The 134,666-nt window shown below is 44.8% G+C and overlaps 1 protein-coding gene across 6 annotated transcripts; it reads right to left on the bottom strand.

Annotated features, from left to right (window-relative positions):
* Positions 1-14,695: 14,695 nt before the first annotated feature.
* Positions 14,696-111,090, bottom strand: UIMC1 (ubiquitin interaction motif containing 1). Of its 6 annotated transcripts, none has more exons than XM_066591329.1 (14): positions 110,977-111,090; positions 108,357-108,509; positions 89,801-89,888; positions 88,530-88,657; positions 85,189-86,238; positions 59,343-59,407; positions 49,873-49,961; positions 45,996-46,078; positions 35,273-35,435; positions 34,351-34,426; positions 21,195-21,318; positions 19,444-19,510; positions 16,268-16,304; positions 14,696-15,511 (listed from the first exon to the last, which is right to left on the bottom strand). In XM_066591329.1, exons 1-14 carry the CDS (start codon positions 111,052-111,054, stop codon positions 15,328-15,330), a joined length of 2,385 nt encoding a protein of 794 aa, XP_066447426.1. In that variant the 5' UTR covers positions 111,055-111,090; the 3' UTR covers positions 14,696-15,327. The 6 variants fall into 6 exon arrangements, 5 of the variants coding, with proteins under 5 accessions (XP_066447426.1, XP_066447427.1, XP_066447428.1 ...); XM_066591330.1 differs by lacking the exon at positions 110,977-111,090 and adding an exon at positions 110,769-110,901; XM_066591331.1 differs by lacking the exon at positions 110,977-111,090 and having other exon boundaries at positions 88,530-88,899; positions 89,512-89,888; positions 108,357-108,416.
* Positions 111,091-134,666: the final 23,576 nt, after the last annotated feature.

Genomic DNA, 134,666 nt, shown 5'->3' with positions numbered 1-134,666 from the left:
GGAGCATTCCTCCTGTCGCAAGAAACTTTCAATGGCCCCAGATGAATTTTTTTCCCCTTTTCCAGAAATGAAGTGGCATAGCGGTTAAGCTGATGACATATACTTTACCTGTTTGGTTAAGGAATTATATGGGTTATTAAGGATGCTGCATTTTTAAGAGGACCTGAGGGAGTTGCCGACGAAATGAGCCTTGATGCAGACAGACATGAGCTAAACACTTCTCCGACATTGCTTTGAACTGATTTGATATGAATATTTCAAACATCATTGCACATTTCAGTAGCTGTCATTTCGCAGATGTCCCTGTAAACAGAGACTGCAGACAAATGCTTGGTAATATCCACTAAGCACATTCACTTTGGGAAAGGAGCAGCAGTCTGTAGACTCCTAAACAGAACCCAAGTTAATAAGCACAAGCTTAAAGAGAAAATGTCACTAAAATGGAATTGTCTCGTACATTTCAATACTCTGTACTCTGGGCCACACGGTCTAGTGTATTCATTTCTGGCATAGACTTCCCCTCATTGACAGGTGTAGAAAGGTATGAATATTGTAACTAACAGTGGAACGTATCTAGCTGAACAAAGATGAAGTCAAGAGTGAAGAGCTGTGACTGATAACAGTCATCAGTTACATCCCAGGAATGTCGCAGTTGCTACTCGGACTCATTACACATTCAGCAATTTCAAAGCAAGGCTATTAGGAGTGCATTTTTATTTCTTTCACCATGTCAAATTGTCTATACAGTTGGGTACCAGCACTGACAAAGTGTGCTGCTCAAAGGTAACTTCACATGTAGGAGAATCTGCATAATGAGTTTTGCACCAGTGCTGGTTGATGTCAATTTTGCATATTCTCTCGTATGAGGTCAGCAGATATCGGTTATGTACCGTAATTCGGCAGCCCCTATCCATGCACAACATAATGTCGTTCTAAATTCTTGCACAGTAATGTAGCATACAGAGTCAATCAGGTTATGAAGGTGCCTGTGTTTTCCAAAGGTTTTGTATATTTGACAGTGGCCGTTTTATCCGGCACACATCTCCTCTTACTTCATCCCACCAGTGTTCTGTCCAACGGAATTTCAGAAAAATAATGAATATGGTGATTAGACAAGTAGAACCTTCAGACATAGATCATTCTCTGGCTGGAAGATTCCAATGAGATCAGGAAATAGAACTGCATTGTGGGAGTGTGCGGAAACCAGACTTATAATGAAATCTAGTGGAAGTACAATTGGGAAATGCTCAAACTTGCAGATGTAGACAATTATGCCAGGACAGGTGCGTCAGTTCATGTAGAATTACACTTCCAGCGTGCCACATTGGCGATTACCCTGCAACAAAGCTGCGTGCTTAAAGGAGATGTCTCGAGGCAGCAGTGAAATATTTTTTTTGCCCAGTCCCCCTTCTTCAGCATACATTACTAAGTACCAATGTAAATGGCTTTTAAAGCCGGTTCCTACTTACAGTTCTGGCGTTTCATGAACTTATAAAAAGTTTCCCAAAGATGGCCGCCGCTTCTTCTCCCTGCGCTTGCTTCAGCCCAACGTGCTCGCTCCCGAGACGCCGGTCACGCTTCGTTTTAGCAGGGAGCTGTCCAGTGCTGATCCTTTCCCCCTGCACAAGTAACCCAGGCTTCGTAATAGCAGGGAGCTGTCCAGTGCTGAATTCTCAGCAGAAGGTACTGTAATTAGAGATGAGCGAACACCAAAATGTTCGGGTGTTCGTTATTCGGAACGAACTTCCCGTGATGCTCGAGGGTTCGTTTCGAACAACGAACCCCATTGAAGTCAATGGGCGACCAGAACATTTTTGTATTTCGCCGATGCTCGCTAAGGTTTTCATGTGTGAAAATCTGGGCAATTCAAGAAAGTGATGGGAATGACACAGAAACGGATAGGGCAGGCGAGGGGCTACGTGTTGGGCTGCATCTCAAGTTCACAGGTCCCACTATTAAGCCACAATACCGGCAAGAGTGGCCCCCCCCCCCTCCCAACAACTTTTACTTCTGAAAAGCCCTCATTAGCATGGCATACCTTTGCTAAGCACCACACTACCTCCAACAAAGCACAATCACTGCCTGCATGACACTCCACTGACACTTCTCCTGGGTTACATGCTGCCCAACCGCCCCCCCTCCCCCCCCCACAGCGCACACCAAAGTGTCCCTGGGCAGCCTTCAGCTGCCCTCATGCCACACCACGCTCATGTCTATTTAGAATTGCGTCTGCCATGACGAGGGACCGCAGGCACACACTGCAGAGGTTGGCACGGCTAGGCAGCGACCCTCTTTAAAAGTGGCGGAGCGATAGCCCACAATGCTGTGCAGAAGCAATGAGAAATAGAATCCTGTGCCACCGCCATCAGGAGCTGCACACGTGGGCATAGCAATGGGGAACCTATGTGCCACACACTATTCATTCTGTCAAGGTGTCTGCATGCCCCAGTCAGACTGGTAATATGCACCTTAACAGTAACCGCGTTGGTGGTAATGTGGTGGTGACTGCGGACCTAGTAGCACGGTTGTATTTTGTTGGTTTTCGGAATGTGGCCAGGATTAAGTAGGCCGTGGCGGGGGGATGGTGGGGGGGCTCTCTTGTAGTGTCGGTAAAGGTGAAATTCTTGGACTGCCACCAGACGAACCAATGCAAAGGCATTTGCCAACAATGTTTTCCCTGTTGGAGGAGGAGGGGGATGTTTTTGAGGCACTACGTGTCCTCTCCACGTGTCCGTGGTTATATGCACCTTAACAGTAACCGCGTTGGTGGTAATGTGGTGGTGACTGCGGACCTAGTAGCACGGTTGTATTTTGTTGGTTTTCGGAATGTGGCCAAGATTAAGTAGGCCGTGGCGGGGGGATGGTGGGGGGGCTCTCTTGTAGTGTCGGTAAAGGTGAAATTCTTGGACTGCCACCAGACGAACCAATGCAAAGGCATTTGCCAACAATGTTTTCCCTGTTGGAGGAGGAGGGGGATGTTTTTGAGGCACTACGTGTCCTCTCCACGTGTCCGTGGTTATATGCACCTTAACAGTAACCGCGTTGGTGGTAATGTGGTGGTGACTGCGGACCTAGTAGCACGGTTGTATTTTGTTGGTTTTCGGAATGTGGCCAGGATTAAGTAGGCCGTGGCGGGGGGATGGTGGGGGGGCTCTCTTGTAGTGTCGGTAAAGGTGAAATTCTTGGACTGCCACCAGACGAACCAATGCAAAGGCATTTGCCAACAATGTTTTCCCTGTTGGAGGAGGAGGGGGATGTTTTTGAGGCACTACGTGTCCTCTCCACGTGTCCGTTCCATGTCAGCAATAGTAGCACTCAAGACAGGCCCCAGTAACAATTCTGAAGCAGCAGTATAGCGGGAGCGCAGTCTTCGTTCCATGTAAGCAATAGTAGCACTCAAGACAGGCCCCAGTAACAATTCTGAAGCAGCAGTATAGCGGGAGCGCAGTCTTCGTTCCATGTAAGCAATAGTAGCACTCAAGACAGGCCCCAGTAACAATTCTGAAGCAGCAGTATAGCGGGAGCGCAGTCTTCGTTCCATGTAAGCAATAGTAGCACTCAAGACAGGCCCCAGTAACAATTCTGAAGCAGCAGTATAGCGGGAGCGCAGTCTTCGTTCCATGTAAGCAATGGTTAATGTGGCTTAAGTGGTAACTAGGCCTGGAGGCAGCCCAGTGTAACGAAAAATTGGTTCAAGTTAAAGTTCCAACGCTTTTAAGCGCATTGAAACTTATAAAAATTGTTCTGAAAAATTATTTGAGTGAGCCTTGTGGCCCTAAGAAAAATTGCCCGTTCTGCGTGATTACGTGAGGTTTCAGGAGGAGGAGCAGGAGGAGGAGGAGGAGGAATATTAGACACAGATTGATGAAGCAGAAATGTCCCCGTTTTGGATGGTGAGAGAGAACGTAGCTTCCATCCGCGGGTGCAGCCTACGTATTGCTTACGTATCGCTGCTGTCCGCTGGTGGAGAACAGAAGTCTGGGGAAATCCAGCCTTTGTTCATCTTGATGAGTGTTAGCCTGTCGGCACTGTCGGTTGACAAGCGGCTACGCTTATCTGTGATGATTCCCCCAGCCGCACTAAACACCCTTTCCGACAAGACGCTAGCCGCAGGACAAGCAAGCACCTCAAGGGCATACAGGGCTAGTTCAGGCCACGTGTCCAGCTTCGACACCCAGTAGTTGTAGGGGGCAGAGGCGTCACCAAGGATGGTCGTGCGATCCGCTACGTACTCCCTCACCATCCTTTTACAGTGCTCCCGCCGACTCAGCCGTGACTGGGGAGCGGTGACACAGTCTTGGTGGGGAGCCATAAAGCTGGCCAGGCCCTTAAAGACTGTTGCACTGCCTGGGATGTACATGCTGCTCGATCTACGCACATCCCCTGCTACCTTGCCCTCGGTACTGCGCCTTCTGCCACTAGCGCTGTCGGCTGGGAATTTTACCATCAGCTTGTCCGCAAGGGTCCTGTGGTATAGCAACACTCTCGAACCCCTTTCCTCTTCGGGAATCAGAGTGGGCAGGTTCTCCTTATACCGTGGATCGAGCAGTGTGTACACCCAGTAATCCGTCGTGGCCAGAATGCGTGCAACGCGAGGGTCACGAGAAAGGCATCCTAACATGAAGTCAGCCATGTGTGCCAGGGTACCAGTACGCAACACATGGCTGTCCTCACTAGGAAGATCACTTTCAGGATCCTCCTCCTCCTCCTCCTCCTCCTCAGGCCATACATACGCTGAAAGGATGACAGGCAATCAGCCGGTGTACCGTCAGCAGCGGCCCAAGCTGTCTCTTCCCCCTCCTCCTCATCCTCCTCATGCTCCTCCTCCTCCTCCTGTACGCGCTGAGAAATAGACAGGAGGGTGCCCTGACTATCCAGCGGCATACTGTCTTCCCCCGCCCCCGTTTCCGAGCGCAAAGCAGCTGCCTTTATGCTTTGCAGGGAATTTCTCAAGATGCATAGCAGAGGAATGGTGACGCTAATGATTGTAGCATCGCCGCTCACCACCTGGGTAGACTCCTCAAAATTACCAAGGACATGGCAGATGTCTGCCAACCAGGCCCACTGTTCAGAAAGGAATTGAGGAGGCTGACTCCCACTGCGCCGCCCATGTTGGAGTTGGTATTCGACTATAGCTCTCCGTTGTTCATAGAGCCTGGCCAACATGTGGAGCGTAGAGTTCCACCGTGTGGGCACGTCGCACAGCAGTCGGTGCACTGGCAGCTTAAAGTGATGTTGCAGGGTGCGCAGGGTGGCAGCGTCCGTGTGGGACTTGCGGAAATGTGCGCAGAGCCGGCGCCTTTACGAGCAGGTCTGACAAGCGTGGGTAGCTTTTCAGAAAGCGCTGAACCACCAAATTAAAGACGTGGGCCAGGCATGGCACGTGCGTGAGGCTGCCGAGCTGCAGAGCCGCCACCAGGTTACGGCCGTTGTCACACACGACCATGCCCGGTTGGAGGCTCAGCGGCGCAAGCCAGCGGTCGGTCTGCTCTGTCAGACCCTGCAGCAGTTCGTGGGCCGTGTGCCTCTTATCGCCTAAGCTGAGTAGTTTCAGCACGGCCTGCTGACGCTTGCCCACCGCTGTGCTGCCACACCGCGCGACACCGACTGCTGGCGACATGCTGCTGCTAACACATCTTGATTGCGAGACATAGGAGGAGGAGGAGGAGGAGGAGGAGGGTGCTTTAGTGGAGGAAGCATACACCTCCGCAGATACCAGCACCGAGCTGGGGCCCGCAATTCTGGGGGTGGGTAGGACGTGAGCGGTCCCAGGCTCTGACTCTGTCCCAGCCTCCACTAAATTCACCCAATGTGCCGTCAGGGAGATGTAGTGGCCCTGCCCGCCTGTGCTTGTCCACGTGTCCGTAGTTAAGTGGACCGTGGCAGTAACCGCGTTGGTGAGGGCGCGCACAATGTTGCGGGAGACGTGGTCGTGCAGGGCTGGGACGGCACATCGGGAAAAGTAGTGGCGACTGGGAACTGAGTAGCGCGGGGCCGCCGCCTCCATGATACTTTTGAAGGACTCAGTTTCCACAACCCTATACGGCAGCATCTCAAGGCTGATGAATTTTGCTATGCGGACGGTTAACGTTTGAGCGTGCGGGTGCGTGGCGGCGTACTTGCGCTTGCGCTCGAACACTTGCGCAAGCGACGGCTGAACGGTGCGCTGAACTACACTGCTGGATGGGGCCGAGGACAGCGGAGATGAGGGTGTGGGTGCAGGCCATGAGGCGGTAGTGCCTGTGTCCTGAGAGGGGGGTTGCATCTCAGTGGCAGGTTGGGGCACAGGGGGAGAGGCAGGGGTGCAAACCGGAGGCGGTGAACGGCCTTCGTCCCACCTTGTGGGGTGCTTGGCCATCATATGTCTGCGCATGGTGGTGGTGGTGAGGCTGTTGGTGTTGGCTCCCCGGCTGAGCTTTGCGCAACAAAGGTTGCACACCACTGTTCGTCGGTCGTCAGGCGTCTCTGTGAAAAACTGCCAGACCTTAGAGCACCTCGGCCTCTGCAGGGTGGCATGGCGCGAGGGGGCGCTTTGGGAAACACTTGGTGGATTATTCGGTCTGGCCCTGCCTCTACCCCTGGCCCTGGCCACCGCACTGCCTCTTGCAACCTGCCCTGCTGATGCCCTTGACTCCCCCTCTGAAGACCTGTCCTCCTGAGTAAGCGTTGCACACCAGGTGGGGTCAGTCACCTCATCGTCCTGCTGCTCTTCCTCCGAATCCTCTGTGCGCTGCTCCCTTGGACTTACTGCCCTTACTACTACCTCACTGCAAGACAACTGTGTCTGATCGTCATCGTCCTCCTCACCCACAGAAAGTTGTTGAGACAGTTGGCGGAAGTCCCCAGCCTCTTCCCTCGGACCCCGGGAACTTTCGAATGGTTGGGCATCAGTGACGATAAACTCCTCTGGTGGGAGAGGAACCGCTGCTGCCCAATCTAAGCAGGGGCCCGAGAACAGTTCCTGGGAGTGTTCCCGCTCCTGAGCAGGTGTCATTGTAGTGGAGTGAGGAGGCTGGGAGGAAGGAGGAGCAGCAGACAGAGGATTCGGATTTGCAGCAGTGGACGGCGCAGAACTGCGTGTTGACGATAGGTTGCTCGAAGCACTTTCTGCCATCCAGGACAGGACCTGCTCACACTGCTCATTTTCTAATAACCGTCTCCCGCGTGGACCCATTAATTGGGCGATGAATGTGGGGACGCCAGAAACGTGCCTCTCTCCTAATCGCGCAGCAGTCGGCTGCGACACACCGGGATCAGGAGCTCGGCCTGTGCCCACACCCTGACTTGGCCCTCCGCGTCCTCAGCCGCGTCCACGTCCTCTAGGCCTACCCCTACCCCTCAGCATGCTGTATTACCAGTGATTTGATTTCACAGGCAGGAAATAAATTGGCGCAAGACTGCAGGCCAAATATAATTTTTTCCCTTTTTGGAAAACGAAAGGCCCCACTGCCTCTAGTGAATGAATAATCTAAGTTTAATAACTGTGCTGTGTCCCTGCTAATGTGTCACAGAACGTGAGGGTAGCAGAGTTATTATAACTCTGGCAGAGCAGGTATTTTTTTTCCCAATTAAGGAAAGCAAATGGCGAAGCCAGCAGTAAAGCGTAGCTGGGTGCGTATGATTTAGCAATGTTTTTCACGCAGCTCACACGTGTCCACAGCCCTTAGGACGGACAGAGGCTGGACAAATAGATTTGTTTTCAGTTTTTTTCCACCAAAAGGCAGCACTGCGTATATTCAATGAACATGAGAAGTTTAATAACTGTGCTGTGTCCCTGCTTATGTGTCACAGAACGTGAGGGTAGCAGAGTTATTATAACTCTGGCAGAGCAGGTATTTTTTTTCCCAATTAAGGAAAGCAAATGGCGAAGCCAGCAGTAAAGCGTAGCTGGGTGCGTATGATTTAGCAATGTTTTTCACGCAGCTCACACGTGTCCACAGGCGTTAGGACGGACAGAGGCTGGACAAATAGATTTGTTTTCAGTTTTTTTCCACCAAAAGGCAGCACTGCGTATATTCAATGAACATGAGAAGTTTAATAACTGTGCTGTGTCCCTGCTTATGTGTCACAGAACGTGAGGGTAGCAGAGTTATTATAACTCTGGCAGAGCAGGTATTTTTTTTCCCAATTAAGGAAAGCAAATGGCGAAGCCAGCAGTAAAGCGTAGCTGGGTGCGTATGATTTAGCAATGTTTTTCACGCAGCTCACACGTGTCCACAGGCGTTAGGACGGACAGAGGCTGGACAAATAGATTTGTTTTCAGTTTTTTTCCACCAAAAGGCAGCACTGCGTATATTCAATGAACATGAGAAGTTTAATAACTGTGCTGTGTCCCTGCTTATGTGTCACAGAACGTGAGGGTAGCAGAGTTATTATAACTCTGGCAGAGCAGGTATTTTTTTTCCCAATTAAGGAAAGCAAATGGCGAAGCCAGCAGTAAAGCGTAGCTGGGTGCGTATGATTTAGCAATGTTTTTCACGCAGCTCACACGTGTCCACAGGCGTTAGGACGGACAGAGGCTGGACAAATAGATTTGTTTTCAGTTTTTTTCCACCAAAAGGCAGCACTGCGTATATTCAATGAACATGAGAAGTTTAATAACTGTGCTGTGTCCCTGCTTATGTGTCACAGAACGTGAGGGTAGCAGAGTTATTATAACTCTGGCAGAGCAGGTATTTTTTTTCCCAATTAAGGAAAGCAAATGGCGAAGCCAGCAGTAAAGCGTAGCTGGGTGCGTATGATTTAGCAATGTTTTTCACGCAGCTCACACGTGTCCACCGCCCGTAAGGACGGACACAGGCTGGACAAATAGATTTGTTTCCACTTGTTTTTCCACCAAAAGGCAGCACTGCGTATATTCTATGAATAATAACTGTGTTGTGGCCCTGCCTATACAATTCTTTCCCTGCAGTATCAATGGAGGGTGGAATGCTCTGCAGAGGCGATTTTGAGAAGCCCAAAAAAAATGCAGCACAGCTAACAGCAGCCTGAACAGTAGCCTGAACAGTACTGCACACGGATAAATATGGCCCTAGAAAGGACCGTTGAGGTTCTTGAAGGCTACACTCACTCCTAACACTCTCCCTGCCTATGCAGCACTTCTGTCCCTAATGCCAGGTGCAACGCTCTGCAGAGCCGATTTTGAGAAAAAAAAAATGCCACTGCTAACAGCAGCCAACACACAGCTATCAGTGGCCCTAATAAGGACCTTTGGGGGGTCTTGAAGCCTACACTAACTACCAATTCTTTCCCTACAGCAGCTCCGGTATAAACAGCACTGTCCCTCATCTAACTCACACCACATCTGAGGCGAGCCGCGGGAGGGGCCGACTTTTATATTAGGCGAACACCTGATCTCGCCAGCCACTCACAGCAGGGGGGTGGTATAGGGCTTAAACGTTGCAGGGGGAAGTTGTAATGCCTTCCCTGTCTTTCAATTGGCCAGAAAAGCGCGCTAACGTCTCAGGGAAGGAAGTGAAAGTAACCAGAACACCGCATGGTGTTCGTTACGAATAACGAACATCCCGAACACCCTAATATTCGCACGAATATCAAGCTCGGACGAACGCGTTCGCTCATCTCTAACTGTAATGCCTCCCTGCAATTCACTTTCCACTGTTTTAGATGAAATAGTTTTTTCACCTAAATATATATGTGTGTGTATATATGCGTGTACACATTTTATATATATATATCTATATATATATAGATATATATAGTATACGTGTGTATGAGTATACGCATACGCGTATTCGTGAGTGTATATACACACACACATTATATATATATATATATATATATATATATATATATACCCACACGTGTTTGTATATGTGTGTGTGTGTGTGTATATATATATATGTGTGTGTGTGTGTGTGTGTATATGTGTGTGTGTCTGTCTGTCTATATATATGTCTGTCTGTCTGTGTGTGTGTCCCGGCGGCGGGAGGCTCGGGCAGCATCGGGGGCAGCATCGGGGGCATGGCGGCGGGAGGCTCGGGCAGCATCGGGGGCACGGCGGCGGGAGGCTCGGGCAGCATCGGGGGCACGGCGGCGGGAGGCTCGGGCAGCATCGGGGGCACGGCGGCAGGCTCGGGGGCACGGCGGCAGGCTCGGGCAGCACGGCGGCAGGCTCGGGGGCATGGCGGTGAGCTCCGGGAACAGGCGGTGGGCTCCGGGGGCAGGCGGTGAGCTCGGGGGACAGGCGGTGGGCTCGGGGGACAGGCGGTGGGCTCCGGGGGCAGGCGGTGAGCTCGGGGGACAGGCGGTGGGCTCGGGGGACAGGCGGTGGGCTCCGGGGACAGGCGGTGGGCTCCAGGGGCAGGCGGTGAGCTCGGGGGACAGGCGGTGGGCTCCGGGGGACAGGCGGTGAGCTCGGGGGACAGGCGGTGAGCTCGGGGGACAGGCGGTGAGCTCGGGGGACAGGCGGTGAGCTCGGGGGACAGGCGGTGGGCTCGGGGGACAGGCGACTTACATGGGCGGCTTCTCGGCTGGGCTTCTCGTCTCCGCTCGGCTGGGCTGGGCTTCTCGTCTCCGCTCGGCTGGGCTGCTGAACTTTCTGCACCCTTCTGTAACAGAGGAAGGTACAGAATGGCCGCTCCAGCGCGCTCCCGAGAGGTTACAGCTCGTCTGCGCATGCGCAGAAGAGCTGTAGCGTCTAACACACTGAAGCGGCTCGCGCTGAGCAGAAGACCGGACTGCGCAAGCGCGTCTAAAAAAGCAAGCTGCCAGCGAATTTAGACGGAACCATGGAGACGAGGACGCTAGCAACGGAGCAGGTAAGTGGAATAACTTCTGTATGGCTCATATTTAATGCACGATGTACATTACAAAGTGCATTAATATGGCCATACGGAAGTGTATAACCCCACTTGGTTTCGCGAGACCACCCCTTTAACTCTGGTTTTTAGACACAAAGTTTATATAAGTAAAACATCGCCAAAAACTGCAATGGAAAACCTCATTAATTTGTAATAACCTATTAAGGATTCAACAATTTTGAGGTATTTTTATCTCCACTTTTCAAAAGCCACCACTTTTATTATTTTTCCACTAACATAGCTGTGTAAGAGCTTATTTGTTGCATGAGGAACTGTTTTTTATTGGTACTGTTTTGGGGTACATATAACTTTCTCATTTTTAGAGGTGAACTAGGTGAAAGAACAATTCCACTATTGTTTGTTTTTCTTTTGTAGTAACCTGGGGGTTACTTGCTCTCTGGGATCGCTGCCTTCTTCATTCAAGATGGTTGGCACGAAACATATAAAAGGCTCAGAACCACTAGATCACTTCAAATTCTGGCCACCAGTTTTATTTCACACACAGCAAACACATACTGGAACATAATACAATTTCAGGGTTTCCAAACTGGCAGGGTCCCCGTCACTATTCCCCACACAGGGTGTCTAGAGGGCGTCCTCCTCTGTCAGACAGGAGACAAGCCCAGTCGGTCCACGCTTGACCTCATGCTCCCAGTTACAGACACTACAACCACAGCCTCTTACTCTGGCTGGCAGACAACTTGCCCCTGAGTGTGTCAGGAACTGATACTTTTATTTTACTTCCTGCCACACCCACCGATGTTTGGTCTTGCTTCTGGTACCTGAATGCCTGTGTAAAGGCCCCTGTAGACAATTCTGTGTACTGCTCTTATATACTTCTTGGTGTTCATCATGAAGTATATAAACATAATTATTTCTGTGATTCGGTACAATTATGAAAATACCAAAATTATATTTTTTAAGGTTTTCCTGCTTTTATACAATAAAATCACTTTTTTTTTTTTTTAAATAAAGTTTTACAGGCATCATTGCATTCAAAGACACCTACATTTTTATTTTTCCATGGACAGCTGGTATGTGGGAGCTTTGTTTTTTGTGTGTGAAGCTGTAGTGTTTCTTACAGCTCATTTTGGTGTACATATGACTATTGTCTTGGATCATTTTTATTGTGTTTTTTGGGGAGGTAAAATGAACTTAAAAACAAAAACCCCAAACATATTCTTTTACTTTTTATAGAGTTTTCCATGCAGGATAAAAATAAAAAGTGTGTCCAATTCATTGCATGGGTCGCTGCTAAAGATGAGCGAGTATACTCGCTAAAGGCAATTTCTCGAGCGAGCATTGCCTTTAGCAAGTACTTACCCGCTCGAGACGAAAGGTTCGGGTGCCGGCGGGGGGCAGGGAGCTGCGGGGGAGAGCAGGGCGGAGCGGAGGGGAGATCTCTCTCTCCCCGCCGCTCCCTCCTGCTGACTGCCGCTACTCACCGCTCCCCCGCGCCGGCACCCGAACCTTTCGTCTCGAGCAGGCAGGTACTCGATAAAGGCAATGCTTGCTCGAGCAATTGCCTTTACCGAGTATACTCGCTCATCACTAGTCGCTGCACTAAAGATATGATCTAGAAAAACAAAAACAGAAAGATGTGCAAAAAAAAAAGGTTCTCCATTTAACTTAGATTTTTTTTTAAATGACCTTTTAGAGTACTTCAACCTGCTAACCTATGATTCCTTAAAGGGGTTGTCCCGCGCCGAAACGGGTTTTTTTTTTTCAATAGCCCCCCCGTTCAGCGCGAGACAAACCCGATGCAGGGGTAAAAAAAAAAAAATAAAAGGGTCCAGTACTTACCCGAATCCCCGCGCTTCCGCGACTTCTTACTTACCTTAGTAAGATGGCCGCCGGGATCTTCACCCACGATGCACCGCGGGTCTTCTCCCATGGTGCACCGTGGGCTCTGTGCGCTCCATTGCCGATTCCAGCCTCCTGATTGGCTGGAATCGGCACACGTGACGGGGCGGAGCTACAAGGAGCAGCTCTCCGGCACGAGCGGCCCCATTCGGAAGGGAGTAGACCGGACTGCGCAAGCGCGTCTAATCGGGCGATTAGACGCTGAAATTAGACGGCACCATGGAGACGGGGACGCTAGCAACGGAACAGGTAAGTGAATAACTTCTGTATGGCTCATAATTAATGCACAATGTACACTACAAAGTGCATTAATATGGCCATACAGAAGTGTATAACCCCACTTGCTTTCGCGGGACAACCCCTTTAAATAATACACTGCAGTACTTCTGTATTGAATTATATTAACTCCTAGGTTTGCCTTCACAAGCCATGGCAAAGCAAGAGCCCACTGTCAAGTATGCAGTTGCCATAGTAACCCATCTGCGCCCCAGTTATTAGATAGGTCACATTGTAAGGGGTTAACAGTGGGGATCACAGTTTTCTCTGATCCCTGCTATTGCAGGAGGTCCTTGGCTGTCAGCTACAATTAGCTCCCACTCTCGAGGCTGTGGCATCTAAATGCTGTACATGTATAGTATTTCGTGCTAACCCCTTCCCACCCAACAATGTACATGTAGGTCATGGGAGGGAAGCGGTTCAAGTAAGTGTGGTTTTTCTGACCATTGCCCTTCAGTACATGAAAATTTACCCTTAAATTTACTCCAGTCAAGCACTTTCAGAACTTTGAATCCTCTCATCATTGACTGATCCTAAAACTGTCAGCAGGTTTTAATCAATAACGGGACTGACACTTATTTGTCAGTTTGAGATACTAACTCAACAGTGACAAACAATATGGCTACACACTCTGTTTTCCCTTTTACAAAAAAGTAAATAGAATATAATGGCCAAACTTTGGTAGCTACTGAATCTTCTACAACGTGTTCTCTTGAAAAGATATAGTTAAAACATTGAACATCTTGGAAACAAGCAATCTGTTATTAGGATCACGGATCTTATTTTTAATATATTACTTCCAGAGGGCACAGCTTTAGAGAGAATGCAGTGAGGGAGATATATACACATTCTGCAGAGGGACATCAGTACATGCAGCCTGAGAAAAATCTAATGCTCATCTGTGTATTTTATCAAGTCATGGTTACTTCAAATATGTTAACACCTGTATCAAATTAACTCGGGCGAAGCCAGGTATATCAGCTGGTTTACTAACATTTGGTTGTTTTTACATTTTGGGTGGAAGTCCTCTGTAAATGAACATGGGACAACCTGACTAGAAATTGCCACTGTGATAGAAATATATAATTATTAAAGATAAGTGTGACCTTCTTGATCGCCATTATAAAATTAAAGGGGTTGTCCCGCGGCAGCAAGTGGGTCTATACACTTCTGTATGGCCATATTAATGCACTTTGTAATGTACATTGTGCATTAATTATGAGCCATACAGAAGTTATAAGAAGTTTTTCACTTACCTGCTCCGTTGCTAGCGTCCTCGTTTCCATGGAGCCTCCTAATTTTCGGCGTCTAATGGCCAAATTAGACGCGCTTGCGCAGTCCGGGTCTTCTTCGTTTCTCAATGGGGCCGCTCGTGCAGGATGCCGACTCCGCCCCGTCACGTGCCGATTCCAGCCAATCAGGAGGCTGGAATCGGCAATGGACCGCACAGAAGCCCTGCGGTCCACCGAAGGAGAAGATCCCGGCGGCCATCTTCAACCGGTAAGTAAGAAGTCACCGGAGCGCGGGGATTCAGGTAAGCGCTGTGCGGGTTTTTTTTAAGTCCCTGCATCGGGGTTGTCTCGCGCCGAACGGGGGGGGGTTGAAAAAAAAAAAAAAAACGTTTCGGCGCGGGACAACCCCTTTAAGGCAGAAATATACACAAGGGTGAAGAAGAAAAAAACAACTTGCTGACCTTTTTTTTGTTTCCTCCAGACTGCTAATTAGAGTGGTATCTCTTCAGTAGAATATCTCTTTTATTGTACACCACATGGAAATAAAATATCACCATAAATTATACATTAATAATTGTAGGCACTTTGACAGTGTATTGCTTGACATAACACAATGAAAACATTGAACTATTCACAAAAATAAATAGCTGCATAGGTGATAAAGACATCACATGGTTTTGTGGAAAGCCACAAGTTCTTCTGCCATATAGAAATCACATGTGGATTGTACTTCATGTAAAAACTAGACACAAAAGATCTGTGTATAAACCGTACAGAGTGTCTCAAAAGTGTGGAAACACCCATATGGAACGAAAACGGTTTGGCAGATGGTGATCCAATTTTGCATACAAGCTGCGGGGGAAACTTGTCAGGCCATATCGCCAACATGATGGCCATTTTCAATGCCGCCAACTTGGATCCAACTCTAATTTTCCCAATGGCAAACTGGCAGAAAATTTTCACCAGAAAAACAATGGTGTGCTTCATTTTAATATACCAGTATTCATTCTCATGTTAGCACAGGGATCTTCTTTCCCCGCAGCTTGTAAAAGTGGATGTTTCCCCACTTTCGAGACACCCTGTACATGTGCCAACATTCATTATTTGGTCCAGGATTGTAGCATGTAGTGCTGCAGTCACATTCTACGTCTCTTCCGCCAGCGACTAGCTTTTTTACTGCTTGGCCGAGAGCTAAACTGCTTCTTGAAGTCTACAAGGCAATCTGTGGCTTCTGAGATTGATACGAAAGATCTGATCGGGGAGTCGCTGGGGTTCAGATGCTCAGAGCTAAAACGGTCGTCATGTTCTTCTTTCGGGGGGCTGGAAACATGAGTGGAAAAAAGAACAAAAAAGTCACACATGTATATAAAAAGGAAAAATATAATATCACTGTTATTAAAGGAAATATTCTACTAAACCTTTCCCCATAAAACTATATAATCAGTCTGCTCAGCTCCTCCTGCTCTGTAACATGATGCCTGCAGTTTGGACAGCAATTTTTAACCCTTTCCAATCCAATTTGTATCTTGGGTTTCCTAGGGGGCTTACTCTTTTTCTGCCGTTATACAACGGCGCTATCTGCTGGCTAAAACCGGTACTGCATGAGATGACACGTTGGATAGGCTCCGACAGCAGAGAGGCTGACAATATACAGTAAGAGAACCCTGATGGACGTCTTCTGACATCGGAGCTGTACAGCCTTAAATCATAATGTCTTCAGAGGTCAGACAGTGGATTGGAAAGGGTTAATCTGGGTACGCACACGCTGTATGTGTATTATGACTAAGAGCTGCATGACAGCTTGAAACTCATCAAGAAACCTCATTCTGTGTCTCTATTCCTGATGGGATTTTAATTTTCTTCAATAAAGCTGATTTTAATGGATGCTGGATTCTCCAGTTTCTGCGATCACATCACTATTGTAAGTACTTTTAACAATACAGTTTTAAAATTTTATCAAATTACTAATAAAGTATAGGAAGGAGAAGTCCTAGGAAACTATTCACACATTCCAATTCGATGGCTGCACAGAAACTATAATGATTATAGGTATGAATGATCAGATTGGAGACTGACCTCAGATTGGAGGTTTCCGGAGCGTTACTGTTTGCTTCTGTAAAGTAAAACAAAAGCATAATAAATTAAACTCAGAGATTATATTATCAGTGTCACATCTGCTAATAACTGCACTTTCTGTACGGACGGAAGATTGCTACCTTTAATTATCACACATTCACCTAAATGGGACAGAGGTTGCAGCACCATTCCGGGCTACTGCAGTGCACGGAGCAGTGTTAGGTCTGGTCACAGCAGCTTTAGCAAACACTTGATCATTGGGGTGCTGCCAAGTGTTGGGCCCCCACTGACTGCTATTAATGATCTATTCTAAGGCAGGTCAATGAGAGTACTGGAAAATCATTTTAATCAGGTAAATTAAAGGGGTCGTCTGGTAAGAAAATATTAAACTGAAATGTATTCAGCCTTGTGTAAACAAACCAACAAACCACACCTTGCCTGATCCGACGCAGCTACCGTTCCCGATGGCACACGGTTGCACTCTTCTTTCGGCTCCAGTGATGTCATGTGACTGCTATAGCCAATTACTGGCTAATGCTTGAATGACCTTGTGACATAACATGGAGCAAAGTAGAAGGCCGGGCACTGTCGGAAAGCCATCTGCAGCGGAATCAGGTGAGGCAAGGAATTTGTTTTTTTTTTTAAACATGTTTACAGGGGGCTGAGCAGCTTTCAAGTCATTTTTTCCCCACCAGACTACCATTTTAATGTGATGGCTACTTAATACAAACTGGTAAGAAACTACAAGTAAAATCCCATACTTCCCCAACAAAGGCTGGTTTTGATATTTCCCCGTTTGCCCTCAATAAAAAGGGGAAGAAAACATTGTTAAGAGTGATTTTCATTAAGAAGGTTCACTGGGGAAATAGCTAGTAATGAGTGATTCTCTACTACATGCTCGGGGTCAGGGGTCTACATAACGAACACAAGACAAGTAGCACACAGTGGCAATGCGTGGTTTTTCTGCAAAATGAACAAAACTAAAATCCTCCTAGGAAGGTTCATAAATATCCTTTACAATTCTCCGCGTGCCAAATTAGGTTTTGATTGTGATGTAGAACATTTCCCTGGTGAATTTTTTTGTCTGTTTAAATCACTGTTTGAAAAATTTAGGAGTAAAGCGGTTATTTAAAAAAAAAGTACATGGTACTGCACAAAACTTGTTTATGGGGCTTTAATTCTGAATATTAATCAACTTAAGAAATGCAAGTATGAGATGGACTTGTAGTGTTCGCTATACAGCTTAAAGATTTACTAGTAAAGGCTGAAATCTGCAGTAAAAATCTATGACATAGCACAGCCTGCCTAAAAATTAGCACAGAATTTGCCTATCACGTTTGAATGTTTTTCTAAAACCCATGTTGGGACTCGAACCTTGGACCTCTTGAACTCCAGCCGGCAGCTCTGTCCGCTTCCTGGTTGTACTTCCTATAAAAGCCTGGCCCTGCCACTCCCTCCTTGCATGAATATTCTGCTCCCCAGCATTGATTGTCAAGCTACAATTCTGCCTGCTCCTCTGCTATTGTGACCAGATCTGATACTGACTTCTGACTTTCCATCTGACTACATTACCAGTCTCATCCATTTCTACTACAAACTGAGACCTCCTATTGCTGACTCGTGGCTCATCCCCGATTACCCTCCAGACCTGGTGGCTATTACAAGCCACGTTCTGTCGGTGCTGGGAACTGCAAGGAAGCCTGCCGGAACTACAGAGACCAGCAAAAGCTACTTGGGTGGCGCCGGCTAGGCAAGTATAAGACATTCCTCGAAAAGAAGACCCTGTGCCTCTTTTGGGGAAAAAATGAATATAAGACAGGGTCTTATTTTCAAGAAAACACGGTAGAATGTAAGCTCTAAGAACAGAGCCCTCACTTCTATTCAAATTGCTTATTAATTTAATACTGTAGAAAGTGTCTGATTTTGTCTGTACACGTATGTACCATCTGATTTGTAAAGTGCTGTAAAATATGTTGGCGCTATAGATGAGCGAGTATACTCGCTAAAGGCAATTGCTCGAGCGAGCATTGCCTTTAGCGAGTATCTCCCCTGCTTGAGACAGAAGGTTCGGGTGCCGGCGCGGGGGAGCGGTGAGTAGCGGCAGTCAGCAGGAGGGAGCGGGGGGGGGGGGGGGGGGGAGAGAGAGAGATCTCCCCTCCGTTCCGCCCCGCTCTTCCCTGCAGCTCCATGCCCGCTGCCGGCACCCGAACCTGCAGTCTTGAGCGGGGGAGATACTCGCTAAAGGCAATGCTTGCTCGAGCAAATGCCTTTAGCGAGTATACTCGCTCATCTATAGTTGGCGCTATAGAAAGTTCAATCATTATTAATTTAAAAAAAAACAAGACATTGTAAAGTGCTTTTCAGCCCAAAAGACATTCATTTAAGTAAAAATAAAAATGTCCCCAAGGGGTGTCCATAATAGTTAACAATGTCCTATGGCTTTGTCAGTACAGCTCTTAAGCAGCCCTGTGTGTCACCATGGAAAGACAACAGTGTGTAGTGTAATCCTGCAGTCTCATATTTTCTCCAGTGTGCCCCCTACCTTGTGTTAATATATATTTGGAAATTTAACCTGAAGTAGAGGACAAATAGAAGGGAATAGGAATGTGTTCCTTGTCTGCTAGCCTGGAGACGCCGGAAAAGGAAAGTGGTAAAAAACTATTAAAGGCTACAAAGTTATTAACACAAAGGAAGGGCTTGTTCCCACTAGGGCTAGGGATTTCTGTTCCGTTTTTACAGCAGATAGAATTAGCTGATTGAGCTATTTGTTCCGTTTGAAATATTTGGGTTTAATTCCACTCCTTTCACTTCTTTTTTTTTTTCCAGTTTGTGTAAAAGACCCATTAAATTCAAAGGGGAACTACATTGAAACATTTAATTCCGTTTTTTCTGCTGCAAAAAAGGGACTGAGGAATGGAAATCTCTAGTGCTAGTGGGAACAAGCTCTCAAACAGTTTTTATTTTTCATTTTCTATGCATTGACAGAATTAAAAAAATTTAAGTTATACATAACTTTCAACATTCTCCCTGCGGTTATGAAAAAAAATCTCAGAAGCCACAGAAGAGTTCAATGGCCATAGAAGGGAACGAGCTTGTAGCTTAAATACAGGGGAGGCATCCCTAAAAGCCAACTCATTTTACACTCCATCATGCAGTTTGTTGGTTACACGTTATACCTGCCAACGAGGATTCCGACTGCTCCAGCATGCTCAGGAGTCTGCAATTGCGCCCTGGATGTTCCTGCTGTAAACCAAGGATAAACATCTGTCAGCATCCAGCAGGTTGCGTCTCTCTCAGGCATAATGCTTGCTAAGGTTAATAGTAGAACAATATGACTAAGAGAAATGTATGCGACAAACAATGTAACCGCCTGAACAACAGTATATGACGAGGGAGCAGTTCACGGACACTATGCGATGCGTTGGAGATGTTATCACACATTCTGCTTGCTTTTGGATTTGCAATTTTTACAAAACAAAAGCTAAATCTGATCTAGTGTATGCTCAAATTAATGCAAGAAGGGTCTTTTACACGGCCCGATATCAGCCAGATGTAGACTAGACGTATGTTTGTACATGATCATTGGCCCGTGTAAAAGGCCCCTCAGTGATTAGTATCGTTGTCTTGCAGAGGTGAGGTCTTGAGTTTAAGGGCAACATCATCACGGAGTTTATATGTTCTCTCCATTTTCGCGCGAGTTTCCTGCCAAACTTCAAAAACACCTTAAGGCCTCATATCCACAGGCGTACCTGTAAACAGCTCAGCAGTTCATTAGTGTTTGGGATACCGGCTCTGCTGGCAGAGATTGCTGTCATGTGTAGTAGAAGATTTTTATTTTTTTTTATAAAATTCCTTGCTGTTTCATAGTGGAGTTGTGTATGAATCGCCGCCCAAATGCAGTGCATTGCGTATGAACTAGAGATGAGCGAGTATACTCGCTAAGGCCAAGTACTCGAGCGAGTAGTGCCTTAGCCGAGTATCTGCCCGCTCGTCTGTAAAGATTCGGCTGCCGGCGCGGGTGACAGGTGAGTTGCGGCGGTGAGCAGGGGCAAGCGGGGGGGGGGGGGGGGATATCTCCCCTCCGTTCCTCCCCGCCACTCGCCGAATCTTGAGACGAGCGGAAGGATTCTCGGTTAATGTACTGCTCGCTCGAGTAGTTAGCCTTAGTGAGTATACTCGCTCATCTCTAGTATGGACAGCGTTGTATACGCTGCCCATACAAAAGTATACAGCTCACAATGCGATCAATTTCTTGGTCTTATCTACACGTCCATTGACTTTCGTTGACTCCATTCACCGAATTTCACACATGTAATGCCTAGTGAAAAAACACCCGTAGACATGAGGCCCAATAGTCGAATATGGATTGTAAACCCCCATGGAGGCCTAATGTAAGTGATGATAATGCGTATACAGTGCTGTGGAAATCTGTTACTCGTACATGGAGTAAAATAAATCTCCAAACTCCACAGAAGTAAACCACTTACAGTAGGGCAAGTTCACGCAAAAGAGGATTTCCATTTTGCTCCACGGATACCGAATGAGTGGACTGCATGATTTAGAAGGTCGGTTGCATTTCAGTGATTTTATATTGGATAGTGTTCTGGCAGTAGTTTATAAACTACATCTTTCCATCCACTATTTTCAATAAAAAAGAGAAACAAAACGGCTATAGAAGTGGGTTTTAATTTATGTGTTTGTTTTTTTGTTTGTTTTTAAAACTGTGGTGCAGAATTTGGTAAATGTGGTTCTGTGTGTTATTTTCTCTATGGTGTAATCTTTACTGCCCATACATAAACCCATCCTAAAGAACACGTTCCTTATTTTAAAAAAGCAACGACTTCTTCCAAAAGGAACTTTTTGTTATATTCCCGTCTCTCCTTCATGAATTTATTCCATTTGATTAGGAAGAGATTAACACATTTACCTTGATGCTTCTCAATCTCTGGCTCCCCTGGGTTTCTAGCTCTGCAGTCTGCAAACAGTGGTCCACATGTACCTGATAGTTTTTCAGCGGTATTAGTGATTTACATAGGTAACATTTCTCACACCTGTAGAAGAAAAAAAAACATTGAATAATTTATAATAAAAATCTACAAAAATAGCAAAGTTTACCTTGACACAACGCGTTAAACTGTGGCACATAACTTTGTCTGTTCAATGGCTTATGTTGTCCTAGCATAACTTTTTATGGCAAGTCATCTGCATTGCGCTAAACTTTGTTACATCTGTAGGAGTATATACATAGTTCCATGGGAGATGTAATCTCCATCTAGCAGCGCTTCTACTTACGGTTGCGAAGTAGATCATTTTTTTTTTTTTTTTTAAACCCAAGAAATAGAATTCTGCACATGTGAATATAAAGGGTAATTGGTTCCTTTACTTTATTTTAGCCCACAAATTCTTGTTAAGCTAACGAGTTGTTATTTGACTGGTTTTAAAATAATGTTTTTAATAGGAATGTCTTTGCTGTCAGTAGCGCAAATTAAAGGCTAAAGACACTTTTGCACAGAATTTTTGCATTATTCATTGCTCATTTGCTTTCAAAATGCAAAATTAAGAAACCTACTAAATTGCCTTCATACCATTTTCCACCTGGCTGACAGATCCAACTGCTCCCGACTGTCAGGTCTCTGTTCTCCCTTCTCTCGGTGCTACAAGTAGTAAGGGAAGGGAGGACACACTGTATGCAGCGCTATTTCTGGCTGGATTTCTACAGAATTCAGCAATAGAGGCTCTGTAGAGACATCAAAATGCATGTACAGCGTGTGGCCTCTGCATTGTGTCGATGGCGAGTGCTTACTTCAGACACTACACAATAGCAGTGATTCCCTTGATTTTGTCTTACAACTTTATCTCTGAACCCAACAATTACTGTGCTGTAAACATTGCACTTTGCAGATCACAGCTGACGACTGGTAAATCCAGCATTCTTTCTAACTCCTTGAGTATTTACAAGTGAATGGTCCTGGCACTATTTTATAAGAGAACTTCTAGCACCCATATCTTGAAATCTGAGCCTACTTTTAGACGTACCGGATTTGGGATATAAATTCCTTACAGAAAATGCTCAACATACATATAGTACAATACATGTACATGGGATTTATAAAACCTCACTTTCATGTGACATAGTAACATAGTATCTTCGGCTGAATGAAGACAATGTCCATCTAGTTCAGCCTGTTTCACCCCTGCCCTCTGTTGGTCAAGAGGAAGACCAAAAAAGAAAAAAAACAACACATCAATCAATGAGCTTATTTAGCTCATTTGGTGGGAAAAAAATCCTTCCTGACTCTATAATGGCAGCTAGAGTAATCCCTGGATCAACATTTGAGATCAACAACCCCGCTGGTCACCTAATGTCTATATCCTATAATATCATAGCGCTCTAGAAAGACATCTGGTCCCCTCTTAAACTCCTCTATGGATTTTGCCATCACCACGTCCTCAGGCAGAGTTCCGCAGTTATCATTCGTGAATACACTTGAAAAGCAACTATTTCATAGATTTGCCCCCCCCCCCCCCCTCCCCATTGTCTTCTATGGTTTGTCCTGCATTACTTGTTAAAGGGCCAGTACTTTCAGTGCAAATACTTTTACAGTTTATATAACTGAAGAATAGTTTAGGGTTATTTTGCTCTCCTTGGCAATCAGTCTTTCTGCCTCCTCCTTAGCAATTTTGATCTTTTCTTTACATATTTTGTTTTTTTACCTGTATGGATTTTAGCACTTTTTCGCTGCCTTCTTGTTTTAGTAGTTTACACGCTTTCTTTTTTTCGTTTATTGCCCCCCTTACAGTCTTGTCGAGCCACATTGGTTTCCTTCTACTTGTAGTTCTTTTGTTTTTAAAGCATATGAACTGCTCACATGAGGCGATTAGGATGTTTTTAAACTTTTCCCATTTGTCGTCTGTACTGTTATTTATGAGGATGTTGTCCCAATTAATGTTATCGATAGTAGTTCTGAACTGATCAAATTTTGCTTTACTAAACTTTATATTTTTTGTCGCTTCCTGATTAGGCTTCTTAGTGAAGGACAGCTAGAAATTAATTATATTGTGGTCACTATTTCTCAAGTGTCCTTCAACCTGCAGATTCTGTCTGGTTTGTTAGTTAGAGAACAAACTGAGAGAAATAAAAATCTTTATGGATTAATTGTGCAGTATAACAGACTAGCATGTTAACGCTATTGTATGGATCAGTACAATCATGGCAGTTGCAAATACAATATACAGATTCCAGATCTTACTACTTTCTTTTTTTTCTGTTGATACCTGAGAGTTCTTTGCAGGCCGAGTTGATGTTTTCAGTGGAATTACTTTAATTACTTTTTATTGTTTTTTTTTTTCGTGTGTAACCTCCAAAAACACCCCTTTTATTGAATCTGGCACCCTTTTATTGCTTTTTTTTAAGTTATTATGTGGGATGAATAAATTGATAATTTTATAGTTCGGATTGTTACAGATGCAGGAATACCAAAGACTTGATCAGGAAAAATATGATTTTTGCTTGAACTTTTTTTTTTGGGAAACTTAGTCCCAGCAGAGGATACAGAGGACATAAACTTCTCATTTCCAACAGGTCATGGCCAGCGACCAAGATGGAAGGTCGCATGTGAATGAAGCTCCCCAGGGGATCTCATCATCCTGTAATTTATCCTGGCCTACCTACCCGAACTGTCACCCTGACAGGTAAATCCAGACCCTCTAACCTTGCTGCTGATATCTGGCCCTGGGAAAAGTGGCTTTCCTGTCCTCCGAGGCTCGGACCCGGACCGCACTCCGGAGCGGGAACTAGGCCGTGCGCCAACGCCCTTTTTATTGCAGTCTGCCGCATCGTGCTGTCTGCGCTTGGTGACCGGCGCATCCCGCCCTGTGGAAGCCGCTGCCGCGGCGCTGCTTTCTACCTCCGCTGCTGCCCGGAGATAGATCCTCCTCTCGTCCGGATCTGGGAGCTGTCTGAAGCGGCGCCGGCGAGACTCTATCGGAGGGCGGCGGCTGTGCCTGCGCTGACCGCCCCGCTACGCCGGACCTCCTCACACGCAGGCCTCGTAAATCTGGAGGCTAAGGAAAGCTATACCTGCAGAGACGGCGACAGAATCGGAGGAATCCTGCCCGGATTCTGATTCCAGCGGACTGCAGAGGCAAGCGAGTCCCTGACAGAGGAGGTGGGGGGCCGTTTTGGAGATAGTGGAGGCGCTGGGACTGTGAGCGGCGGGAGTGTGAAACAAGCCGCGTGAGGCCCTCTGAACATCCCTGGGAAATTCCCCTTCTACCACTAGGCGCCATTTTGCAACTGTGGCTGTGTGTGGGACATTCACTGCGGTCTCACTGAAGAACTACACATATCTGGCAGAGTGCTAGCTTGCTGGCTGGTGCAACCTGCAGAACCCCCTCTTTATTGTTTGGTTCTGACGGACCTGCAGTGGCGCTCCTCCATAAACAGGCCTGGCTCTCTGTGGCCCCTGGCTAGTGGGTGCAGTGAACTGTAGAGCTGCCTTTCTGACCCCTCGCGGCGCTGCGGTTGGATGGAACCTTTGCGGAGACTGTTCTGAACGTAACCTGTAACCTCACTCTATTCCTTTGATCAGCCACTATAACCCACAACCGAGTGGACTCTCGCTGCTCTACTTATTTAATGCTCTATAGAAATCCTCTGTACTTTCTGATCTGACAGCCTGCCCCTGTCTTAAGGGACTCGGATAATTCCATTGATTTATATTGCAGTACAATAGTGAAGACACATATCCAGTCTACGATCTTTGTTTTACGATCGCTCACCATGAGTACTCGGGCCAAAGGCAGTACTGCTGCGGAAAAACTAAAAGAATTTTCTCGTACTGAGGCACCCGATCATACGCCGTGTGCGACACAAACTGTTCAGACGAGAGACCCTGGGCAAAGCCCTGAACCAACTATTAGAAGCAATTAACGCCTGCAAGTCCTCCCTCACGGGTAAAATAGAGGAGGTTAAATCAGATGTTACTCTATTAAGACAAGATCTGCAAAACATATGGGGCAGGATACATGAGATGGAAGACCGCGTCTCTAATATAGAAAACTCCCTGCGCCCGCGCCCAGTGGCAGTGGAGAAAGCCATAAGACAGTCAGAATTTTGTCAATCCAAGACTGATGATTTAGAGAACAGTTTACGTCGTAACAACCTACGTATAATTGGTCTCCCAGAGAAAACAGAATGTTTCCAACCTGAATCGTTTACAGAAAATTGGCTTAAATCCACTCTGGGCGATGACACCTTTTCTCCCTCCTTTACGGTGGAAAGAGCCCACCGAGTTCTGGCGAAGCCCCCATTGCCGGGCGCCCCCCCCCGTTTTTGACAAGGATTCTGAACTGCAGGGATTGGGATGCCGCCTTGCGTAAGGCCAGGCTAGAAGGCCCTCTCAAATACAATTACTCGGTGATCTCTATATTCCCTGATCTCTCGGCGGATTTGCAGAAACAGAGAGCCACCTTTGTCGAAATAAAAAAAGAAATTTAAGGACAGGGGCATACCATATTCTATGGCATACCCGGCCCATCTGTGGATTGTAGTGAATATTAGTGCTTTTTCTACATTCCCCTACGGAGGCCATGGAGTGGCTCCGCATGCATCCTATGTCACCCGATGTTGCATAGCCCTGATCTGCGTTTCAGGATGTTGCAAGCTATGTAAAGATTGATGGAGCCTATAATCCATTGGCCTATGGAAGAAGCTACATATGGTCGAGACAAGGAATTATATCCCCCCTTTCCTTTGTCTTTACATAGCTCTAGAATGCACACTCACCTCTGCATTGCCACTGCCGGAGCAATAACCCAATGCCTTGCTTAGGATATTTACTCCGAAAACCAATTCTCTATAGGCCACTGGAATATCCCCCCACTCATAACAACTGCTACTTTCAAGATAGATTGTAGCTTATTCTTTTTCTCAGACATCCGCGCTGCATCGTTGTTAAGCGGGATGTCAACTGTTAGCTGTTCAAGCTGTTCCAGTTTAGTTTCTATTAGATTACAAATAAGTCTGAGCTGGTATAATTTTCTCTTTAATATGTGTAACACGCTTCTCTTCTTAGAAATGCCGCTGGTGTTATATGCCATTATGTTTTCCGATGTCGTTGTCTTGCTTTAGTTGGAACGTGCGAGGTCTAGGCACTGCGGCCAAACGTAAAGCAGTTTTCTCTCAAATTAAGCAATTAATTCCCCATATCATGAGCTTGCAAGAGACTCACCTCATGATAGACAAAGCTGATGCCCTTAAAAACCCGTGGGTCCAATGGATAGGTCACTCCTTCCATGCTTCTTTCTCTAGAGGAGTTTCACTCCTTATCCACAAATCATTAAGGTGGAATCCCATAAATATTCAAAGAGACCCTGCGGGTAGATTCGTGTTTGTATACGCAGAGATTGATTGAAGCCCTATGTTATTTTGTGCATATACAACTCACCTCATAATAACCTTTACCTCCTACAGGCTGCTATGTTTGCTCATCAGTTCCCCTTAGCTTTTGTTGTCTGCATGGGAGACTTCAATCAGGTAATGAACCCGGCTAAGGACAGGTTCCAACCGTCCCCCGAAACTCCTGTCACAGTTACTGCCCCTATGCAGCAGCTGTTTGAAAGTGTTGGCTGGGTGGACCTTTTGGCGACTACGTCACCCGGAAACCCTCGAATATACATGTCACTCTACGGGTCACAACACGCTATCAAGAATCGATTATATATGCTCCCAGACATTGGTGCTCTATTCATCTAATAGAATTCATTGCCCACGAGGTGTACCAGACCATAGCCCGATATTATTATCTCTAAAATTTCCCAGTCATAAAATCGTCCCTACCTGGAAATTACACCCATTTTGGCTTAAACTCCTTAAATCCAATGACCAAACGCCAAACAACATATCAATGTTTCTAGACGCTCACGATGGTAATACTCATTATGCCTTGAAATGAGACACTTTTAAAAGTATATCTCAGGGGGGTGCCTCAAATCTGCCATTTCCTACATCTAAAAATCAACTTCTCACGACAAGGAGCTAGAAATCCAGACATCCGAGGCTGAAAAAACATATTTCTAATCCTACAGACTCCAATAAAGCAAAATGGCTTGGCCTCTCCCCCCTTCATAGGCATCAAATTTATGTAAAGACTAAATGTAAATAATTTTTTACTAAACACTATTTTGAATTGGGCAACCAATCTACCGGTAGTCATCTATTGGCAACCAAGCCAACACGATCCTGAAAATTAAAAACCCGCAGGGTACAGAGCTTACCGACGCGCAGTCCATAACAACGTGCTTTAGGGAGTTTTACACTAATCTCTACAGATCCTCCACCGAAAACACTACCCTAGATGTCCATAACTACTTACAAGACCTGACATTCCCAACACTCTACTGAACAAGTGGCTTTTTTAGAAGCTCCAATTACTCTAGAGGAAATTCTGAAAACTATCAAAGAAATGGCGCTTAATAAATCCCCTGGCTCTGATGGCCTCCCAATAGAAATATACCAGAAATATAGTGAATTACTAACCCCACTCTTGCACGATATTTTACATCAAGCCCTGTTAGAGAAATCCCTTCCCCCCTCTTTTTATGAAGCGTCCATTATAGTCATTCTAAAACCTGATAAAGACCCAACTGAGTGTAGCTCTTATCGTCCTATTTCATTAGTAAATGCAGACTATAAAATCTTAACCAAAATTTTGGCCACTAGACTGAACCAGGCTATTCTATCTATTATACACCCTAACCAGACAGGCTTTATGCCAGGAAAGTCCACAACAATTAATATTCGTAAGGTTCAGACTGTCATTCAATTGGGTAGGAAGTATAATATGCCTTGGGCGCTCGTATCTTTGTATATGATGAAAGCCTTGGATTCCTTGGAGTGGAACTTTTTGGAGGCCTGCCTTGCCCGTTTTGGGTTCGGCCCTAAATTAATGCAATGGATTAGAATTATATACAAATCCCTGAAAGCCAACGTGGTAATTACCGGTGTCCCCTCTGCTGACTTCCTGCTCTCCAGTGGTACCCGTCAGGGATGACCCTTTTCCCCGGCCTTGTTTGCCATAGCTATTGAAGCTCTGGTGATTCGTCTGAGATCCTCCTCTAATGTACTAGGCATCAGGTGGGGAGGACTCGAGAGCAAGGTGGGTCTATATGCGGACGACACAATCCTTTTTTTATCGGATCCTGAAGTCACCTTCTCTCAGGCAACGATCCATATAGACAAGTTCTCCCAATTTTCTGGGTTACACGTTAATTGGGCTAAATCAACAATTTTATGCACGGGCCAAAACCCTAAAAAAGATCCCTGTGTTTCTAGATAGGATCTGGCTGTGGTCTCCACATTTAGATATCTAGGGATAGTCATGTCCGGGGACTACCATAACGATTTAACAGATAATATTGCGCCGTTACAAGAAACTTTAAAATGCAAACTTAAAAGATGGGCTAAACTACCACTTTCGGTAGCTGGCCGTATAAATCTTGTCAAAATGGCTATACAACCCAAGTGTCTCTATATTATGCAACATATGCCACTAAGCGTTCCAAAGAGAATCTTCCAATCCTTTAACACCCTCATTATATCCTTTATATGGAACTCTACTCATTCTAAATTAAGGCTTTCATCATTGCAAAGGCCTAAGGACCAGGCTGGAATGGCCCTCCCGCCATACTACCTAGCAGGACAACTATGGAACATTCAATTGTGGTTTTTGAACCAAGAGATGCCCACTGCAGATCAATATCTTGCGAAACAAGGGGTAATAATTTATTAAATTATCTAGAATTCCCAGAATGCTCTAACTCCTCCAATATATTACCATTGCATAGACTGGCTCTTTGTGTGTGGAGAGAAGCCAAATCTCTTCAGAAATATTGAGATGTGGTGTCTGACCTTTCCCTCTGGGACAACCCCGGCCTAACAGCCTTACATTCGGTTCCAGATCCTTAATATTGGATCGGCCTGGGGGTAGTCTCATTGGGAGATGTGTACATGGATGGCATATTCCCTACATTTACCCATTTGCGTGAGATGCTGCAGTCCCCGCAACTTCAATTATTTAGATTCTTCCAATTGAGACATGCATTACATTCTCAATTCCCCCCCACTTCTACCCAAATTTCAAAATTTCCCACAATTGGTATTCTCAAATCTCAAGGCCCTAAGGGTTTAATTTCAATATTTTACACGCATCTGCTCTCAGCAAAGATAGGCCCTAACCCACTCCCTTTTCTTGACAAATGGAAACTCTACATTCCATCCTTAAAGGGGTTCTGTCACTAAAAAAGAAAAATGCTATACTTATCTATTCCTCCCCCATCAGTCTACTTACCAGATCTTCACCTCCCCCATGTTCTCCTGTCTCCTGCAGTCCGGGGCCTCACTTCAGCTCCAGCTGCCTGATTCTTCTCCTTCCTGTGAGGTTACATACATTAGGTTGGCAGTCTGCCAATGTACATTATGTCACAGCTCACAGGCCAGCAGGAGGATTGCCTATCTTCTTCAGAGATTGCTCATCCGAGCGGTCTCTGAAATGGATTACAATTCCTTCCTAGGCAGTGAAGCTACAGCACAGGGATGTGACCTTCACTGACCCGGCAGGAAGGAGTTTGTGATAAGCAGCCTTCTTAACAAGCTGGGCCCAGCCTGCAGTGAACTGACCTGGGGTACTGGAGAGGCTCAACCAGGAGAATATGTGATAAGGAGAGAGACAGGGAAGGGATTGGCAAGTTTAAATAATTTTTCTTTTAATGACAAAACCCCTTAACACTTGAAGAATGGTCGGATGTGGTGGAATCCCACCTTTCAGTCTCCCCTGCCGTAAACAACAAATTGATCCAACTTTATATCATTCATAAAACATATCTTACCCCTAGTCGCTTATTCAAAATGGGAAACCTCCATTTTAATTCTTGCCATAGATGCCGCCAACCAGATGCGAATTTTTGGCATCTGAAGTGGGACTGCTCTTTCGTTAAAACCTTCTGGTCTAATATGGTCTCTTGTGTAAACTCACTCCTAATACCTCCACTTAATATGAATTTAGATCCCAAGATAATTTTATTTGGTCCGTTAACAGAAGACGTATGGCCAAAGTATGTCCGCATTTTTCTCAAAGAGGTACTATTTCTAGCGCGTAAAGTAGCAGCCATGCGTTGGATGGCTACAGAGCCACCTTTAATGTCACATTGAATCCAATTGGTAAATATTGTAATACCCTACGAAAAAGTCATCTACCAGAATAGAGGCTGCCCTGGCAAATACCAGAAGATATGGGGTTCCTGGCTAGAGGTGTGTTCCACTTTGCCTGCTGACTAGACATGATACCATTGAGAAGACAGACGGTTTTAATTTTCTGTTTAAAAAGTTTATTACTGTAACTGTCGATTACAAATGTTAGAAAATGTTCCGATATCTGATGCTTTACACTCTGCACGGAATATTATTGTTTACTATATATGCCATATATCCAATAATCACCCTTTTTTCTTTATTCTGTACTGCATATTACATTTCGATAAATAAAACAAATACCCTCTAATTTCTAGATCGCTGGGGTAATGCATAGGTATGCTTCTGCATGGCAACACTGTCAGGCAGTGCGGTTCTCTCCAATCCACACAGTTGCAGGGCTGGTTGTATAATACAAGATCACCATGACAAAAACGTACGACACGGTGAGGGAACTACCACCGACCGTGATGTAGGTGTTCATCTCAGGTCCTTAACAGCTTAAACCCCACACTGAACATGGTGTTTGATGGTTATGGGCAGCATGTTGTAGAGAAGGAAGAACATTTAGTAGTCTGCCGTGAGACAACCCCTTTAAACTCTGGCAAAACTAAAGTGTTTGAGTGTTTACTAGTTGCTATGTGCAACAAAGTCAGTCTTAGGGCCCTTTCACACCGGCGTATGCGCAAAAACGCTTGCCACAGTGCAACGTATTTGCGTAAGTTTTGGTGCCTAGTACTGTACTTTTTGCACACGCAGGGCCAGTTCACACATGCACAACACCCCTTTTTCGTGGATTAAGAAGCCATTAGCCTAATGAGGTCCAGATATGTTCCCTTTTTGTGGTTTTGCACAGTGTTACACACATTCCCTTGCATATTTACGTACCTTGCATAGACTTCTATTGTAAAACACACCCATGGGAATAAGCCCGTTGAAATCAATGGATTCTATTCTCTGGATTTTGCACACGCAAATACGGTCATATGAATATGCCCTTACTATTAGACAGTTTTGATAAATGAGGCCCTATGTGTAAGAACAAACAAAGAAAACACCATATGCATTGTTCACAAAATATGTAGTAAAACTTGTGCTAAATACAGCTAAATAGGGTCTAGCCCAAAATACCCCAGACCTGAAATGTTTGAGATAAACTGGGCACCCGAGGAAATAAATAACTTTCAAAACAATATTATATTAGTAGTTAAAATGAGTATAAAGAATATTTATCACCTATCCACTGGAAATCATTGCCCATGGGAACATCAGAACTGTATTTTGCTGTCTAATTTGCAGCCAGTTTTTAACCCCCCAACTCTCTGTGACCTACAGTTATGTCCTGCAGGTTTGGGATTTGTATGGAGGGAGATTGCAGGGTCGATCCCGCTACATACAATGTGGTTGCCGGCTGTTTCTTACAGCAGACACATGCCCACAATAGCTCCAATAAGCAACGTCGCTTATCATAGCTGTAAAACCTTTTAATGCTGCCGTCAATTCTGACAGCGACACTTAAATGCCCCAACCAATGTTCCGGGGTCCCGTACATCCCCCCCGCAATGAGATCACGGTCTGCCGTGTGAGTGTCATGGCACCCGGGGGCTTTCTGAAAGGCCCCAGGGCTGCCATTGCAGATTGCCTATCAAGCCATGCCTGTGTAGTGGCTTGGTAGACTGCCTGTCAGATCATGGTATAATGTAATGTTATGGCATTACATCACACTGCAACGCATGTTCTTGTCCCCTATGGGGACTAAAAATAAATGTGATAATTAGTTCCAAAAAGTTTTATTATTTAAAAAAATAAAAAAGGTAGTAAAAGTTAAAAAAAAAAGTTAAAAACATTTGGCATCGCTGCGTCTATAAAAGTTGGATCTATCAAAGTAGTTGACTCCCCATGGTGAATGTAGTCAGAAAGAAAAATTAAAAAACGCCAGAATTGCGCTTTTTTTGGTGACCGTTTCCAAGAAAACATTGTAATAAAAAGCGATTATATGTACTCCGAAATGGTACAAATAGAAACAGGATGTTCTGCAGAAAATGAGCCCTCACACAACTACGTCAATGGAAAAATAAAAAAGTTATGTCTGTCAGAGGATGGCGGCAGAAAAGAATTAAAAAAATGTAAATATCTTTGGAGAAAAAAGTAGTACAGCAAACAAAATTATATATAAATTTGGTATCTTAGTAATCGGACTGACCCATAGAATAAAGTTATCATGTTAGTTTTGTTGCAGTGTGTACACTGTAAAAACAAGACGCACGCAAAGATGGTGGCATTTCTGTTTTTTCCATTTCACTCCACTTAGAATTTTTTGCAGTGCATCATATGGTAACAGTAAAAAATACAACTCATCCTGCAAAAAAAGCCCTCAGACATCTAAGTCGATGGATAAAAAAAAGGAGTTACGATTTTTTTAAAAAGTGGGAGGAAAAAACAAAAATGGAAAAAAACAAAAAACGTCTGCGCCCTTAGGGGATTAACCCTTTCCAATCCACTGTCTGACCTCTGAAGACATTATGATTTAAGGCTGTATAGCTCCGATGTTGGAAGACGCCCGTTGGGGTTCTCTTACTGTATTTGCCAGCCTCTCTGCTGTCAGAGCCTATCCAACGTGTCACCTTATGCAGTACTGGCTTTAGCCAGCAGATAGCGCTGTTGTATAACAGCAGAAAAAGAGTAAGCTCCCTAGGAAAACCAGGATACAAATTGGATTGGAAAGGGTTAAAAGGCAATATTTTCTAAAAACGGAATGAAAATATTAGGGTAAAGCATAGAAATGTTCTTCTAGAGCATTATGACCAGCAATACAATGGTTTCATGTTACAAAGATAGCTTTACTACATTATCCCTTCAATAATACCAACATGGAGTGGAGAGCGGTTGTGCGAGAAGTGCTACTCGTAAAACACTTCATTTGGAGTACACAAGTGCTACTTACTTAACCTGTAGGGTGTCATGGACTGATGACAATATAGGCTCATGCTTACAATATGAGGTATTGTGTATTGCTGCACAATGGTTTGGGGGCCTTTTGTTAAACCAGCATGAATAGGAAGTATGCATTGTGGATAAAGTAATGGCTTCATAACAAACACTTTGTTTAAAAGACTGAATACAAGTGGCTTGTGGTAAAGTTTCGAAGGGGTTTTCCAGGCGATTTCTACAGATGACTTATTCTCAAAAACTGCAGTGGTGTTTGATTTAAAAATATTGTGCCTCATTAATCAAAATGGTCTAAAAAAAAAAACAAAAACAAAAAACAGACAAAAAACAAAACAAAAAACTGTCTTTGTTGCCCACAGCAACCAATCACATTTCATTTGGTTAGAGTAGTTTAAGAAATGAAAGCTGGGCTCTGACTGGCTTTGTTGCGCACAACAACCAGTTTATCTTGACGAATAAACGAGACCCACTGGGGAAATTTAAGAAGCCCGACATCTCAGACAAAGGGCTTGGTACAATTCAACCTGGTCCACTGAATATATAAAGAGGCAGAGACCTCTTCATATATTCAGCGCATCCCCACTTGACAGAAATGTACGCCTGGTCTGACCAATTTCTGGTGTAAATTATACATATATTTGACAGTCTGGGGAGGCCGCGCCACCCTCTGACCAGCTCTACCAACCTTCCCCAAAAGTGGCAAACCTGGTGCAGAAGGATGAAAAGTCAAAATCTTTGTGCAAGTGGCCCTTGCCTCAAAACCTTTCTACACTAGAAGACTGGTGTTTAAATGTCCCCCACTTTGCTTGAAACCACTCTAATGAAGAATCCCTAAGAGCCTTTTTTATTTACCAAGATAAAAGAAGAAATGAGCATACCTACTTACTTGCCAGAGTCTGCTGCGGTAATGCTGGCACTCGAACTATTATAGCTTCTCCTCAATTGATTTCTTGGTCTCAAAACTGTGGGGAAAAAATAAAAATAAATAATAATATACGTTAATATTACATAGCAGACAAAAAAAATACAGTATGTCTGAGAGAGACACTATTACCATATGTGGAAACAAAAAAAATGGCATGTTGGCACTGCTCAACAACAAATGTCGTGAGTAGAGATGAGCGAGCATGCTCGTTTAAGGCTGCTACTCGGTGCAGCCTTAAACGAGCGTGCTCGCTCATCTCTAGTCTTAATGCAATAGAACGAAATATCCAACTTCTCTTTAATTAAATGCATTAAAAGCAAGCAGAAGGTTCGCGTTTCGAGGTTCCGCTTCTCCTGGTGTCACAGCCCCGGTCCCCTCTGCTTCGTGCCCCCAGCAGTTTTGGGTCCATATCTCTGCAGTCCCAAGAGTGGTGTAGTACCCAGCCTGACCGATGAAGGGATTCACCCGAAACGCTCATCTTTTGCTGGCTTTTAATTAATTTAATAAAAGAGAAGTTGGATATTTAATCCTATAGTCTCATGACTTAATTATAGACTGGCTCCAAGATACCAGTTTTTGTAGATCTAGTCCGTCCACCAATGGTGGGTCCACCTGGCCAGTAGCACCTCCATTATCTATTTTTTAAAACCCTCCTCAAGGCTTTTTGAATCCTGGTCACATATCGGGGACTCAAGCCTCTGACATTATTGAGTTTGTTCCACCCCTTTCCTTTCTCTCTCACATTATTTCCATAAAGAACAATATACAGTGCTGTAGATGTAGAACATTGGTAACGCATAGGAGCCTTAGACCTTGCAATTCTATGATATTTTGTCTAATTTTCAACAATTTACACTTTCGTACATTTATAGCCTACACCTACCTGCCATTTCTTGTAAATCACTTGTCCCATCACAGTATGCTGCGTGTCTCTCAATTTGGGTCCGAGGAAAGTTACACTGGCACATTGGGCAAGGCACATTTTTGGAAAACATTTTGTTCAGGCAAATAAGATCTTCGTCAGAAGCTCCAGAAGAAATAGAAGCCTAGAGAAAATAATAGAGGGAACACAAGTCACATGCTTGTCTTTGCAATACTGTGCAAAGAATCTTTACCAGTAAGAATAACTTGGTAAATGATAATCACTTGTGCCATTTTCTAACATAAGGCTCTGCTGCCATAAGCTATTGGAACTGCGGGTTTGACATGTTTCCAGGGCGTTTTCGATCATATTTGTGATGCACATGCTAATTAATAATCAAAAATGAATAACTGAAAAAGCATGTATCTGATCGTAAAATGCCTTGGTTTTGTGGTGCAGTTTTCAACCAATCAGCTGCTAGAAGTGAAGCACATTGCTATACACAGCACACACTGAAGAAGCAGACAGCACAGCAGCTAGTCTCCACCAATCAGCTTAGGAAAGCTGTGAAATAGTGGTGAAGCCAGCATAGGAGGAAAACTAGTGATAAATGCAGAATACAAGTCATATGATCGTTAGAAATAGTGCTACTCATCATGTACACATACAGAAGCTTATTCTCAATAGTCATTTAAATTGACAGATACAACTGTATGTTAGAGCCCACAATGCAGTTCCTAAAATGTAAATATCACCTTTGTTCACACTTCTCATGTAATATTCCTTGAACACATCTTATAGTACTGTAATACAATACTGAAGTCAAATATATCATTGATATTTAAATACACCAAGAAAGTTGAGGGAAAAAAACCTCCTCCCATGCCTAGAAGGGTTTGGAAAAGCGCACACAACTCTTTACAACTGGAACGTGCGAAACATTTGCTCACCACTTCACACCGCACAGCTTCTCCGTTCTCATGCTTTCAAGGCGCCTGTAACATTGCTTAACCTGCTGTAATTTCATTTGCGAATTTGTCTTTCAGCTTGGAAACTGGCACAATTAGAAGAAAGGTGCCAAAACACTGAATGTAAGTGGGTTTTGTTGCTCAAACTGAGTGCAGTAGGGAATGCCCCAAGCCTGGAAAGTATAGAGCATCAAGCTTACAGCACCTCTGACTGCAGAGTAGGAAGAGAATGCTGGAAGATGCCCGACTGTAAGGACTCCTTCGCACAGGTGTATTTCCTGTTCATGTGCTGGCCATTTATTTCACTGTCAGCACATGGGCCCATTATAGCCTTTGAATTTTTTTTATGCAGCGCTATTGTCCGTAAGACCCTCCCCCCCCCCCCCCCCAAAAAAAAAAACAAACATAAAAAAAACAGCAAGTCCTATTCTGGTCTGTATTACAGATGAGAATTGAACGTGCAATGTCCAATGCCCAAGGGTATCAGACAGCGCATGGACTTGTGTCTGTGTACTACATGAAACAAGTTGCGCCTGAGAATCCTGCATGCGTCCGTTTGAACACAAACTTATACAGGGGAATGCAGCTCCAATGATTGGGTCAATTCTGTGTTTTTCTTTTTTTTTTTTTTTTAACTACTAAATGCCAGAAATTTTCATTTTAGTTTTTTCATCCCCACTTTTCAGTAGCTATAATATTTTATTTCTGTTGACACTGCTGTATGAGGGCATGTTTTTTTTGCAAGACAAGTTGCATTATTAGTTCTAGTAACCCTTTCAAATACACTGTCTGACGTCTTCGGACATTCTGATTGAAGGCTGTACAGCTTCCGGTGTCAGAAGACATCCGGCAGGGTATTCTTACTGTATATTACTGGCTGCTCTGTTGTCGGGGGCCTCTCCAGCATGTCCCATACCGCAATACTGGCTCTAGCCCAGCAGATGGCGCCACTGTATAATGGCAGAAATAGAGCCCGCTAGAAAACCCTGAATCCAAAATTGGATTGCAAAGGGTTAAATGTACCATAAAATGTACTGACAAAACTGGGCTGAAATAGAAAAAAAAAATGCAATTGCGCCATTGTTTTTTGTATTTTATTTTTAGGATCATGATGCAGCAACAAAAACTCTACATGTTAACTTTATTAGGGTCAGTACAATGTGGCAATACCAAATATAAACTGTTTTTTTTATTGTATAAAACCTACATAAAATAAAATATAACCCTTTAAAAAATGTGCTTCTGTCACCATATTCTGCGACTCATAGCTTTATTTTTATGTTAATGTTGCTGGTTCACATGGCTTTATGTTATACAGTTCACCAATAGTTATATATTTTAGTCTGGACTTTTACTGACTTAGCAATATCAATTGTACTTATTTATTCTTACAAATGAGAAAGGCTTTTTTTTTTTTTAAACTTTAAATTTTCAAAACTTTTATTCAACTTACTTTTACTCTCTTTAATCCCCATAGGGGTCTTGAAGTTGCAATAGCTTGATCATTTCTACTATGTACAGCTAGTGGCGGAGCTTAATAGACTGCAATATATGGAAGTCTTCCTTAGGCTCCAGGCTGCCATGCGAACCCAATGACACCCCGCAATTGCTCCCCTTCAAGAAAGAGGCTTCTAAACAGTCAACTGCAGCGATAGATGCTAGCTTCGATTGCTAAAGTTGCAGGCAGGCATCAGCTGTCAGAAATAGCGGGTACCCGCTACCTTCCTAAAATTTACTTTGTGTTGTATAAATCTAGCATATTCAGTAAAACAAGAGCACAAGACTGAAATCTTAATGTAACAAAGATTCCCCTATAAATCTATGAAAGTGCCCAGACTATTTTTTCCTTAGGGAGATAAACTGCTCTGGCAGCGGGTTTCTTGCCTCTCTGCATTCAGAATACATGAATGCTCAGCAGTGTGCGCATGTGTATGGGGGTTGTGAGATAGAAAATTATCTTATGTGTATAGGTAGCTTAAGGCACCCAGCAACCTTAACATGTTACATTTACAAGATACAGTTCAAAGAGGCTGTAGTGTTTAACCCCTTAATGCCACAGGATGGTACTTAGCAGCCAATAACTACTTGCCTCTGGAGAACCAAACACAGCTGTTCTGCCCCAGTAATTGCTGTGATTGGTCAATCAGTGCTGACTGACCAATGACAGTGAAGCAGCCAGAGTGTGCACCGTTTACAGAGCGCTCGCTCTTTCGAACCGCTGTAGTGTGGAATTAGTGGCTGGAGAAAAAAGGGCAGAGGGGTTAATTTATGGAAAAAAAGTCATAGCAATTAGTGGTATTATAGGTTCTGTAGGCGTTCTGTCAGTGGAGTGTTTGTTCAGTCAGTGTAGTGTCTGAACCGGTCCACGTATCGCTCAGCATATCAGTCAGTGCAAAGAAGTTTGCTAGCGATTGTAGAAAATTACTGCTATATACTCTGGAGTCCTAAAAAACAGAATTTTAATTATTAACTATTTTGTGGTGTTTGACTGTCTTACAAGCAGATAAACTCAAAGTTTGAAAATTTTCAGTAAATCTTGATTTTTTTTAAATAAAAGACAATTTATTGATGACAATTTAGCACTCAATTACAATATGTCGTGAATAAGAAAATATAAAGTGACAGATTTGAAAAATAAGATTTGGTCCTTAAAGGAGATGTCCCGAGGCAGCAAGTGGGTCTATACACTTCTGCATGGCCATAATAATGCACTTTGTAATGTACATTGTGCATTAATTATGAGCCATACAGAAGTTATAAAAAGTTTTATACTTACCTGCTCCGTTGCTAGCGTCCTCGTCTCCATGGAGCCGACTAATTTTTGGCCTCCGATGGCCAAATTAGCCGCGCTTGCGCAGTCCGGGTCTTCAGCTTTCTTCTATGGAGCCGCTCGTGCCAGAGAGCGGCTCCGTGTAGCTCCGCCCCGTCACGTGCCGATTCCAGCCAATCAGGAGGCTGGAATCGGCAGTGGACCGCACAGAAGAGCTGCGGTCCACGAAGGTAGAAGATCCCGGCGGCCATCTTCAGCGGTAAGTATTGAAGTCACCGGACCGCCGGGATTCAGGTAAGCGCTGTGCGGGTGGTTTTTTTAACCCCTGCATCGGGGTTGTCTCGCGCCGAACGGGGGGGGGGGTTTAAAAAAAAAAAAACCCGTTTCGGCGCGGGACATCTCCTTTAAGATGAAAAAGTGGCACAAAAACCTTTAAATAAATGTTCAAAAACATGGGGGGAAATTAATTAAGACTGGCATTTCAGAAGCAAACACTTCTTCATATATGAAGTGCATCTCCTACCCAAAAATGTACGGCAGGCCCAGGCACAAGGCGCAAGTGATCCAACTAGGAACCATTAAAACAGGGGTATATTCGATTTAGTAAAGAGCAGGGTAAAGGAAGCGTGAAGAAGAGGAGGAAGTGTCCCTGGGGATGGGAGTGATAATCATGACCTGTAGAGAGTAGTTCCTGGTCACTGGGAAAAACTGGAATGTTGTAACCCACAGGATACTGTTTAGGTGTATCTTATTTGCATTCAATTTTATAAACCTTGCACTACAAAAAATGGCTAAGAAAGGATTTAATAGAATATCAAATTAAGTTTATTGCAGTTTGCCTGCAGACATTTTATACTATAAAGGCTCTTTTAAATGGAACGAATATAGTAAAAATAAAAAACAGTGAACGTGAACGATAAATCATTCGGTCTACACACGAGCCAAAGACCGAATGATGAACTTCGTCGATCATTGCTGGCTCATTCACTTAAAACAGTGATCGTTCAGTCCCTCTTAGTCGCTTATGCAGCACGTATCAAAGACTGAATGATGCTCCTTTGAATGGGCCAACCATGTATCTGCATATCTAAACAGGCTGCATGAGAGCAGACGAGCTAGCAGTGATGTCACTTCTTCAATCAAACGATAATCGGATTGTCTAAAAGGACCCTTATGTCCGATGCCACGCTATAATATTCTCTATGCAGCCGCAAAGGTCGCTCCGGAGGGACTCTAACAGAGGTTTTTGTAGATTTGATTGCGGTGACATCCGCCTTTTCAAAATTCTTAGGCTTGTACGGCAGTCCTGCGCGACCTGCTATAAACCGGACGTCTCATTGTATTTATTTTCTTCTCCCTTTTAATTTTGAATGTGTTAAATTTGAAAAATTTCAATTAAAAAATATTAAACCTAAAACGACCCTTACTTTGGTGTTTCACAGATAAAAAGAAAAAAACTGGAAGATGGAACAAAGCCTCATTGGCATTGTGCCATCTTGCCATTTGCTTATTTCCCAGAGGAGCATAGATGACCTTTATAAAAAAGTCTCCTCACACCTCCTATGTTCTCGTCCTAAGGAGAAACCATCCTGACCTACAGATAAGGAAAAAAAAGTATGCACTCAAAAAGAAAAATCGAAATAGATGAAAATACTGCATTTACTCCTTCAAAATTGACAATCTTTGACATGTTTGGTTAGAATATATAGGGTCGTGAATTAAAAGAGGGTTAATTCTCTTAGTTCTATTCCCTTTGATATGCACAGATAATAATCTGATATTTTACTCTTAAGGTCCTTTTACACGCAGAGATAATCTTTCAAAGGAGTGAAAGATTGAACGATTTTGTGATCTATCTGCATCAAGTGTTAATAACCATTAACATGTTATCCTCATTTGCATGTAAAAGGGCCCCCAGGAGCTGTTTGCAGAGCCCAGCATGTGATTAACCATACACCCAGCTGTGCAAACAGCTGCATTGTTCTCCTCGTAGCTGCTGGCAGATTGCAATGTTTCCCGTCTCCCGTTGAGATAGCAGCATGCAGTCTCTATTGAGAAACACTTTATTTCTCAATGTCTGAGTGATAGATTTTAAATTCACTTTAAAATCATCGTTCAAACAAAAGGTGCACGATGCCCGCGTTTACATGTATCGGTTATTATTCATTTTCGTTCATCGGAACAAATTTTGAGAGATTATCTTTTCGTGTAAATGGGCCCCCTATTGTTCGTGGCGAGCTCTCCACTATGCGAATTGTAACAAATCACATCATACCATCTTTGCAAAATGGTGACTAAATACTAAGAGAAACAATTTTGAAAGAAACCAGGAGGAACTGCAAACCTTTACCCCCAGTTTTTTTTAAGGAATTAACTCTGCTTTATTTCTAAGTCTTCAAAGTGGTCACCATGGAAACACTGTCGAAAAATATATATATTTTTAAAAAGCTATATTAGCTTGCATTTCCATGACTAAATGGAGAACAGCACAGTTCCTTCCTTCACTTACACAAAAATAACCAGTTTTCATGACCTTGAAAGAAAGATTTTCCAGAAAAAAAGCATTTTCCTATTTGCTTTTGATTTCTGTACAATTCTAATTTAGCATTTTTTCTTCCCCTTTTTAAAGCACTTTAAGCCTGGGTTCTCACATGCCAGAAATCTCGCCGTTTGGCCGCAGCGAAAAACCGTGAGATTTCTGCAAGGAAAGTGCTGCTTCAAACCCCGTGGCACTTAGCCGCGGGATTTGGAGCAGCTTGAGCTGCAAGCTTTTCTGTTGCGGCTAGCGCTCCCATGGAGAAGAGCACGGCCACAACGGAAAAAAAATTATAATGAACATGCTGCGGCCAGGGAAAAAAATTATAATGAACATGCTGCGGCCAATGTTTACTGTTCTGTGGCTTATGAAAGACACAAATTCGATACATTCTTGTGCCGATATACCTTACAAAGGCTGCCCGACGAAGTAACTCGATATACCTATCCAGACAGATACAGCTGAACTCATAAGTTTGCATACACCTTAGCTACAGTCAGTCATTAAAACTCAATTTTTCCCCTGTTTCTGACATGTAACCCTAGTCGACAGTCCCCCTCTCTTAGGTCAGTCGGAATCACTACTATATTTCAAGAATGTGAAATGTCAAAATACTACTACAGACAAGGATTTACTTCAGCTTGTAATCCTTTCATCACATTCCCAGTGGCTCAGAAATTTACATACACGTAGTTACTATCTGGTAGTATTGCCTTCTAATGGTCTCACTTGTGATAAAGGTTTTGGGTAGCCTTCCACAAGCGTCTCACAACTGGAATTTAGGTCTGTTCCTCCTGACAGAACCTGTGTGTCCGAGTCAGATTTGTAGGCCTCTTTGCTTACACACGTCTTTTCAGTTCTGCCCATAGTTTATGAGACTGAGGTCAGAGCTTTGTGGTGACCACTCTGTTACCTTCACTTTGTTGTCCTTTCACCATCTAGCCACAACTTTGGATGTCAGAGATTGCTTAGAGTCACTGTCCATTTAGAATATCTATTGTGCCCAGGTTTTAATTTCCTGGCTAATGTTTTGAGATGTTACTTAATATCTCTACATAATGTTCCTTCCTCATTATAATGCCATCTATTTTTGAAAGTGCACCGGTCCCTCCTACAGCCAAGCACCCCCACAACAGAATGCTGCCACCCCTGTGCTTCACGGTTGAGATGGAGTTTTTTTTGGTTTGCAAGCCTCCCCTTTTTTCATCCATATGTAACGATAGGCATTATGGCCAAACGGGTCCAGTTTTCGTTCATCAGACCAGAGGACATTTCCCAGAAACAATCTTTGTCCCTATATGCAGTTGCAAATTGCTGAGCAGCCATTCAGGTCATGCAGACACAGGACACGTTTAATTGTTGATCTAAATACTTAAGATTCAGGAGGAAATCAATACATAGGTTGATTTGCTGCCGTTTTTTCGACAAATTTGAATTTTTTGCATCAAAGAACTCATACATTCATCTCTAGGAGTCAGAATGTGTCTCCTTCCTGAACAGTACCATGGGTTTAAACTTGTATACTATTATTTGAGCAGATGACCATGGCACTTTCAGGCATTTGGAAATTGCTCCCAAGGATGTACCAGACTTGTGGAGGTCCATAATTCTTTTTCTGACTCTTTAGCAGTTTACCTTGGTTTTTCTGATGATATCAAGCAAGGAGGCAAGTTACTAGGCCTTGAAGGTAGACCTTAAAATACTGCCACAGGTACAGCTCCTATTATCTCAAATGATGTCAATTAGTCATCAGAAGAGTCTAACGTCTTGACATCATTTTCTAGAATTTTCCAAGCCATTTAAAGTCAACTTGGAGTATGTAAATGTGTGACCCACTGGAATTTTGATCTAGTCAATTATAAATGAAAGGATTGGTTTATAAACTTATTTGGAAAAACTGCTTGTGTCAAGTATAAAGTAGAGATCTGAAACAACTTACTGAAACTATAGTTTGTTACCATGGAATCAGTGGATACGAGTTTTAATTACTTCAACATAAGTATGTAAACTTATGACTTCAATTCTAGATACACTATCAGTCAAAAGTTTTAGAACACCTCAATATTTCCACTTTTTATTAATATTTACAGTTCAATGTCTCAAATGTACTCTGTGCTAGGTTTTCATTTCAAACAAGCAAGTTAAGATGAATAAAAATAATGGATTCACTTTGGTTCACCAAATTAAATCCAGATTTGTGACTCTTCAAAGTTGCCCCCTCTACCAGATATAACAAGTTTACACAATTGAGGCATTCTTCCTACAACGGCATTCAGATATTGTTCAGAAATTTCTTCCCAACTTTGTTGCAGAACTTCCCACAAATGTGCTGCACTTGTAGGTTGCTTTGCTTTTAACCTTATGTCCAGTTCATCACAAACAAGGTCAATGGGGTTTAAGTCTGGAGATTGTACAGGCCATCCCATTCTTTGGAGCCTACAGCCGCCGCCTTGTCTTCTTAAGTAATTCTGACATAACCAAGAAATATGTTTTGGATCATTGCCTTGCTGCAATATGAACCTCTAACCAACTAGGTGTAAGCTAGAGGGTATTGAATGACTATTCTTCAGTAGTCCAATGGAAGTGCTGCTTGGCCCAGGCAAGTCTATTTTTTTGTTTTGCGATCTTAGCAGTGGCTTACTGATACTCTACCTATCAAACCTGCAGATAGGAGTCTTCTCTTCACAGTTGACATGGACACTTGTTTATTTTTTGCTGCATTAAGCGGTACTTGAAGATTTTGTGCTGTGAGACACTGATCACACAAACCGATGACTCTCAATAACTTGTTATCTGATTTTGTAGTGGTCCTCAGTCTGCCAGATCTCTTCCTGTCAGTTTCCGAGTGCCATTTGATAGTATAGGAAACTGTACTCCCTGCAGCCTTGGTTTCCGTGGCAATTTCTCTGTAGGACAGGCCTACACTTCTAAGGGTTATAATTGTCTGTCTCTCGTCTTTGCTTAATTGCTCTCATAATGGAAAGAAAAAGGCAATGTGCTCTGTCCTGAAAAGCAAAATGGTCCAAATCCTGCCCTAGAGGGTATTGTAATGCAGTCTGTTTCAACACTGGTTATATAGAATCAGAGGGTTTGAAAGTAATCTACAGAAGTGGAGACACCTGTAGGAATAGTTTGCATCCAATTTCAAACCATAATTTGATGTCTGTGCTACAGAGCAGCTGTCCTTAATATTTTCCTTTGGTAATATTTTTCTTTTGGTAAAATAATTAATTCAGACTATTATTGCGTTTCTGGCTAAAATTTCATAATATTTTAAATTCAGTTTTGAACCATTTCCTGTTATTTGCTGGACTTTAACTGTGTTAATGTCAAATATAACTGAAAAAAAATCGAGGGGTTCTAAAACTTTTGACCAGTAGTGTATGTAGGTAAGAGGATGTGTCATATCACTAGGCATGTAGGCAATATAATAAACACAACAGCTTTATTGTACTGCTACAGGCCTTGAAAAGGCAGGATAGTAACTCTAAACACATATATACGTTTTTGTGTACATCTTCCTCATCACTCCCAGGCCTATAGGAAAGGTTTGTAAGCCATCTCTTCCTGGAGACTTAATGGACAGAAAAGTGCCTGTAGACCCATAATTTTTCATACATGACACCTGCTATAAGCGTGTGCCTCAAATATGGCAGCAAATATTCAAAAATTGCTACAACATAAAAATAAAACACATTTGTCTACTATATACTTATGTTTAGTTAAAAAAACTGAACATGAATATATATGATATGTTCTCTTCAAAATCTTGCCTCGATGAGATCTTTTTTTATCAATACTAAAAACAACTTCATTGAAAAATAATATATAAAGATTAGAGATGAGCGAGCGTACTCGGAAAAGCACTACTCGCTCGAGTAATTTGCTTTATCCGAGTATCGCTGTGCTCGTCCCTGAAGATTCGGGTGCCGGCACGGAGCGGGGAGCTGCAGGGGAGAGCGGGGAGGAACGGAGGGGAGATCTTTCTCTCACTCTCTCCCGCCCGCTCTCCGCTGCGACTCACCTGTCAGCCGCAGCGGCACCCGAATCTTCAGGGACGAGCACAGCGATACTCGGATAAAGCAAATTACTCGAGCGAGTAGTGCTTTTCCGAGTACGCTCGCTCATCTCTAATAAAGATCAAGTGGGAAATTTATAAAGCATTTTAAATTTTTTATAATTTCTTCCATTCGAAGCAACATGCTAGCTTAGAGGTCAGGAAGCAGCTTTACAATGGCATGAATAATTATCAAAGGTGCTAGATAATCAAATGGGATTCTACTGGCCAAAATAGCCGCAAGTTAAATGGAGAGGTTGAACAGAAAAACCTTTTTCTTCCTTCAAACCTATAGGAGTTGAGAAAGAGTTGAGCAAGCAGGCACCCATCTGAGATTCTTATGGCATATTCACAGAATAGTCTGTAATGGTCAGAGGTCTCTGGTCAGATTTTATCTACTTCCCATCAGTTACCTGTGGCTCTGGGGCGATCTCCATTACATCAGTTTGATCCTCCTTGTCAGATTCCTCCTGCTTAGCTGGACTTGGCTGCGTTTCTGTAGGGTATAGAAGGTTTAATAATAAGTACTTAAAATTACTACATGCTTACTATGAAGTTATGTTCTCTGCCAATACTGTTAGATCATGCTATGTTCAATCATACCTTTCTTTACCCAATTAATTAAGAAAATCACTCTTTCACAGGCACAAGAGAAGATATCTAAAAGTATGAATAGCCATTAACGTAAACCCCAAGGGGCAGTACATCATGTTAAATTACAACCTACTACCTTATAGCACAACTACACAAACATCTCATCACTTGCAGCAATGAAAAAAGACTTCGGCAGCATCCAGGGTGCAAATTGATATCCAAAGTTTTATTCCCCCATCACAGAAAAACAGGCAACGTTTCGGCCATGTTGGCCTTTGTCAAGCTCACTTGTCAGGCTCATTGTGAGCTTGACAAAGGCCAACATGGCCGAAACGTTGCCTGTTTTTCTGTGATGGGGGAATAAAACTTTGCATATCAATTTGCACCCTGGATGCTGCCGAAGTCTTCTTTCATTGCTGCATGTGATTTTGGTGATAAGGATCCATTCACCTGTTTCTTTGGCTACTGCATAATCTATGCCCAGCCCTTGGAGGGATATACAATTTGTGCTGCTGGCGACCTGCTTTCTCTGAACATCTCACATCACTGATGTTAGAACCTGGTATTTGTCCTCTCCATTTGGCATAGCCTATAATCACCAACATATTCAGCAGCGCCCGTACAGAGATTACCATCATTACCATTAGTTCCTAGCTCCAGTGGGGCTAACACTTCAAAGTTCCTATGTTAAATACCAAATTCAGAAATGTCAGCATAAATATTAGAAAACTAGAAAGTTAAATAAAACACCACTATGTTACCCTAAGCTTCTATTCATATACCCTCTGCCACCGAAATAATGGAAACCTGGGCGAAGTCCCAATATACATTAATGATGGCTATTACTGGTCATTCAGTTTCATTCCATGACAGATCATCAGAGCGTCGTGGCTCCTGTTATAAATGGAAGCTATGACGCCAATATGAACATAACCCAACATGACCCTCATACAGCAAAAATAATATCTTTTTTAAAACACACATGCTAGAGCCTAATATTTTGGGGCATCAATACGAAAAACACACAGGCTTCTAAAATCTACAGCGATTTGTCCATCAAATATTAAGCTATTTGTTCGAGGTGTGCCTCAAAGAGAGCTATTAAAACAGTGTAATGATATAGCGAATGGCACGTCCTATCTATTTATTGAAATGCTAAGTGGAATGGTTCGCACTGCTAGAACCCATGGTGTGAGTGTCTCTATTGTTGTAGTGCCTATGCTTTTTACTAATCTCAGCAGGCTCTTCAAATTAGCTGAATACCTGATTCTCTGAAGCTACTGCTCTAACACATGCAACAATATGCAGAGTAGGAATAGAGGAACATTCATACCCTCGGGATTGCAAGATGTTAGACTACTAGGAAATCCAGAATATTGGACTTATTCTACACCTACACACACACACACACACACACACACACACACACACACACACACACACACACACACACCTACACACACCCACACACACCCACACACACCCACACACACCCACACACACCCACACACAAGCTATGTAGCAGAAAGACTAGCACAGCAGAATGCATGCTCTGCAGTAGTTTCTTGGGGGGCTAATGACTACAGATCAGACTCTTTTTGTGGACCTCATTTTGCATGTGCTACATGTTGAGGAATACAAAAGTTTTCTGGGACAAGGACCTATTATGTACGCTATTTCCTGAACCCCAAGTCAAAAAAAATGCTAGTGCATGCCCTCTTTATCTCCCACCTACACTACTGCCTTCTCTGTGGCCTCCCATCCAACACCATTGTGCCCCTACAATCCATCGTCAACTCTACTGCCCAACTAATCCACCTCTCCCTCTATTACTCCTCTGACAAACCCTTTACTGGCTACCCATTGTCCAAAGAACTCCACTGCCCTATCCACACCTTGTGCTACTAGTTACACCACATCTCCCTGATGAGCTGAACCCACAGTAAAACATGTAGTGGAGGTTGTAGTTGTACCTGCAGAGATTTGTAGCCTTGGCGCACCCTTCAAGGCACCGTTAAATGGAAGAGGAATACATGCTGGAGGGACTGCATGCGTGTATAGGACTGAGATACCCGGAAATAGTCCAATCGCTGTTTTAACTATTGTATGGGCATTTTAGACACTTTTGACCATTCATTTTTAATGCACACCAAATAAAGGTCATGTTTTAATAGCGCCCCCCCCCCCCGCTAGACTGAACCATTAAATAACATTTAAAGTGCTTAAAGACGACACTATTGTCACCTTCATTTGAATTGTGGACGTATACCATTTTATAGTGTTGTACCATAATACTAGGATAATCCATCACATTATGATGGGTTGGCATCTTACCTATGGTGGGACTCCTGCCAATTACTAGAATGAAGGGACCTGCACAGCGAGTGGGTGTGAGCACCAAAAGTTAAGAGAACTTCCACATAGTCCATTCACATGAGCAGTGTGGTGCATCAATACTGTGAAAGGAGGGCAGCAATGCTTGACTGGTACTGCTGCTCCTTCAGCCAGAGAATCAGTGGAGGTCACAACAGCCAGACGCACACCAATCAGTAGATGATAGCATATGCTAGCGATGTGTTACCCCCCTATAAGAATACCCAAACATTGTAGATTTACTCTCTTAATTTAGCGCACAAACTGTGAATCCTGCTAATGAAGCCTCAATGATAGCTGTAAACTAGATTTTAGTTGTCACTCTGAGAAAAGTACAATATATATAACTCCAGTATACATGGATGATGTTCGGTCTTGTGACAAAATCTTCTAAACAGATAATACCGTAAATATAAAACAAAGCAACACATCTGAAACATTCTGCCTTGGGGAGTCTTCCGTACAGAAGTTCGGCAACTGCCGCCATATTCACAGACCTGCTGCATTCATGCAAATTGTATCCTGGAGTTTGCAATAGTGGCAGCAGCTGTTCACATGCACAATAATAATACAAAGCAGATAAACACAGCGGGGCCGGGAATATGGCCATTAAAAAGCAGTAATGAGAACGCCAAATTGCACCTTTTTCAAGGTTTCCTTGATGGCAGATATATTTAGCCATAAATCCAGCTATAAAAACCTGCGCATTTCCCAAACTTTAATTTCAACATGCTAAGTGGGTATTTATATATACTGTAGGAGGGTCAGACCATTTTTTTTTTTGCGAAAACCGTGGAAAATCATAGAAAAATGCAGCAGAAATGGTGGCAAAGACACTCTATAACTATGGCCACTACTGTCCTGCGTAGGCCGCTTTCTCCTGTCGTTGATTTTAGGCAGACACGAAATTCATCGTTGGCTCGTTCACTTATGGGTCCGTTTAAGCATTGCTCGCTCAGTCGTTCTCAGTCATTTATACAGCGAATGTGAAAGACCGAACGATTCTCATTAGAACAAGCCAACGATGTATCCGCCAGTCTAGAAAAAGCTGCTCGAGAGCGAGTGATCACGTCACCTGCTGGTTGAATCGATAATCGGTTCGTCTAAAAATGACCCTTAGACTGCATTGCGGTAGAATCATGTGTGAAAGCAACCTTCCAGCTCCTATAAGCGGATCATCTCTATACGTTCATTCCTACAGGTATTACAGTGTATTAATGATGCAAGTTTTCCTGTACAATACACGCACCTCCCTGGACATTGCTACAGCATCGCCTCAGTGATCTGGAAAGCAGAATATAATTATTTGTTATTTCCCCATACCTGGGCAGATTGTCATCTCTTCTTCCTGGGTGATCTCCGTGGGCTCCAAAAGGTGTCTGTCATTCCTCGCAGTGCTTGGAAAAACATCACTGCAAGAGGCAAATAAATTGAAGCTTTTCACTAGATTCATCTAGGATACAGCAACAACCAAATAAAGCAGAAATTGGACTTGTCATTTACTTGTCTTAATTTGACCCCTTTCTGTGATAACTGTACACACAAAATCTTACTCCCCGTCCCTCCTGAAAGCACAGCTTCTGATAGGTGCCCGGGGTCCTGCTGCAAGTGTAAGGCTCCTTATCAATCATTATAAAAAGGACAAGATACACCCGACGTAGTAATAACGCCTGGATAGGATTTATTAGGGTATGTTCACATGGGTATCTGCCTTGGAAAAATCCACTGCGGATTTCAATGGAAACGAGGTTAACCCTTTCTAATCCTCTGTCTGACGCCTTCCTACATTCTGATTGAAGCATGTACAGCTCCAATGTCAAAAGACGTCCGGCAGGGTATTTTTACCGTCGGTTGCCAGCCACTCCACTGTCGGAGCCTCTCTGGCGCACACACACTGGCTTTAGCCAGCAGATGGCACCATTGTAGAACAGCAAAAAGAAAAAAAGCCTTGTAGGAAACCCTGAATCCAAAATTGGATTGGGGCCGCAAAGGGGGGGGGGGGGGGGGTCGCCTGTTACTGCCGGGGCCGCAATAGGGGGTCGCCTGTTACTGCCGGGGCCGAAATAGGGGGGGGGGGTCACCTGTTACTGCCGGGGCCGCAATAGGGGGGGGGGAGGGTCGCCTGATACTGCCGAGGCCGCAATGGGGGGGGGGCGCCTGTTACTGCCGGGGCCGCAATAGGGGGGGGCGCCTGTTACTGCCGGGGCCGCAATGGGGGGGGGGGGGTGTGTCGCCTGTTACTGCCGGGGCCGCAATAGGGGGGGGGGCGCCTGTTACTGCCGGGGCCGCAATGGGGGGGGGGGGGGGGGGGGTGTTGCCTGTTACTGCCGGGGCCGCAATAGGGGGGGGGGGCGCCTGTTACTGCCGGGGCCGCAATAGGGGGGGGGTGTCGCCTGTTACTGCCGGGGCCGCAATAGGGGGGGGGGGGGCGCCCTGTTACTGCCGGGGCCGCAATAGGGGGGGGGGGCCCTGTTACTGCCGGGGCCGCAATAGGGGGGGGGGGGGCCCTGTTACTGCCGGGGCCGCAATAGGGGGGGGGGGGCCCTGTTACTGCCGGGGCCGCAATAGGGGGGGGGGGGGGTCGCCTGTTACTGCCGGGGCCGCAATAGGGGGGGGGGGGGGTCGCCCGTTACTGCCGGGGCCGCAATAGGGGGGGGGGTCGTCGCCTGTTACTGCCGGGGCCGCAATAGGGGGGGGGGGGGGGGGGGGGTTCGTCGCCTGTTACTGCCGGGGCCGCAATAGGGGGGGGGGGGTGTCGCCTGTTACTGCCGGGGCCGCAATGGGGGGGGGGGGGGGGGGGTCGCCTGTTACTGCCGAGGCCGCAATAGGGGGGGGTCGCCTGTTACTGCCGGGGCCGCAATGGGGGGGGGGGGGTCGCCTGTTACTGCCGGGGCCGCAATAGGGGGGGGGGGGGGGTCGCCTGTTACTGCCGGGGCCGCAATAGGGGGGGGGGGGGGGTCGCCTGTTACTGCCGGGGCTGCAATAGGGGGGGGGGGGGGGGGGGTCGCCTGTTACTGCCGGGGCTGCAATAGGGGGGGGGGGGGGGGGTCGCCTGTTACTGCCGGGGCTGCAATAGGGGGGGGTCGCCTGTTACTGCCGGGGCCGCAATGGGGGGGGGGGGGTCGCCTGTTACTGCCGGGGCCGCAATAGGGGGGGGGGGGGGTCGCCTGTTACTGCCGGGGCCGCAATAGGGGGGGGGGGGGGGGTCGCCTGTTACTGCCGGGGCTGCAATAGGGGGGGGGGGGGGGGGGGTCGCCTGTTACTGCCGGGGCCGTAATAAGGGGGGGGGGGCGCCTGTTACTGCCGGGGACGCAATGGGGGGGGGGGTGTTTCCGCCTGTTACTGCCGGGGCCGCAATAGGGGGGGGGGGGGGGGGGTGTCGCCTGTTACTGCCGAGGCCGCAATAGGGGGGGGGGGGGTCGCCTGCTACTGCCGGGGCCGCAATAGGGGGGGGGGGGGGGTCGCCTGCTACTGCCGGGGCCGCAATAGGGGGGGGGGGGTCGCCTGTTACTGCCGGGGCCGCAATGGGGGGGGGGGGGGGGTCGCCCCCGTTACTGCCGGGGCCGCAATAGGGGGGGGGGGGTCGCCTGTTACTGCAGGGGCTGCAATAGGGGGGGGGGGGCGCCTGTTACTGCAGGGGCCGCAATAGGGGGGTTGCCTGTTACTGCAGGGGCCACTAATATAGGGGGTTGCCATTACTACCGGTGCCAGCAATATAGGGGGTCACCATTACTAGTGGGGCCACCAATGTGGGTGGGAGACAATTACTACAGGGGGCGGATTAGTTGTGGAATCCATAGTAGCTGTAGCTGGATGAGATTTTGAAAATCATCCATGCGGTGTGGAAATAATCTGCACCAAACCCATGTGGACACTGACATGAGGTGCGGGATTTAATTCTGCAGCATGTTAATTTTAAATATAATGTATATCTATAGCCCATCCAGCGCTCTTCCCTGTGTGTTTTTTTAAACAGCCCTGTCCTTTTTATAATGATGGAGGTAAAAATCATGTCGTAATAAGCCACACCCTATCCACGCCCCTGACCACACAACAGCCACACCCCTAACCACACCCCCTTTTGGTAGGGGTGCTGCGCCGTAAAAACTTTTTCCCGGGGGTGCCCCAAAGGCTGAAAAGGTTGGGAAACACTGGACTATGGCATAGATTCCCATTCAAATGCATGGGACACTTAGACGCGGGTCTGATGCGAACTACGTGTCAGAAATGCGCCGTTTGAAAAGGATCGTGTGATATACTGAGATTCAAAACCAATCAAATGGGGAGAGATGCCCAAGCCATAGTAGTCAGGAAAGGAGGAGACTTAGGAGTCCCTTGAACATTTCTAGGAATTACCTGCAGCTGAGAAAGGGGAGGGGGTGGTAGGCCCGGAACAAGAGCGCAATATGGGGTTTTCAGTTTCTTACACTGTTAAGACGGGGAGCGCTTGAATTGGGGCCACCCGATAAACTGCATTACCCTTGTGTGCAAGCGGGCAGGCGTTAAAGGCAGCTGTGGAGGAGAAAGCAATGTGGCTTGGCAAATGGAAGTCAAAGGGGTAGAGGACTCATTTCTGAGTGTAACTGAATTTTTTGTAATACTTTTTTGTTCACAGAGATAAAAGATGTCTGGGTACAAATTCTTATGTGTACTGGTCAACACAGAGACAAGAAAAAGACATCATATGAGATGCAGTTGTGAAGGAAGGATGCCAAGGTGCACTGGCAGACAAATATCAGTTGCCTTAATTTGGCATGTCGGAGAAATGACATTCCCCCGCAACAGCTAGTATGGATTGCAAGCAAGAAGGCCTTAGGATGCAATGTAGGTAGCTTGGGATTAAACTGGGGAGGTGTGAATTGGCATAATGGAGTGTTCCTAATGGTGGAAGGAAAGTCAATAGGGCCTTACAAGTTTTGTGGAAAGATGGCGTTTGGCCAGAGCCTGGGGCAGGAGTGATGGTGTACAGTTATGAGACATAGAGCCAACTTCTACAGCACTATGCAAGAAGCCCTGGATAAGTAGCTCAAATGGCTTTTGTAAGTGGGGGCAAATAAAGTAGGTGGCAGGATCACAGCACTTACACGCTCAGTAGTAGTGGTTTACAGCTCAAAGTGAACATACCACTAAGCTTTATGGTTGGGTGGCTTGCCAATAGGGGGGGGGGGGGGGGGGGAACACATGCTGTGTGGTAGGTGCCACCAATTTGGGTTGGCCCAGGTAATCATGAAGCTTGGCGAGAGTGATCAACAGCTACCAGTGGGGTCTGCTGGGTGCAGGCAAATGAAGCTGGCCCTAAAAGCAGGCAGACTGGCACTTGGGCTGGGCAGTGGAGTAACAGTGATGCCGAGGTCCGACACGCTCAGCCTTGGTGTCACGATCAGTTGGGCTCCCTCACTGCATAATGTACGGTATCTGTTAAATACAGACTTGCTGACAAACCCACAAGACACACTCAACGGTGTAGGGTTTAAAATTTGTGTTAACATGTGTGAATTTTAGAAGTTACTATACCCACAATTAAGAGAGGAGTTCTGTTCTAAATAGATTAACCCCTTCACGGTCTAGGAAGGTATGTAATACATCCCAAATTAAAGCTTTTGGTATTATATTAAAGCCCAGGATCCAACATCTTTATCTGGAGTCAGAAAACAAGCCGAAAAGTTTTACTTCCCGATTTTGTGTACATAAGGTAGGGAGGGGTGTGACAAGTGGATCGCAATGGATGTCAGCACCATCATCAAGAAGAGTACTTCAGTAGGGTAAAAATGCTGCTTTTGAAGAGACTATTGAAAATTCCCTTACAGCTGGAGGCACATGCAGAGTTCTACCAGAATTATGTAACATGTGCCCTCCTGCCCTCCGTTGCATTACTGTGATAGAAGTCAGCGTGCGGCTCCGGCAGTAAGGGAATATGCAGTAGCTACTTCAAAAGCAGCATTTTTACCCGATTGAAGTACTCATCTTGAGGACAGTGCCGGCATCCACTACAATCCTCCTTATCATATCACATTACTGGTCATGGAGTTCTTCCACCGGAGGAGGATCGTGGTTGGCTGAAGTCTAGCACTCCATACTATCTGGTCTGTACAGTGTATGTCACAACCCAACATGCATAGAGTTAGGTTATAGCACCATAATCAAACAGCCCTACATATAGCGCCCTCCGTCTTTTTCCTCTTCTATGTACAAAGGAAGGTGGGCAAACTGCAAGTGCCGGCAGGATGAAAGACTACGGAGTGTTCCTATCATGCCTCCTTCTGTACAACCTTCCAGACGCCTCCAAAAGGGAGGTGATGCAGAACGTTTCTTCATGCTATCTTACCATTAACCCTTTCCAATCCACTGTCTGACATCTAAAGACATTCTGATTGAAGGCTGTACAGCTTCGATGTCGGAAGACGTCCGGCAGGGTATTCGTACTGTAAATTACTGGCCGCTTTGTGATCGGGGACCTCTCTAACATGTCCCATACTGTAGTACTGGCTCTAGCCAGCAGATGGTGCCATTGTATAATGGCAGAAAGAGAAAGCCCCCTAGGAAACCCTGAATCCAAAATTGGATTGCAAAGGCTTAAAGAGAAGATAAGTGTATATGTCGCATTTATGGGTTTGTCTTTCTTTCTACCTGAGAAGACCAGCAGTTACACATGTAATCTCCCTGCATCTAATCAGGCCATGAAGGTGTCGGCCAGCAGCTATTCATCCTGATTTACCAAGACTCCTCAGGTGGTGGCTTATCGCCTTTAAAAAGAGGGTCGGGCAATTAAATTTACCGTACCTAATCCTACTTTTTCCTGTTGAGAAAAACGTTTAGGCTGGGGCTCACGCGAGTGTATTATGTGCAGGTCTTGCGCACGTAATACACTGTACCAATCTGCCACAGGCGGCCATATTGTTGTTCACACGGCTTGCTTGAAATATGTGTGCAAAATAAATCGCAGCATATTCTATTGTGGGACGCATTACATGTGCGCACACGCCAAGATAGTACTTGGCTATGGGCGCACGCAGCCAATAAGCAATGTTATTGCAAATGGCTGCGTGTGTATCTCTTACAGCCTGCACGCTGCCAGAATACACTCATGTGACCCCGGCCTTAACCTCACACGGAAATGATGGTTGGCTGGCTCTGAAATCGGTGGGTTTGGTCAACCTAAATGTAATATCTGTCTTCAAAAGGTGCCTCATGCTTCAATAAGTCCTAGTATCGCCCTTTCCCTTTAAATGCCATACTTATTAAACATACTCTTGTGCTCCTAACATTCATGCTAGGTTTTGCAATAAAATTAGAATTTATAACAAGACACAGATTTTAGGTCTATTTACTGCAGTACTGGTGAATATGTGGCAGTACTGTATGTGTATGGACATGGGAGGCATGTAGGACCTCTGCACATCTAGGCCTGTTATTTTTAGGAGATGATGGCATCTTGGCTTCTGCCAGAGCCAGACTTTTTAGCTACAAATGACTTTTTTGGGGTTTTTACAAAATGTTACACTTTGATATTGTTGTTAGCCGTTTAGTGGTTCACGACCCTCGGCGACCCTAAAGGCGAGCTCCCTCCCACCTTTTTGGTTTTGCACTGCTTCTTTCAGTTGTGTGATATCCATGCCAGTATCTGCTTTGCCAGTATCAGCCATTGTGTCCTTTGGCGGCCAGGACGTCTTATGCCACTGATCTGTTCGTGATTTCCTAGTGACTCTGCTCGCATTACATGGCCAAAATACGTGAGCCGTAGCCTACAAAGATGCAAAAAAGACAAGAAAATCCTGGCAAAACTGATACCCTATATTATGCCTACACAGACAGGATGTAAAATAACAGGCTTCACGCACACACACCATAGCACTAGCCTGTTAATTTACATGCACTGAGCAAGTGAGGGTTAGTAGGGCTTCTATTTAGGAATACCCATAGACAATTCAATTTTGACATTTGTCACTGTTCCACTAATCTAAATGCTGCTTATAATCCATGTTCTTGTACCAAAACAACCCCATTCCCAAACATGGAACAGATTGCTGGGTGCATTTCCTGCCTAAGCAAACTAGCAGATATGGTATGTCGATGTCCAACTTCTTCCCATGTGACTAATGGACGGATGGGCTGATCCTCCCAGGACAGACTGTCTCATTTAACCCCTTAAGAACCAGACACTTAGGGATTTTACCCATCTGTCGGTTTAACTGCCCTATTTTTTTTTCCTTTAGCCATCAAAATTATTTTTGCTGAGTTTTTTAGGGGCTATATAGGGCTATTTTTAAAATATCCTTCCCACTGACTTTTTTCCTGTTTTTTAGTTTTATTAAGGGTAAAAAGCTTATTTTTTCTAAATTAGTATATTTACGCTAAAATAAAGTATGGGAATGGGTTCCTCATTTTGTTTCGGACGTTTTGATATATAATAATATGTATGGTTTAGGATTACAGGGCGCTTATAGCGGCGGTTTGGGGTTATTTTCTTTCTTATGTATTGTTGTTTTATTCTGTTCTTTTGTTTTACTTATGTATGTAATTATATTTTTTACTATCTATGTCCCCCATGACATCATGTAAGACCTCCTGGGGGAGGTTCACATGTTTGTTTGTTTTTTATTTGACACTTTCCCACTGTAGCTGGAACATCCATAGGAGCCCCAGTTACAGGGGGAAACATCCCCTGTGATATTAGTCACTGGCAGAGCTGGCCAGGGTCTAGTATGACCCTCCAGCAGGGTCATATAGCAGGGAGTTGTCACATGACCACTACGGGAGCCCGGGGGGGGGGGGGGGGGGGGGGGAGTTCCACTTTTGGAGTACACAGTACTCTATGAGCGCTGTGTACTCAGGGAAGGAAAAGGCAGAAAGGGTTAAAAAACCCTCCTGCCTTCTCCTCCGGGTTATCAGCTGTGACTAACAGCTGACAGCCCGTCCTGCCGCTGATTGCAGAGCAGGAGGCTTAAAGCCTCGCCGTAATTTTACTATCGGCTAGGCTTTAAGCCCAGGACCAGGTGCCGTAAATTTACAGTGCCTGGTCCTAAATGGGTTAAAGGTATTGTCTGAAAAAGGTACAAAATGACTGCTGAACGTACATCCTGTGAAAACCTATCCTAGATGGGAGAAATCATGCAGACTGGTTGGGGCCGCAGACTATGACGGAGCTCAACACTACACTGAGCATAGAAGTCAGAGAGGAGTGCCGAGGAGCCTGTAGCAAAGAGCGGGTTAGGCTGCGCCACCATCCCTTCAGTCTCTCTTCCTAGAGTGGCTTTCAACTGGCTGCACCAACCTATTGCAGGACAACCCGTTGAAGAACCATGGACCATCTGCGCCGTTTCTGACTGAATATTTCCGCTGGAACAGCTTTACAGTTACCGAAAATTCTGCAACCAAATCTGTCGCGTGCGAATCCACGCTTCCACTGCGGAAGGCGATTACTGGACAATGCTAGCAATGGTTTCATTGTAAATGCAGCCATATGGGTATGACAAGACGTTAACTTTAGGGAAAGACGCCTTCTGTGGACGTAATGTCTCCAGCCCACATAACGCAGTAGATGTGCAGAAGGATATTGTAGAGATGTCACACTGCAATCTAATACACACAAGACTTTTTTTAAAGCGAGCTAGATAAGGAGACGATACGGATTATGCCAACATATCCTAACAGAGGTTGCTTTTGTACCTCTAATACAATCTAAGCTTGGTTATAGAAAAGCTCCGTGATATGCTTAATGTGCTTTCCATGGGTTTCAGAAACGGGAGAAAAACCAATACTGTCATAGATCTACTGTGTATTAAGAGCAGGCTGGAAGCGATGTTTACCTAAGAGAAAATACAACCTTTCTACAGAGGATCGGGCTGAGAGATATACACACACCGGTTTTTCGTCAGTAGCCGCTTTTTATCATCAAGTCCGCTCATAAAATTTATTCCAGCTAGCCATACAAAATCACTTAGCAGACAGCTAGGATTTATGATAAACTATCCAGATGCTGAAACCAAGTCCACCGAGGATGTCCCCCCCCCCCCCCCACTCCCTCAACCGCGAATAAGGAAATCAACAGAAAACCCATGTATGAGCGGCAGAGACGGAAGCGTACCAGGTGATACAAGGCGATGCTCCGTGAACCGGAACCAAGCTGTCTTGGCAGAACACGGCACATTGCAGCGACCCTTTCCTGTCTTCCTAAGGACGCGGTTGCAAGCTACATTGCAGCTATCTCGATCATCTTCAAGAACGACTACAAGTGTTAAAGAAATGTAAATCTGCCGTACTCTATTGTTCCCGTGTCTGCTAAAGATGTTTACTTGCTGGATGCGATCGCGGCGGAGCTCCCATTATAGAGGGAGGACATCTAAGCATTTCATGTCACACTACATTCAGCATTTCACCTACACTACTAAAAGTCTCAATAACGTTCCGGCTCGCTAGCTGTGCTTATACTAATTTTCAGACGATTACATTAAGAGCTCTAACTACTCTCTGAACAAGTAAGTTATCTCCCTTGGGACCGGAATACCGTTTGCTCTTGAAACATGTTTATGCCAAGAAGAAATGCACCCGAAACATGAAAAATGATGGAGTTGCTAGGAAGAGCACTCCGGAGGGATGGAGCGTGGCCGGGCGCCAGGTGCGCGCTAGATGCGGGATGGGGAGAAAAAGTAACTAAATTCAGGAAAACAAAACCGAATTTCCCAAATAAACACAATACAGCTGCCTGATCCTCTACAAGGTTTTATCAATGGGAAAATACAGGCACGCTCTAATAAGTCCCAAGCATGGGAACCAGAGGTTGTGGGCGATCTCACCTCTCAGCTGGGGGCTGTGGAGCTACTCCTCCGCATTCACTTGGCAGCAACTTGGTGCACAGTGTCTGGGTGAAACAGAAAATACAAGTACGATTAGTACTAACATTCACATATGCAATAAAGGGGTGTTCAAATAGAATAATCTTTATTTGTATAGCAACAACATATTCCTCAGCGTTTACATAGTCTGGGGGGGGGATACAGAAAGACAAAAGTACAAACATTACAGAACCACGGTTACATAGTAATCAGTTGATGGAAACAATAGGGGTGAGGGTCCGGCTCCAACGAGCTTACATACTACAGGTAATGGGGTGATATAGAAGGTAAAGGGGCTGGAGATGTGCACGGTATGGTGAGGTGGAGAGTGAGGGAAGCTATACACATAGACAATGGTCAGACATTTAGCCCTGTGACTGCAGAAACAGTATGACTGCAGGATCGGTTTATGATGGCTAGCAGAGATTGCAGTCAGTAGGTCAGGGAGCATGTTATCAAGCGGCATACAGAGGGGTTTGGTTTAGGAGATGTGGTATGCCTCCCTGAAGAGGTATGTTTTTACAGCACGCCTGAAGTTTTGCGAGCCCTGGTCTTGGCTTTTCATGGCCAACCAGCACTATGTCCCGACCACCTACTGGAAAAGAGCCGTAGCTCGCATTCATTACAAACACAGCGCTTGGCTCTTTCTGTAGGCTCCGGACAGATGGTCTGTAACCATCGCGGCTGTTTCCCATCTCAGTTATGAAAAGCCAAGACAGGATTACCCCTTTAAGGAAGCAAACTAAAAAGAATATATATATATATATATATATATATATATATATATATATATATATATATATATATATATATATATATATATATATATATAGTATCCCCGCACAGTCTACCATGCTGGTTTACCATCAAATATTGGGATCCCTGCCAATCAGTTGTTAACCCGGCTGATGCACTGAGCCGATTTCTACAGGAAGCAGACAGCTCTGTTCTCACTGAAGTGGCCAGGCTTGGTATTGCAGGCATTGAAGTGAATGGGAACTTTGTAATATCAAGCATGGCCACTGCAGCTCTTTGCAGGACCATACCAGTCCAGCCACCCCCTGATCAGCAAAGATCCTGGTGGCAGACGCTAGTTAAAGGGGTTGTCTCGCGCCGAAACTTTTTTTTTTTTTTTTTCCATAGGATGTGTTAAAAAAAAAAAAAATTATTACTTGCCCGAATCCCCGCTCTGCGACGTCTTCCTTCTTCCTACTTCTTCCTTCACCAAGATGGCCGCCGGGATCTTCACCCACGATGCACCGCGGGTCTTCTCCCATGGTGCACCGTGGGCTCTGTGCGGTCCATTGCCGATTCCAGCCTCCTGATTGGCTGGAATCGGCACACGTGACGGGGCGGAGCTACGATGACCAGCTCTCTGGCACGAGCGGCCCCATTCACCAGGAAGAAGACCGCACAGCGCAAGCGCGTCTAAAAAAGCAAGATGACATCAGAATTAGACGGATCCATGGCGACGGGGACGCTAGCAACGGAGCAGGTAAGTGAATAACTTCTGTATGGCTCATATTTAATGCACGATGTACATTACAAAGTGCATTAATATGGCCATACAGAAGTGCATAACCCCACTTGCTGCCGCGAGACAACCCCTTTAATCTACTAATGATGGCCTATCCTGGGCACAGTTGTTTACAACTGAACAACCCGTTTAATGAAATATACCTAGCTTTTCAGAATAATCCGCTGAGTGTACAAGATTTAAAGCTATAACTGTCCATTATATGACTTGAACCCTGCATTTATCACTAGTTCCCCCCCCCCCCCCCCTCAGGCTCCATCTACAATTCTCACTTCTCCCTGAGATGTTGGAAGGAGTCAAGATGTTACGCTGTCTTCTATACACTGCACATAGAAAACGGCAGATTCTGCTCCCTAACCATCTGTAACACACAGCAACATAATATCAGCATGTAGCACACTAGAGAAGTATTGAGCAGTGGAGATGTGATTCCAGTAGTTTATAACACAGTTATCAATCACTATTAGCCACAATAGCATCTGCGAGCAGCTCCCCCGCCCCCAGACTTCTATGCGTAGCATGAGTATTTATCTTACTAGAGAGGGCATCACTTATAAGACAGTGGATAGCAAATTAGAATGAAGGTAGTCCCCTAGTGGCCAGAACTTTGGAGTGATATCTCAACACGATAAAAAAAGTAATTTTAGGTAAATAAAGTGATTTCAAACAAAATCAGTTTGAAAGGTTAGTGACCACTTAAACTTGGGTGGTTTTGTGCACAGCGATTTTAGGGAAAACTTTCTGCAAGTCAATGGGGAGATATTAAATGCACTACATACAGTCTGCCAGTGTATATGTGTGCGGTGTTTTGTCGTTTTTTTCCTCCCTTTTGTGGTGTTTTTTAGTTCAGTGGCATTTTCTTCTTTAGTCCAAGCAGGCTGTTGGCTTGGTGTTGTAGAGCAGAAAAACCACTTGCAAACTTAGCCTTTAGGAAGATTAAAATTTGCTTCAAACGGCCGGGAGCATTAACCCCTTCAGTACACTTCAAGACAATTCTTACAGAAAGGGCAGATCTCTTTACTAATATACATATACAGTCTGCATCGTACATCAACGTCTCATTCCAATTGGATGTTTAACATTGACAGATTAATCCCATTGGATAGCTTCATGAATATACGCCTCATGATAGGATTCCTATATATTATATATCATATATCCCTCTATACCTTTAACTAATGCTATATATGTCTTTAACAGGGTTTCTTTGTCCTGTCAAGATTAAATGTATGGCTCCTCCGTGAGTAGATGGCGCTCTAGTCTCAGGTGTACATATTCCAAGGAAGAGAGTATACAGGTGGCTATAATTAACCATTTTCCTCTTCATGAGGTTTTTTTTCTAGCATTTTTACATAGGCTTCTGTATTGGGCATGAAAAAAAAGGCCAGAAAGACAAAAACAGAATATAACTGGCAAACATTGCTCAGCTATAGAATGAAGAGGATACTAAATGGTGGGACAACCCCTTTAACAAAGAATGCCCCAGCAAGATCATTTTATGTCGGATGCAAAAATTACATGCATGCAACATGACAACCCAGCTCCCATATGGAGAGCGGCATCAGGCAGGTTCAGTCACTGAAGAAACCCCAGCACTAGGCATTGTAAACCACATGATCTGCAAAGTATACCATGTTTTCTTTAAATACAAGTGCATCCCTGCTGAGATCTTGCAGCACTGTCTGACTGTGGTGGCGTTCCCATCTGCTCTAGAACCTGTGGCCGGAGGTTTTACTGCCGATCCGGCACAAAACACCGGAAGAAAGAGCGCTGCATGCAACCCTTTCTCGTCCAGTAAAATGCCAGACAGCTAAGGGGAAACCAGGATGAACCCCATTATAGTCAATGGGTTCTGTCGTAAGACGGATCCATTTGGCCAGGGGATTCCCCTTTCCTGCTCCCCCGATGCAGATGTGATAGCAGCCTGTCACCGTCTCTTTACAATTAATAAGTAAAAAAAGCCATAAAGAAACAAAAAATGTAAAAAAAACCCCATTTCCTTGCAAATTCTGTAGCAGGTGGAGCAGTGCGGTCTGTAGCCAACAGCACAGTGTGCACAGGCTCAGCAGCCAGGCTATACTACCGCACAATGTAAGGCCGGCTGCGGGTTTGATTCCGCATGCAGGAGCCTGCAGCGGAATCCGACCTTGTGCCGGGCCGGCATCTGTGCTCATTTTTCGTTGAATGTCCTGTAGTTTCTATTGGTGCCATTTTGGAGAATTTACGACTTTTTGATTGCTTTCTATTGCAATTTTTCTTCTAGACAGGATAACCCCCCCTCAAAAAAGAAAAAAGCGCAATTATAGCGTTTATTTTTTTGTTTGGACGCCTTTCACCGTGCAAAGTAAATAATGCTCGATCCAATCACAGCGCTTACTGACACAGCACTGACGGCAGGGGATTTGAAAGCCGAGCAGGGAGATGACAGCGGGGAGAATTCTAAAGCAGCTTGATTGGCTGTGAATGATCGAGCGCCGGCTGTGATTGGCTGACGAGAACTTGCAATGGTTTGATCGCTTCTGTAGTATGATGCAATGCCATATATTACATTACACTGCGATCTGACAGGCATGGCTTAATGGCAATCTGCAATGGCAGCTCTGAAGCCTTTCAGAAGGCCCCCGCCTGCCATGGCAATCACATGGCAACCTGTGATTTTATTGCGGGGGGCCGTGCAGAACCCCCAAACATTGAACGGAGCATTGTATTGAGTGGGATCGACCTCTGATGTACATCCTGTAGCATAAAAGGGGTTAAAGAGTACCTGCACTCTCACTTCAGAGCGCTTCTGCCGTGTCAGCAGTTTTCCCACTCTTTCTGGCAGCTAAAGATGGACGTATACATGTGGCATATAGGACCATCTTCAGCTGCCGGAAAGAGGGAGTGGAAACCGGCTGACGCAGCAGAAGCGCTCTGAAGTAAATGTGCAGGTGCCCTTTAAACTTGCCTATCTACATGTAGTGGAAGAAATCAGGTCCATTCTGTTGCAGAGTTTTGCCTTGACAATGCATAGTGTGAAAGCCGTGGCAAGACCGGCAAGACATCTAGCAGTAATACATGGGGCTTTATTATATAGACACATAGCAAAATCAGTAGCAGAAAACCTCTGCTGGTCCTTGCGCGCTGCCGCTGACCTTTCCCGTTTCGTGTTTACAGTAATAACAGTCCCTTTGATCTTGCCGGAAAATGGAAAGAGTCTAAAATGTATAATTTTGCTGCTAGTAAATTTTAAAAATAAAACTTAAAAAGACACGCAAAATTATGTTGTGACAGGCCAAATCTCTTCCTAAAATATATTTGTACTGTGAATTAAGCAGATCAGAGGGCACCGAGGCATTCAAGGTTACACAGAGAGGGGACAAAATACTCCACTTATCACACGGAAATTCAATCTGACATCAGACAGTCAAAACCGCTTACTAGGAGGTGTTTTACAGGCGCTCTAATCGCCCATGGCAGGATCGGAGGAAAACTCGCACAGCGGATCTTTGTGGAGTTATCAAGATAAAGAAAAAATTAGTATCCAGATCTGATTAAGGGGAAAAAAATGTATTCCAGATATTTTTTAATACAATTATCCCTTAATTTCTACATGCATAATAAATATACACAGAGCAGTGTTACACCCCACCAAACAATACAATTCATCAGAAAATCATAATCTCCCCACCACCCAAAAAAAAGGCACATACAAAAGAGGAAAAAAAACAAAAAAATTCTACCTTGTCACCTCTCCCTCATCCCCTCCAAATCCCACCAGCTTTCCTGAGATACATCAATACGACCAGCGCTCAATATAAACATCCATTACATCTAATCAGAACCTCTTTCTCAAGTTTCCACAAACCTAGGCTACATTAAACGTGAAACTTGCGTGTGTGTTGTGCATTGCGAGACGCACAAAACTCACGCGTCTATGGTGTCCTTTCTTTTGGATGGAGTCATACACATGAGTGAGGTTTTCCCTCTCAGTGATGCAGCGAGGCAAGAAACAAGAAGATCAACAATACTCAATATACAAGTTCTGGGAATAAAGTGATTTTGCAGGCAGTGCCCACTAGAGATGAGCGAACCTACTCGGCCACGCCCCTTTTTCGGCCGAGCGCCGCGATTTTCGAGTACTTCCGTACACAGGCGAAAAGACTCGGGGGGGCGCCGTGGGTGAGTGGGGGGTTGCAGCGGGGAGTGGGGCTCCCCCGTTCCCCGCTGCTACCCCCCGCTCCGCCACGCCTCCCCCCGAATCTTTTCACCCGAGTACGGAAGTACTCGAAAATCGCCGTGCTCGATCGAGTAATTACTCGAAACGAGTATATTCGCTTATCTCTAGTGCCCACCGATGTACATCGAGTTCGGAGCAGAAGCCACTGCTCCGACTCCTGTGTAGTGGCCAGCGCTTGTAATTGCAGGTGCAGCTCTCAAATTAATGAACAGTCTAATTGTAACAAATGTTCATTCACATGATGCATTGTTAAAGCAGTTTTTTTGCTTGTTTTCGTACATTAATAAGTAGTATGAGATTGTAGCATTTGCATCACTTTTCCTTAATTGCTATGGGGCTAGGGGTTCCCAGAGGAGTCACTGTTAAAAAACCTTGATGTAGGGGAGGATGAAGAATTCTGTAAATGTTTATGTCAGCTAAGATTTGAGCACATCATGACTCCGTGACTAAACAAGTAAGCGGAGCCTAAAACAACCAGTTCTGGTAACACTTGTACTGAACAATTAAAGGGCAGATTGCTGCCCCCAATATCACAAAGTACTCCATGAATCGGTGGTTGTAAGCGCTCATTCATATGGGTGTAAATACGCAGCATCTTACATGCAGTGAATAAAACACATTGATTTCTAAGGGTTTATTCAGATGTGCCATTTCAGTACGTATTAGCATCGAGTTGGCCTAAAGTCTGTTGGGATAAAACAATCCTTTATGGCATAGTACAAACCGTAATACCAGAAGGCAGCCAACCCCTCTAAGTAATTGTTTGAGAAGTGAACAAAAGGCTGGCAAAGAAAAAAACAAAAACAAAAAAAAAAACACAACCCACTGTGGTCATTACTGGTTATTTTTCTGAGACGGCTGCAGGTACATGGCGGGGGATAAACTGCAAACTGTCTCATCAACCATGGAAAAGAAAGAATATTCTGTAACAATCACTCCTACATGTAACTTGCATGCAGCAGTGAAAAGTGTGCGATACAAGGACCCCGCAGCTGTGGAACCCTGGAGAATACTCAGTGTGTTAAACTTCAAAGTTTCACGATTGTATCCGAATTTGTATCCAGGGCTAGTTGAGTTTTTTTTTCTTTTTTATATCTTCTGCTTTCCCACGGATCTGTGGCATATCCACAGCTGCGGGTGTGCCGTGGATTGGATGACTTCCATCGACTTCCCGTCCGTGTGAGATCCGCAGGAAATTGGAGCATGCTGCGATTTGTTTTTCTGGACCGAAAGGTCCGCAAATCAAATCTGCATGCTTTAATGTATTTGCGGACGCATGTATTTGCAGGTGACCAGAGCCGATTCCGCAAATCAGATCTGCCCGTGGACGTTGGGCCTTTAAGTGAGACTGATTTCAAGCACCCATTACCTGATAGCCTGTTACACTCTGGACGTCTCCTATGTATACTGCACTCACTTCCATGCAGTGCAGCCTCCTTTCTGATGCTCATCAGGCACCATCTTTATGCTGAGATTTCTCCCTGCCTTCACTATTCTGTGCTATCAATCCCATGATCCATCAGTATAGCAGTACATGAGCAGCTACAGGCTGTACCATCTCTACCTGCAGTGAAAACAATGCCGTTGTATTCTATATTCACCTAAATAAAGTTACACACTGTAAGTACAAAGTCAGGAGGATGAGCTGCAATCTCCTCTATTATAACTGTCTGACAGGAGCCTCTAATCATCAACAGTAACTGTGATATGGGTGTCTGCTACCTCCTCTAAAGGGCATGGGATACACTCCATGTAATATTACACAGGGGTTATGATGACTGAGAAACTGACTAGTTTGAGAATCCATAAACCCAACTAAATCTGAGCTGGTCAGAATTGGGCTTTCAGGATCACCTAACGAGAAAGAGGCCAGGAGTTTCAGACAAGATGGAACAACTAACCAAGGTTATATACACTGAAGGGATTCATTACATAATGAATGAAGAAAATCAGCAGAGTGGCCCTTTAAGTACAAAGCCGTAAAAAAGTAGTATAACCCGTGCTCATATAAATTAACTTTATTGGCATACTTCATGAGAGCCAAAACAGTTTATACAAATTTATCACATGAACAACATTTTCTAGTGCTTCGTTTTGGTGAAAGTGTAGTGATTAAACCAATGTGCAGCCCTAGTATGCCTGGTATTAGCACATTAATAGACTTACTTACAGACATCATAGACAATCTGTTCTTTCTTCTGCTCTGAGGAACCCCTTTTCAAGGAGAACAGAAAAACTAGCAGTACACAGAGGAGGGGTAGACAAGCTATGGTAGACTACAGGAGACAGTTTAACTCCTAAAAAACACCCCAGAATTGATTTTGCCTATACAGTGCAACACTGGCTATTAGAGAATAATGTAGAGGCTCTGGTATATAACCATTTTAGTGGATGCCCCATTTACAGGTAGTCTGCCATCTTGAGTCCTCAGGGCAGCAAGTGATAGATCAGTTACATATAGTAGAATTTCTGCCCCCCAACCCACACTGCCCCCTCAGGGTATGCTATGTAATGCAGCTTCACACTGCTCTTTCCTGCCTGCTGCTTCTAATGGGTTTCTTCCTCAGTTTTTAGGCTGCCTGCACACGGGCAGATTTGCATTGCGGAATTCGGAGCGGGCATCCGCCTCCCTATTCCACAGCAAATACTGCCCACAACATGCTATTCAAAAACGGTTTTTTCCTCCACACGAGCGGAACTCAATTGCGATTTTTCGCTAATGGAGGGGGAAAAAAATAAAAATCTAAAATCGTAGTATGTTCTATTTTTATGCGGATTGAAGTCAATGGAAGCTGTCCGATCTGCGGCCCTTCCGCAATGACATTACGGAAAAGGTGGGGATTTTGAGTCATTGCTAGGCGATGACGTGGGAAAAACAGGAGTTAATAAAAAATAAAAAAAAATCTGTACGGAGCTTGTCCGATACGAGGCTGTGAATCCCGCCCCCCATAGTGCGCTTGCCATCCATGTGAAATCCCCGATGGTGTAAGGAGTTTTCACGTGCAAACAACCTGGCATCACTTTGGGGATGCAGGGAATCCCCTGCTCTGGCTGACAGTTGAATTTCTCCCATTGTTTTCAATGGGGTAACCTCGCATCTCGTGCACGTGGAGCGATGCTGCCGCCAGCCCCATTGCTAACAATGGGAGAGGAGATGCAAGAGCACGCAGCACAATAGAAGATGCCATGATTGGTTTTCCGCATCGCGGTAACACGTAGTGAAACATCGCTCATATGTATGACCCTATTAAAAAAAATGGTGTTCATATTTGTGCGTGTCGCAATGCACAAATCTTGCGCAATTTTAGTGCTTGTGTAAAGCTGACCTTAGTGTGAGTTATAGGGGTCACCTTCTTTATCACTGCACTCCTTATATCTTCTGCATCACTCTGTAAGAAGGGGGAAGGGGGTATATTAAAAAGAAAAAAGGCTCACAGCTTGGTGCGGAGGTTCTGAGAGTTGCCAGTTTGGTAGTTCCTGATGTAATCTTGTACAGTAGTTCGCAGGAAAGATTGATGTCCTACGTAGGAGAGCAAGCTCTGGTGGTCAAACTGGGCTCACATGATAAAGCTTTATAATGAAAGATGTATGGATGCTACCGAGCCGGGATGCAACAACGCTGCTACAATATTGCAGAAGGGAGCTTATTTAATCCCTTAATGACATGGCCTATTTTGGGCTTAAGGACGCAACGATTTTTGGCGGATTTTCATCTCCATTTTTCAAAAGCCATAAAATTTTTTATTTTTACGTCGACGCGGCCGTAGTTTTTGATGGTGCCATTTTTTTTTTATTTTTTTTTTTTTTAACAGCGTTAATCATGCAGCATAAATGACACATTCCATTTTTTCTGCGGGTCGGTATGGTTACAACGATACCAAAATTCTTATATTTTTTTTAGTTTTTTCTACTTTTTTTGCAATAAAAATCCTTTTTTTGGAAAAATAAATTTTTTTCTATATCGCTGCATTCAAAAGTCCTGTAACTTTTTTATTTTTCTATGTACGGAGCTCTATGAGGGCTTATTTTTTGCAAGACGAGCTGTAGTTTTTATTGGTACCATTTTGGGGAATATACGTTTTTTTTTATCACTTTTACTGCATTTTGCCTCTGTGTTTAGTTATGGACGCGTCAATACCAAATATGTGCCATTTTAATTTTTTTATGCTAATATTAGAAAAAGCACAAAAAAAAGGGGTTTACTTTTTTTTTTTTAATACACAACTTGTGTCCCTCTGAGGGACTTACAACACTGCCCTGATGATCGCTGTGATAAGGCATGGCAGGGCTACTGCCCTGCCATGCCTTATCGCTTATACAGCGATCATAGGCTCTGGCAACACAGGACGCCAGTGTCTGGCGTCCTGTTGCCAAGGCGACAGGCCGGGCTCTCTGCGATTATATCGCGAGGGCCTGGCAACTTCACATCGCGGCAAGGAAGGCGTTAAGAGCGGAGGGGGGGGGGGGGGGAGAGGGGCATCTCCGATGCTCCCTCGCTGCTGCAGCGAGAGGCCGGCTATCACTGACAGCCGGCTCCCGCTGCGGGATAGCGCGAGATCATAGCAGATCTCGCGCTATTTCTATGACGTAAGGGTACGTCATTTTGCGGGAAAATCCCCGCTGCCATGACGTACCCTTACGTCCTGGGGAGGGACGAAGTTAAATAATCATGCAAGAACTTTTAAAGATCTTAAAACAAAATGACTGCAGTAGCAATCTCTATGTAAATTGCTACCTGGCCAGCCTTAAGGAGGTTTTGTCATTTAAAAAAAAAAAAAAAAATCTATACTTACCTATTCCTTCCCTGTCAGTTTCCTTAGCACATCTTCTCCTACCTGAGCTTTTGCAGTGACCCGGGTCAGCTCACTGCAGGCTGGGACCAGCTTGTTATGAGGGCTGCATATCTCAAATTCCTTCCGGCTGGGTCAGTTAAGGTCACGTCCCTGTGCTGTAGCTTCACTGCCTAGGAAGGAATTGTAATCTATTTCAGAGACAGCTCGGATGAGCAATCTCTGAGGAAGATAGGCAATCCTCCTGCTGGCCTGTGAGCTGTGATGTAATGTACATTGGTTGGCAGAGAGAAGACTGCCAACCAAATGTACATAACCTCACAGGAAGGAAAAGAACCAGGCAGCTGAAGGTGAAGTGACCCCCACCCCAGACTGCAGGAGACAGGAAATGATGGGGGAGGTGAAGATCTGGTAAGTAGGCTGATGGGGGAGGAATAGCTAAGTATAGAATTTTTCTTTTTTAGTGACAGAACCCCTTTAAGGAGTTAATCCCAAATAATTATCAAACTACTAATGACCACTTCTCTGTATATTTGTGCGCAAGTGCTTCTCATGCTCCGCCCTGGTAACGCCAGCAAAGGTCCTACAACATATATAAAACAGAGCCTGACCGACAGATGAACAACACAGTTAGGGCTCTTGGAAGGGGAGGGCAAAAATAACACACTGAGAATACAACTAAGCCGTTATTATCTCAGAAGACACAACTCAGCAGTCCTTACAGAAGACAACCTACCCCCACCACAGAGATCCAGTGGATTAAAGGACCCGTGGTGATGTCACTGCTGTGGGAGGAGCCAAGCTGTGTGTGTGATGTAGTAGAGCTGTGTGTGTGTGATGTACCATGTAGCAGAGCTGTGTGGCACATTGCACCACCAGAAACACTGGTACTATAATTTCCTCCACAACTCAGCAGTCCTGACAGAACACATTGACCTACCACCACCACAGAGATCCAGTGGGCTGAGAGACCTGTGGTGATGTCACGGCTGTGGGTGGAGTTAAGATGTGTTGGTCTTTTGTGGTAATCAAGCTACTGTGAGTGTGATCTGCCACCAGAAACACTACTATAGTGTCCTAATAATTACTAGAATTGTTCTAGACAACATCATTATCACACATGTGATGCCATTTTATAGATCAAACACTTATTAAAAGGGATTTTCCAAATAAAGATATTCATGACTTTTCAACAGGTTATCTGGTAGGTGGAGATCCCATCTCTAGGATAGACATTTTCCTGCAACTCCCATTGACTAGAGTGGAGAGACGTGGGCATACATAGCCATCAAAAGATAGAGGGTCCCATCTATCAGATATTTATAAGCCATGCATTCTTATTGGTGGAAAACCACTTCAATGTTTAAGGTGTATGGAAACCGTGGAATCACTACTTCCTTAAAATCTACCTTGAAATGGTCCGGTCTCTCTGAAAACGGTGAACAAGATGTTTTAATAGAAAAATAATGGCCTCCTGCAACGACTAACAAGTAGCTGCCGTTCCTGCAAACACTATTCCCTTGAAACAAGCAAGAGTCTAAATAGAATATCACAGGAACCAACGCAGGAGGGCCGGCTCACACGAGTGCAATTAAATATTATCCGCGCTTAATACGTGGTGGAGTCGATGAAAGTACATTGATACAGTCACACTTGCGTATAAGTACATAAATCCCCCCCCCCCAAAAAAAAAACAACGCAGCATCTTCTATTTTACCGTGCATTACACACAACAGAGCCCTATTCTTCTCACATTGCGTATGTGCGGCGTTTATTATAAAAGTCTTGGCAGATCAGCCCCTTACTGAACGGCAGGCAGAATGCAGGCTGCTGTAAGTTGTATCAGGCATTCTGCTGCTCTAGGCAGGGAATTAGAAGGCCTTATACTACATAGCTTGTAACCGTACCTACATATTTGGGAACTAAAACCCCCTCTATTGCGCAAGTTCATCACAATTGTTAGCATACAGGCTTTCACTGGCGCGCAGGCTAGGCCTACAAACATCATACAAAGTGAGCGGCAGAAGCCAACTTCAGGAAACGGTGCAACCCTGCCGCCTTCAGGAAACGGTGCAACGCTGCCACCTGCTGCTTACTTAGAAACTCACACAAGCAAAATTAGGTATGTTTCTTCAACCCTGTAAGGAGGTTACCAAGACCCAATTTGCCAAAAAGTAGATAAAACTTCTTTCAAAACCTTTTTCGGATCAACATACAATACCAGTAACACTCTACAGTGCGTTTCACAGAAAAGATCTCTCCATCGGTTTCTTAAAGGAGTCATTTGGAAATGCAGACATGTTTTCTATTAATGACCTATGCTCAGGATAGTATTAAAAAAAAATATATATCACATGCTTCAACACTCATGTACACTTAATACCTGCATAAAAAATTTACACTAATATATATTTATAATCAAAATTCTTGGCACATATTTTGATCAAACTATGGGGGCCCACCTGCCATGTCCAGGCAAACCTTGATGGATGGGTTCCTAGCTCTATAGACCAGCATCTCTCTTTTGGCTAAAATGCCTACACGTGGTATATAGCTGGATACCTAGCTATATACCATCATTGAACCACATTGGGCAGCTGACGAATGAAGGTCCCACAGTCTTCATCTCTGTCCCCCAATATTATGCAAAAAGATTTTCGTACCTACAGTAAAATCTCTCTCGTCTCGTTCATTGGGGAACACAGCTGAATACCATGATATAGCTACTGCCACTAGGAGGCAGACATTAAGCAGAAAGTGTTGCCTCCTACTACTAGCTATCCCCCCTATTGCGTGTACAAGCTAACCAGTTTGCATGCAAGCAGGAGCAGCCATTAAGATATGAAAAAAGTGTCAATATCAAAAATTATGACAAATTATTAAAACTGTAGCTCAGAGTAGCAGCATGTTTAAAGAGAACTCTCCGACAAGGAGTGAATACACATGGGCATATTCAAATTGCGGAATCCGCAGCAGGCGACTGCCTCCGGATTCCGCGGCAAATACCACCCATAGCATGCAAAGCAAAAGTGATTTTTCATGCACACAAGCATAAACCAATTGTGGTTTCCGTTCGCAGATAAAAATTTTGACACTACTTTTTAGTCCCTTAAGGAGACTTGAAGATGCAATTGTTCGATCACTAGAATAGTACACTGCATTACTTATGTAGTGCATTCTACTAAGCCTATGAGAGTAGCGTATTAGACTCTGTAGTAGGCGGGCCCTAATAGGCTGAGTTACATGGTAAAAATGCAGGCCTTTATCAGGCTTCCGGCTGCCATGGGAACCAATTGGTACTTTTGAGATTGCATTGAGGTGTGCCGATGATTACAGAAGGAGACCTCCCTCTGTCATCAGCTTACATGCTTCAGTTGTTTTTGATTGTGACATGCAAGGGGTTAAACTGCCAAGATCTGGGGTTTCTCTGCTCCTGGCTGGGAAAGTAGGAACCTGGCTGTCAGTAGTCAGCCAAGCCACAGCCTTAAAGGGGTTGTCTCGCGAAAGCAAGTGGGGTTAAGCACTTCTGTATGGCCATATTAATGCGCTTTGTAATATACATCGTGCATTAAATATGAGCCATACAGAAGTTATTCACTTACCTTCCCTGCGCTGGCGTCCCCGTCTCCATGGCTCCATCTAACTTCAGCGTCTAATCGCCCGATTAGACACGCTTGTGCAGAAGGGTCTTCTGCCTTCGGCTTGGTCTGGCACGAGCGGCGTTCTGGCTCCGCCCCCTTCTACGCGTCATCGCGTAGCTCCGCCCTGTCACGTGTGCCGATTCCAGCCAATCAGGAGGCTGGAATCGGCACACGTGGTGGGGCGGAGCTACGCGATGACATGTAGAAGGGGGCGGAGCCAGAACGCCGCTGCTGCCGGACCGAGCCGAAGGCAGAAGACCCTTCTGCACAAGCGCGTCTAATCGGGCGATTAGACGCTGAAGTTAGACGGAGCCATGGAGACGGGGACGCCAGCGCAGGGAAGGTAAGTGAATAACTTCTGTATGGCTCATATTTAATGCACGATGTATATTACAAAGTGCATTAATATGGCCATACAGAAGTGTATAACCCCACTTGCTGCCGCGGGACAACCTTTAAAAAGATGTATGTGCAGGTTTAAAGCCCATTATTGAGGTCATTAAAAGGTGTATTGTGGTCTCTGTCGGGTTAAAGGACCACCTAAATTCTTAGGCTTCATAAAATAACTAAACCATTACCATAATTATAGGATCATGATCTGCCCAAACAAATGGAATACGTTTGTAACCTGTAACGCCCTTAATAGCTGAGGAAGAAAAAAAACCCTGTAGATTAGACCTTATGAGCTATAGAATAAAAAGAGTAATCTTAAGTATGCGGTTCAACTCTCTCCATACGTCTGGAAGGTCGGGATCATGTAAAGGCTTCGTGAATCAAGGGTTAGATCAATAAAACTTCAGGAAATCTTAATAGTCTACCCCTATCAGAAGATCTATCCAAAAATGTATCACATGCAAGGTTGGAATCTCCTCCCATAGTAAGAATACCTTGAATAGATGGTAGGATAGCCAACAGGATCTAATGAAAGAATATCTGATCCACTTTAGAAGTACAATTACCGTATATTCCGGTGTATAAGGCGACAGGGCGTATAAGACGACCCCCCAACTGTCACCTTATACGCCTGGAATATAGTTTTTAAAAATAAAAAAAAGCAGTACTCACCTACCCCGGCGTTCTGCGGCGCTGCTGCAGGCTGTCGCTCCCTCCTCGTCCCCGACAGAGCATTGCTTTCTGGATGTGGGGCTTGAAATCCCCGCCTCCAGAAAGCTGATGCTGTGATTGGCTAACTCACGCGCTGTCAGCCAATCACAGCCATTCAATGTCAGACGACCCCCGACTGCAGAGCAGATTTTTCAGGATTAAAAGGTCGTTTTATACGCCGGAATATACGTTAGTAAAAAAAATAATCTATTTTCTGGAATGTACCAGATATCGAGAGAAATCTTCATTCAGTATATTTGAATGGTGGACGTTTCAAAATTAAGGTAGCACCCCACCCCACCCCCCCTTCTCTTTTCTTCTTAGACGTAGATGCTGCAAAGAATTTGGGATAGTTGCTGTGAAGAAAAGGCAGTTGAAATCGACCCAAAAAATTAGTCTCTTGTAGAAAAGCAATATCAATAACTACGGTATCAAATTAGACACGGTGTGTCAAACTAGACACGGCTTAGAGTAGAGTTATTACCAATCGCAGCAAAAATAGAACAAGGAGCTCTATGTGGGGTTATTTGCAAAAATAAAAAAAATATGTTAACCAATCTCACGAAGAAAGCCAAAGAAAAAAAATGAAACGTGGATTGTTAAGATAAAATATGCAAGTCTGACACGATTATATATGAATAGAAATAGCAAATGAAGGGTCAACGCATCGACCGTTCTTCAACGACAGAATGACAAACCTGTCCATTCCATAACTAAAAACGAGCCATTTCTCACTGAAAGGAAAGAAAAAAGTGGTGGTGAAATGACCTTCATATAAGGCAGATCAGTAAAGTTCACCCTCTAAAAAAGGAAAGAATGTCAATAAAAGCAGCTTGAATGACCTCATTACAAAAAGTATGTAATCCAATAATAAATGTCAAGGGGCTAAAATGACTTGTTCACATAAGAAGTGAAATAACAGTGAGGAAGGATCAAGTAGTCAGAATCTGAGTGTAACAATAAGGTTATAGCATACCTTCATAAAACAGAATATCAAGAAACCCTGCATAAATTACTGCATTTCAATAAGGTAGTGATAGGAATTAAAGAAAATTAAAAAAAAATGACCTCATGGCTCTTACACACGGCTGTAGGCGTTTTTATGTGCACGCGCCGGCGATGTAAAAACATGGGAGTGGGCGCACAAATCTAACATTTCTGCGCCCAGACAGCACGGGCCCGGCGCATACATGCCGAGTCCATAATGCCGTTGGGCCTCTCCTCCCTGGCTCACCTCCTCTCTCCTCTCATCCGGTTGTGTGCAATGGGAGGGGGCAGGATGGGGGGGGTGGGGGGAGCTAAGATCCCGCCCCTCCCTGCAGCCAGCAATGGGAGGGGCAGAGCTTAGGTATGCCCCACCCCTCCCATGGCAAACAGCTGGGGGGAGGAGAGGAGGAGGGAGGGAGTTTAGCAGTCATGTTGCTAAACCCCCTTCCCCCTTTTCTGGCTGCTGTCATGGCTCCCATAGGAGCCCACGCAGTGGCTGACATATTACAGCCTGAAAGATAGTTCCAGGACTATCTTTGCGGGCCAGCGTAAGGCGCTGGGCGCTATATTGGCCCGGGGGGCTTTCACGCTGCAGGAATATGGCCATGTGATCTGATGCATTGGAATTGAATTCATCAGATTGCAGCGTATATCGGCCGACCGTGAAAATGGTAGCTGATATACACTCGTGTGAAAGAGCCCTCACAGGCTGTAACCCAGTAGGCCATTTCTAGACACTAACATTTTGAATATATATAGTTGAATTGAAAGATTTTTTTTTCAATACCCATTTAGTTGGGAAAATATATATCAGGAGCTAAGTGTTGGGAAGTAGGAGGGGAATGAAAAGTTATGTAAATCACAATTTCAGGATTTAAAAAAAAAAAAAAAAAAAAAAAAAGGTGGTCAGGAAAGAAGGGGGAGGAGGGTTAGGATAAAGATCTAAAAAAAAGTCAAAAACATAAGCCAACCATGAGATAATATTAGTACAGCCTAATTTCAATCAGAGTAGAACTGAGCCTTCTTTAAAAGAATAAAAAAAAAAAAAAAAAAAAAAAAAAAAGAAGGAAGACATAGTCCCAGTTTCATATAGAGAGCTGTTTAGGTTGGTGGTTTGACAAGGAGAGCGTTGGGATCTCTGCTGGTTGGAACTTACTTGGGACCTCTTACTTTTGTGGATCCAAGTTCAGAAGCATATCTTCTTTATAAAAATTGGATTACTTTTCTACATTTAATTAAGGCCAATTTAAAGGGAAACCACCAATGATAACTATTCCTCTCAATCAGGGGGTTGTAGAAGAGGCTTCAAAGCTCTACATCTTGGAAGAGAAGAACGGCACCAAGTCAGGCAGCTGTATAGGGTGACCCGATGTTTTTCCATTCACAACTTAACAAATCTGCAAACAATAAGCTCCTTGAAGACGATCTGTCAGGTCTTCCGACAAGCAGAATCACCTGCAAACCTTTACAATTGGGTCCTGATTAGAGATGAGCGAGCATACTCGCTAAGGGCAATTACTCGAGCGAGCATTGCCCGTAGCGAGTACCTGCCAGCTCAGAAGAAAAGATTCAGGTGCGGGCGCGGGTGACCGGCGAGTTGCAGGAGTGAGCAGGGTGGAGAGAGAGATCTCCCCTACGTCCCCCCCTCCCCCCCCCCCCCCCCCGCTCTCTCCCGCCGCTCCCTGCTGGCACCCGAATCTTTTCTTCCGAGCGGGCAGGTACTCGCCAAGGACAATGCTCGCTCGAGTAATTGCCCTTAGCAGTATGGTCGCTCATCTCTAGTCCAGATTCATTCTTCTGCTGTTTTTCTTATTGCTCTAGCCTACTTTCCCCCCTACAGTATCAAGCGCACATTTTTTTTTGGAGCCCGATACTACTCAATCGTCAAGTGTGAAGTCTGCACCGCCCAGTGTCAATGGCTGACATGTCGTTTGACTGTGTACTTCCAAAATAACCGTGAAAATTGCCATTGGGGAATGTTCAGGATACTCCCATACACATTAGTCATAAGGTCCAGCTGACTGTGCATCTAGGGTGCCGATACGCTTTAGAGGACTCTAATGTAAATCTACTCTTAACACGTTACGGTGAGCCGTGCCAAATGATACATCAGTACAAAATGTATAAAAACAGCGTGACAAATTATTCCAGGTTATGTCTGCCATTACAGCTCCCACAGAGTTGTCAATCAGCTTTCCTACAAACAAATAACTAAGAAATAAGCGAGTAGAATTTTAAGATCTCGACAGGAGAAAAGGAATTAAGACTCTTACGGAAAAGTGAAAAACGACCCAAATCAAATAGAGTAGAGGGTATTTTATTTTTTTTTTTCTACCAGCTGGCTTTATAAAGCTCTTTTTTTGAGCGTGCGCCTCTCAAACAACTTCGCTGTACTGTTTCCTGATAATTATTTAGTAGTTGCCCAGCAGACTCCCTAATTAATATTTTCAGCAAGAGCTATGCTTTATGTGCCAGGATAACTTTGGGCAGCTGCCTGGAAACAGGTGCCGCCACCAGGAGGTGATATTGGCCAATCTCCACACTTCTGTAACAATCAAGCAGTGTCACAGAAGATGGAGAAAGTACAGAGCTAAACTTTTTTTTTATATGAACAGGGCTTCTTCACAAAGTGCAGTTTGGAGCAGTTATTTTTCCATTAGTTTTTTTCTGAAGCCGAATTCAGTAGTAGATTAAGATACGAAGAAGTGTACGGAGGAAAAAAAAACTCTTGATTTTGGTTTTAGTTACTACACAAAAAAAAAAAAAAAAAAAGAAAAAAAAAATACCAAAAACTTTTCTGTCATGATTGGAGCTTTCCTGTATGGAAACTAGACCCGTGAACCCGGAATGCAGCCCCGAAAAAAAAAAATATCGAGTAAGCAGGTTTTCTGTGCATTTGTTTCAATGTGAATCCACATTGAAATGGGAAAAAAAGAGGGGAGTGGGGGGGGGGGGGGGGGGGGAGGGGAGGAGTTTTTTTTCTCCTTTTAAACGAGCGATCTAGGGATGTGGCCTCATGGAACCATCCCTGTGAGCTCCTGGGTCCAGCTATTCAGCAGAGGTACAAGCTTTTCGCAACTACTGGGTAACCCAAGCATGATGGCAAAACACTCCAGACACAAGAAACCTAGTTCTGCCTCTTAAGGGTCATGCATCAGACAGTACTTGGTCCCAGCTAAAGTCTCTCCTGAGCCTGATGCCACAGTCATCCTGTTTTTCTCCATCATAGCAAGTGTTGGAAGAACACGCCAGCAGCCACAAGTCACAGCTGAGGATTTTCCCTTGATTAGAAATGCAGATTCCAAGATGGCGCCAACCTACCGGGCACACAAAGCATTACTCCTATGCTTTCTCCACTAGATGGTCCCAGCGCCATCTTGATGCAGTGCCCAACTCCTGGTCAAGCGGAAAAGCCTCCTGCCACTCACAGGGCACTAAGTACTGCGACCTCGCCAGAGTCCCCCACAACCTAGCAGGCCTACCACCAGCAAAGATAGAAGCACAGGTTTTCTTCTCTCATACCTCTGAGGAATGCCCAGCTCCTGGAGGGGAAAGTATTAATATCACTAGCCCATGGCAGCCAAATAGCCAGCAATCCTACAGTGGGTATCCAGATCACCCCACTTAAAAGGGAGCCCACATCTATCTGGAATCTTAGCAGGCCTGCTATATATGACCCAAATGGGCAACCTCGTACAGCAAATATGAGTCAAGATGGACACTATACATTAATAGCTTTCAGATCTTGCTCAGCTTCTAAACTCCTCAGCTTATTCCCTTTCTGAATAGAATATCTCTTCCTCCCCCCACACCATCATGCTGGACTCAGGTTTATTGAGTGACCTCCATTCTAAATTGGCCCTTGAAACAATCATCAGGGTAAAAATCATGCATGAGCGAGTCATCTTAGAATATAAATCACAGCTCCAATTAGCTCTTCCTACGAAAAAAATCTCGAGGTTGACAAAAGTAGAAGAGACCTTGGTTACACAACACCTTTTCAACAGGTCCTTACTCCTGTAAGATAATGACCATGAAAATGGGGGCAGGAGAAAAATCATCAAATTACATGGTATCCCTGAGTCTATACCAGAGGGTAACATATTCCACGTCATTGAAAACTTTTACAGTGTCCTCTCCAGCCTGCTTGCTAGCAACATTTGGACTCAAAGAACCCCAGAGAGTGCTCTTTTTTTAGGGAAAAGGAGGAGATCCTTAGATGTGCTTGGCTCAAAGGTCCAGTGACATACTTGTATACAACAGTCACCCAACTCTCAGACATCTCACTATGCATGTTAGCAATGAGATAACTTCTCAAGTCTCTACTCCAACAGTTGTCCTGGCTGGACTTTCCTCTGGCCCCTCCCCCATAGCCTCCTAATCCACAGCGTTCTAGGAAACATACCTCACCTCCACAGAAAGTAGGGAGAAGGACGTGCAGGTTCTCGTTAAGCTCCACAGGCTAGTCTTGAGATTTTCCACAAAAGGTTAACCTTATCTACGAAGGACCTTCCATAAATCTACATGGGGTTTAGTAGGTTCCGAGTTCAGGTCTTAGGTGGAGATGAAATCTTGTAGCTTTATTGTTTTGTTAGTGAAACGAATAGGACTCTGAAATGAACAGAGCTGCGGGAGATAGCTAGGTAGCATTCAGACTGGCCGGCGGGTCAAGAAGACAGGTTTCTTGCTGTTCACATATGTAGAATTACTGTACTTTTGTGTTCTGAGAAGTTAATCATAAATGATTCTTCTGTGCCTGCGCTGCATTTGCCTGGCATTTAAAGTCCTTATCTTGCATATTCATATTGTGTTTATGTTTATCGACCAATGGTAATAAATTAATTAGAATATATTTGAATTACTGTATTCGAAGCATGTGCCTCTATAAAAACTGCTGCCTGTCAATCAAATAAATGTGTTGTGCTGAAAGTTACCAAAAGTTCTTTCCCAAGCTCGGCCTATCCGCTAACTGAATTTGGACCCCAGAAGCATATTGCATAGCGGAAGCAAGTTGTTTTTGGAAGGCAGCACTGGTCCAGAGGAGATCAGCCAAGAGACAGAAGGTATTGCTGATATATCATCCTTTATTGGTGAATACAGATCCAGAAGTAAAACCGCATGGCGACGTTTCGACGGCTGCTGCCGTCTTTGTCAAGCTCGTATAGCGAATAGTTTTGTTTGCACTAACAGTTTCAACAAGCGAACCAGTTTATAGAGACAGATACATCACTGGCTTATTCAAACACGCAATTGTTCACATTCACTGTATAAGTGATTGAGAAGGACTGAACAATCAATATTTAAACCGGAGTAGTCAACAGGCCAACAATGACTTTTATGCCTGCATAAATTGAACAATGAAGGAAAAGCGAACGATTCACGTTGGCAGAGTTTACATTGAACAATTAATATTCATTGTTGGTTTTAATGATTTTTGTGAAGGATAATCGTTCTGCATAGAAGGGCCTTAAATGCATCTCCTCCCACCGAGACTGTTCTAGATTCCTTCTTTGTTAATATAAATACTGGTGACAAGATAATATGCACTATGTCACACTTCTAGCTGTTTTGATGCAGGAAACAGACAGCGAAGTACATTGCTCAGTGGCCTGGGTTGGTAGTGTAAATTTAGTTCCAGTCATTTCAATAGGACCTGCAGTATCAACCTAGGCCAATTTGCAATGTATGGAGTTGTCTGCTTCCTGCAGCAAAACAGCTAGAAGTGGGACAACCCACGTAAAAAGCAAAATGTACCTTTCCAACACAAATCAGCCTCTCTTCATAGCATAGTCAACAAATTATAGGGTTTATTAGAGGACACTTTGCTGCTACGAGGAGACTTTAATTTAGCCCTCGACCCCTTGGTAAACGTCTCAGGAGCACCTCTCACTTGGCATAGTCACTTCTAAAGCAGTTCAGACACCTCCTCCACACCTATCAATTTGCAGATATATAGAGGACTTCACCTCTAAAGACATTATCTGCTCATCTTCCATTGACTCAATTATGGATCATGCCATACTTCCATGACCACCTCTTAACACTTCTAAAGACCAGGTAATAGTGTTTAAATGAGTCACTCTTCCATAATATGCCTATCTCTGAAGAAATTAACCCTGTCCAATCCAGCGTCAAACTTCATCTGACATTAAGATTTCCCTGCATAGCTCCCATGTCAGGCAAGGTCCGACATGTTTCTAACACTATGCAGAAGGGAGGTCCATCATCATTGTATATTACAGTATGCAGAGGAGAGATCTAACATCGGAGCTCTACTCTGTATAGTGTAATATGCATATATAATATTACCTATATTAACTATCTATCTTAGAATATAAAAATGGCAACCATTCAGTTTGGATTTGGATTTTCCCATTTCCCTCTATTGGATTGATTAATATGAAGTTCATCCCAAGGCGCTGTCCCACCTTCTTTACTCCTATCTTATAATATAATAATACACATGCAGCGTAATATACACCCATGTTTAATTTTCAAAAAATTGCTAAAAAAAAAAAAAAAAAAAAAAAAATCATCATGACAGTTTGTTTTTATGAGATTCTGTTGATTAATTCCAAGGACTCCACATCGCGCTTCCCACCCAAAATAAATAAGAGCTGGGGAGTGTGTGGGTGGCAGGGAAATTGGATTGGAAAGGGTTAATGCTGCATTTAAACGGAACGATATTGTTCAGAAACGATAATTGTCCAGTTTAAAACGCAGGCAAAACAACTGAATGATGGGCAGGAATGGTGAGGTTCTCACCTGTGGTTCAGTTTCAGCCGGCATAGAAACCAGCATCAGCTTGGGCACTTATCGAGCCGTTTAAAGACTAATTGTTCAGTGTTTCAAATAGGAGTATGAAACCCTGAATGACAAGTTCCCGAGGACTGCACGGCCCTCAACAAGAATCGCGCAGTCTAAACAGGCTGCCAAACCAACTGGTGATGGTGTCACTAGCTTGTCCCGTTGGGCAAACGAGAATCGTGAGGTGCTTGGGCCATGTAATAGGGGCATAAGTCTGAGCCCTCTAGCTATTTCCATTTCTTACGATAGCGGCCACTCATACATGTGTTATCAGAGGTCCATTCCTGATGCATGAAGCACGCATTAAAGAAAAAAAAAAATACAAAAACAAAAAGGCGACGCAGCTGATCTCAGTTAAAATCTGAGTTAAAAAAAACATGCTAATTGAAAAACACATCCTATTTGTTTTTACTCATTACTATACTCCCCAGACCCTGATTTGAAACCACCCTTCCCGACCTGGTGAGAATCAGACCCGAGCGGTACTTTCTCCACAGGTAGACAGAATCTTGGAATTTGCTTAGAAGTCATCTATTACTAATAAGTGTCAGGAAACTAGCTACAAATTACTATCAAGGTAGCAGGGAGGGTCTTTCAGATTACATGAAAAACTTTCCACGGCTCCCGCAGTTACTGCAGCTGAGGTACAGCAGAGGGCGCCTTACTACACATCTTCTGGGACTTCCCTAAATGGTTGGATCTCTGGAAGAAGGTCCATAAAAAAACAAGTGAAGTCTTACAAATTGATTTAATCCAGTCGCCTTACCTATTCCTCCAACATCTCTGACATACCTGTGGAAATCAATACTCAAACATCCAATTCATGTGCCAGATTGTGCATCCTAACTCTTTGGAATTCCCTTTCTGCTCTCCCGTTGGCTATATAAAATTGATATTATGCAAATGGGGGAACTCACCGAGAGCACACACTTCCTTTGCATCATCCTCGAACCCTTAGATTTTGGTTCAGGGCTCTTCTACACATCGGTCAGTATTGGTTGGCGATGGCTAAATCATTTACTCCTCCCTTTTTCTATTCTGCTCGTCGTTCTTTGGTTTTCCACAGAGGACTTCTTCACCAGCCAGATTATTATGATCTTGGGGCTGGTCTCCTCCCTAGGTGGTTTCATCACCTGCCCACCCGCTTATAACAGTTATACCATGCGGTCTGTGGTTCTAGGGAATAAAGCCTCCAAAGCTTAACTGCAACTCCTTTGTTGCCTTGTGATCTTGTCAACTTTGGGGGGATAACAGGCTGAACTGGTTGGACATGTGTATGTTTTTGGCTTTACATACCATGTTACTATGCAAATTTTATTGTATTTTCCCATTTCAGTTTTCACTTTTTGTATAAAATTCAAACTTTAAAATCAAAGAATTAAAAAAAGAAAACTTGAGCAATTTGAGTGACTTTGAACAACGCGCTAGACAAGCCAGGGTCAGTATTTCAAAAACTGCCAACCTTGTAGTGTTTTCTCGTGTTGAGAGTATACAGAGAATGATATGATCAAGAAAAAACATTCAGTAAAAAAGGGATCCTGTGGCCAAAAGTAGTCAGAGGAGGATGTCAAGAATTGCTTTGATAAACAGGCGATACACGGTGAAGCAAGTTGCAGGCAAACAACAGCGCTCCAGCTAATGAGTCCGAATGCACAAGTCAAAGTTCCACAGCATGAATGGGCTATAGCTGCAACAACTAGTCCGAATGCCAAACAGAGATGATCACAGATTCCTGTTGTACGGTGCTGATGGGAGCGACAGAATTTGGCACAAGCAGGATGAATCAATGGACCTAATCAGAGGATGTCAGGACCTTCATTTCATTTGTGGCAACTGCAAGAAGCTTTGTGCCCATAGAGGCCAATAATCTTACAGAACAATTTTAAACACCTAGTGAAATCTATGTCATGATAAATTGCTGTTGTTCTGAAGGCCAAAGGAGGTCCAGTGTGTTACTAGGTGGGTCATCTGTGTGTGCTTGAGGATTTGTGGCCATTATATAGCATGTAGCCTTCCGGTTTCCCCTGCAGTCTAGTTCTCCCTGAATCTGAATGAGTCATTCTCCCACTCCTCTCCATAAACTTCTATGGGCAGCATGAGAAAACACCCTCCTCCACTTCCTGTATTCCGTCTTAGTGTCTCCGTTACTAGAGACCACCATTACATTACAACGGGAGTGGACAGCAAAATTGAAGGAATTGAGACTCCTTAGTAGCCAGCACTTTAGAGTGATTATTCAGAATAAAAATCTTAGCTTAAGGCCGCCTGCACACGGGTGGACATCCCGCAGCGGTATTTCCCGCGGGATTTCCGCCACTGAAAGCGTGCATAGGAGTGCATTACAATACGCACTCCTATCCAGACGGCCGCAGGTTTGGCCGCGCGAAATCTCTAGCGGCAAACGAACCGCAGCATGTCCTATTTCTGTGCGGGGCTCGCAGAGCCTCGCACAGAAACGTCACTCACCCGGCCGCCGGCTCCGGTCTACGCATGCGCCGGCTGCCCGGTAGCTGGCACATGAAAGAGCCGGGGCCGCCAGGCGCGGGTGAGTACGTGCTTGTCCCTGCAGGCTCTCGGGTCGGGTCCCGCGGCGAGAATTCTCGCCGCCGGATCCGACCCGCTCGTCTGCAGGCGGCCTAAGTAAATAAAGCGATTTTCACTTTTGCTAATTAGCATATTGGCCATCATCTTAACACAAGTTGCCTAAAAGTATATATCCTACCTTTGCGTCATCTTGATCATCCTGAGATGAAGAGCAGCAATTGTCAATTTCCAGGACGGTCGGTGGCGGGCTCTGAGAAATCTTCTGCCTCTTGCTGGATATGTGCTGTGCCTCTTGACTATCAGAATGATCACTATGCGCCTTATCACTTTGAGGTTTTTGGGTGTCATCTTCAGCTATATCCTGCTCAGTGCTTTCTTGGCTGATGTTGCCTTCAGCGTCCTCTTTGACATTTTCTTGACTTGAAGCTGCAAGATGCATTGGCTGTCCATAGTTCATTTTATGTAAAAGCTGCCTCTGAGCACTCTTTAGGCTCTTCTGATACACTTCAAGCTGGCAGAGTATGACTTTGGTGTATTCACTAGGATCCACACCCCTCGGACAGAAAGGAACACCCCAGTAATAGTGAACCGTACCTGCACTTTGATTTAGTGTGTCTGACCGACATGAGTCTCCAATGCCATCTACAGAAGCAGCATCCTCATGGTCTTCATTTCTGGTTTCATCATTATGAGGATTCTCCGTACTCCCCCATTCATTTTGATAGGAACCTTCTGGTTGGGAACAGGAGGTAGGTAACATAGAAGAGGAGTTCATCTGGGAACTCTCTGAACAGTGTGTACACTGGTCATCTAAATCATCTACAACCCTGCTAGTATTTGGGCTTACTTCCTGAAATAGTCTGCAAGGAACCAGTCCGCGAGAACAAGGGGATTTCTTTGGAAAAACAGGGCTTAAAATAATTTTTTCAGCAGGAGACATTTTTACAAAGTTAGCGCTGGTACATGTAGACAGTGGAGATTGTAAGCTGTCTTCTATGCATGAGACGGGATCCTTGCAGTTAGGAGACAAAATTACACTAGAGCTGTCCACAATATCTTGACTTAAACGTTGCAGAAGAACAACTGGACTTTTTGCTGAGCCTTCACCTGTAAGTCCAGTTATCATGGGTAAACGAGGTTCTTCTTCACTCTGTCCTTTACTTGAAGGCATTTTATTTGGTAGCTCATCATTTGTGGCACTAATGGGAGTATCAGGAATTTGACAGCTCTGGAAAAAAAAAAGTAGTATTAAAGCATGAGCTGGATATTTTCTATCTCAACATACTAAAAAATAGTTAAAGGGATTTTCAGGCTTCATCTCAATAGAATTTAAAAGGCAACCAGTCAGCTATTTCATCCTGCCCTCTCTGGGAGCAGCAGGCAGTTATGCCACAGGCAAGCTGTTTAGAATGTAGCCTGTTATTTTGTATCGTTTAGTCAAACCAGAGAGGTGTAGAACACGCGGTCCAGAAAGCCACTCTGGGCAGTCCCAGTCACCCGGACACAGAAATATCTCTGCATGGCAGCTCACATGTAGTTTCCATATCAGGGTGATGAGGAGTGGCACATAGCAGGGCTCCAGGAACAGACATGTACGAAGGGTGCACTGTGTACTCCCGTCTGGTCCCCTATATATTAGGAGAATAAAGATTCTTGACCAGATTGGCACTCCAGAATTGAGTATATGGTTTAGGAGCTTCATAAATACATGCAGTATTGTAGTTTATAGGACTTATAAAATGCAGAAAGCTTTGCATTTTGCCAGTAGTTCACTGTCCTGCATTTCCTTGCCCTGACTTCCCAGGCTGCATTGCAGTCTGATCTAATCAGCAGGAATGTAGTATTTAAATACCCACCCATCTGCTCTCCTAGGATAATTTAGACATGCTGGCCAAATGGCTAGTAAACTCAATATAATATTTATACACACACGCACGCACGTGACTAAGATTGTGGAGATTATTATCAAAGAGTCTGCAGATCTGTCAGCCTGCAGCCTCTGAGTGTACCGGAGCGCTCCCCATGGAGATCGCTCCCACCCCCCACGTTGTTAAGGAAACGTTCCTGTGTTCTTGTCACTCCAGAAGCTCTTTATTTGAAAACAAAGTGGATTTTAGAGAAGCTGAAAGGCGGACCCCTAGTGGCAGAAAATTCAAAAAAGATTTACAGTGGTAAAGCAACAACATTTTTAATGTAAGTATATTACAGAAATAATGAGACTGATACAAGCTAGAAGAGGAGCATATAAGTTGTCTGAAAAGTTAAAGTTAGTGCCCCTTTAATCATTGCAGCTCACTGCCAGCCCTGCAGGAAGTCTGAAATATTCATGATATGCAGGCTGTCCCGCCCACCAGCTACTGATTAACAGACTTTTCCCTATAAACATTAACAGTATGTCCATATTGGGTGGAAATCCTGTGGATTTTCCATACAGATATGCACAAGGAAGACCTGCAGGGGAATATAGTAGCAGCAAAGTGGATGACATTTTAACCAATCTCATTCACACACACTGCGAAATTTCCTGTGCAGAGGATTTTAAAATCTTAAGCATGTCAATTTCTGCTGCGGATTTTCACACTCTTTCAATGTAGGGAGGTGGAATCCGCAGTCAAGTCTGCTAAATTACACAATAGGGAGAGAAAGTTATAAAATCAGAGGCTGGTGGATGGCAGAACCTGCGGATCATAAATACAATTGACTCTTCCTGCAAAGCACTGGCCACACACTGCAAGGATTAAACTGAGTATGTGACCAAATGACACAATCAACCACAGACTCTGTACCCGTCACTACTGCATGCGGCTCTCAGAGATTCCAGCACCAAGGAGCTGACAGGTTCCCTTTAATCAATGTATAATGAACAGATAAAGAGACTTTCCTAATTTACACAATAACAATATGCAAGCTTTTTTACTGGGATGGTAGAGCAGCAAAAGAAATGATGCCTGTGAATCCACTAGTTGTCCTTTTAACTGCCAGCTACAATTATCAGTGACTGGTGACAAGCAGCTGAACATGTAATTTGGTTGTACAGACCAGGTCTACAGGATGTAGGGAAGGCTGGGAAATTGCATACTTTTGCCAAAGTCGATGACAGTGTAAAGTTTAGATTGGCAACTCTGCATATTTCTATCTTTGGGGTAGACGAACTGTTCTACTCAGTAGTTTCCATCAGCACTGAATAGAGCAGCAGGATACATGCTTGACCACTGCTCTAGAGTCCTTCTCACTGCGGCCGTCCCATTAAAAACAAGGATACCTCCGTGATAATGATCAGGGGGGTTCCAGTGGTGGGGATCCCAGCAATCAGACATATAGTGTGGTGATAAGTGTCCATTGTGTGACAGCCTCATCAACAACTCAAGACTGGAATAAGTGGCCCACGAATGTATACTTTTTAGGAGATCGTTAATCTATAAGAATATAAAACAATCCATAAAAACTTAAAACATTAATATTTGCCATATGGTAGCAGCAGTAAACAGCATACTTAATATTAATGTATAGTACATTTACCTGAAGGCTTTCTTCAATAGCTTTTTTTATGAGCTCATCCTCTTCCTCTTGGGTGTATTTCCCTTGTTTTGACTGCTCCTGCTGACTGATCTTTACTGCCAGAGCCAGTTGTTCCTCCTCAGTCATATCTAAAACGGAAGGAAAATATCCCAACGTCAAATCAAGTCAGAACAGTGAAGGTTTCCCATTAATCTTCAGAAATAATTAGGATACGCAGCGATTTTTCAAAAAGAGATCATTGCTCCAAGTAAAAAAAAAAAACAAACTCCTTGTGTGCATGAAACCATTCAAATGCTGCTCCCTGAAACCGGAGCGGGAAAGTGGAATCCCCTAACACTCGTGTGAACGAGCACTCTGGGCGCTGTACCGCCTGGAAGAAAAGAAGATAGGAATGTGATTATTATGTTGCTTTTACCCCTTTTCCTTTCCTTCCACCAATTACTCCGCCTCCTGCTTGACAGGAATTTAACATATATCTAAGGCAGTTAGATACATAATGACCATGGGGGTCTCACAAGATGAAAAACACTTGGGAACTCAAAAGTTTTTATCTAAAGTGCATGGCCAGTTTAAAGGGAGTTTCCAGGGACATTCTATTGAGGACTTATTCTTAGGATAGGTCATCAATAGTTGATAAATTGGGGTCCACCCCTCAGGATCCCAGCCAATCAGCTGATCAGGCACCCGCTGTTAACACCACAAAACACAGGGGTACAGAGCAGAAGCTGCTGCTCCAACCAGGGTAGTGGCCGGCGCTTGTAACTGCAGGTGCAGCTCCCACTGTTTTTATTGAAGCCCCAGTCTGCATCTACAAGCACCGGCCACTACACACGGGTCGGAGCAGCAGCTTTCGCTCTATTTCCATGTTTTGCAGTGCTGACAGCGGGTGCCCAATCAGCTGAAGAGCTGCAGCCCCCAGCAGTCTATTGATGCCCTACTCGGAAGATAATACAGAAAAAAAAAAGTAATAAAAAACACATACTTCTGCACGTTGAGGCTTTTTAGCCCAAAGGGAGGTGTCCATGAAGCTAGGTACCCATCCACTAAGGTCCGCCTTATGCTAAGAATCTTGTATGCAGTTAGTATAAACTACAGTTGTGCCTTTTAATGCAGATGTTAGGTGTGTATGAGGGCTGAAGCTGGTGTTTTTTTTACTATCCTGAGGATGTCATCAACAGTATTTTCCTGGATTGTTGTCGACGAGGATCAACATCAGCATTCAAGATCACATTTTCCACATGGCGCTTTATATGTCTCCATTAAATTCTTACGTAAAATTTTTCTTTTAACTGGTAAAGGTTTTCGGTGGGGTGGAGGCCTGCGTCTCTTTTTCGGTAAAATGCTTTCCTCCTTTGGTTCCTGAAATTTATGAAAAAAATAAAAAAATATTTTAAATGCCTACATAGGAGAAGAAAGCTATTATTTACTAAGAATTGTGTCAGGCATAAAGAATAGTACATGTCTAAAATAAAATACAGGGAAAATAATATTTCAATATGCAACTAGGTTTCCATGCCAACCATATAGCTTGCAAAGTTCTAAAAGCAAATAGGAATAGTAAATGAGAAAAGGGCTGTATATAGAACCCAAATACCATTACAAACCAAGCGTGAATTGATAACTGACGATTACAATATGGAAGACATTGTTATATTCAAGTATTATACTCAATGTGTCCTTAGGTTATAATTATCTATATTGCCATCTGATAGATCACATACATAACTTATATGCAACAGCTGACCTTCCCTTTTCACACCTCTAAAAGCATGTGAGCTGTGCCTATGCGAGCGTTTACCTCCTTGCCTTAATGCATTTTGACAGATATCTATTTTAATTTGCTAGTTAAAGGGGTTTTCTAGGGAGACTACTATTGAACACCCATCATGAGAATAGGTCATCAATAGTTGGTCGGCTGGGGTCCATCACTCGGTACTCCGACCGATCAGCTGAGCGGGTGCATGCTGTTAGCGCCCCAAAAACACAGAGGTCGAAGCAGAAGCAGCGGAATGAGGCATAGCTCTAATTGAAATCAAAGCAAGCTGTACCTGCAGTTACAAGCACCGGCCACTACACAGAGGTTGGTGCGTAGACTTCCGCTGCCCACTCCGACCTCAGCTGATCAGTTGGGATCCCAAGTGACAGACCCCGGCCAATCAACTATGGATGACCTATCTTGAGGATAGGTCATCAGTGGCCTTCTCCCTGGAAAACCCCTTTACCATTAAATAGAGGTTATCAGTATTATTTTTTCCTTTTTATCAAAGATGCTCAGCCTGTGGTAAAAATAAATAAAAGATGCCATAGTCGCCTCCCCGCAAATCTTCACTTCCGGCTGCAGCGAGCCAGAGAGGATGCCATCAAGGACTCCTGCAGACAATGCCCGGCTCACTTGGCTGGTGGTCAGATGTCCCTGATGTGATCGTTGGCTCACTGCAGTTGATCGTGAAGACCAATGGGAGACAAGTCAAGAGAGCATGCCTTCTTTAAAAATTTTAAAAAGGAAACAACTCAACTTGGAAAAAATCAAGGCCTTGTACAGGTAGATTGATCTAAAAATACAAGCAATATGACAGTCAAAATGTGGAGGAGCATAAAAGTTGTTGTCTGGAACTATAGTCATTTTTTTCTATCGATGACCTATCATCAGGATAGCTGGTCGAAAAGAAAAATTCTGCCACTCAGAATCTCTATTGATCAGCTGATTCCCGACCCGTAATCGGTACGGACAATGTACGAAGCAGACTGCACCATCTGTACTGGGAGCTGCGCCTGCACTACTAACCTGGGCCACTGGAGTACAGACAACACCATCTTCTCTTTGCACTGTCCATACTGATAGCAGTGCTGGGAATCAGCTGATCATTGGGGATCCCAAAAGGCTGCCCACCTCATATGACGATCATCTATTTATGACCTATCCAGGTCATCAATTGAAAAAGCGCCAGATGTCCCTTTAAAAAAGAGGCTGTCCGAATTGGTACTTATAGGTTATCAGGGCACATTAACCCTTTCCAATCCAATTTGTATCCTATTTTTTTCCTAGGGGGCTTACTCTTTTCTGTCGCTATACAACGGCTCTATATGCTGGCTAAAGCCAGTACTGCATGAGGTGACACATTGGATAGGCTCTGACAGCAGAGAGACTGGCAATATACTGTAAGAGAACCCCGACGGATGTCTTCCAACATCGGAGCTGTACAGCCTTAAATCATAATGTCTTCAGAGGTCAGACAGTGGATTGGAAACGGTTAACACCAGAAAAGTGGTGCGAACCAGTCAAGCCACATCAACACAAACACAACCACATACGGTTTTAGTTTCAGATTGAGAAGTGCTTATCCAAAATTAGCTGCATCAATATGAAGGTAAAGTGCTGCTCCATTTAACCCTTTGCAATCCAATTTTGGATTCAGGGTTTCCTAGGGGGCTTTCTCTTTCTGCCATTATACAATGGCACCATCTGCTGGCTAGAGCCAGTACTGCGGTATGGGACATGCTGGAGAGGCCGCCAACAACAGAGGGGCCGGTAATATACAGTAAGAATACCCTGCTGGACGTCTTCCGACATCAGAGCTGTACAGGCCTCAATCAGAATGTCTTCAGATGTCAGACAGTGGTTCGGAAAGGGTTAAGGTAAATTCTCCGGATTCAAAACCTGAAGTATACCACAGAGGCATCACAACACAAAAAACTTTAAAGACCATGACAATGGTTTAAAAAAAAAAAAAAAAAAAAGAAGAAAATACTTAAGAGCCCCCACGCTGACTGCATACATCTGTTCACATGTGGCAAGAGCACTAAAGAAAAGTTATATATTTGCAACATAAACAAAACCACCAGATTTCCAAATGAACAAGATCTGTGAGGATATGAGGGCAGGTTATTGATTTTCAAATCTGCAGCATGGCTTACTCTGCTGGCGGGGGAAATCTGAAGAAAAACTTTGAAGAGGCATACCCAGTAACCATAACGAAACTAAGAATAAGCCCCCAGTAACATAGTGAGCGCTGTGCCAGTAGCGCAGCGGGCAGCACAGTCATTGAGTAGGCACAGGTCTGGTTGGGAAATGTGATGGAGGCGGAAATCATCAGGTCAGACTCTGCTCTTTAACACTTTAGGTGCCGAGTTTAGCTTAGAAAAGTGTTAAATGGAAATCTAAAGCAGTTATGAGCTATGGTAGATTTCTGGTATAAATTTACATCACTTTCTGGCACAAATCATACATTAATCTGCAGGGCAGGAGAAACCACACATTTTTCTGAAATGTGGCATTGAATGGTCTAGGGAAAAAATTTTTTTTTAATTATATATAAATAAATTAAAACACACAAACACACACACACACACACACACACACGTCTGTCCAAAAGCTGGGCAGAAAGTAAGCGGACCCCATTATATACAGTCAGAGGGGTCTGCTCACCTTTGTTTGGTTCTGTCCAGACACTGAACAATTTGGCTGTGGGAATTCCCCTTTCCTGCTTCCCAAAAGGAGCAGGAAGGCAGAATCCCCAACACATGTGTGAATGCACTCTTATATACATACACACACCATGCCTTGCACCAAAGTTTTCAAAGCAAATTTAATTTGTAAAGCCAACCACCCCTCCCCTGCACCTCTGCCTGCAGCTTTTCTACCCTCCCTCCCCTCTACAGACCTCTACGGAAAGCAACTGTAACTTGATCTCTCAATTGGAAAGCAACTGTAACCTGATCTCTCAATTGGAAAGCAACTGTAACCTGATCTCTCAATGTGCAGGTTCTTGTGTATGGGCTTTATCAGTAGATTGAGAGCGTGCGATTAGTGCAGAAAAAAGCATTCTTCTGTAATAAGGTATATCAAAAAGTTAAATATCTTTGATTATACTATTGATTTCAAAAGGAAAAAAAAACAAAACTGTGGCTCTTTAAGTTTGCTGCGATTTGTTCAGACTCTGGTTTTCTTAAACTTCACTTGCATTGGTATATTTAAGCTGAATATTTAGAAGCATGAATAAAATATAAATGATGCTCCATTATAATACTGAGTACTTACTGGGGTTGGTGTAACTGTTGAATTATACAGTAAAAACAAAGAAAAAGAAAAATTCAAGATAAGGGCTCTCCCACACAAACGTATGATACTGCATATTACGCCTGTGGGTTTTGCGCTCCTAATATGGAGTACCAATCTTCACATTGACTTTTAATTGTGCCGCACATACAAGATTGCGGGCTGCAATATTTTGGCGTTTATTACGCACACATACATGCCAAGATAGTCTATGAAGATTGTCAGAAGGCAGTAAGTACACAATGCATTGCATACTATCTGCGTGCTCCCATGCGGGATCTATGTGCAAAAACCGCCTGTGTGCGAGAGCCCTAATTAGTCCAGATAATAGAAAATAGAGCAATATGGAAGCTGCTTCACAGGACACCCTGGCTCAAAACCATTTTTACTAGACTGAGGGCTGCGTTTTTTTGGTTTTTTTTAACGCGATTGTCAATGGGACTTTCTAATGTTAAAAACTAGAGATGAGCGAACGTACTTGCTAAGGGCAAATACTCAAACAAGTATTGCCTTATGCGAATACCTGCCCGCTCGTCTCAAAAGATCCGGGTGCCAGCGGTGAGTTGCGGGAGTAAGAGGGGGGGGGGGGGGGGGGGGGAAGAGGAGAGGAGAGGAGGGAGTGGGGGCGGGGAGATCTCCCCCTTGTTCCTCACCACTCTCCTCTGCCGGCACACTCGCTCATCTCTATTAAAAATGCAATGCAACTTGCATTTTTGGTGCGTTGCGTTTGTAACATTAGAAAGTCCCATTGACAATCGCGTTAACAAAAAACGCAGCGATAAAAAAACGCAAGTGTGTGGGAGCCCTAAAGGAGAGACTTGTGAATGAACGGAGACGAGGTGGATCTTTACCGGCCCCTATATTATTGCTTCTTGATCTTTCTCCAGTGACCTTGCAACTCCGTAGACAATTTACTCCAGTCTCTTCTGCTCTTCATAGTGCCAATATGAAGGACAAATGGGGCTTTCCTACTAAACTCCTCCTTTTAAGAGATGGAACATCTTATGTTGCAGCATCCATGGCGGATGGATTGTCCCTCTGGAAGAAATGGGACATTCCTGTTGACCAAGCTGCAGCTCCTTCAACAAGCAAGTCCCCGCCTTGGACCACACACGAATGTGGTCATTCTTAAGCGATAAATACTTCAGTCATGATGTTCTCTCTGTAGTTTTCAACTTTGTTTTATACTTTTGCTTTTTATTATATTAGTGATACAGAATGGTTTAGAAAAGAGCCCATCAGCCATGAAGACAGCACCGCTCCTTTATTTATAGATCATGCCTATTACTAGTTCTTCCTTAAATGTTAAGGGTTTAAGCAGCCCATTCAAGTGTAGTCTACTTTTGCGCAAGGCCCTCAAACTACAGGCAAACATACCTTTTGCTCAGGAAACACACTTTATAAACACCCTAGGCGCTTGCATCCCAAATTTCCACTTATTTCTTTTTTTTGTTCCAATACCAACAAGAAAAAAATAAGGAGCACTAATTGCAATCAGGAAATCGGTTTTGTTTTCCCAGCAGAACCTTTGGGTCGTTTTATAATTCTTGCATGCAAGATTAATAATGCCCCTTCAACTTTAGTGTGTGCGCATGTATATATACTGTATATACTTGAGTATGAGCCTAGTTTTTCAGCACATTTTTTTTGTGCTGAAAATGCCCCCCCTCGGCTTATACTCGAGTTAGGGAAGGCCTAAAAAAAAAAACCAAAAAAAAAAACAAACAAAACACCTCCATACTCACCTCCCAGCCGGCGTCTGTGTCTACGGTGGTGGTGGTTCTGCAGGCTGCTTGAATTCTTTCCGCTGTCATTCCCCGCCGTCCTCTTTGCTCGGCTCTGTCATCCCCCGCTGTCAGTGCTGTGTGAGTAAGAGCTGTGACTGGATCGAGAGTCAGCCAATCACAGCCAGTGCTCGATCATTCACAGCCAATCAAGCTTTTAAAATTCTCCCTGCTGTCATCTCCCTTTTTGGCTTTCAAATCCCCTGCCGTCAGCACTGTGTCAGCAAGCACTATGATTGGATCGAGTGCCAGCTGTGATTGGCTGGCGCTCAATCCAAGCACAGTGCTTACTTACACAGCACTGACAGAGCCAAGCAGAGAGGACGGCGGGATATGACAGAGGGGAGAATTCAAGCAGCTTGTCGCACAGACAGACACCGGCTGGGAGGAGAGTATGGAGGGTTTTTTTTAACCTAGTATATACTTGAGTATAGCTCGGCTTATACTCGAGTCAATAAGTTTTCCCAGTTTTTTGTGGTGAAACTTATTGTCTCGGCTTATATTCGGGTCGGCTAATACTAGAGTATATACTGTATTTTATTTTATTTTATTTTTTTAAACAAATTGAGGGGAACCTTTATTATTGATCAGTAATGAATCAGTTTCTAGATGCTTCCTCCAGATCTTGATTGCCCTCCTCTATTGTCCCACTTTTATGAAGAGGAATTACATGATGTTGGGTGCTGCCTTCTTAGCTCTGAGAGAGGTTATACCTTTTTATCTTTGCCTCACTGTTCTTACTCAAGAATCGATTTGGGAGGGATGTGAAGAATACATGGACTGAGATCAGAACCAAAACCTGGTCGGATGATGCCCCAGTGTCACTGTCTTTACATGAGAAGTATTCTCATTTTGCCCCTTTCCTCAGAGACTTAATGAATATATCCTTTCTCACCCAGAATACAAATCTAATCTGAAAACCAAACTAGAAATGTTTTTTTTTTTTACCATTAACTCTTCGTCAGTCCCTAGCGCCTTCTCAGTATCTCAAAGTTTAAATATGACAGGCTTGTTTTGAAAATATTGCTCCAGGGCTAAGAGAAAAAAAAAAGGTGGAGTTACCTTTCCTGATCTCTCAAATCAATATCACTGATTCTTTGTAGAACTGAAGAGATATCCTAATTACGCACCAAGCTCCTGAGCCTTTTGGTTGTGGAACATGACATTACTTTCCAAAAACTTAACATGCAGTTTTACACTCATGATAACGGCACTGGGGCATTATAACTTCTCCTGGATCCTGGTGAAAATAAAAGGACTCATCTCCAACGCATTGGACTCATTACAACCTAAAAGACATACCGTATTTTCCGCTTTATAAGACGCACTTTTTCCGCCTCCAAAGCGGAGGGGAAAAGTTCCTGCGTCTTATAGAGCGAATGTGCCGAAAATTTGTTCCGATCGTCATTTTTAGCGCGATCGCCAATTTAACGCGCGAACACGATTTAGTTAGCGCGATTGCACGTTAAACTTGCGATCGCACGAACAAATGTGCGATCAGTTAGAAGATTTCTCTCCTCCCTACTGCCGCCCATACATACCTGTGATTGGTGGTGAGCGCCGCCGGGTACTACTGCTGCTCCCCGCCTCCGCCAAACGGCTTCCTTCCTTCCTCCTGCTGCTGCACACACGTGCCGCTGTGACATGGAGCGCCGGTTTTTCAGACCTCTGCTGCTCCCTCACTCGGCACTAACCCTGCGCTGTCCCTGGGTGAGTTTAAATTTCTTTTCCCCTATTCCCCTCTCTAAAACGGGGGTGCGTCCTATAGACCGGTGTGTCTTATAGAACGAAAAATACGGTAAATACGCATGAACCCGAATCAGAAGAAATCTCAAGATTTTTCTAGATCAACCTTCCTTGCCCATCACCTGACCAATTAGCCTCTCTTTCTACCCTGACCTCTCTGTATTGGAAGTTCAAGATACCATTAAAACCCTTCAAATCCCCAAGTCCAGAAAGACTGTCCAATGGTTAATATAAATAATAATAATAAATCATACTCATTTCTGGCACCCTATTTGGTATCGGTGTTCAATGCGGTAATGGTGCCTTCCCTTCAGAAATGCTAGAAGCCTTTATCGTCGCCTTGACTTAACCTGCCAAAGAAACCATTTCTTCTGCTAGTTTCCATCCCACTGCCTTTTTAACACGGATCTTAAAATTCTCAGAAATTGACTTTTTTCTAGCCTCGAAGTTTCTTAAATCTCGGCTGCTGAACTTGGGCGTATACCCTCAGAGAAGGCATTCGAACCGGATCCACTGGGGATACCTAGAGGCTACTTTGGGAAAATTCGGTTTCTCAGGTCCCGGTAAATCTGCGATCCTGTTGTATTCCACATCATGTGCATGGGCGTTTACATCTGGGCGTATTTCCTTCCCATTTTCAATGTCAATCACCTGTCGCGAATCCACTGCGATTTCAAAATTGACAGTTTGGAATCACCGCAGATTGGACGGCTTCCACTGACTGCAATGGAAGTCGTCTGTGTGATTTTCCCCACAAAATCGAGCATTCTGTGATTCTTCCCCACAAGCGAAAAACCTCAGTTGATTCCCGCATTTTCCATATAAAAGTGTAGTAAAATATATATATATCAGTGCAATAAGTTTTAAAAAATTCTATTTGAGTCTTTCTGAACAGTTTTCCCTAGAGGCCTTTTAATAAATATAGGTTCTTGCTGTAAGGCTCAACCATTGACCCCTGATTTTGCTCCAGTGGTCTGCACAAGGTGGTCCCTCGCTACATAGAATGAATATAGGACCCTTTGCAGTACGGCATGACAGGACAAGGCTTATGCCAACACTAAAAGGTCCAGGGTTTAAATCCAAGAGAAACATCAAAATGGAGTTTGTATGCTTTCTCCATGTCTGTGCGTTTCCTCCCACACCTTAAAAGTATACTAATTGTCCTTCCCATGAAACTGGCCCCGGTGTGTTGGAGATAGAGATATTCTATCTGAGCCCTACTGAGGCTAAGGACTGATGACAATCTCTGCAAAAGACAACATGAAAGAAATTAATTCATCAGCTCTTCTGACACTAGAGGGACGCACGGAGCGGAGCCGCTTGTATGCACTCAAAATAAAAGGAAGGATAGATAAGCTGATGGTCTTAAAAGGGGTATTCTGGGACTTTTTTCTATGGATGACTGACAGGTCATCAATAGGATGATTGGTGGGGACCTGCTGATCAGATGATTCCTGGGTGCGCTGTCACTGCGGTGAGCACAGAAGCGTTGACCACAGCGCGGTAACCCGGGTTAGTATTGCAGGCGCTGCTCCTGTTTAACTCAATGGGGAGTTGCATTGTAGTGCCAACCTTATCGGCAGGTCCCCACAAATCAACTACTGATGGTCATTAACCCTTTCCAATCCACTGTCTGATGTCTAAAGACATTCTGATTGAAGGCTGTACAGCTCCGATGTCGGAAGACGTCCGGCAGGGTATTCTCACTGTATATTTCTGGCTGCTCTGTTGTCGGGGGGCCTCTCCAGCATGTCACATACCGCAGTACTGGCTCTAGCAAGCAGATGGTGCTGTTGTATAATGGCAGAAAAAGAAAACCCCCTAGGAAACCCTGAATCCAAAATTGGATTGCAAAGGGTTAATAGAACAAACAAAAACATTAGTCCTGGAATACCCCTTTAAGCCATGATCAGAGGTTTACAATTTCAGCACGGATTCTGCACCTAAATCCTCATAAAGGTCATTGCCAAGTGCATCCAGTGCAAGTAAATGTGTATTTCATACCACATACATGTGAAATGGGAGAAATCTGTGGACAACATGCAGCATGCTCTATATCCCACAAGGAAAAGTCGTGAATCAGCTCAATTGAATGACAATTGGGCCATCCCTCATTTGCATCTGGACCGAGTATCAGCCTTGGTTGTCCGCTGCGAATTCATTGCAAAACACGAGTCCAGATTTGCAACCAGCCATGCGAGTGTTAATTTGAAAATGCAGTTTCTGAGGTCTCCACTGGACATATTTATTGAAGTAATGTCCAGTTTACCAAATGAGTGCAAAGTTAGATTCTCTCAAATTGTTCCCAAAAATTGAACTGTGCCCTCATGTAGAAACGAAGCAAACGATCCAGTGTGCATAAATAAAGCAACACAACCCCACTCCTGGGGCTGGGGCTGGTTATACTATCCTTATTAAGCTTAATGCTACATAACCAGAATACTGTGAATTCTGCCAGCAAGTCCCTAGGTAATTCAGAAGCAATATAAGAAAACTTCAATCTTACCAACTGGAGAAGAAGAAAAAAAACCTGACTTAAGGCTATACATGGGGCAATGGTGCCACCTAGAGGCCAACTAGCTTACTCTTGCCCAGCCAGCATTGTGATATTATAATTCAGCCGAGCTTCTCTCCAATGTTCGTTCTTCTCATTTCTTAAATGGCACAGCTGCCTTCCTGTGTTTATCATTTAATGAATAAGGAATTTAATAATTGCTCTTGCAAGCCATTAAAATGCAAACATGGTTTGCCGAGAACATGCATTTTCTCCCTAGAAGCTCCCAAGTGTTCCTTTAGCACATTTCATATGCTTAGCAGTTTCCTTGCTCTCGTACATCAACCCAAATCCTACCGGATTCCAGCTATAAACGGCACAGCTTTCAAATCCTGCAGTTCTTAATCATCTGTGTCGATGGAAATGCAATAGCTGTTTAAAGCGCTACACATGGCTAAGCAGACGGGCCAGGACTTCTATGGGAAGTAACAAGTGCAGAGAGGGGAAATGCCATGTAGCAGTAGACCAAGCCTCGTACGTGATGCTAAAACAGGGCAAATCCTGGATTCTGTCTAACTCAGGAAATGCCCCCCCCCCCCCCCCCCCCCCCCCCCCCCAAGCTTGCCCGCCAAATAATAGAAATCTGGGCACTTCATTTCTAAGCTTTTTTCATCCAGGTGCATTATATTACCAAATATATACTGCAGAATACACGGTTTATATTCTAGTCAGCGAGGCAGCAGTAATACCTTCTGTTCCCAATAGAGTTCTGGCTACCTGCGGCTTGCCGGTCATGCTGCCTTGTTATCAGCGTCGCCCAATTACACCGAAGGACGCCGCTTACTTAGGCGTTCAGAATTTCCCAGTTGGATTCCAGCCCTTGATCTGCACATTGAATCGACTGTTGCACTGTGTTTCTGATCTTAAAGGGGGTGTCCAGTTGTAAACTATAGATGGCTTATCCTGCGGATAGGCCTTCAATAGTAGATCAGCAGGGGTTCACAACCCAAGATCCCTGCTGATCAGCTGCTCACTGGGCCAATGTGCTTCCTGCAGAAATCACCTGAATGCACAAGCGGACAACTCCGTTCCCCCTGCAGGCTTGATATTATAGGGTCTTTCACTTCAATAAGAACTTTGCCTGCAATACCAAGTCTGGCCACTGCAGGGAGAACAGAGCTGTCTGCTTCCAGCTAAATGAGCAGCACACTAGCCCAATGTCAGCTGATTGGCGGAGATCCCAGGATGGAGACCACTGCTGATCTACTATTGATGACCTGTCCTGGATGATCCCATTAATTCTTACTCACTTTTTTTTTTTGTCGGGTATTCTGGGCTACAAGCTAAAGCTACAGCCTTTGGCTTGGTTCCGATTAGCCCGTCAGCTGCTGCAACATCCTCATTGCTGGCAGCTCAAGCCACATACTCAACTTTGAATCCCACCCTTCAGCTCTTTCTGGTTCCTACTCAAGAACATTTTGCCAGCCCAAGAGAGGTGCGAGTACACCTTTACTGTAGTACAGGTATAATGTTTAATGTAGGGCTCATCTCAATGAGGTCCCCTTAGGCCGCCTGCACACAGGCGGAAATCCCGCCGCGGGATTTCCGCCGCTGAAAGTTTGCATAGGAGTGCATTACAATACGCACTCCTATGTAGATGGCCGCGGTTTGGCCGTGCGAAATCTCGCGCGGCAAACAAACTGCGGCATGTCCTATTTTTCTGCGGGGCTCGCACTCACCCGGCCGCCGGCTCCGGTCTGCGCATGCGCCGGCTGCGCGGCAGCCGGCACATGAAAGAGCTGGGGCCGCCAGGCGCGGGTGAGTACGCGCTCGTCCCTGCAGGCTCTCGGGTCGGGTCCCGCGGCGAGAATTCTCGCTGCCGGATCCGACCCGCTCGTGTGCAGGCGGCCTTATAGTGATAGGTGAGCACTCATCTGCCGAGAACCTCACGTAAAAAAACTTCATCTATGTGCTTGTTTCTCTTTCATCCTGGCGGCCCAAAAAGTGCGGAGGGGTGCGCTTTATTCACGTGTGTAAAAGACACGTCAACTACACCAAAGCAAATCAATAGGGCCTAAAACTCAATGTCCAACTCAATAAGCCAAATCAAAACCCTGCTCTGCATTTAGGAGGGGCACCTACACCGAAACAGCTGTCTGCAGAAGAGTGGCTATTCCTTCTTGAGAGGACTCTGGTTTGGCTTATATTGCTAGTCAAGTCGAAATATCTGTTAAAAAGGTCAGATAATGACAAATAGGGACAGAACAACCCAACAGGTGGCACTAAAGAGCCGTTGTTCCATCTCTCATTTGCATAACTATTGCCCTCTATTATGAACTTTCCAATCCATTTTAGGATTCAGGAGGCTTGCAGTTTCTGCCATTATACAGTGCCGCCATCTGCTGGCTAAAGCATGCAACTACATGTTGGGATGGGTCAGAGAGCTGCAGGCAGAACACTAAATACAGTGATGTCTTGGGTTAAGAGTGCCTCAGCTTACAAGCTTTTTGACTTGAGAGCAGGTTCTCCTGAATTTTTGCTGTGATTTAACCCGTTTAGGACCAGCCACAGTAAATTTACAGCGGCTGGTCCTGGGCTTAGAGCACCGCCAATAGTAAAATTACGGCGGTGCTCTAAGTCTCCTGCCCTCTGCAATCAGTCAGAGGGCAGGAACGGGTTATCAGCCGTTAGTGACAGCTGATAAACCCCTCCTGCCTTCTGCTCCGGGTTTTAACCCTTCCTGCCTTCTACTTCCCCGATATACAGTGCTCAATGAGCACTGTATGGGGAAAGTGAAAGTAACATGTACTTTCACTACGAGAGCCTCGGAGGTCATGTGACCTCCCGGGATTCCCTGCTACTGCAGAGCTGGAGGGTCAGACTAGACCCTGGCAGCTCTGCAAGTGACTAATGTCACCACAGGGGTTGCTTTCCCCTGTAACTAGGGCTCCTATGGACGCCCTAGCTACAGTGGGAAAGTGTCAAATAAAGGGAAAAAAAAATGTGACATCATGGGGGACACAGATAGTGAAAAACATAATTACATACATAAGTAAAATATGTGCATTTAAATGATAGGAGCTTGGATGCATAGAGATAAAAGCTTTCTATTTATTCAGTATGTGCCCATAATGACAAGAAAAATACAACCGTCCTGAGGACGCGTTTCAACCTTCTCAGGTCTTGATCACCTGAGAAGGTTGAAACGCGTCCTCAGGGCGGTTGTATTTTTCTTGTCATTATGGGCACATACTGAATAAATAGAAGAAAGCTTTTATCTCTATGCATCCAAGCTCCTATCATTTAAATGAACATGTGTTAAGAAACCGCCTAGGATCGAGCGGTATGGATGAGAGACTGCTTTCTTCAAGCTGAAAACAGGACACAGCAAGAAATATAAGACGGGAGCTGACATAACCTGCTACATAGGTGAGATCATTACCTTTACATAAGTAAAATACAATTACAGAATAAAACAATATATACATAAGAAAGAGAATAACACAAGGCAGACGCCAACAAAAACCGTCGCCGTATGCGCCCTATAAACCAAAACCATACATACTATATATCAAAACGTCAGAAACAAATAGAGGAACCCATTCCCATACTTTATTTTAGTGTAAATATAAAAATAATTTTCAAAAAAATTATAAATGCTAAAAAAACGATTTTTTTTTTAGCTTTTTACCCCCAATAAAACTAAAAAACGGAAAAAAGTCAGTGAAAAAGATATAAAAAAAATAGTCCTATATGTCACAGAAAACAAAACGCAGCAAAAATAATTTTGGTAGCTAAAGGAAAAAAAAATAGAGCAGTAAAACCGCCACATGGGTAAAATCCCTAAAAAGTGGCTGGTCTTTAAGGTACAAAACAGCTTGGTCCTTAAGGGGTTAAGAGCAAAAACTTCGGTTACAAGCCTTGCTCTCAATGGGGCCGCCGCTGCTGCCGGCGGCCCCATTGAAAGCAAAGGCCTGCCAGCAACCCCTGCAGTGATTTTCGGGGAAGGGCTTTAAATACAAGCCCTTCCCTGAAAATCTTCCCTAGCTATAGTAAAATATATATTCACCTGTCCGCCGCGGCCTCAGGCGTGTCTAGCCGCTGCTTGTTCCCCCTGCATTTTTAATCCCTGCCTACTGAAAAGCTTCAGAGCAGTGCAGGGAGAACAAGCGGCGGCTAGATTCGCCTGAGCCCCGGCAGACAGGGGAGTATATATTTGTGTTTTATTTTTTTACTACAGCTAGGGATGATTTTTCAGGGAAGGGCTTATATTTAAAGCCCTTCCCCTAAAATCACTGTGGGGGTGCCGGAGTCCTATTGCTTTCAATGGGGCAACGCTATCCCCATTGAAATAAGTGGGAGAGCTTCGCGATCCGGAACGGATTAATGGCTTTTCAATTCATTTCAATGGGGAAAATTGATTTGACTTATGAGTGTTTTGGGTTAAGAGCTCCGTCACGGAGCAAATTAAACTCTTAACCCAAGGCACCACTGTATATACCCTGTAAGATGTCTTCCAACATCAGCTGTACAGGCTTCAATGATCATGTCTGAAGATGTCCAACAGTGGACCTGAAAGGGTTAAAGGGGTGGTCTCGCGAAAGCAAGTGGGTCTATACACTTCTGTATGGCCATATTAATGCACTTTGTAATATACATCGTGCATTAAATATGAGCTATACAGAAGTTATTCACTTACCTGCTCCGTTGCTAGCGTCCCCGTTGCCATGGTTCCGTCTAACTTCGGTGTCTTCTTGCTTTTTTAGACGCGCTTGCGCAGATGTATCTTCTCCCTTCGGCTGGTCTTGGAAGCATCGGCGTTTTGGCTCCGCCCCCTTTTCGCGTCATCGCGTAGCTCCGCCCCCGTCATGTGCCGATTCCAGCCAATCAGGAGGCTGGAACCGGCACACGTCATGGGGCGGAGCTACGCGATGATGCGTACAAGGGGGCGGAGCCAAAATGCCGATGCTGCCGAGCGGAGCCGAAGGGAGAAGAAGGGAGAAGACGGATCTGCGCAAGCGCGTCTAAAAAGGCAAGAAGACACCGAAATTAGACGGAACCATGGCGACGGGGACGCTAGCAACGGAGCAGGTAAGTGAATAACTTCTGTATGGCTCATATTTAATGCACGATGTATATTACAAAGTGCATTAATATGGCCATACAGAAGTGTATAGACCCACTTGCTTTCGCGAGACCACCCCTTTAAAGGGGTGGCGCACACACATTATATAATATATTAGTGAAAAGGGGCCGTAACCTGAAACCAACATCCTGTGCGAAAATTTTGGTGCAAAATCTAGCATGAACTAAGCCAACTAATGGGAGGTATGAAGTTAGACAAAGGTGTGTAAAGTTGCGCCACTTTATCATTACACAGTAGGAGCCACTTTGATAAGTCAGGCACTTTTTAAAGACTCCCTAGTCTAGGCTTATACTGTCAAATAGTATTTGTAAATCCGACTCAATGTATTCCGCAGTTCTGCCCCATTTTCTTGTTTTTTCAAGCATGTCACCCTAGCTATCCAAGTCATCCTGCCCTACAGTGTCAGAGCGCCATCCTACGAATGTCCGTGTGACATGACCTCGTCTATCAGTGCCTCCCAGGCAGATACTTTGCACTGGACTCCTGCTTCTTCTGACCTGTGTCCAGGAGGGAAACTGGTGCCGAGCATCTGAATGGGAGGCGCTGAAGGACGACAAGAAAACAGGGCACATGTTGTACTACTAGGCTGCCAATATACACACGGGCAGATCTTACTTATTGAATCCGCACGTTAGATCCGCAGCTCTGGCCGCCCACAGAGAAGCATGGGGCATCCGCAGTTCATTTACATCCTGCGGATTGGATTTTAAATGATTTGCGAATGCCGCATGCAGGTAATAAATCCCAGCATGCTCCACTTTACCGTGGATCAGGCTCCATTCATCTCTATGGGAGCTTAGGATCCGCACTGCATCCGCAAACACATTTAAATGCGTTTGCGGATCTGCTGTGGATTTGAAGGTTAAAAGCAATTAGGGAGGTTGGGAAAAGGCTGTGATACGGGGTTATGCATTTTTTTTTGTGTGTGAATGATTTGCGATCAAGAAAAAAAAAACAATTTTAAGATGAACCGCAGTGCATCCAAATCCAGACGAAATATCCACGTGTGCCGTGGAAACGAGGCCTAAGAGCAGCATTTCAGATGCTGGGCTTAGTACAATTTGCCCTGGTGCAGTTCATACATGCAGAGGTGCGTGCATTTCGCGCATTCCCGACACCGAGTGCCTTCTCAGAAATGTACGCTAGGTCGGACTTGGCATACATTTCTGGCATAATTTAAACCAGTTTCTGACATAACTTACATAAATCTTTTGGTCTGAAGCGATCATACACCGCTCCGACAAGCCCAACCACTTTTTAGTAAAGTGGCAAGGCCGGCACAGAAAGGAGAAAAGTCACAAACTTTTGCGTACATGCCTACATGTGACTTTTTAAAGCCAGAAACAGACGTAAAAAGTGTGTCCTATTATCCCCTCAATATACAGAAGGTAGCCAACCCCTTGACCATGATCTGAGTAGCCAGTAGTTGCCCCCCTTGAACCTCTGTATAGGCAATAAGTGGTTCCACGATTCTGCACAGTTGCATTTTAACCCTTTGCAATCCAATTTTGAATTCAGGGTTTCCTAAGGAGCTTTCTCTTTCTGCCATTATACAATGTGGCCATCTGCCGGCTACAGCCAGTACTGAGGTATGGGACATGCTGGAGAGGTCCCCGACAACAGAGCAGCCAGTAATATACAGTAAGAATACCCTGCCTGACGTCGGAGCTGTACAGCCTTCAATCAGAATGCCTTCAGACGTCAGACAGTGGATTGGAAAGGGTTAAAACACTTCAAGACAGACACTTGTACTAAATGATAAGATTAAAAAACAAAACATACCCTTACTTTAATAGGAACAGATCTAAAAATGGTGTAACAAAAGAAATGCGTCTTCCCTCTTCAAGGTGTATATAGCCACACTTGCAAGCAAACGCTAATCAAATTATTTCCCGTCTTTTCACATACTGTCAGCTTTCCATGAAGTTAATTAAGCATTAAACCGCCTTGTTAACAGATGGGTATGTGCTAGAATGACAATTTATTGTAATTTTTCTGTTCTACTAAAAGCGTCGTCTAACACCTCTCACTTTGAATGCACAAACAAGGTGTTAAACGTTCTCATTGATAATTTGGGAAGCGCATAAATCCTTCTGGTGTAAGTCAGATGAAAGATGACATGGGGAGATTGCAATACAACTGGATTATGATGAACATCTGTTCAACCGTGCTAAATACTAATTAATTGGAATTTTTCTTAGTGCACTCTGAAACTGAAATCATGTGTGAGAAATCCTATCTGACTGCGGAGACGAGATAAGGCGGCTCGTGCTCCGCACTATAACCTGTGCTGGGAAGCCCACTCGTTCAGATCACATGCTGCTCTGTACTAGGTCCCAGGCCTCCGAATCGCCGTCATGTCATACTGCGCTACATCTGCTGGAGCGTCTGGTTGGCTGCGGCGTCACACTCCGCAAAATTTACTTTAATCTGAAGGAAGTGGGAGAATCCTACTATAGGACGTACAGTTACGTTCTGCTGCGTCGGGGTATGTATTAAGAGAGATCGCGGGTTGACTTCATACAGCGTCGGCTGTTTATTACAGCTGACACCTGCGGGCAATAGCTGCAATCAGCCACGTGGCTGATTGGCGCTACTAACCCTTTAAATGCCGCTGTCAACTCCCCCCACCCCCAAAAGAGAAAACTACTGTATGACTTAGGCCTCATGCTCACGGGCGGATTTGAATTGCGGAATCCGTGCAGGACACCCGCGCGGACGATCCGCAATTCAAGCTGCCCATAGGGATGCATGGGTGTCCGCAGCTTAATTTAAGCATGGGGATTTGTTTTGCGGACCTTCTGGTCCAGAAAACAAGTCGCAGCATGATCCATTTTGCTTTGAATCCCAGACAGATGGCTTCCATTGAAGTCAAGGGAAGCCGTCAGATCCGCGACCCGTCCGCCACGGATATCATAGGAGTTAAAAAAAAAAAAAGTACTAGGTATGAGAGTAGCACCCCACCGGTACGCATCTGCGGAACAGGAGATCCGGACGTGGATGCAGAATACCTGAACAGGTCCACAGAAGACCCGCACAGGTAAAAAAAAAAAAAAAGTGTCCTCGGTCGTGGGCATGGTTGGACCCCGCTGCGGGATCCCACGTGTGGAATCCGACCTGCCCGTGGAATTGAGGCCTAAAGATGTTAAATCGCTAAGGGTCCTTGTACATAGAATGACCTGTCGGGTGCAGGTTCCCAAATGGTCGTCTGAGTGATGATTGTTCCTATGTAAGAGCACGGGAACCACCATCACTAGGGGATGTAGGCAGAGCGGGCTCGAGGTTGTTCGGTCCACTCGCCTCCATTCATAGTAAACAGGCAGTCTTTTATAAATGAACTGCCTGTTTACATGTGCCGATCCTCATTCAGCTTTCTGAATGAACTAATTCTCGTTCGTCGTTCAGTCGGGGCATGCAATTACACTGAATAATAGGATTTGGCTCCCGCTGGATGCGTCCCGCCTGCATTCACAAAACGGCTATCACTCCTATGTGAAAGTACAGGAGCGATAACAGTTGGGCTCTTGAGCGCCTGCGTCTTCCTATGGGAAGCCACCCTAGTGCAGCCGTATTTATTACATTCTACCAGCAGAATACATACCCCATCATCACTATCAGAGATGACAATGGATGACTCTTTGTCAGTCCTATTTTCAGGACCAGCATTCATTGGGGGTTCTGAAGTGGATTCTTCATACTGCCTGCAAGTTCCTTCTGACAATCGATGTTTACTGTGATGGTGCATACTCAACACCTAGAAATCATAAAAACAGCACAAAAACACTGTGAAAAAACCTCCACAGTGGGAGAAGCAGGCTTAGCAATATACACAACTGTCCAGCACATTAGAAGGAGCCGTCAGCAACGATGAGCATCAGAAACTAAGTCATGGTGCTTGTAGTTCCGGTTGATCTCTTTCCATACAAATCGGGTCCCCCATTCCTGCAGTGTCGCAAATGAAGCTGATAAAGTACTAATGGGCATTAATGACCATTAGTACTTTATGCAAAACGATCGCTTATCTTTCAGTCATTTGAAAGATAATTTTTGCGTGTAAATGGGCCTTAGGTTTATGGTGCTCAGAGTTGGTGACAGGTTCCTTTTAATTATATATAAGAAGTGCACATAAATGTTGGCGGCAAAGCAATAACACAATGAAAAATAACTGACTAAACCACAAAAAAAAAAAACAGAAACAAAAAAATGGAGCATCTCAAAATTGTTATAAAGAAAATAACATTGAAAGGAACAAGTAGTTTTGCCTTGGAAACAATATGGCTACTGAACAAAACACTTTGAGCCTGTTAGAACACCCCAGGAGCCTGGGACATCGCACCATAGCGAACGCGATAACGGACAGAGTTTCACAGCCCGATATCACACTCACCCATGTGAAATTAGCCCAAGTCCTACTTGTGAAAAAAAGTGCCTTTTTGAATACATGCCACTATCCACCACTGAAAAAAGTGGCTGTGGCTTCTTAGGAGGGGAGTGCCGACATCCCAACAGATTTACCAATAATTCATGTCAAAACCTGTAATTGATTTCAGTTTCTCAGTGCCACTCGCAATCTCCAGCAATGGCCACCGCAGGAACCCGGGAGCGGGCGAGTATAAAAAAAATACATCCCCAACTCCCTGTATAACTTAGTTCATGGTCACGCTGTAGGGACGTGACAGGCAGCTGTTAATGTATGAAGAGGCGCGCACGACATAGGGCACATCATGTGCTGGAAGGCATCTTATGAAGTTTGGCGTTTGACTGGCCGGTCTTAATAAACTTCCTCCACAATGTTTGAAGGAAACGTCATTTCCATGTATGACGGCACCCTTGGAACGCACCCAGGCTCACACGGGACTGCAGGTATATAAAACCACATCAGACTAGAATACTATATGAAAAGATACAATATTTCGGGGGGGGGGGGGCAGGTCTGGGGATCAGTCACCGACATCCTGCCCCTGGAGTGCTTACTAGCGCTGATCACCAATATCTAACTGATGATGCTTTCCATCAACCTAGATGTCTTCAGCCGCTTTCACAAAGCACTTAAACAAATCACAGCCATTCAATGAATAAATGGCTGTGATTGGTCCAGCGAGCACTGGCTCTGATTGGCTCAGCCACGGCTCTTGAGAACGAATCATAGCCAGCGCTTCCTGGAGGCAAGGATTCTGATCCTCCAATCCAGGAAGGGCTTGCAGAAGACTAAAGACAAGTGCTGGAGGTGAAGAGGAGACGCACGCCGGAGATGACAGCGCCTCATAGGTGTGTTGTTTTTTTTTTTTTTACTGCAGCTAGGGCTTATTTTTGGGGTAGGGCTTATATTTCAACCCCTCCCCTGAAATACCTCGCACATGGTGCTACAAAATGACGAGAAAAAGTGTATGGGAGATTGGTATTGCCTATGACGCACACAAAAAACTGCGCACATAATATTCAGTAGCATAGACGCATGTCAGATGGGCCTAAAGAGGCTGCACCAAAATAGCATGGACCAGTGGGGTCTCACAATCCTGAGAACGAGGATCCTGTGTCCCCCTCTCCTCCCGGCTGCACCCCGGCAGGGAGGAGACTGATTGGACCTGCAGCGGAGCATGCACAGTGCCACTCCATTCATTTCAGTGGGGCTGATGGACAGCAACATTGTAGCAAGTTGCAAAGTTTACAAACAGTCGACAATGTCTGACACTGGACTACTGCTCTTGCTGGGAGGGAGCTGGCAGTAGTATGTGGTGCTGACTGCAGGGGGCGCTGCAGGTGACATCAGGTGTAGCAGCAGACCTCATCCCACTAGTTCCCTTCAGGGATGTAGCCGTACATCACGTGACCGGTGCGCGGCTCCCCCTCCCACGTGCACTTGGTCCGTGCCGATTACTACAAGAAGAAGCCTACGGAAAGTTTGCAGCACAGCGGCCCCGCAAGGAGGCGCTGCGGCAAGCCGTTAATTCGCCACTGGTAGCTGCCAATCCGCCCAGTAGGGCACCCAGGGAGCCGCTGCCATAACACTCACCTCTGCAGCTACTTATGTCTCTTGTCGCCGGGTGGACATTAGTCACTAATGCAGCACGTGATGCACGCAGACAGTCCCTCCTGTCACTGACAACACGAACTACCGCCGGATTACGCGCTCTCGGCGCTTCCTGCTCCCGCGCAACCAGGGACGGGCGAAACCAAGTGCGCCGGGGAAGCAGGGGACGCCAGTTACTAATGAAACTCACTTGTGTTGTGTCCCTGCCGACAAATGGAGCGGTCCGCCGGCAGAGGCGCGGATGTGAAGGTGACCTCAGTCGGCACATCGCCGGCCCGGGGCTCAGCGGGGTCACGTGTCCCCCGTCCGCCGTCAACCCATGCGCTCGCGGACATGCAAGTGTTGTGCAAACACGTGATGTAGCGCGGCGCGTTAACCCCTTTGCTCCTGATCACACAAATAAAAAATGATTTCAGGCCGTGCTAAAAAAAAGTTAGAATCTGCTGTATCTTTCTGCAGCTTTGAGCAGCAGAGGCCCATGGAAGCCAATGGGGGTGTGCAAATGTACGTGCAATACACAAGGACATGCGTGACGCACTGATGGCGTGGGAAACAATATCTGGAACTCAGACAAATCGGCCATTTCAATCCCACGCACAATAAAAACGTAGGCAGAAAAAGTACAGTAAGATACGCCGACACGTTCAAAGCCTTGTTCAAAGCGCAAAAAAAATTACGCCAAGGTGTGCGCAATTGGCATACATCTGCGTGAAGCCGGCGTACAAGTCACTCACTTGAACAGAACCTTAAGGTACCTTCACACGGGGCAATTACAGCTGTAAAAGGTGAGTTTGGGTGATAATCGCCCTGAGTACACACAGCTGCCAGCAGGGCGCTGAGCGAGGAATCACACACTGTTGGGGGTCTGTCAACGGAGACCAGTGTGAATGTTGCCTGAGTCCAAATTCAAAGGAGAATTATAATGAGTGAGAGCCATAATAAGCCACTACACACAGTCTAGTGAATCAGAATGAGTTCTAGTTTATTTTCGAACATTGCTAGTTTTTATGCAAGATGAAAAGAAGGCGTTTCCAAATGTTACCTGATACTAAGTTTCAATCTACTTTGCTGACCAAGTCCTCATTCCAACAGATTACAATATGGCTGCAAATCAAAAGCCTTCTAAACAAAAGGTATCAGCAAAACTGTGTGAAGTGGACATCAAACAGTCACATATGATCATAAAGATGACTCCATACTGTCTGAGTACCCACTTAATTACACCTCTTCCCAGACCAGAATGTAATCTTAAAAGTCCATCAACAATTTGCACATCAAAAGAGGGGGCATTGTTTCTAGTTTGCACATAAAACTGGTTTTGCCACCTACTTAGTATTCAGTACCTTCTGGTCAGAAGTTCAGACTTGTATTTAAGATAGCTGAATAAAATAATACATTTAGTATTTTAAAATGATCATCCAAATATACCTTTTGACATATGATTCTATATCCAAATTCTATTAGCAACTTCTGGAATGTTTTTACATATTTTTCATTTCCATAATACATAACATTATACAACCAAATAACTAATGTCACATTTATTACACTGTTTCCTTATCTTATGTTAGGTTATTAAAAATATGATTGACCCCTATCACACACCATGCAGTGGCACCCACTGGAAGGATCACTTCCTTCTAATTTGCTGTCCACTGCCTGTTGTCCAGTGGTGCTAGTTTCTAGTAATGGAGATAAGATAGAGAACAGGAAGTGAAGCATGGTGATGGGTCATCCCCCTCACTCAAGTGTATAGGGGAGGAAAGGAGGAGAGATGCAGAGACACACAGTTGTGTTGTCAGAGCTAATGGTAAGTTATTCACATCTCCATCGCTCGGTCCTTCTTGAATATCCCCTCCCTGATGATGTCTGTTTGTGTTACAGCCAGGGAGCAGAATCTGTAGTTGTCTGTGTACAGTGTACAGAACACAGCAGCCAGCTCCTCCAACCAGTTCACAAACAACTGAAAATCAGAGATAGGGCCTGTAGGCATCCAACCGCTGGGACCCCCATTGATCACAAGAATGGGGTCTGCTCGGTCCCTGAGTAAATGTAGTAGAGGTCGCACATGCACACAACCGCTCCATTCACTTCAATGACAGTGTCGGAGATTGCTGAAGCGCCTTGTTAAGAAAATTGTAGATCAATGTATCAGTTAATTATTCTATATTGCATTGTAGAGCATGATACTGGTATGAGTAGTGAAAGGGTTAAATATATCCCTTCTTTAGGCCTCCATGTCTTCTCAGGAAAGATGATAGTCTACTAGACCCCCCATGTATGCATATCAATAGACAGGAAGCTACACACTACAGGGGGTAGGTCTGTAAAGTATTATATGCATTCCTTTCTCCTGAATTCATAGTGGTCTCATTGTATGTAATAGATACACCCTAGAAGGTGTAACTTATGTTAATCATTTTTTATCTTAACCTATCATATATTCTATCCATTTTTGGAGGTATAATCTTTACTGTGATGTCATTTAGGATATAAATACTTTGTCCACCTCAGAATAAAGTAGAAATTATTTGATACCACATAAAGTTGGTTTGATTTGAATTTCTCCTGGGCTCAGACTTCTGCACGGGATCTGGGATCGTCTTCTCTTTGATAAACACATAAATTCTCCTTACATTTTTGGTCCTTCGAACCGGAATCACTCACTGCAGAGGGAGAGGACAGCCTGGCTGTGAAAAGGTGGGTCTGAAGTACTCTCCGATCATTAAAAGACCTCCGTCTTGCTTAGACGTAATTAGAGGCCAGTCGGGCATCCTGTCTGAAACAGTGACGTTTTTCCGAACTAGCCGGAGAATTTAGAAGCCTCCCAGATAACGTGTAGTAAGTATAACAATGGTTAAACTTCTCTTCTCTCTTCTTCTTCTTCTGTATACTTTAGTGTTAGTAGAATTTACAATGTGTATTGTAAATGAGAGGCAATCATAGACGAAGGGACAATAGCAGTAGTCTATGTGAAATGTGTAAGGTAAATGAGAAGTATAGACGAATGGGTTGCCAAAGGGGCAATAGCAGTAGTCTATGTGAGACCATAGCCATTGTGAGAAGGCTACAGGAAAGAATTAACTCTGTGCGACACGTAAAAAGTGGTTAGATGACGTCATGGGACACAGGGGTGTCCAGGAACTTTACTTCTTATCTTTCTATTACTTTCTCTTTGATATTGTGTTATAGAGTAACTAAGAATATGAAGAGGGCGGCCGCCTACTAACATAATGTACTATTTGTATTGCTGTCTTATATTGAATGTGTGAGTGATTGAGATGAGTGGATCCGATACGTGGGCATTGACCTCTAGGACACATTAAGGACCAACCTTGCTGCGCAGGTTGTTTTCGGACAAGCCCCTTATTGTGTTCGATGTTCACAGGCCCTACTCGGTGAAACTGAAAGGGGGTCTTCGTGTATAAAGCGAAGCAGCGATTCTGGTAAGGGACCTTTGCGTTTTCACTATATATTTTAGTGGCCAGAGGCTTGTTTTATGTTGTTTGTCTTGTAAATCGGCGCCAAGAACATAATTACTAACAATGGGAAATACAAATTGTAAGGCATTTTCCTGTGCATGTCTCTGTTGTTGTTGTCAACAACAGGAGGTCCTTGAAGGGGATAAGAAGTACATGCACAAGTTAGATCCTGACTATGTCAAATATTGTGACAAGTGGGAAAAGAAATATGGATTTAGAAATAAATTGTAAGTTAATAGTTGTAAAGAATTATGTGATAAAATACGGACAAAATCAGCTAAAAGATCAGCAGAAATACGGATTATCCGCTGCTGAAGTCTGGTTAAAAGAAGCCCCTAACTGTCACGCCCATATAAAAATAGACGCCCGACAGTTTGATGAACAATTCAAAGGGTTAATGAGGAGTTCCAATTGAATGAAAAATAGAGAGAGCAGATAGAAGAATTCTATGGCCAGATTGGAGTTCTGTAGAAGGAAATTAGAATGGGAGGGGAGGAGATGGTGGACCCCTTCCATAGTATAATCAGAAGGGAATAGGAGGTTATATAGTGAGATACATGGTTACCCTGAGGATGAGATCGTTGCAGGATGTTTTGCAATATGCAAAACATGCAGAAAAGTGTTACAAAGAAAAGGGTGAGAAAGTGAGGTTTTTATATGAGAAGAATGTGATATGATGGTTCAAGAAAGTCAGAGAGGTCATTGGACAGCGAGAGGACGTGGAAGTAGAGGTAGAGGGAGAAGCAGAGGTCGGGTGCCGTTCAGGGACTCAATTGTGTGTTGGAATTGTGGGAAATCTGGTCATATTGCCCGAGGATGTCCAGAGAACGAATACTCTCGGACACCTTGGGAAAAATGACTAGAAGAGGTGGATGTACAACACTTGGAGGATCTCATGGCAATTTCTACTGCCTGAGATAGATCTCCAGGTGAATGGGCGGATGATTACTTTCCTGGTGGGCTCAGGAGCGACCAGGGCATTAATACATCCCAATATGTAGCCAATGTAAAATGTATTAATAGTCATATCCTGGTAAGAGGGGTTAATGGCCGGACCCACAGGGAATCCCTCTCTGAACCAGTTATAACAGACCTAGAGACAAATAAGCCTGTGAAATGTCAGATTATGTAGTCTTGAATATGTCCAGTAAATGTGTTGTGATGAGATATTATGATAGAATTAGGTATACCTTCACCAGAGTACCTCAGGGCTGCTGTGAACCTCCAACAATTTTCTCCCAGGCTATGTCAGTACACTTAGCCCAGTTCCAGCCTCTTAGAGGTAGTCAGCTACTACTGTATGTTGGTAGCCAGCAGCAGACAGTGGAGAGAATTGTGGAGGGACACAGTCGCACTCTTGAGGTTTATTTATGAGCAAGGCCATAAAAGTAAACAGGGAGAAACTCCAATACGGTCAGCAAACGGTTAAATATTTGGGGCATAACCTGTCAGATGAAGGTAGGCAAGCAATTCTGGAGGTCCCAAAACTATGAGCAAATGATGTCCTCTTTGGGAATAACAATGTTACATGTGCTGCTGGGATATGTTCTATTGTGTTTCCAGCAGCACAGCACTCACAGGGTTAATGATTGAGCTGGCTGGGTGTGGTACTGTCTGCTAGCCAATCCCCTGGTCAGTCACTGCATGGCCCCTCAGGCGAGCAGTCATGAATGCTTGTCTGGTGAGGGTTGCAGTGTGATCAGGTTCATGTCCGTTTGTACGTTTATATTCTGTCAGTTTTGTGTTAGCTTGCTGTGTGTCCTGCTATCTGTGTCCTGTCCTGTTGCAGCGTTCTGTGTGAATGCTGTCTGGTTCTGCTAGACTCCTGGTTAGTGTAGGGACTAGCAGTATAACCAGGAGCCGTGAAGTGGCCTGCTAGCTTTCAACATCTTGTACAACATGTCAACTAATACCTGGTATTTATATTCAGCTTCCAATCTGTTACTAGTGGTTGTATGTTGTATGCAGTGTATTCTGGGTCTGTCATGTGGCATGTGAATGCATCCTGTTCTGGTGTGTGGCTCCTAGGATCAGCTAGGGCCCAGATCCGAAGACCGCTGGGCTGCCCTTATTAGGGCAATGTCCCCGCTTAGGTAGGGCCACTATCATCCTCCCTTGTAGCACAGGGTCAGTTGCCTGAAACCGGTGTGAGTCCCGTGTGACCCTGGTGATACCCGTGTGCGTCCCCTCTGGTCATGATCATGTGGGTTCCGTGCTTTGCCTGCCCACACGATCGTAACAGACAAACTTCTACAGCTCCTGGATCTCAAATTCTGCATCTCTGACAGCGCTTCTTACCAGAATCATCTATGATGACCCTCTGGCTGCAGCCGGCAGGATCCAGTGAGATGGGCCTCTGAGGAAGCCTTTGTCAGGTTAAAACAGACTCTGGTGGGCACACCAGTCTGGGGGGCTGCTGAACTAGAGCAAGCCCTTTGTGCTAACTGTTGACTCAGGAGAAAGATATATCACCTCTGTGTTAACTCAAGAACACGGTGGGAAGCAGACTAGATCCAGTGGCCGAGCGCTCCCAGCCTGTGTACAAGCGGTAGTCAGACCTTCTGCCACTATAGTGCTGTCCCCCCACACACTGAGTACCGCACGCAGTTAGTTATACTCTATATCTTAGTCCTTCTAGACATCCCCCTGCAGGACACTACTACTCACAGCCACACCTGACAACCTAGGGATGTACTACGCTCCATCCATCTACCTTACTGCCTATTTCTTCAGACGGTCCCCCATACAACTGTCTAGGAGAGATGGCACATGAGGTGTTACTCAGACCAGATCTGCAGGATGTATCTCCTGTAGATGCTGAATACACTCTTGTAGATGGACTGTACATCTCCGTTAAAAAAAAAAAAGCTATATTACCTAAATTGTTCTTCAGATGTGCAGCAGTTTTGAGCCATGGGCTGTGTCATGTCTCAACAGGGGGGATGGTAGCACTCATATGGACAGTGTTCACAGCCGAGGGGTTTACAAACTACTCTAAAAAAAATTTTTTTGTCTTGTATTATTTGTGCTAAACAATGCAGAAGGGAATATAAGACCAGGAGGGGACCCGATCCTACACATGGGGGATGCTGGGAGAGCTCTGAGTGTAACTTCTATAGAAGGAGTGACGAGCGCCATACTGGTAGATCTGCTCCCTGACCTACTGACTGCAATCCCTGCTAGCCGTTATAAACCGCTCCTGCAGTCATACTGTTTCTGCCATCACACGGCTAAATGTCTGACCATTGTCTATGTGTATAGCATTCCCCACTCTCCACTTCACCATACCGTGCACATCTCCACCTCGCCATACAGTGCACATCTCCACCCCGCCATACAGTGCACATCTCCACCCCGCCATACCGTGCACATCTCCACCCCGCCATACCGTGCACATCTCCACCCCGCCATACCGTGCACATCTCCACCCCGCCATACCGTGCCCATCTCCACCCCGCCATACCGTGCCCATCTCCACCCCGCCATACCGTGCACATCTCCACCCCGCCATACCGTGCACATCTCCAGCCCTTTACCTTCTGTATCACCCCATTACCTGTAGTGTGTAAGCTCGTTGGAGCAGGACCCGCACCCCTATTGTTCGCATCGCCTGATTACTATGTAACCGGGGTTCTGTAATGTTTGTACTTTTGTCTTTCTGTATCCCCCGTCTATGTAAGCGCTGCGGGATATGTTGGCGCTATACACAAAGATTATTATAGATGTGTGTCAGATGAGGGACTTGTTGGCATTGCACACAAAGGGGTAAGGCGTGGCTAGATGCTTGCCTGGCTTGATAGTACTCCTAGTCAGGCCACGTCCCTGGTGGCCATCTTAGTGCTAGTCATGGCCTGCGGCCATTTTAGTACCTGCTGTAATACCTTCGGCCGCCGCCCAGACGCCATCTTGGCTCCTTACATCCCATAGCTGTACCTTCTACCTGGCATCCCAATGCTTGCACTTGTAGTACACAACACCAGTGATTAGTGCCTTCTCTGAACTGCATAGGAATAGTCAGAAGCCTCCATCACTGTCCTCTGTGTGTTGATGATATGTTGTCTATCTTATTAAGTGTGTGCTATAAGATGGGGTCAGCTCACAAATGGTTAAATCATCTGTTACATGGGAATGCTTCTTTCACCCTCACCCCCACTTTTTAGCTTTAGAGTTCAGTGAGAAAAAGGGAGGGGGGAGTGTGACTGACTCTAGCCATGCTCTGCTTGCTTGATATGAATAGACCTGTAATGAAGATGATCATGGATGAAGTTTAGTATAAACCTGTGTGAATAGGGAACGTCCATTCTTGCTGTTATTTGTGTACATGTCCGTTCTGTGATTGGTTTGCAGTGATTTTGATTGTTAAATGGTGTTTTCAATGTGATAATGTCATGTAAGATATAATAATAATGAAGTTGTTGATAATGTGAGAGCTGAGTGTCCCTATTAAGGGGAGGATATCACAAGGATGCTGCAGTTAGCTGTAGTAGTCCAGCCACAGTTAAAGCTCTGTTTATCTTACTCCATCACCTCTCCCTGATAAGAGAAATTCCTGAGGGGGGTTGTTAACGTTGGAGGACCAAGCGACTGCAGATGATTGGAGTAGTAGTAGTTGTGTAAATCTTAATGTTATGCAGTAAATATTGTGTATAGAGAATGTTAATAATAATTATAGGAGATAGGAAGACTTGACCCCACGATAGATAAAAGTTAATGACAAGTCCTCACGCTGTGATGAATGTAAAATGTGTGATTAAGCTTCTTAACTGTACCTACCCCCCACAGATAAGTGATCCATGTTATACATTGAGTTTGCTGTTTCCACCTGTGAGCGGGGACCAAATACCTGCTGTTGCCTCTGATCCTGGGGTTATGCTTGCTTCGCGCTACCTGGTAATGGGACCAAGGCAGACTACGGGAGACTGCCTGAGGGATGCTGTGCGGAGAGGAGAACCGTAAAGGGCACGCTGTCTCTGGGATATGGCCTGAGCTGCAGAGAGCACGCACAGACGTGTGATGGTTGTGTGGTGACCGGGCCTAGAACAGGTGCCAGGTACAGCCCCTAACGGGATTGTGCTTGGTACAACTGATAATGCCTATATACCTCATGACCTCCGAGGGCAACAGCAAGGGCCGTGTCCGGAGAACTAGGAACACCTCTCCCAAAGGTTCCTCTGACCCATCGGGGTCCCAAGGGGGGTACCGGACGAGTATGGGGCGAGAAATCGGATGGCTGCAGGGGGTTTGAGTCTCTTCTTGCATGGTGGGTAACAGTGGATAAAGATGTAGACCGGATTAATTACACATACTATAACCAACAGAGATTTGTTAATTATACAAGAGATGCAATCAAGGGCCTAGAGGAACAACTAGGACACACCTTACACTCATTGCATGGCAAAATAGAATGGCTCTTGTTATGTTACTAGCAGAGTTTGTAAAATGATTGGAGGATATTGTTGTACTATCATTCCTAATAACACAGCACCAGATGATACCTGAGCACTGGAAGGGTTAAATGCATAATAAAATGAACTAGCTGATAACTCTGGAATAGACGATCCATTCACAGACTGGTTGGAAAACTTGTTCGGACACTGGTCACAAGTCATATACTCCACACTAGTCTCTGTGTCAGTATTTGCCTCCATTCTAGTACTCTGTGGTTGTTGTTGTATTCCATGTATTCGAGGACTATTACAAAACCTTATTAACACTTCCATCACCAAAACTATGTTCCAAAATATACAAGATGACGAAGAACAGGATGATTTACTGGGTCAGGTGACCACCTTTTATGACAAGTGATGGTTAAAAGTTCTATGAAGAAAGCGCCATTTTTCTTTGATGATTTTGAAGTGTGACATTTTGATTCCAGTGCGTTCTGATTGTACCGGAGGATCGCTCTAATAACTGAGTGACATTTCAATAAATAAGATTTTATATCATGATGGACAATCATTTATATATGAAGAAAGAAACATCAATCTCATAATAAATCAAGGCCAAGCTTCTCTTGGAGGCGGGCCTAATTGTGGGTACAATTGGTGGAATGAATTTATATATATATATATATATATCAATGTAATGCTTTTATATGAAATAATTATATACTTAGTCTTGAAGTGTGAACCCAGGCGTCCTGGTAATAAAGCTTCGGGCCTCAGCCAGGGGGTCTGTGGTAGAGTCATTATATATGTGTATTTACTATTATACTGTGTTGATGTATTGATCTAAAGTGGGGAATGTTAAGAAAATTGTAGATCAATGTATCAGTTAATTATTCTATATTGCATTGTAGAGCATGATACTGGTATGAGTAGTGAAAGGGTTAAATATATCCCTTCTTTAGGCCTCCATGTCTTCTCAGGAAAGATGATAGTCTACTAGACCCCCCATGTATGCATATCTATAGACAGGAAGCTACACACTACAGGGGGTAGGTCTGTAAAGTATTATATGCATTCCTTTCTCCTGAATTCATAGTGGTCTCATTGTATGTAATAGATACACCCTAGAAGGTGTAACTTATGTTAATCATTTTTTATCTTAACCTATCATATATTCTATCCATTTTTGGAGGTATAATCTTTACTGTGATGTCATTTAGGATATAAATACTTTGTCCACCTCAGAATAAAGTAGAAATTATTTGATACCACATAAAGTTGGTTTGATTTGAATTTCTCCTGGGCTCAGACTTCTGCACGGGATCTGGGATCGTCTTCTCTTTGATAAACACATAAATTCTCCTTACACGCCTGATCTCAGTTATCTCTAGCACGGTTATTGAAGTGAAGGGAGCATGGGCATGTCTGTACATCCACTACTCCATTTACTTGGGGGCCGACTGAACCCCCATTCTCAGGATCAGTGGTGGGTCGCAGCAGCAGACACCCACCCATCATAAAGTTATTCTGTGGAAAGGGGATAACTTTCTAACTTGGCACACCCCTTTACACATAATGATCAGATCTAAACAGACAACAGCATCAGCGCTCCAGATACTGATGAACACTTGCGTCACGGATACACTCCTGAGGCCGGTTTCACACAGCCAAGAAAATCGTGCGAGATTTGTGCGTTGTGAGATGCATAAATATGAACCCCATTCTGTTGAATGGGGTCATAAACGTGAGCAATTTTTAACTGCATTGTATTGCCCATTTATTTCCAATGGGGCCAGCGGCCGCATCGCAACACAAGGCGGGTACATGCAGGACAGTGCAAAGTTTCCCCAATGGGAGAAACTCCACAATCCTCCGCCGCATCGGAGGATCGCCACTTACCGAAAGTGATGCGAGGCGGTCTTGAGATATGTGATCCTCGGCCCGATATCACATTCAGTCGTGTGAAATTAGCCTTAAGCTACATTCACGTTCATAAAACTCGCTCGGACATGAACTCCATTCTTTTAAATGGAATCATACACGAGTGATTTTTTATTTTTTTTGCGATGCTGCGAGGTAAAACAAAACGCTGCATGTCCTATTTTTTTGCATCCCTCGGAATGCATCACCTATTTTCAATGGGACGGGCAAACGCATTGCATGCTGTGCAACGTGCACGACTGATTTGATCTTTCCCCTTGAAATCAATGGGATACACTTGCTGATCCTCCGACGAACGTGAAACAAGCGCCAGAGACATTTTTGCAACAAAAACACCTCGCATTCTGTGGGTAAAACGCACGTTGGCAAGTGCGATATCAGGCAAGATATCTTGGCCCGATATTGCGCTCACCCATGTGAATGTAGCACAGTGTGACAGACAGTATTCATATATCCCGCTTTACTATTAGTCAATACAAGTCGATATAACCAGCAGCACTTGAAAAATGGAAACCACCCTTCACTCAACCCTTTACTATTAGTGTGAGAGGTATCCCCAGCATATACCATAAACGTCTGATAGATGTGGGTCCCAACTCTGGAGATCCAAGCCTGAGCACCCCAGAGCAGTGGCGCCGTAGAAGAGGGTGGTCAGTTGTACCAGTGTGAGGGTATATGTATATATTGCCATATGTTTTTTATGCTTTTATACCTGTATGCAAGTTCTATTCAAAGTTAAAATGAGAAGAACTTATATGTCGCCTTACATCTGATATTCCAAAAGTTTGCAAGGCAGAGAGATGTGTCCAGAAATTCAGAGATAATACAGAACCGAACACGAAGGCCGCGTGCTTGGCTGTTTTCCCAGAGGCGCCGTATCAAGATAACGACTGTTCAACTACGTATATAACTTTCACTGCCTCAGGCCGGAAATCCGGACTTTACATATATGGTTATGCGGTGAATTTGAGCCAATGAGCCCATCACCCATTCCTAGTGATGAGACCAAAGGGTATAAGATCCCATGTAATCTGTAATAAAGTGCGCAGTCATGTCCCCGTGTGAGGAACTATACCAGATCTCCGTGTGTGGTGTCTCTTCTTTACCGCCGGCAGCGGGGCATTGGGGTGGGCCTGATTGGTGCTGTACGCAGAATTTCCCTGACAAATGGCGCCCAACGTGGGGCGGTAAAACCGGAGCCGTGCAGCGCAGTCCACCCGGATCCACGCCACGGGGAAGCCGTCCTGCTGCAAACCGAGCCTGATCAACTCACAGAACTCCAGGTAAGACCGGCATATATTTATGTTGTGTTTTACACTGAGAGTCTTGCAGCAGGAGGGACTATCTGTGTTTTGTGACCGGACGGGTTGGGTTAAGAGTTCTACACGGTAACTCGTGGGCTTCGGGTTTGCCGTCACGGACCACTGACCGTGATAAGCGCACCAATCGCTCACCCAGGGACTAGTCATTAGTTTATTTGTTGCTGAAGTCAATAGTGTTTTTAACGATAGTGGAGATTGTTTGTTGTATCTGCAGAATTTTTTTTCTCTTTCTTTTCATTTAGTCTCATAAGAGAAGGGACGCTCGGTTGTTTTTCCAGTATATAAGGGGCTAACAATTTGATTTAAGAGGGATGCATTTTGTGAGACAGGCTTCATAGGAGAAGGGACCCTTGGTTGTTTTGCCTTATATATGGGGCTAACGATTTGACTTCAGAGGGATGCATTCTGTGAGGCTGGTTCCATAGGAGAAGAGACCTTCGGTTGTTTTGCCGGTATATAAGGGGCTGACAATTTGGTTTAAGAAGGATACATTCTATGGAGCGTGTTATTATTATTGTTGTTGTTCTAATATGCGTAAGACCTTATTAAAGAAGACGGAGCCCTTTATGGGCCGCCGCCGTGCGGATCAATTGATGGAGGAGAGACAGTAGGAGAGACAAGGGTCCCAATTTGTAAACTGTAAGAAAACTTATGAAAATGTGTGACCTCGACCCGCACGGTAGATTACAATATGGGGACTGGGGGGAGGTCTTTAGGACCAAGAAGGGCGCCTTGAAAGACCAAGGGTTGTGAAGTGAGGAGGAGAGAGACAGTCAGAGAAAGTTAAGTATGTACACATTATTTGTTTAAAGGTGTATAATACTAGGTGGATATATATATATATATATATGTGTGTGTGTATATATGTATATACTGTATGTACAAATGGTTAACTGAGCTTGCTTTTAGAGGAGAAGGATTGTTTACTTGAAGCTGCAGCTTGTGTCTAGCTTTCAAGGTCAAGCGATAACAAAGCGAGAGAAAATGCAATACTAACCCTGGAAAGTATCCTTGCTTGCTGTAATGGAATGAATCTAATACTGTCTTACAAGGCAGGAAATATAGCAATTTCTAACGTATATTCTTACTGGGTTCTGAGGTCACAAATGGACACGTCTTGGTCTCTTTCATACCGGTGTAAGTTATACCCCACTCACATCCTGTGGGGGCTTTTAAGAATACAGGGGTTGAAAATGAAGAACTTGTTGCACTGTCAGAAGGTCCCAGCATATGTGTTATTTATGAGTTCAAATGCAGGGAATAGTTTGAACAAAGTTGTTTTAGTTTGTTGGTTTTTCATATTCGTAGAGAGATAACAGTTATTTTGCAAAGGTGGGGGCTTTCAGATTTCACTCCAAGCTCAGGGCCACAAGGGGGGCTGAAAGATACCCAGGCATTCTAAAATACTTCAGCGTTTAATATAGCATATAATAGCTTCAGTACATAAGAAAGATAGAATGTCTCAGTCACTCAAACTTTTTCACATAATTTGTAAAAGATAGCGCTCATTCACAATCTCATCTCAATAGAATCATGTACTTTGTAGCATTGTAGCACTCCTCAATGTTTTTCAACTGATGTATGTATGTTTGTCAAACTTTTTTTCTGTGTATCTGTATGTACTGGTACACCTTCAATGGGGGGTGACGGGGCAGACTTGAGCGCCAGGATGGATGAGAGTTAATGACCCGTGTTCAGGCTATGATGAATGTAAAATGTGTGATGCAGATATTGACTGGGGATAAAAGTCCTCCCCCCCCCATGCATACGACTTTACTTGTTTGAGATGTGGATGCTTAGACTGTGGAGCTTAAATGAAGGTGTGAAAAAAGACGCAAGCAGCCAGTATCGAGGGGGTGGAGCTAGATGATGTAAAAGTACAAGGGAGGGGGTAAGAATCTTGAGCAGCTAGTAGAAGTTTTTTTTGTTTTTTTTTCTCTCTCAAATTTGATAAGACATTGCAGGCAGAATCAGATTAATAATGAATTTGCTTAAAGGATATCACATTTCCAATATTAATAGGTGTTTGTAGATTATTCTGCCCTGATGTAACTCATGTCTCTGTTATTGGTGCTAACATCTTACAGGCCTTATCTGCATCCATCAAATCTTTTTACAATGTTGTACTACCTTAAACCCGACTACTCTTCTTACAATTGAGTACCGTGGTTCAAAGGGGGGAGGAGAAGGCACAGGTGATCTAGGTATTGCAAATCAGCCATTTTTTAAATTTTTTCCCAACAAGATTCTGATCCTTTTGAAATAGAATATCAGCAGGATTGTCTAGCATTGATGCAACAAGAAAATTTAAGTTTTAAAAAGTTACGAAAGCCCTTGTTAACAATGCATATTTTGAGTTGTTTTTTATAGATGGTACAAGGGTGATTGACAACTCCACACTGGATATGCAGTGGTCACACAACAAGATGTCCTAAAAGCAGAATGCCTCCGCATGTCTCAGTACTAGAAGCGGAACTGAAGGCCCTCACTGAGGCGAGTAGAGTGGTGGAAGGTAAGACGGCAAACATTTACATTGACTCCCGGTATGCATTTGGCATAGCTCATGATTACGGCCCAACATGGAAAGCCAGACAGTTTTTTACCTCAGCAGGACAGCCAATTAAGAATGATGTAGCGGTGCAGAGTCTCACGGAGACCCTACTTCTACCTAACAAAGTGGAAAGCTCACACCAATTCCTACACCGGAGAAACAAGAGGCAACGCCATCACAGACCACACAGCAAAGACAGCGGCCCTCAAGCCGTGGAAGAAAGAAGAAAAGAAGAATTTAACAATAACTTTGGACTTTGACAAAAACTTTGGACTTTGATATGCTAAAGACTTTACAGTTACAAGCCAGCAAGAAAGAAAAAGACAAATGGACTAAATATGGGAGCAGCAGAAACAGGACGGTGTATGGTGAACAGTCAACAGAACTTGCCTACCACAGTCCCTGTGCCCCATGATGGCCCAGCTGACGCACGGAAAGACGCACCTCTCAAAGCAGCAATGATGTCAACGCTTGAACCAGGACGGGTGGCTCCTGGGTTTTCTGTAGCTGCTGCATCATTTGTCCAATTTTGCATGATCTTTGCCGTAAGCAACAGGGCAGAAGTAAATTTGCCACATAACACTTGCCTGGGCCACTCTACCCATTTCAGGAATTGCAAATTGGCTACACTCAGCTCCCACTTGTTGGGAAGTATGAATATGTGCTTGTTGTTGTTGTTGATGTTTTTCAGGTTGGAAAGACCTACTCTGTTACCAAAGTAAATAAGCAGGTAACCGCTCAGAAGCTCATGAATGAGGTAATCTGCAGATATGGGGTACTGGAAGTGATTGAGTCAAACAAAGGTACACACTTCACAGGTGAAATAATGCAACACATCATGTCTGCTTTGGGTATATCCCAGGCTTTTCACACACCCTACCATCCGTGGAGTAGTGGGAAAGTAGATACAAAAGGCAATGAAGAAAACGAGCAAATCTTGAATTGAGTGTCTCCCATTAGTTTTTCTTTTTCTCCGGAGGGTACATGCCACAGTATCAGAGTTTGGGGAATCATTTTCTTGTTAATTTTGTCATAGGCCTCTCCAAGGAATTGTCAATAATGCATTCCGCAGTCTCTGCTTTTCTCCCAGGTCCTACAGATGAGTGTCACAATCTGAAACCAGGTGACAGGGTCTATGTGAAAAAGTTTGAGAGAGAAACCCTGTTTGAATATCCCTACCAAATGTTGCTCACCACCCCAACTGCAGTCAAGCTCGAAGGAAAGCCCACTTATATCCACACTTCGCACTGAAAAAACAAATGATCCTGCATATCCTTTACATGCTATAATGTGGTACAATTCCTCTAACACACACCTTTGACTACTGTACACTAGCCCCCTGTTACAGAACAAATTAATACAATCAAATGTGCAATATGAAGACTACACTGAGGGTGAGAATCCAACAGCGCATCGTGCTAAGAGAGAAGTTGACGCTCCAGGTGGTAACTTTGATCCACATGTACACATAGATGCAATAGGAGTGCCAAGGGGGGTTCCAGATGAATTTAATTCTAGAGATCAGGTTAAAGCAGGTTTTGAGTCCTTATTTGCTATTGTCACTGTTAATAATAATGTAGATTGGATGAATTATATCTATTACAATCAGCAGAGGTTTGTAAACTACACCAGGGATGCTTTACAAGGGTTAGCTGACCAGTTAGGGCCCACTGCATCCATGGCGTTCCAAAATAGAGTGGCCCTGGATATAATTTTAGCAGAAAGAGGTGGGGTATGTAATTTCCTGTATGTGTATTATCCCTTTGATCAAAAAGAGTATGAGTAAGGGACTGGATAATGTGACACCAACATTTCCCTTGTTTGAAAAAGATGAAGAGCCAGTTCCGATAGTGCCAACCACGTACGTTACCAGAAGAATGGAGAGATGGACTAGTACTGCGCCGCTTCGGTCTCATAAGATGGATTGTCAGTGGAATTCCCATTTGCCTAGGGATAGTGCAGAAGACCTTAGGTTCGAGAGAGGGCACACCCTGTGGGGTGGTAACTTGTACAGATAGAGGGTATGGATGCCCGGAAATAAGCCCAGGGAATCCATGGCCTCCTTCTGAGATGAGGTAGGGATCCCACCTCCTAGGAGTAGGGACTTACGGGCAGTGGGAAAACCCTGATGCAAGGGAGAGGCGACAGAGGAAGAGTGCAAGGGCTGGTGCTTGATCTCCATATAAGTTTTTAGGGGGGTTTGTGAGGGTATATGTATATATTGCCATATGTTTTTTTATGTTTTATACCTGTATGCAAGTTCTATTCAAAGTTAAAATGAGAAAAACTTATATGTCGCCTTACATCAGATATTCCAAAAGTTTGCAAGGCTGAGAGAGATGTGTCCAGAAATTCAGAGATAATACAGAACCGAACACGAAGGCCGCGTGCTTGGCTGTTTTCCCAGAGGCGCCGTATCAAGATAACGACTGTTCAACTACGTATATAACTTTCACTTTCTCAGGCCGGAAATCCGGACTTTACATATATGGTTATGCGGTGAATTTGAGCCAATGAGCCCATCACCCATTCCTAGTGATGAGACTAAAGGGTATAAGATCCCATGTAATCTGTAATAAAGTGCGCAGTCATGTCCCCGTGTGAGGAACTATACCAGACCTCCGTGTGTGGTGTCTCTTCTTTACCGCCGACAGCGAGGCATTGGGGTGGGCCTGATTGGTGCTGTACGCAGAATTTCCCTGACACCAGAAAAAGCCGAGCGAGCGGTCTTACAAGGTTTCTGTAACGCCCAATTTTTCTGGCTAATTCGAGAAACTTAGTCCCGCCCCCGTCCCGCCTCCTTTCATTGCAAATAGTGCAGAGGGGCGGAGAGGAGGCAGAGAGGGGGCGGGAGCTCAGAGCACTGCTCCTGGATCTTCCAGCCTCCTCCCCCTGCAGAGAGAGACGCCGTATATCGGCCGACGTGAATACCCGGCCGATATACGGTCGTCTGAATGCGCCCTTCAACTGTTTTGTAACTTTTATGTGGATGTGATCCATGAGGGGAGCTGAATGTTTAAACTTTTATTTCCTTTTTCTATACTTCTATGCGATCACTGGTATACCAGCGATTGAGTGACCAGGTTGACAGTACGGAGCGGTCACGTCCACAGCTCACGTGGCTTTAATCCCTAGAACGAGTGTGTTTTTACCGCCCTGGGGATAAAAGCCCACTAAACCAGGGCATAAAAAGTCTGTGGGGTGGTCATTAAGGGGTTAATAAAGTTTTACTAATTATTAAAAAAAATAATAAAAGTTTAAAAAAAACCCTTTTGCCATATTTATAATAAAAGAATCTAATAAAGCAAAAATACATAATTGATAAAGTCTGATCTATCAAAGTAAAGCCCTCATACAGCGACGTCGATGAATAAATAAATGAGTTATGATTTTTTAAAAACGGGGAAGAAAAAAACAAAAATAGGGGAAAAATTAGGTTGGTCCTTAGGGCTGGATTCTCACGTGGCGGATTTCCGCTGGAAATCTCGCGGTTTGGCCACAGCGAAAAACTGCAAGATTTCCGCCAGGAAAGCGTCGCTTCAAAACCCACTGCATTTACCCGCTGGTTTTGGAGCGGCTTGGCCACACACTTTTCCATTGTGGCCGGCGCTCCCATAGAGGAGAGCGCTGCCGCAACGGAAAATGAAAAAATTCACATGCTGGCCAGCGAATCTGCGCCGTAGCCCCGGCTTTGCAGCGACGGATTGGCCGTCCCGTGTAATAATAATAATAATAAACTTTATTTGTATAGCGCCAACATATTCCGCAGCGCTTACATAGACAGGGGGGATACAGAAAGACAAAAGTACAAACATTACAGAACCACGGTTACATAGTAATCAATTGATGGAAACAATAGGGGTGAGGGTCCGGCTCCAACGAGCTTACATACTACGAATAGTGGGGTGATACAGAAGGTAAAGGGGCTGGAGATGTGCACTGTATGGCGGGGTGGAGAGTGAGGGATGCTATACACATAGACAATGGTCAGACATTTAGCCGCGTGACGGCAGAATCGGTATGACTGCAGGAGCGGTATATGGTGGCTAGCAGGGATTGCAGTCAGTAGGTCAGGGAGCATGTTATCAGGCGGAGTACAGAGGGGTTTGTTTAGGGAATGCGGTATGCCTCCCTGAAGAGGTGCGTTTGTAGAGCACGCCTGAAGTTCTGCGAGTCCTGGATTGCTCGGGTAGCCTTTGGTAGTGCGTTCCAGAGGATCGGTGCTGCTCTGGAGAAGTCTTGGAGGCGGGAATGAGAAGTTCGAATTAACGGGGCGCTCAGTTTGGTTTCGTTAGCAGAGCGGAAAGCCCGGGCTAGCTGGTGGATTGAGATGAGGGAGGCAATGTAGGGGGGCGTTGCACTGTGGAGGACTTTGTGGATGAAGGTAGCGAGTTTAAATTGAATTCTGTATTTAACGGTCAGCCAGTGTAGTGACTGGCACGGGGCAGAGACGTCCGAGAAGAAGCTGGACAGGAAGATGAGCCTGGCTGCTGCATTCAGGATGGATTGGAGAGGGTAGAGTCTGGTGCAGGGGAGGCCGATCAGCAACGAGTTGCAATAATCGAGCCGTGAGTGGATGAGGGCAACAGTAAGTGTTTTTAACGTGTCTATGGTGAGAAAAGAGCGGATTCTTGCGATGTTCTTGAGGTGTGGCTGACATGTTTGGGCGAGAGATTGTATGTAGGGGGTGAAGGAGAGATCAGAGTCGAATATGACTCCAAGGCAGCAGGCATGTTGTCTAGGAGTTATGGTGGCGCCACACACTGAGATGGAGATGTCAGGAGGAGGTCGGTTAGTGGAGGGTGGAAATACCAGCAGGTCAGTTTTAGAGAGGTTTAGTTTTAGGTAGAGCGAGGACATAGTGTTAGAGACAGCGGACAGACAGACAGTGATGATTTGGAGGAAAGGTGCAGAGATGTCACGGGCAGAGGTGTATAGCTGGGTGTCATCAGCATACAGGTGGTATTGGAGGCCAAATCTCCTGATGGTTTGTCCAACAGGGGCTGTGTAGATAGAGAAAAGGAGGGGGCCGAGGACAGAGCCCTGGGAGACCCCAACAGCAAGGGGAAGAGGAGGGGAGGTAGAGCCAGCAAAGGAGACACTGAAAGAGCGGTGTAGATATGATTTTTCACAAATCTCGTCTACATGGCTGGCTAATAGAGATGAGCGAACGTACTCGTCCGACCTTGATGCTCGGGCGAATATTAGGGTGTTCGGGATGCTCGTTACTTGTAACGAGTACCACGCGATGTTCGGGTTACTTTCACTTTCATCTCTGAGACGTTACCGCGCTTTTCTGGCCAATTGAAAGACAGGGAAGGCATTACAACTTCCCCCTGTGATGTTCCAGCCCTATACCACCCCCCTGCTGTGAGTGGCTGGGGAGATCAGGTGTCACCCGAGTATAAAAGTCGGCCCCTCCCTCGGCTCGCCTCAGATGGGTTGTGACAGAGATCAGGGACAGTGGTATCGTGTTGGAGCTGCTGTAGGGAGAGCGTTAGGAGTTAGTGTAGGTTTCAAGAACCTCAACGGTCCTTCTTAGGGCCACATCTAACCGTGTGCAGTACTGTGGAGGCTGCCTTTTGCAGTGGTGCACATTTTTTTTTTTTCCAAATCGGCCGTGCAGAGCATTGCGCCCTGCAGTAATACTACAGGGACAGAAGTGGTTAGGCAGGGAGAGTGTTAGGAGTTAGTGTAGGCTTCAAGAACCCCAAAGGTCCTTCTTAGGGCCACATCTAACCGTGTGCAGTACTGTGGAGGCTGCTGTTAGCAGTGTTGCACATTTTTTTCTTTTCCAAATCGGCCGTGCAGAGCATTGCGCCCTGCAGTAATACTACAGGGACAGAATTGTGTAGGCAGGGCCAGAAGACATATTTTATTGATTGAATATAGGCAGTGGGCCTTTCCTTTAAAAAAAATGGGCAAAAATTCTATGTGGCCTGCCTCTGACAGTCCTCAGCGTTCTGGGTACGTGTGTGCTGGGTGGAGAACGTAACAAAAATCATACGCAGCCAGCTAAGTTTAACAGCAGGCTTGCGCCAATTTATTTCCTGGCTGGGAAATCAGCGCTCTGCTGTAGTTAATAACTGTGCAACACTGCAGTTCTGTGACACACTGCAGGGCCACAACACGTGTTATTGATTGAATATAGGCAGTGGGCCTTTCCTTTAAAAAAAAAGGGCAAAAATTCTATTTGGCCTGCCTCTGACAGTCCTCAGCGTTCTGGGTACGTGTGTGCTGGGTGGAGAACGTAACAAAAATCATACGTAGCCAGCTAAGTTTAACAGCAGGCTTGCGCCAATTTATTTCCTGGCTGGGAAATCACCGCTCTGCTGTAGTTAATAACTGTGCAACACTGCAGTTCTGTGACACACTGCAGGGCCACAACACATGTATTATTGATTAAATATAGGCAGTGGGCCTTTCCTTTAAAAAAAAAGGGCAAAAATTCTATTTGGCCTGCCTCTGACAGTCCTCAGCGTTCTGGGTACGTGTGTGCTGGGTGGAGAACGTAACAAAAATCATACGCAGCCAGCTAAGTTTAACAGCAGGCTTGCGCCAATTTATTTCCTGGCTGGGAAATCACCGCTCTGCTGTAGTTAATAACTGTGCAACACTGCAGTTCTGTGACACACTGCAGGGCCACAACACATGTATTATTGATTGAATATAGGCAGTGGGCCTTTCCTTTAAAAAAAAGGGCAAAAATTCTATTTGGCCTGCCTCTGACAGTCCTCAGCGTTCTGGGTACGTGTGTGCTGGGTGGAGAACGTAACAAAAATCATACGCAGCCAGCTAAGTTTAACAGCAGGCTTGCGCCAATTTATTTCCTGGCTGGGAAATCACCGCTCTGCTGTAGTTAATAACTGTGCAACACTGCAGTTCTGTGACACACTGCAGGGCCACAACACATGTATTATTGATTGAATATAGGCAGTGGGCCTTTCCTTTAAAAAAAAGGGCAAAAATTCTATTTGGCCTGCCTCTGACAGTCCTCAGCGTTCTGGGTACGTGTGTGCTGGGTGGAGAACGTAACAAAAATCAGACGCAGCCAGCTAAGTTTAACAGCAGGCTTGCGCCAATTTATTTCCTGGCTGGGAAATCACCGCTCTGCTGTAGTTAATAACTGTGCAACACTGCAGTTCTGTGACACACTGCAGGGCCACAACACATGTATTATTGATTGAATATAGGCAGTGGGCCTTTCCTTTAAAAAAAAAAGGGCAAAAATTCTATTTGGCCTGCCTCTGACAGTCCTCAGCGTTCTGGGTACGTGTGTGCTGGGTGGAGAACGTAACAAAAATCAGACGCAGCCAGCTAAGTTTAACAGCAGGCTTGCGCCAATTTATTTGCTGGCTGGGAAATCACCGCTCTGCTGTAGTTAATAACTGTGCAACACTGCAGTTCTGTGACACACTGCAGGGCCACAACACATGTATTATTGATTGAATATAGGCAGTGGGCCTTTCCTTTAAAAAAAAAAGGGCAAAAATTCTATTTGGCCTGCCTCTGACAGTCCTCAGCGTTCTGGGTACGTGTGTGCTGGGTGGAGAACGTAACAAAAATCATACGCAGCCAGCTAAGTTTAACAGCAGGCTTGCGCCAATTTATTTCCTGGCTGGGAAATCACCGCTCTGCTGTAGTTAATAACTGTGCAACACTGCAGTTCTGTGACACACTGCAGGGCCACAACACATGTATTATTGATTGAATATAGGCAGTGGGCCTTTCCTTTAAAAAAAAAAGGGCAAAAATTCTATTTGGCCTGCAGGCTTGCACCAATTTATTTCCTGGCTGGGAAATCAAATCACTGGTAATACAGCATGCTGAGGGGTAGGGGTAGGCCTAGAGGAGGTGGACGCGGCCGAGGACGCGGAGGTCCAAGTCAGGGTGTGGGCACAGGCCGAACTCCTGATCCAGGTGTATCGCAGCCGACTGCTGCGCGATTAGGAGAGAGGCACGTTTCTGGCGTCCCCACATTCATCGCACAATTAATGGGTCCACGCGGGAGACCTTTATTAGAAAATGAGCAGTGTGAGCAGGTCCTGTCGTGGATGGCAGATAGTGCTTCGAGCAACCTATCGTCCACCCACAGTTCTGCGCCGTCCAGTGCTGCAAATCCGAATCCTCTGGCTGCTGCTCCTCCTTCCTCCCAGCCTCCTCACTCCACTACAATGACACATGCTCAGGAGCGGGAAGACTCCCAGGAACTGTTCTCGGGCCCCTGCTCAGATTGGGCAGCAGTGGTTCCTCTCCCACCAGAGGAGTTTATCGTCACTGATGCCCAACCATTGGAAAGCTCCCGGGGTCCGGGGGATGAGGCTGGGGACTTCCGGCAACTGTCTCAAGACCTTTCAGTGGGTGAGGAGGACGATGACGATGAGACACAGTTGTCTATCGGTCAGGTAGTAGTAAGGGCAGTAAGTCCGAGGGAGGAGCGCACAGAGGATTCTGAGGAAGAGCAGCAGGACGATGAGGTGACTGACCCCACCTGGTTTGCAACGCCTACTCAGGACAGGTCTTCAGAGGGGGAGGCAAGGGCAGCAGCCGGGCAGGTTGCAAGAGGCAGTGCGGTGTCCAGGGGTAGAGGCAGGGCCAGACCGAATAATCCACCAACTGTTTCCCAAAGCGCACCCTCGCGCCATGCCACCCTGCAGAGGCCGAGGTGCTCTAAGGTCTGGCAGTTTTTCACAGAGACGCCTGACGACCGACGAACAGTGGTGTGCAACCTTTGTCGCGCCAAGATCAGCCGGGGAGCCACCACCAACAGCCTCACCACCACCAGCATGCGCAGACATATGATGGCCAAGCACCCCACAAGGTGGGACGAAGGCCGTTCACCGCCTCCGGTTTGCACCGCTGCCTCTCCCCCTGTGCCCCAACCTGCCACTGAGATCCAACCCCCCTCTGAGGACACAGGCACTACCGTCTCCTGGCCTGCACCCACACCCTCACCTCCGCTGTCCTCGGCCCCATCCACCAATGTCTCGCACCGCACCGTCCAGCCGTCGCTAGCGCAAGTGTTTGAGCGCAAGCGCAAGTACGCCGCCAGGCACCCGCACGCTTAAGCGTTAACCGTCCACATAGCCAAATTTATCAGCCTTGAGATGCTGCCGTATAGGGTTGTGGAAACGGAGTCCTTCAAAAGTATGATGGCGGCGGCGGCCCTGCGCTACTCAGTTCCCAGTCGCCACTAC

This window comes from Eleutherodactylus coqui, chromosome 2 (genome assembly GCF_035609145.1).
Source record: "Eleutherodactylus coqui strain aEleCoq1 chromosome 2, aEleCoq1.hap1, whole genome shotgun sequence".
Taxonomy (NCBI): domain Eukaryota; kingdom Metazoa; phylum Chordata; class Amphibia; order Anura; family Eleutherodactylidae; genus Eleutherodactylus; species Eleutherodactylus coqui.
The sequence above is the reverse complement of the archived record's forward strand: the minus strand, read 5'-3'. Positions and strand labels throughout refer to the sequence as shown.

Bases quoted from the DNA above. Each gene is read 5' to 3' on its own strand.
- UIMC1 (XM_066591329.1), bottom strand. From the start codon at position 111,054: ATGTGCCGACTGAGGTCACCTTCACATCCGCGCCTCTGCCGGCGGACC. The intron at 108,510-110,976 runs GTGAGTTTCATT...TATGATTTCTAG, and splicing joins TCGGCAGGGACACAACACAA to GTGTTGAGTATGCACCATCA. The intron at 21,319-34,350 runs GTAAGTAGGTAT...TTTCTTCTACAG, and splicing joins ACCGCAGCAGACTCTGGCAA to GTGTGAGAAATGTTACCTAT.